General features: G+C 47.8%; 3 protein-coding genes and 1 long non-coding RNA gene across 10 annotated transcripts in view; 2 read left to right on the top strand and 2 right to left on the bottom strand.

Annotated features, from left to right (window-relative positions):
• BICD2 (BICD cargo adaptor 2) overlaps positions 1-12,320 on the bottom strand; it is a 53,995-nt gene extending 41,675 nt beyond the window's left edge. The window contains exon 1 of one of the 2 annotated variants that reach the window (XM_043927462.1): positions 11,908-12,320. In XM_043927462.1, the coding sequence (XP_043783397.1) occupies positions 11,908-12,147 (240 nt within the window). In that variant the 5' untranslated portion in view covers positions 12,148-12,320. The remainder of the gene's footprint in view (positions 1-11,907) is intronic. The other variant, XM_043927463.1, reaches the window with a different exon arrangement.
• Positions 12,321-43,237: 30,917 nt separating this feature from the next.
• Positions 43,238-105,140, top strand: FGD3 (FYVE, RhoGEF and PH domain containing 3). Of its 5 annotated transcripts, XM_043927426.1 has the most exons (19): positions 43,239-43,629; positions 59,745-59,933; positions 72,908-73,104; positions 73,927-74,440; positions 80,839-80,928; positions 81,610-81,746; positions 83,918-84,074; positions 85,284-85,422; positions 85,953-86,011; positions 88,708-88,854; positions 89,196-89,288; positions 90,470-90,549; positions 91,781-91,811; positions 92,738-92,845; positions 93,877-93,939; positions 101,505-101,627; positions 101,942-102,082; positions 103,809-103,955; positions 104,213-105,140. In XM_043927426.1, exons 4-19 carry the CDS (start codon positions 73,976-73,978, stop codon positions 104,456-104,458), a joined length of 2,226 nt encoding a protein of 741 aa, XP_043783361.1. In that variant the 5' UTR covers positions 43,239-43,629; positions 59,745-59,933; positions 72,908-73,104; positions 73,927-73,975; the 3' UTR covers positions 104,459-105,140. The 5 variants fall into 5 exon arrangements, with proteins under 5 accessions (XP_043783362.1, XP_043783361.1, XP_043783364.1 ...); XM_043927427.1 differs by lacking the exon at positions 59,745-59,933 and having other exon boundaries at positions 43,238-43,629; positions 91,781-91,806; positions 92,733-92,845; XM_043927429.1 differs by lacking the exon at positions 59,745-59,933 and having other exon boundaries at positions 104,216-105,140.
• LOC122709996 lies at positions 92,264-123,653 on the bottom strand. Of its 2 annotated transcripts, none has more exons than XR_006345795.1 (4): positions 123,299-123,653; positions 98,916-98,989; positions 98,343-98,488; positions 92,264-92,391 (listed from the first exon to the last, which is right to left on the bottom strand). It is a non-coding gene; the product is annotated as an uncharacterized LOC122709996 (long non-coding RNA). The 2 variants fall into 2 exon arrangements; XR_006345794.1 differs by lacking the exon at positions 92,264-92,391 and adding an exon at positions 97,404-97,532.
• Positions 122,481-142,179, top strand: SUSD3 (sushi domain containing 3). The gene is made up of 5 exons (XM_043927430.1): positions 122,481-122,951; positions 135,298-135,486; positions 137,029-137,176; positions 137,828-137,980; positions 141,525-142,179. Exons 1-5 carry the CDS (start codon positions 122,621-122,623, stop codon positions 141,715-141,717), a joined length of 1,014 nt encoding a protein of 337 aa, XP_043783365.1. The 5' UTR covers positions 122,481-122,620; the 3' UTR covers positions 141,718-142,179.
• Positions 142,180-142,592: the final 413 nt, after the last annotated feature.

The raw sequence follows: 142,592 nt of genomic DNA, 5'->3' as shown, positions 1-142,592 counted from the left end.
CAGTCCCGGGAATAGTAGGGAACAGGTAGGAAAATAAAGTGCTGGGGCTACCCTGGGACTTGCCACCTTCCCCACAGAAAACCACCCTAGGGCTGGTGCTCTGTCATTTCAGCTCACAGATGCAGAAAGCTGGGCTGGGGGAAGGCAGGGTTCAAACCCCTTGGATACATTAGTGCAGGCCAGGGTGGTGGGGGTGAGGTGGCTTCTCACACAGGGCAAGTGGGTGTGGCAAGTGGGAATGCAAGCAGGGGTGCACACAGGGCACCCCATGCCTGGCAACTGAGTCTCTGCCTCCTCAATGGGGTACAGGCCTAGAGTCGGCAAGCCCAAGCCCGGCAAATGACTGGTGCTCAGTAAATATACGTGGAATGACTGGAGAATAGGGAGGGTGTGGGGGCACTGCAGAGGGTGACAAGCCCACATCAGCAACGGGTGGACAGGGACAGCAGTCCAGTGAATGGACAAGGAGCGGGGATGCTGGGTGAGGACTGGTGCTTGCGGGAGCTGGGGAACGGGCCTTGCAGGCATCTCCTCTCTACCGCCCCTCCCCAGCCAGCAGGAGATACACCCCCAGTGACTTGGCAGCGGGAATCGCTGAGGCTCACCCCTCTCCCTGGGTCTGCCTGTGGCTTATGCACACTTTCCAGGGCCAGCCCAGGGCAGCTGCTGGCCCACCACCTAGCCATGGGAAGCAAAGAGGCAGGCTTTCCCGCCAGCACATGAACACAGCCAAGGGCTTTCCTGGGCCCTGACTGTGTACCAAGGTAGAGAGATGCAATTAAATTCTGCAACCACAAAAGTGCAGAATGACAGTCCACCCACGTGACCAGGGAAAGTTCAGATCCCTAACATAAGCTGCAGTGACACGATGGGTTTCTTAAACTCATCTTCCCACTGGGGTCCTTCCAGAAGTATGAAAACTTCTGATGCCATGTCCCACCCTGAAACTGTTTTGATCCTTCTGGGTGTGGCCAATGCTTTGGAATTTCTGAATGTTCCCAGGTGACCCTGGCATGCAGGAAATTCAATACACCACACTGGCTCCACATGGGCCTCCACTGGAACCAAGTCAGCTGAGACACCAGAAACAGACCCATTCCCCACACAGACCCTCACAGATCTGCAAACCTGCACAAAAGGACCCCATGTGCGCTCCATGAGAGACCTCAGCTCACCTCCCTCAGCGAGCTTTTCCTATCCGCTCTTACCTTCCACTCCAAGAAGGACCTATCCCAGACCCACTCCCTCTTCCCTAGCTCACAGGTTTCCAGAACAGACAGGTGGTGGCAGGCATGGCCCCAGGCCCCTAAGCATTTTGGGAGGCAGCCTGGGAAGGCCTGGCTACCACCCAAAAGAGACAGAGATGGGTGTGAATCTCATCTGATCTTCACAAAGCCATGCAAAGCATAAACTTAACACTCCCATCTCACAGGTGAGCAAACCATGGTTATGCTAAGTCAGATGATTCCCCCGAGTGGCACCACAGGGCTTCTCACTCCAAAAACCACTTTACTTCTTTGCAGCAAAGTAGTTCCCAGAACTGGGGTGTCCTGGGAAAAGCAAGATGTGCTGGAGAAGGGGTGGTGTGAGGGTGGAGCTGGGTTCCAAATTGGCCCAACAGCCTCATCTGGCAGGAAGGCAGGGAGGCACCTGGGAAGGCTGCACAAATCCCCCTGCAGGAGAGAGTGGGGGCCTCCTGGACATGGGGGCTCCACCTGGGAACTGCAGTGGAACAGACGCTGCAAGCACACCTGCATACACCCTGTCCGGCAGACAATTCTCATCCATCAGATCAGCACGCCATGGCCCACCCTTGTCCTAGATCCCCTCCAAAGGCCTCGGAGGGGCACATGTGTGACAGCTGTTCTCCACTGGCCTGCCCTTCCCACTGTGTGGCTTCCGGTCTCAGTTTCTCATCAGAGCATCTGCACACTGGCTGTAGGGATCAGAAGAACTGGACTCAAGGATCGGTGCCCACATAGGGAACACCCTCACTCCCCACGTCCGTCCCCCCGGCCCACATCCATCCCATCACCAACCACAAACCCCAGCTGCCCTGGGCAGTGTCCAAACACTAAGCTGCTTTTAGAAAACTGAGAATCCACTCCTGGGCAGGAGGGATTTAGCCAGAATTGGGTGTCATTTAGAGAAGATTACACCCTAATTGCCCCAATGTCAGCAGACAGGCTTCTCGCCAGCTGAGCCCTGTAGTTGGTGGCAGTCCCTATAGACCCTGGTTCATCTGCCAATCCTGGGTCCTGGACAAGCTCTTGTCTTCCACGGCAGCTGGCTGCCAGACACAAACCTCTATTGAATGGCCTGCAGTTGGGGGGAGCTGTCCAGCTGCCATCTGTCCCAAGCCTCAGAAGACACTGAGCGGGCAGCACAGCCAGGACTATACTGGGCTGGAAACACCAGGAGAGTTGACTGGGGTTTCTTACCTCATCTCTAATCTCAACATGTCTTCATATTATTAGCGCCATTTAGGAAGAGACATCCAACAAGGCTCACAGTCAGCAAACAGCCAGAGACCCTGTAACTCAAGTCGTGCTCCTGCCAAGAACCCAGAGGTCTGCAGCTCTGGGGATGAGAGTGGAGCCTATGGAATCGTGGGCATGGCTGTAACGACGATTCGATGCTCACATCTGCCCTGGAAGGTAGACGGGCCTGTTAGTAGCTGCGGCAAGGTAAGATGAGAGGTCTTGGCCAAGTGTCCCCCATGTCCAGCATTCCATCACAATCACCCTTGCAGGGTAAATCTCGGATACCCTAAGGACCAATGCCACTAAGGACTGACACAGCCTGAGGAACCAAGGATGCTGACTGCTGATGAAGAGGTGAGAACCTGAGGCTGAGTGGGCAGCTGAGACCCTATACTGAAGCCAGCTACCTTTTCCCTCAGCCTTGCCCCTCCACCCTCCACATATCGAGGTCACCCAAAGAGTGAGGCTGCAGAGATCCTTCCTGTGCTGTGACGCACACACACACGTGAACACACGCACATACATGCAGACATAGTTCACTTCATCATAGTTCAGGCACGAGAGCCCACTGCCTAACACAAGTGACTCATCCTGGACACCATCCAGTAGATTACCTGGGGCCACTGCTCAGCCCAGTCACAACAGCACCAACACTGTTTCAGGTTGCAGCAGCCACTGTGCAAACCGCGGCCAAAGAAAGGGCCATGTCAGACCCTGACCCTCCGCCTTGTGCCTCTGGCCCAGGCACACTCCCTTCTCCAAAGCCTCACAGCCTTCTGCGGGTCGTGAAAACAGAGACGTGATCCAGCCTTCAACCAACACAGGCACAAAGGGCCATCCCACTGTGGAGGTGAGACTGATGCTGAGAGAACAGGAGGGAAAAGAGGTATGCTTGGCAGTGAGAGTCTGCGGGAGATGTAGACTTGGCAGCCTGGCATGTGGAGCACCACCCACACCAACCATAAATCTATCATGGGTCCCGAAGACCTGTCCTAAAGATGGTGAAGAGGGGGAGCGGGCATGGGGAAAGACTGGCATCTTTAGGGTGGAGTTTGGCCCTAGCACCACAGGAAGGGCCAGACCTAGAGGCCTGACAGGCTAGAAAGGGGCTTACACAGGTGGTGAGCACCTGAGATAACAGAGAAGGCATCTGAAGCCCAGAAAGGAACACGTCTGTCACACTTTTGGAGGGACCTGGCAGCCAGCTTCTGCCTGTGGGGCAAGCAGCTAGTAAATGCCCAGGTCTGAGCAGTGACTGAGTCCACACCTCTCCCCTAACTCCTGAGTCAAATGCATAAGGCTAGTAGGTTAGGCAACTCTCCAGGTGGATTCTCAGGGGTAAAGACAGCCCTAACTGAGCTGCTCAAACAGAAGGGAACATGGACCATCTTAAAAAGACACAGAGAAGTCTCACTTCTCATCTTGTATCAAAAACCTAACCAACTGTACTAGTGATTTTTGGTTTTTTTTTTGTGTGTGTGATTTTTGTGTTTAACAATTTGCACTCTATTACTTTTCCTCAAGATTAAAAAAAAAAAAAAAGACTATCGATTGATGATGACCAGGACCAGCCCTGCCAACGCAGGACTGAAGACCCAGGCCAGCAGACGCCATTCAGTTGTGCTGAGTCACACAACAAAAAACACGGGCCTTAAGCGGAAGATTCACCACTAACACATACAAAGGACACAAACCTAACAAAATCAGCAACATACAATCAAGAGAGTAGAGTATTGGAGAAAGGATAATTGCACAGATCAAGAGAACAGAACAGAACTCCCAGGAGTAGACCCACACACATAATAGGCAACTGATCTTTGACAGAGGAGCAAAAAAACAACTTCATAAAGAAAGTACAGTCTCATTAACAAATGGTGTTGGAACTTGTATATCCATGTGCAAAAAAAAAGAATCCTGGACACAGACTATATACTCTTACAAAAACCAACCTGAAATGAACCAGAGATCTAAGATCTAAATATAAAAGGCAAAATTTATCAAACCTCTAGACAGAAACATAGGAAAAGATCTACATGACATTAGATTTGGTGATGACAATCTAGATATGAAAGCAAAATGGCACTAAAATTAAAAACTGCTCTGTGAAAGACACTGTTAAGGGAATGAAAAGTCAAATCACTAGGTTACAAATTTGAAAAGTAGGACTGGTATCCAAAATAGATAAAGAACTCTTAAAATCTATAATAAGAAAACAAATATTTCAATTTTAAAATCAGCAAAAGATCAGAACAGACACCTCAACAAAGAAGATATACAAACAGCAAGCAAGCACATGAAATCATGTTCCACATCATATGTCAGCAGAGAAATACAAATGAGAACTATGAGATGCCCCCATACACCTACTCTAGTAGATAAAAGCCAAAACACTGGCAATGCCGAATGCAGGTGAGGAGACAGAACAACAGAACTCTCATTCATTGCTGGCAGGAATACAGACTAGTGCAGCATCTGCAAGGCGATTTCTTACAAAACTAAACATACTCTTACCCTATGATCCAAAAAGTTGCATACTCTTTGGTGTTTGCCTAAGAGTTGATAATTTATGTCCACAAAAAACCTGCACATGGATACTTTATAACAGCTTTGTCAGAAACACCCCCAACTGGAAGTAACCAAGATGCCCAGTTTGAATGAATCAACAAACTAAGGTACATCTAAACAATTCTGTGATTTTTTTAAAATAAAACGAGCTATCAGGCCATGAAAACACATGGATCAATCTTAAACGCATGTCGCTAAGTGAAAGAACCCAATGTAAAAAGGCTACATACTGTATGATTTCAATTACATGACATTCTAGAAAAGGGAAAACTACAGAAAAAGTAAAGGATCAATGGTTGCCATGGGTTCTTTTTGGGGGTGGAGCAGTGTTGAATAGGTAAAGTACAGGGATTTTATAATGCAGTGTAACAATTCAGTAAAGCGACTATGAACCTAACAGGGAAATCCAAACGCTGACCAGATAAAAGACAACATTAAGGAATCACTGTTAATCCTGTGAGTGTAAAAATTAATCTATGATTATGTTTTATTTAAAAAAAAAAAGTTATCTTCTCAGCACAACACATCAATGTACTTACAGAAGTGAGGCACAGAATGGAGACTGCCAAAGTGGGTAGGAAAACATGCAGGCCAATGCCTCTGCTCTGGCTGTGCATAAAACATCCCCTCAAGATGGAAACCCTTTAGGAGGGGAACTGGTTTCAAAAAGCAAACCCATACAACTCAAACCACAACCATTATGTCACATGATACAATAGACTGGATGTGCATAGCAGCTTCCAAACCCATGGAAGTCTTCATTATCTTCATCCAGTTGAATGAAACCTACTTTTCTGTAACTCAGAGACTAACCCCAAATCCTGTGTCTCCTTAAAAACAAGTGTTACAGATGCTCAAAGCACTTTCTGGTTTTTATAATACCATATGTATCTCACATACACATATAGGAAGAAAAAGCTGGCAAGCAGAAATACCCAGTAGTCCTCCATACATATTCCATAATTTCTATAGAGACATGCTCATTTCTACTTTTTGATCTTGATGAAAGTGAAAGAGGATGTATCATGTGAAACTGATGTTTTTAAGTGAAAAAGCTGGCTTAAAACTCAACATTCAAATAACTAAGACCATGGGACCTAGTCTCATCACTTCATGGCAAATAGATGGGGAGAAAATGGAAACAATGACAGATTTTATTTTCTTGCGCTCCAAAATCACTGCAGACAGTGACTGCAGCCATGAAATTAGAAGACTCTTGCTCCTTAGAAGAAAAGTTATGACAAACCTAGACAGCATATCAAAAAGTAGAGACACCACTTTGCCAACAAAGGTCCATCTAGTCAAAGCTATGATTTTTCCAGTAGTCATGTACTGATGTGAGAGTTGGACCATAAAGAAGGCTGAGCACTGAAAAACTGATGCTTTCAAATTATGGTGCTGGAGAAGACTTTAGAGTCCCATGGACAACAAGGAGATCAAACCAGTCAATCCTAAAGGAAATCAACCCTGAATATTCACTAGAAGGAGGAAAGCTGAAGTTGAAGCTCCAATATTTTGGCCACCTAATGGGAAGAGCCAACTCACTGGAAAAGACCTTGATGTTGGGAAAAACTGATGGCAAGAGAAGGGGGCAACAGAGGCTGAGATGGTTGGATGGTATCACCAACTCAACAGACATGAGTTTGAGCAAACTCCAGGAGACAGCAAAGGATAGGGAAACCTGGCGTGCTACAGTCCATGGTGTCGCAGAGTCGGTCACAACTGAGGGATTGAACAACAGCAAGAGTAAAGGAATAACTTTTTAAAACATACTAAGCTCTAAAAAAAAAAAAAAAACAACATACTAAGCTCTAAAGAAAGCAGTCTTCTCCTCCTTAATGCCATCAACTACCTGATGCAGGACTGTCCGTTCAGCCACATGTCCCTGACACCCACCCTGCTCCTACAGCCCCATCTGTCAGCCCCCCTCCCTGGGCAGAGCAGAGCCAGAACCAAAAGGTTTGATGCCCAGGACAGCAGCTAGAAGGTCACACTGGGCACTCCTGGCTCTGGGGAGTAGCTCAAGGGGCCACACTCCAACAGTGGACAATATGGGGCCTGAGGCCCAGGAGGGTCTCATCTAGCCTCTGCCCACTAGCCACTTTCACTTCACTAAGAAATCAAATCTTTCTTTACCTTCAATGTGTGTACCGGCCCTTTATCCAGTGCACGAAAGTGGAGAAATGGGTCTGACTGAGGAGTGGCTGCCCCAGGCTGACAAGCGTAAATTGATCTCCCACTTCACAGGAAGGGGCTGGGCTCCCTGAGCCAGAAGGCCCAGCAGGAGTCTGTGTCTGCCTTGCCACAGCTCTCTCTGAGGCAGCTGCTCAAACACAAGGAGCCTCAGCCACTACCTGCCCGAGTGCCCCGGGGACACTGGCCTGAGGGCAGAGCCATTCCTCTGGGGCCACATAGCTCCTGAGGGCCCAGGCAGGGTGCAGTTGCCCCCTTGGAGCCAGAGTGCGGAAACCACAGCCCTCGACAGCACACGGAGCACCTCCTCGCCTGCCCAGGCAGCGCCACTCTCAGGCCTGGCCTCCCTCCTGCACCAGTCATGGAAAAGAAGCTCCTTCTAAGTGCGTCCATCCACCTGCCCAAAGCCACGCCCCACAACACTGAGGGACACAGCTGCTCACCCGCTATGGCCTGAAGGAAAACAGAATGCCAGGTGACATGGGAGTCTTGGGAGTTTTTAAAAGTGGAAGAGCCCTCAAGATTGCTTCACAATGCCACACCAGATACAAACTCTACAGGCAGGAAAGTGGGGCGTGCCCAGCAATGTAGACACAGTGGGCCACGTGGTCACTGCCTTTGGATGCTGGTAGCTGCCTCTCCCAACGGTCAGATCCCTGGGGGCAGGGCCACCTCAGCACCTCCAGGACTCCCTGGAACTTAACTTCTATCCCAAATCAGGCTTCTCCATGCTGACAGCCGACGACCACACAGCTGCCCTGAGAGGCCCACGGGACTCCCAGAGCCTCCCAATCCCCAGTGGCTCTCTGCTCCAAGTTCTAGGGTGGTATCAGGTAAGTGAGGTAAGTAACCTCACAGGGTTTGGCCCAAATCAGGACTTTTCCCGTCCCAAGACAAACACTTGAGGAGGTTGAGCCTTGCACAGAGGATTCCCATTACCTTCCCTCCTCCGCAGGTGTCCGCTCTCTTGGGGACAGGTTGCCTGGTCTCACAGTCTCGAGTCAAAGTCAACTTCTTGGTGCCTTGGTCTCCACAGGAGCACAACAGACATAATAGGGTAGTGACCCCAAAAGTCAGAGTGAGGACGTCAGGAGTTGGTGGGGCACAGGGAGGCAAGAGCCACTCATCGACAGGGGTGAAGCCTGGGCAGCAGGCCTCACATCACCCTCCTCTGGAGTCAGCTCATGGCTGGAACTTCTACAGACTTGAAGAGGAATCTGGTGCCCAAGGACCACTTCCAATTTGGTCTGAGCTACTGGACCTTCCTCAGACACTCACACCCGTCCCTACCTTGGTTTCCCCATCCTCTGAGAGCAGAAATTATGATACAAGAGAGATGGGAAGGAGGAAGCAAAAAGGACAGAGCAGCTGCTCTCACCAGCTCTGCCACAGTTCTTCATGCGGCTGCTGAGCCTACAGGATGAGAGGGATACCCAGGTGGGCTCACCTGGGAGCTGGGCTCAGACAAGTCCAGAGGAGGCTTTGAAAAGCATCCAGGCCTTGAAGGGCAGGCAGGACTTCCAAGATCCAAGACTGGGAAGAGGCAGGGATAGTGAGGGCCACGAAGGCAATCAGGATGCAGGGGAGCAGTGCAGGCTGAGCAGGCCAGAGGCTCAGGCTGCCCTCCAGGAGATGCAGTGGGGCCACTCCAGACCCTGCAAGGAGTAGGGACAAGGTGATGACAGGGACAGCAGGGAGGGTATCCAGGCTTGGGTGAGGCAGACGGAAGGAAGAAGCTGAAGATACCAGCCAGCACACAGTTACTGTGTGTGCTTACTGAGTAAGCACTTACTGTGTGCCAGGCACCAGTCCCAGCCTGTGACAGGTTGCAGCTCACCAAATTCCACCCCTGGGTTCCCTGGGACGTAAGTATACTGCACAGCCAAGATCGTGAGGTAGCACAGAAGCCAGCAAGGACGTCCAGACCTTGTCTTAATGTTCTCTCTGGAAGCCGAACGAGGATGGGATCCCCACCACTGGCCCTCACATTCCAAACCAAACCCTCACATTCCAAAGAGCTACCCACTCCCGGTACTTACCTGAGCCCTGCAGGCAGCAACTGTCAGCCCAGCACCCCTGCCCTCCTCAAACTGCAGCTAAGGACACAAAGCCAGATGTTCCCTGGCCACTAAGGACAGGAAACACCACATGGCTGACCAAAATTTATCCGATTCTCTTCCCCACCATGGTGGGGAAACGACACAGCAGAACTTGGGACAGACAGGACCCTTACTAAGCCAGGCTCAATCACCAGCAAAATGGGCCATTGGTACCCCTCCTCCCTAATACCATGGTGTCAGCAGGACATGGAGACACATACACTTACGAAGTGAGAAAGGCCAGCACCACTGCCCTGCACAGGACACTCTTCAGGTCTGGTCGCAAACCCAGTCACCTGGGATAGGCCAGTCAGCTTTCCTCCCTCAAGCCAATATTATCTACAAATGCTAAACAGGAATACAGGTACCTCTGTGGCACAATTTGTTAGTAACTGAACCCACTTTAGTTAAGAAATAAAGCTTTAAAAAGAATGAAGATGGCTCATCTCTCTACAGGAGGAAAAATAAAATTAAAAAAAGATCCAATCAATATTGTCTCCTTAAATTTTGATTTTTTTTTCAAATTATCTTTATTTATTTAGCTGCACTGGGTCTCTTTGAAGCAGCATTTGGGATCTAGTTCCCTGATCAGGGATCGAACCTACACCCCCTGCATTGAGAAAGAGGCGTCTTAGCCACTGCACCACCAGAGAAGTCCCTAAATCTTTATTTTTTAAAATAAGAGTTAATACTTTGAAGTATAACAATACAATGCCTTAGAGAGGCTGACAAGAGCCTAGGCTGACATGACTTTGAGTAAACTGATGTGAGCTTTCTGGCAATATCTATCCGAGGCTCTAACGCACCTTCCTCTAGCTTCGCCTGAGACTTCCATCTGAACAGACTCTGAGGGGAGGGGGTGGGGAAGGCCAGGCTCCCCTCTGAGCTGCAGAGAAGGTGAACGAACCTAAGATGCTCCCACTTTATTTTCTCAAGGCCCCTAAGCCTCCCTCCATCATTCCCCTACCCCATACACCAAGATGAGGTTTTGCCAGAAGGATCACATATCACCCCTCTAGTAGATTTAGTGCCAGATAAGGCTGGCTTGGAGGAGGTACCAATACCCGCTGACACATACAAGACCTCGAGTTGAAGGAGCTACACAATCATCCTCCTCGGGTACCCTATCTGTCTTCTACAGGTACTAACAGGGTACTTGTTCCACCAAGCAGATTTAAGTACGTTCATGCATTAACTCCCTTCACTATCAGAAGAGGACCTGACTGGTCTCCGGAGTGAGGCACGGAGACTCGAAACACTCCAGGGACCTGCCTGAGGCCACCAGGAGCGGGCTGCTGGGAGGTGGGCAGCTGGAGAAGCAGCAAATGTGGTGGATCCTGAGACCAAGGGCCAAGAGCCCACCTGGACAAGGGAAGAATCAAGTAGGGAAGCAGAAGACTATCTCAGACACTGACAGGCTAAATATCTGACACCTTCTCTAGCCTTTTTAAATATCTCTCAGATGAACCCTTTCTGAGTGAGATGGTGCAGTGGGAGAAGGTTCATGCTCATAGCCCCATCACCAGTAAGGGGCTAGACCTGGGTCCAAACCTGAGCATCCACCCAGAAAGCAACTTCTCCCTTCCCACCCCTACAACAAGGCTGGGGAGTCAAGAAGGACTCAGATAGGAAATGGTGTTTAAAATCATCTAAGAGAACCACTTCAGGGAAGGACTGCCCAGTTTTACCACTGTAAGATTTCTTGGTAGCTGAGTGATCCAACCTGTTCATCCCAGAGTAAAAATATCACAGGAGAGATAAGGCTACACCTGTGACAAAAATCTACAGATGTGTCCCTCAACTTTAGGAAAGGGCCTGGATGGACAACTAGGACAGGAAGAGGACAGAAGACTGTATCCCAGAGAAGTAACCAGCGGGGTGGTCAGAGAGCCGAGCATGGGGAAGGCCTGTGCGATACCCCGGCCAGCTGTGATGGCCACATGCAAGGCAAGACCCCAACTTGACCCTTTCCTGGTGTCCCGGCGCTCACACAAGACGCTGAAACCGCTGAAGGCAGCTGCGCCCAGAGACCGGAGATGATATACATAGAAATGTTGGAGACACAAGCCTGGTGTTTCCCAGCCGGCCACCTGCATCCATCCCACGTCCCCATCCCCCCTACCTGGAAAGTCAAACACCGCAGAGGACACCACCCCCACCGTGCCCGAGACCTGCGATCAAGAGCAGAAAGGCTGACCACCAGGCTCCACCGCAGCCCTTGACGCGGAGACCAGGGTTTCTAGAACCCAAATCGCCCACCGCACCTAAGGCCCTTCATCCACCGCTGGGCCGCCTCCGAGACGGCCAAGCACAGTGACCCTGGGTGCCCCGGTGCTGGTCTGGTCGGCCCGGAATCAGCAGTCGGCTGGTGGTCCACCTAACTCGGGGTAAGGGGTCAGTTTGGCCTGGGTCGGCGGCTGCCTCGGGGGGCGCCTTCTTGGCTCGGGTCAAGGGCCGATTCTGGGGTCGGCGAGGAGGTCAGCTAGGTAGGATGAGGGATCAGGATCCGGAGTCGGAAACGGCCGGGGGGCGCGGAGGGCGTGGCGCCAGCCGCCCTTGCTCCTTACCTCCTTGAGCTGCTCCATCTCGCCGCGGATGGCCTCGTAGTCCACCTCGAGCTCTTCGAACTGCAGTTTGAGTTGGTGCTTCTCCTCGAGGACTGCCAGCCCGTACTCGGCCGCCTGGATCTTCTCACGCGTGGTCTCGGCCAGTTCGTGCGAAAGCCGCTTCACCTCCGCGCGCAGCCACTCCGGCTGCGCCTCCATCACGAGCCGCGCGTACTCTTCTTCCTCGGACGGCGCGGACATGGTGGCTACGGCCCGAGTCGCACCACTCGCTCCGTCGGAGGCTCAGACAAGACTCCTGTCCGCCGCCGCCGCCGCCCCGCCCGACGGCAACCCGGCCGCAGCCGCCGCCACCGCCGCCGCCGCCGTCGCCGCCGCGCAGCCGCAGTGAGCTCGCGGTCGCGCGGGGCACTGTGGGGGCCATAGTCCCGCCTGCGGCAACTACATGGCCGGTCGTGCCCCGCGCCCGTCTTCCCCCGCCCGTGATTGGCCCGGGCCGGGCCGGGCGGCCCCTTCCAATTCCGTAGCCTCCGCCGCCGCCGCGCGGAGCATTGTGGGGGTCGTAGTCCAGTCGCCGCGCCGACTACAAGGCCCGTAGTTCCCCACGCCCTCCCGCCCCCGCCCGTGATTGGTCGGCGCGTCAGCCGTCGCGGAGCCGGAAACGTGTTTTCTGGTGCCAGCCCCAGGGCCTGGGAGGCGGGGGTCGGTGGCTTGGTGGGTCGGTGGCTAGGTGGGTCGCTGGGGAGGGTACGCACTGCGCTGGGCAGGGGATGGGTGGAGCGGGCCACCGGTATGAACCATCAGAGGTGGAGCGCCCGGAGCGTCGGGGAAACCGCGGGCCAGTTGGCGGTGAGGACTGTAACCTGCTGGTTCGGGCCTTAGCCAGTGGGAGAAATGGTCAAACCACTAGCAGAAGAGGCGCCTTCCATCCAGCTAAATACAAAATGCCGCGTGCGTGTTTCCTAAGAATTAGGCATCTACATTCGCTCTACAGTGATCCAGTTCAGGACCGTCGACACGGACGCGGCCTCGAATCCAGCATAGAGTCCCTGCGCTTGTAGCATGGTTCCAGCCCAGGACCTGGTCCTGGGTCACTCAAAGGGCAGTCAGCTGCCTTTGCTGTTTGTCTTCATGACCTTGACCTTTCTGAGGCGTGCAAGCCAGAGATACACACAGATGCTTTCCCCAGGGTTAGAGTAGGTTATGCCCTTTGGCTGGAATATCACGAGATGGTGTTAAATTTTCAAAGAATTCTATCAGGAAGCTCGTAAACCCATCGCCCAGATGCTGCTGGGCACTCCTTTGTAATCACTATCCTATGAGAAGCCAATTTACATTTTACAGATATTCCATCACTCCTCAAGCTTTTTTAATATTTTGTTGCAGTAGATTTGATTTATAATATGTTTCAGGTGTACAAAATAGTGATTCACAATTTTTAAAAATTATATTCCATTTATAGTTACACAATATTGACTATATTCCTTGTGCTCTACAATATATTGTAGCTTTATTTTATACATAGTGGTTTGTATCTCTTGATCCCTTACCCCTATCCAGCCCCTCCCCATTTCCTTCTCCCCACTAGTAACCACTAGTTTGTTCTCTTTATCTGTGAGTGCTTGCTTTGTTGTTATAGTCACTAGTTTGTTTCACATAAAAGTTATACAGTATTTGTCTTTGTGTCATTTCACTTAGCATGATATCTTATAGGTCTATCCATGTTATTGCAGGTGGCAAAATTTAATTTTTTTTAATGAGAGTACTATTTCATACCACATAGTCTTTATCCACTTATCTGTTGTTAGACATTTAGGCTGTTTGCATATCTTGGCTACTGTAAAGTATGCTGCTATGAAGTTTGGGTGGAGAAGGAAAAGGCAACCCACTCTAGTACTCTTGCCTAGAGAATTCAGTGGACAGAGGAGCCGGGTGGGCTGCTGCCTGTGGGGTCGCACAGAGTCAGACACAACTAAAGCAACTTGGCAGCAGCAGCAGCAGCATACTAGTTCTTTCTATTTTTTGGTTTTTTGAGAAACCTCCATACTGTTTTTCCACAGTGGCTGCACCAATTTACATTCCCACCAACAGTTTACAAGAGTTCCCTTTTCTCTATATACTCACCAACATTTGTTGTTTGTAGTCTTGATGATAGCGACTCTTTGCAACCCTGTGGACTATAGCCTGCCAGGCTTCTCTGTCCATGGGATTCTCCAGGCAAGAATACTGGAGTGGGTTGCCATGCCCTCCTCCAGGGGATCTTCCTGACCCAGGGATCTAAACCCACATTTCTTATGTCTCCTGTATTGGCAGGTGGGTTCTTTACCACTAGTGCCACCCAGCCCATTCTTACAGGTGTGAGATGATAGCTTATTATGGTTTTGATTTGCATTTCTCTGATAATTAACTGTTTAGCATCTTTTCATGTGCCTATTAGCCATCCACATGTCTTTCTTGGAAAAACGTCTGTTCAGGTTTCTAGCCCATTTTTTTAATTGTGTTGTTTGGTTTTTTGATATTGACTTATATGAGCTCCTCAAACTTTCAGCTCTCTAGTTTTCATTGATATTTCTTCCCTAAAGAAATAAGATTATTAACCAGACTATTCTCTTCTATTTCCCTCATTCCTGCTCCACTTAGTAACTTGGTACTTTAGAGAAGATATTTCATTCATTAGTGGTATGAATCTGTGGATTCTTATTTTACTTAATGAGTTATAATCCATTATTCTCCATATTCACTTAGACGCTCCAATGCGGCAGATCTGGCTAGTGGAAGCTGCACAGCTGAGTCTGTGTCCTTTCAACATGTCATGATTTTTGAGAATTTTCTTTGATTATAGCAAAGTTGTTTCAGGATCATCTTGTACTCTGTGTCCCAGACCTGGAATCAGCCATTTCTTTAAGGAGCCCTGATTCCTTTTAGTGGTTTAGTGGTTTATTTGTCTGAGGAGAATATGTCATAATTTTACTTGTGAAAATAAAAAATTACTTTAGGGCATTCAACCACAGTAGGAGTATGATTCCCAAACAGCCAGTCTGTCCTGGTCTTAGCACCAAGAGTCCCAAGTCCTGAAAAGCCGTAAGGCCTGTGCTCACCATTCAGTCTCAGTGGGAGAGATGATCCAGAAGAGAAGAGAGGAGGAACAAGCCTTATTTGAGTTTGATTAACATAAGATGAAAGACTGATACTTGAGAATTGATGGTCCTTTCTGACCCAAGGGAAAGGAGTACGTCAAGGCTGTATATTGTCACCCTGCTTATTTAACTTATATGCAGAGTACATCATGAGAAACCCTGGGCTGGAAGAAGCACAAGCTGGAATCAAGATTGCTGGGAGAAATATCAATAACCTCAGATATGCAGATGACACCACCCTTATGGCAGAAAGTGAAGAGGAACTAAAAAGACTCTTGATGAAAGTGAAAGAAGAAAGTGAAAAAGTTGGCTTAAAGCTTAACATTCAGAAAACTAAGATCGTGGCATCTGGTCCCATCACCTCATGGGAAATAGATGGGGAGACAGTGGAAACAGTGTCAGATTTTATTTTTTTTTGGCTCCAAAATCACTGCAGATGGTGACTGCAGCCATGAAATTAAAAGATGCTTACTCCTTGGAAGGAAAGTTATGACCAACCTAAACAGCATATTAAAAAGCAGAGACATTACTTTGCCAACAAAGGTCTGTCTGGTCAAGGTTATGGTTTTTCCATTGGTCATGTATGGATGTGAGAGTTGGACTGTGAAGAAAGCTGAGCGCCGAAAAATTGATGCTTTTGAACTATGGTGTTGGAGAAGACTCTTGAGAGTCCCTTGGACTGCAAGGAGATCCAAGCAGTCCATCCTAAAGGAGATCAGTCCTAGGTGTTCATTGGAAGGACTGATGCTGAGGATGAAACTCCAATACTTTGGCCACCTCATGTGAAGAGTTGACTCATTGGAAAAGACCCTGATGTTGGGAGGGATTGAGGGCAGGAGGAGAAGGGGACAACAGAGGATGAGATGGCTGGATGGCATCACTGATTCGATGGACATGAGTCTGAGCAAACTGGGAGTTTGTTATGGATGGACAGGGAGGCCTGGCATGCTGCGATTCGTGGGGTCGCAAAGACTCAGACACGACTGAGCGACTGAACTGAACGGAACTCTGACCCAAGCTGTCTGAACTCCAAACCCCTACTCAAATCCATACCTTCATATGAGGCTGGCCTGAGGGAGGGAGAGAATAAAAGGTGGGAATCTGGTGCAGGCATTGACAACAAAGTTTAGGGTGGCAGTAGAAGAGGACAGGCAAAGACTCTTACAGGTGTTGGGGCCAGAGTGCCTGTCCCTGGAAAAGTCATGTAACAATATCGGGGTCGGGGGGAGGGGGGAAGAATAGGCATCAGGAGAAGATTCCCTGCGGAGGTGACACCCAAGTGGAGACCCAGAAAGTGCACAGGAAGTGGCCGGTCAGACTGGTGGAATAGGGGATTGGCAAAGATAGAGGCGGGGCCACTGCTTGTTGGGCTCCAACTGGGTCTCCATGGTTGCCAGATACGTTACCTCCATTATCTCTGAATTCTCCCAACACCCCAGGGTGTGGGGATGATGTTCTTTGTTTTACAAATGAGAAAGGAAGCTCAGGGTAAAACCCTCAGTGTCTCCTCTGACTTTTTCGCCCTTCATCTGATTTGTGAATCTTTAAGGAAATGACAGACCCTGAACTTGCCTTGGCCTCCTGCCTTCCTGACTGCTCCCTCTCTGAGCACTAGCATGAATCTCTTGATGAGCTTCTCTGGTTTCTTTAATCTGGCCTCAGGTGGTCTCCTCTGGAATGCTAACATCTACTTGTAGGTTTTAGTTCTGCAAAGAACTCAAATATATTGTTATGTGTATCTACCTTAAGGTAGAACCAGGAACCTGCTCAAGGCTGCACTGTTGTTTCTTGGCTGCTCCTCCCTCATCTCTACATCCCCTCCTTTCCCTGGTTAGCAGTTGTTCAAATCTGAGGGATGGTCTATTCCCTACAAGAAGTGGAGGATTCAAAATGTTCTGTGCTCAGGAGCCCCATGGGGTCAGTAAATCGTGGAACTCAGATTGGGACTTGAACCCACAGGTTTTTTTGGTTTTTTTTTTTTGAACCCACAGTTTTTTAATTGAGATCACACACAGGACTTAATGAAGTTCAGGTTCCTGACATCTTATCACAGAAAGAATTCAGTGAGAGACAAAGTGATAGATAAGAAGTGGCTTTATTTAGAGAGAAATACACTCCAGAGACAGAGTGTGGGCCCTCTCAGAAGGCAAGAGTGGCACCAGGGTATGGGGGTTGTCAGGTTTTGTAGGGGTGGGTAAATTCATAAGCTAATAAATGGGAAGAGTATTCCAGCTATTTTGGGGAAAGGGTGGGTATTTCCAGGCTTTGAGCCTTGACACTTATTTTTAACTTTCTGGTCAGCCTTGGAACTGTCATGGTGCCTTTGTGTGTGTTCTTTATCTTGCTGATGTATTACAGTTGAGAGGTGGAGTCAGTTCAGTTGCTCAGTCCTGTCTGACTCTTTGCGACCCCATGAACTACAGCACTCCAGGCCTCCCTGTCCGTCACCAACTCCCGGAATTTACTCAGACTCATGTCCATTGAGTCGGTGATGCCATCCAACCATCTCATCCTCTTTTTTTTTGTTTTGTTTTTGTTTGTTTGTTTGTTTTTTCATCTCATCCTCTGTCGTCCCCTTCTCCTCCCACCTTCAATCTTTCCCAGCATTAGGATCTCTTCAAATGAGTCAACTCTTGGCATGAGGTGGTCAAAGTGTTGGAGTTTCAGCTTCAGCATCAGTCCTTCCAATGAACACCCAGGACTGATTTCCTTTAGGATGGACTGATTGGATCCCCTTGCAGTCCAAGGGACTCTCAAGAGTCTTCTCCAACACCACAGTTCAAAAGCATCAATTCTTCTGTGCTCAGCTTTCTTTATAGTCCAACTCTCACATGCATACATGACCACTGGGAAAACCATAGCCTTGACTAGACAGATCTTTGTTGGCAAAGTAATGTCTCTGCTTTTTAATATGCTGTTTAGGTTGGTCATAACTTTTCTTCCAAGGAGTATGTGTCTTAATTTCATGGCTGCAGTCACCATCTGCAGTAATTTTGGAGAGAATGAGTATTTCCTGCCATATCCGTAAAGAAAGATGTCCAGCCCTCCAAATGTGAACTTCTGAGCCCTGAGGGCACTCAGGAAGGAAAACAATACTTGTGATTTGGCAGCCATTAGACTGCAGCACTCCCTACTGTAAGCACTGAGAAACTTAGGCTGAAAAAACAGGATACTGGCCCCAGATAGCCTAGATGTGAATGAAAGGAATGATTTCAGTGAGCCCAGACCCTTGGATCTTCCCACACATAGAAAAGTGTGAAATTCCTTAACTTGAGATAATCTGGTTTTCTTTAATTCACAAAAATACTTTCCACGTTCAGACTAGCCTCCTTTGTTGCAAACTTCTAAGTAACCTGACTTCCCCCACCCCTCCCCCCAGCTCCTCAACCCCAGCCCACCCCTACTTCCTCAGAGCAGTTCTCTCAGAGTTACTTGAGATGCTGTCTCCCGGGCTTGAAGTCCTAAAAATTCCCACCAAATAAAACATGTCTCAGCTTAGGTTGTGATTATTTTTTAAGTGGACACAATGAGTATATAATGACCCTCAAGGTCTAGTGGAATTGAACCTTGTCTGCCATCTTGGACCTTTTGGTTCTAATCAGTTTATGTGGTACCTTCAAGCTATGGCATTCTTTTATCTTTTAAAAAATATTTATTTATTTGGCTACATTGGATCTTAGTTGTGGCATACAAGATTTTCATCGCAGCATGCAGGCTCTTTCTTGTGGTTTGTGAGCATCTCTAGTTGTGGCACGTAGGTTTCTCTAGTTGTGGCATGTGGACTTAGTTGCCCCATGACATGTGGGATCTTAGTTCCCTGACCACGGATCAAGCCCATGTCCCCTGCATTGGAAGGCAGATTCTTAACCACTGAACAAACAGGGAGGTCCCTGTATCATTCTTTTTTTTCTTTTTTTTTTTGGTCTGTGTCATTTTTTTTTTTTTTTTTTTTTGGTCTGTGTCATTCTTTTAAAGGTTGTAACCTGCTCTCTTCTATCTTGTTTCAGGTACTGCCTTGTTTCAAAAGTATTTGGTGATTTTCTTTTTAGATATCTTTCTAATATTTATCTCTAATGTAATTCTGTTGTAGTCAGAGAATATACTTTGTATTGTTTAAATTATTTTAAATTTAAATTATTTTAAATTGTTTTATAGCCCAGATATGACCTGTCTTGGTAATCATTCCATGTGCACTTGAAAAAAAATACATATTCTGCTCTTCTTGGGTGGAGTATTTTCTTAATAGCAATTAGGTCATTGATAATATTGTTCAAGTCTTCTCTGTCTTTCCTGATTTTTCTGCCTACTCATTCTTTCAGTTGTTCAGAGTAGTATTGGAATCTCTTGTAATTTGTCTATTTCTCCTTGCAGATTTTTTATTAATTTTTTATTCCTGAAGAACTTTAAAAAAATATGTCCTGCACTACAAATCTACTGAAGGTGAATTCTTCACTTGACTATGTCTGAGAAGGTCTTTGTTTGCCTTAGTTTTCTAAAAAGTTTCTAACTGGATTTCTGTATATGTAGGTTTACAGCCCCACACTTAGACCCCGGTCCTTTAAAAATGTTATTGCACTACTTTCTGGCTTACACTGCTCCTGAAGAGAAGTTCATTATCATTCTTATCATTGTTGTTGTGACATAACATGCCTTTTTGTTCTGGCTACTTTTAAGATTTCTCTTTATCATAGATTAAGGCATGCCTTGATGTGGTTTTTTCCTTCTCTCTTTCTTTCTCTCTTTGTGCTTGGAGCTGATTTGGCTTCTTGGACCTGCATGTTTAGAGCTGACTTTCTCAGTCTCAGGACTATGGGGTCTGGTGGAGGCTGGATATGCATATAGAATGGTCAGCAGTATTCCTGGCTTCTACCCACTAGATCCCAGTATAACTCTCCTCTTGTGACAAGCAATATGACTCCAGACATTGCCATATTTCCTCAAGGGCAGAATCATCCCCAGCTGAGCACTACTGGTTTATATTTTTTTTATCAGGATTTGGGGAATTGAGGGATGTTATTTTTTCAATAATGTTCCCCTTCTCTCTTTCTCCCACAGGGATTCCAATTACATGTGTTTTAGTCTGACTGAATTTGTCCCACAGCTCACTGGTGATTCATTAATTTTTTCAATCTTTTTTCTCTGTGTTTCATTTTGGATAGTTTCTGTTGCTGTTTCTTCAAGTTGACCCATCTTTTCTTCATTGTCTAATCTGCTATGAATCTCATCCAGTATTTTTAATCTCAGAAATTGTATTTGCATTACAGATAGCTTGATTTTGGTGTTTTTCATATTTTCCTTATCCATAATAACCTGTGCAATCTTTCTTGAACAGTGAACATGAAATACAGCTGTGATAATTATTCCAATTTCCTTATCTGATAATCCTAATGACTGTATCATTTCTGGGTTTATTTTTATTAGTTGATTTTTTTCTTCTCATTATGGGTCAGATTTTCCTAACATTTTGCCTGCCAGACACTCTGAGTTTTACCTTTTGGATGCTGGCTAATTTGGATTCCTGTGAACATTAGTGAGTCCCTTGGACTGCAAGGAGAGCCAACCAGTCCATCCTAAAGGAAATCAGTCCTGAATTTTCATTGAAAGGACTGATGTTAAAGCTGAAACTCCAATGCTTTGGCCACCTGATGCGAAAAACTAACTCATTTGAAAAGACCCTGATGCTGGGAAAGATTGAAGGCGAGAGGAAAAGGGAACGACAGAGGATGAGATGGTTGGATGGCGTCACCGACTCAATGGACACAAGTTTGAGTAAACTCCCTGAGTTAGTGATGGACAGGGAGGCACAGCATGCTACAAGTCCATGGGGTCGCAAAGAGTCAGGCACAACTGAGTGACTGAACTGAACTGAACTGAACATTAGTGAACATTGTTTTGGCATACAGCTAAATTACTTGGAAACAGATCTTTCAAGTCTTGCTTTTGAGAGGTGTTATGTAGGACCATGAAATGGAGCAAGACCATGTGGGACTCTCCCTGGTACAAATACCTTATGTGCCCCCATTTCTTATTTGATTAAAAAAGGCTTCAGCCTTCTTTCCTTCTTTTAATTCTAAAGAGCAGATTCAAATAGATTCAAAGCTAATCAGGCAAGGGAGATAATGCAGAAAGAAAGGCGGAGCAGTCAAGAATCAATAGTGTAGCCTTGGGGCAGGATTCTGGTTCCTCACAATGAATATACATAATAATATCTTTGAGTTCTTCAAAAGAACTAAGGCCCCCACCCAGGTGGAGCTTGGTAGTTCAGTTCAGTTGCTCAGTCTTGTTGAACTCTGGGACTGCAACATGCCAGGCTCCCCTGTCCATCAAAAACTCCCAGAGTTTGCTCAAACTCATGTCCATAGAGTTGGTGATGCCTTCCAACCGTTTCATCCTCTGTGATCCGCTTCTCCTCCTGTCTTCCATCTTTCCCAGAATCAGGGTCTTTTCCAGTGAGTCAATTCTTCCTATCAGGTTGTTATAGCCACGCTTTCCGGGAAACAAACTCACTTAGAAGGACAATGCAGATAGTGGAGTGCAGTTTATTACACCGGCGGGCCCAAGGTAGAGTCTCCTCTTAGCCAAGGACCCCGACCAGCATTTGTGAAAATCTTTTATACCCCATGTGTACGTGTCCAAACCCACTACCCCAATTCCCTTGAGACTTACATAAACAAAGGAAGGGTAAATACAACTACAATAACCCCATCATTCATGTGTTATGTGTTCAAACAGTCAATAATCAATAAGCCCGCAGTTACATTCCAAATAGTTAATAACCGATAAGCCTGTGCTTACTTTCTGATAGATAGTGTCCAGAGGCAGGGGTGATTAGTGTCTGTTTTCTCTTCTTCAAGAGTCCCCTGCCCAGAGGGGAGTCTTATCCTTCCATTGTCATTCCCACAGGCGCTAAGCACAGAGTTCAGAGTCCACTGGAGAGGTGGCCGTGCACGATCAGCACAGACAGGCCTGAGATGGAGTCCAGGCCCTATGAATTCCTTCTTCAAGGTGGCCAAAGTATTGCAGTTTCAGCTTCAGCATCAGTCCTTCCACTGAACATTTAGGACTGACTAGTTTGATCTCCTTGCAGTTCAGGGGACTCTCAAGAGTCTCCCCCATCACCACAGTTCAAAAGCATCAATTCTTCGGGGCTCAGCTTTCTTTATAGTCCAACTCTCACATCCATACATGACTACTGGAAAAATAGTAGCTTTGACTAGACGGACCTTTGTTGGCCAAGCAATGTCTCTGCTTTTTAATATGCTATCTAGGTTGGTCATAACTTTTCTTCCAAGGAGTATGCGTCTTTTAATTTCATGGCTGCAGTCACCATCTACAGTGATTTTGGAGCCCCCAAAAATAAAGTCGGCCACTGTTTCCACTATTTCCCCATTTATTTGCCATGAAGTGATGGGACCAGATGCCATAATGTTAGTGTTTTGAATGTTGAGTTTTAAGCCAGCTTTTTCACTCTCCTCTTTCACTTTTCATCAAGAGGTTCTTCAGTTCCTCTTCGCTTTCTGCTATAAAGGTGGTGTCATCTGCATATCTGAAGTTATTGATATTTCTCCTGCAATCTTGATTCCAGTTTGTGCTTCATCCAACCCAGTGTTTCTCATGATGTACTCTGCATATAAGTTAACTAAGCAGTGTGACAATATACAACCTTGATGTACTCCTTTCCCAATTTGGAACCAGTCTGTTGTTCCATGTCTGTTTCTAACTGTTGCTTCTTGACCTGCATACAGATTTCTCAGGAGGCAGGTAAGGTGGTCTGGTATTCCCATCTCTTGAAGAATTTTCCACAGTTTGTTGTGATCCGTACAGTCAAAGGCTTTGGTGTAATCAGTAAAGCAGAAGTAGATGTTTTTCTGGAACTCTCTTGCTTTTTCGATGATCCAGCAGATGTTGGCAATTTGACCACTGTTTCCTCTGCCTTTTCTAAATCCAGCTTGAACATCTGGAAGTTCACGGTTCACATAGTGGTGAAGCCTGGATTGGAGAATTTTGAGCATTACTTACTAGTGTGTGAGATGACTGCAATTGTGCAGTAGTTGGAACATTCTTTGGCATTGCCTTTCTTTGGGATTGGAATGAAAACTGAACATTGTAACTTAAGGCTAAACTCAAGATTCCTGGAACACTGCCCTGTTACCTCACCACCAACCAATCAGAAGAAAGTCCCACACCCTGCAACCGTCACCCCAGATTTTGCCTATAAAACTTCTTCCTGAAAGCCATCAGAGAGTTTAGGGATTTTGAGCATTAGCCACCCATTCTCCTTGCTTGGCCTTGCAATAAAGTTTTCCCTGCTCTAAACACCAATGTTGTGGCTTGTTTGGCCTCACTGTAAGGCACAAGAACTTGCATTTGGTAACAATCAGAGCAACCTTTGTTCTACTGCCGATTCCATTGTACCACTGAGGAAATACCCTCCTGAGCACTCTGATGGCCTGAGTATTGCAATGTTTTGTCTTGACTGGTAGAGCAGGAAATAGTCCCAGACTTGCAAAGACCTGGTGATTGTTCTCTTACTTCTCACTCGTGGTTCTTTCCCTAGCCTTTTTTTTTTTTTTTTTCCGTTTTTTTTTCCCCTAGCCTTGAGTGGCACCTCCAGATTCACACACTGCTTGATGCTCAGTACTCTAAGGGGACCTTCTGAAATGCTCTTTCTCCATGTAGTTCTCTCCTCTCCAGCACCCTGCTCTGTGAACTCCAGTGACTTGGTTCTCCTCAGAATCTCAGTTCCTTCTCCTCAACTCACATGGACCACTGTTCCCCCTGCAATCACCTCTTCCCACTGCACCCGGGATGATCTCCCCAGGTGGTGAGCTAGGGACAGTGATAGCTCTCTCCTAATTTGCTTCTCTCAGGGATCACTGTCCTTCACCTCTGAGAGCTAATATTAGAAAATAATTGTTTCATATACTTCATCTGTTTCTGGGTTACTCCATCTTAGAAGCGGAAATAATTCTTTGAACACATAATTTTAGCTTTAATTTCTATATTGTGTTTCAAAAGTTTTCAATTTCTACTTTTAAAAGTGTTTTCAGAGATGAGCTGCTAAGCTCACTTTAAAAATAATTTTCTATTTTAAAAATCTGACAGCTTTAGTATTTTTGTATAAATGCCTAAAAACAGTAGGAGGAGAGTATCTAATTAGGATTTGATATTCCTTAGTATAGGAGATAAATTGTGAGTATTCATAGGTTAATCTTTCTATGGATGAATATATCCCATTTTCAATGTCTCACTTGCGTAAAAGAGTTATAATTGAATTCTATGGTAATGTGCACCTTCTTTCTGAGATGCACACATTTAACTTACTTCTATTTCTCTAACATTCTGATAATTAAAATTGTTTTCCTATGACCTGACCTCACACAGAAGCTACCAAATCATATTTGGCTTTGAAGTGGATCACAAAGGGAGAAAATATGACTTGGTTCTGTTTTACTTTATAACTCCAAACCACATGTTTACTTTCAAGCTAAAATGTAGTGTCTTTGTGTGGGTTTTAATATGTGTGGCTGAAGTATGACTCACTTCTGAAGACCACAGAAATTATATAAGGAAACAAAAATAAAGGAAAAGGCCTGGTCAGATCATTCTAGGATGGTTGGTAGTGTTCTCTCTCTCTTCCTCCTCCCCACTTCCTTTTCCCCTTTCTCTGTCTTCCAGTTACTTAGTTCTTACATTTTACATGTTATCTTTTCTGCTTAGATTTTGAGTAGTAGAGAAAAGAGTAAAGTTTCTAATTGGGAAGGAACTCTCAAGATGTTCCATTTGCTGAATATTAATAAAAATAATAATGTACAACATGGGCCAAAAACAAACTTTAATTCAGATGCTAGATATTTTGTTTAATAAGAGCTGTTGACAGACCTTAACAGAAAAATAGTCTTTAAGCTGGTGGTATGAGTAGTCTTATCAGTGCCCTCTGAATGACCAGGTGTTGTAAGTAAAACCTGGAGGGCTGCCCCTCATGGGGGTGCTGTGTCCCAAAATTCAGATGTAAGAACTGTAGGAGTTTAGGCTTTTTCTGATGCATAATGAAGCAGGACTTTTTTAAATACACCCCTAAGAGTTAAAGTCATCAAGGAATTTAGATTTTATACTCTGCTTCTCACCACCCCCCCAACTTAGTTCCAATTGGTAGATTTGTTATTATGGAGTCAACAAAAACCTCCATTGAATGATTATAAAAGAAATCAGGTTATTAGAGTTCTTTCTCAGATTCACTAAGAAAATAGTTTCTGTTTTATAAATACAGTATTTTAGTCAGTAAATCGTTTGAAGGGAGAGCAAGATCTCATTTACTTTGTAAATTGTAGTTCACATTCAGTGAATGTGTGTTGAGAGCAAGTAAGCATTATGCAAATACTCTGCTTTCCACGTGAGTGATCCCTCTCTACCTTTCTATATAGTATCAGTGTTCTCTCTTTGTCTTTGACCTCTGTCCTATCCCTTATCACTTATTAATTTCTTTTCCAACTTTAACACTAAATTCTTTCACTTTGTTGTTGTTCAGTTGCTCCGTTGTGTCTCTTTGCAACCGCAGGGACTGCAGCACACCAGGCTTCCCTGTCCTTCATTGTCTCCTGGAGTTTGCTCAAACTCATGTCCATTGAGTCGATTATGCCATCCAGTCAGTTCATCCTCCATCACCCCTTTCTCCTTCTGTCTTCAATCTTTCCCAGAATTAGTCTTTTCCAATGAGTTGGCTCTTCTTATCAAGTAGCCAAAGTATTTGAGCTTCAGCTTCAGCATCCATTCTTCCAATGAATATTCAGGGTTGATTTCCTTTCGGATTGATTGGTTTGATCTTGCTGTCCAAGGGACTCTCAAGAGTCTTATCCAGCACCACAGTTCAAAAGCATCAGTTCTTCAGTGTTGAACTTTCTTTATGGTCCAACTCTCACATCCATACCTGACTACTGGAAAAACCATAGCTTTGACTATATGGACCTTTGTCAGCAAAGTGATGTCTGCTTTTTAATATGCTATCTAGGTTTGTCATAGCTTTTCTTTCAAGGAGCAAGCATCTTTTAATTTCATGGCTATAGTCACCGTCCACAGTGATTTTGGAGCCCGAGGAAATAAAATCTGTCACTGTTTCCATTTTTTCTCCATCTATTTGCCATGAAGTGATGGAACAGCATACCATGATTTAGTTTTTTGAACACTGAGTTTTAAGCCAGCTTTTTCACTCTCCTCTTTCACCTTTATCAAGAGGCTCTTTTGTTCCTTTTCACTTTCTGCCATTAGGGTGGTGTCATCTGCATATCTGAGGTTATTGATATTCTCCCGGCAATTTTGATTCCAGCTTGTGCTTCATCCAGCCCAGGATTTCGCATTATGTACTCTGCAAATAAGTAAATATAATTTAAGATTACCCTGTTTGATTTGAAAACTTTAGGGAAAAAAGTAATAAACTTTTTGTATGTTTTGTATAATATGTTTTTATTTGTTTTTTATATGTTTTATTTATTCATCTTAGGTCTAGTAAAATTGGATTCTTAATTATTCAGTGTTCAACTTTCATCTCTTTCTGTTATTTTCTTATGAAAGTCTAAAATACATTATAGGATGACTTTAATCTTTTTCTTAGTAACAAAGGCTCTAATCTCTTGTTTTGTTTTTCTTTAATGTTCTTTTCACACACATACATTCATGTTGGTGATTTCTCCCTTACTCTCCTCCATGTGCCATCGTTGGTCACTACTATCTACCTCCATATTTTATGGTCCACCTCCTCACACTTTTTGCAAGGTGTTGACAGGAATTCTTCCCTGTGGGATGCCTTCTGCCCTCTACAGAGAGTCCTTCTAGCCCTTTCTTGAGGGTCTTTGCCTCTGTGGTGTGGTAATGTCCAGATTCTCTGGTCTCTGCTTCTTCTCTTTCCTCCCATGGTTTTTCCCTCTAACCGCCCTACAGAAGCAAGGGTTTGTTCTGTGGCTTTCCTTGCTTCAAGTTCTTGCCCTGGAGACTGCATTTATTTCTGAATTGATAGCTGCCTAACATTTTATCTAGACTCTTTGTCCTGACTTATAGTTCATGTCTGCCTAAAGGACTTTTTAAATCATCTCACTGTAATTTCACATCTTCCCTGTAACCAAACCAGGTTTATTTCTCCTGTCTGGTACATTCTTTTTGCCCAGTTCAAATTTTTGAACCTGGAGTCATTTTGTCTCAATACTTTCTTTCCCTTTATCCAGTTAGTTACCAATTCTTACAGCTTCCACTTTTGGACACATCTTTCATCTGCCCCTTTAGGATCTGACAACTTGCTAGAATGACATACAGCCCTCCTGAAAGTTTTTGTGGCTTGGCTTCCACTTTAAGCCTGTAGTTCAGATTGCAAACGGTACCACAACATTGCCTTCTTTTGCCCATTCCTGACAAGACACAGCCAACTCACCCCATCTACTCTCATTCCCTCCTCCATAGGAGCCTTTCTTACAGAGTGGGCTCTTAGTGTGTGTGGACACTGACCTCATACCCATATCCTTGCCTTTGTGCATGTTGTCCTCTGCAACACTGTGTTCTTTCTTTATGTTCACCTGTTGTCGTTACTAAGTGAGAAGTAAAGATTCGCCTTCTCTCAGGGTTTTAGACCAGTATTGACAAACTTTCTATAAGGGGCCAGGTAGTAAATCATTAGAATTTGTGGACCACAAATTACTCTACTTGTCCTTTCAGCACCAAGTGGCATAGACAACATGGCCGTGAATAGGTGTGGCTTTGTTCGAATAAAACTTTTAATTTTTTCCAATCATTCTAAAATGTAAGAATCATTTTATATCACAGGTAGAACCAAAACAGGTGGCATGCTGGCTCTGGTCCTGGACTGTGCTTTGTCAACGCCTATTTTGGAGGAAGAAGCATCTGATAGAGTACTGAAAATTGGAATGTATAACTACCTGCCCAGCTTAGGAAGAAAGTCTACACAGAGAGAAATACTTGACAGCTGTGACCCACTGCAATTCACAAGTACTTGTGGCACCCACGGTGTGATAACCACAGGATTCCTTCTCCTTCTTTAGTCTCCACTGCCACCTCTTCAGCCTACTCACCATCAAGGTCTCCTGTTGTGGCCCTCCATGCTTTCTCCACCAGGAGCTACCATGATCCACCACAAATACAGCAGGTGGAAGGCCTGCAGCTTCACATCCCTCAGAGTCCTCACTGCTCTTAGAAGGAGCTCCAGGGTCTTACCCTCACATAGAGGTCCTGCCTGGCTCAGGCAGGGGCCCTCTCCTTCCGAATGCCCCACGTCACCAGTTACCACTCACTTAGACGATCAGGATGCTCATCCCAACCTTTCTGATGGCTTCTTCTCCCTGTCCTCTTGTCCCGGCTTCATGGGACCCTTTGTTGCTGCCTTGTTCTCCCCTCCCCCTGCATGGTTTAGAGAGACGTCGCACTGCACTTACTATGCTTTCTTGTTTATTGATTTTTCTTTCCTCTCTCTTCTCATTGACCAGCAGCTGGCCCCTCTGAGAACACAGGCCCCATGAGAGCAGGACCTTCATCATCTTGCTGACTGCTGCGTGCCTGTACCTAGCACAGGGCCTGGCTCATGAAGGGAAGGACAGGGCCAGACCCACAGAGGAACCCAGTTAGGGGACACATCTCTTGCCAAACAGAACGAGTCTGGAGAGAGCTTGGGTGCACAGCCAAAGGAGCCAAGTGGAAGATGTGATGTAAGCATGTGATGGCTACGGCGAGGTGAACTGGGCTTTGAGGACTGCCTGAGAGCCACTTCAAGCAGAACTTACTTTAAATACGAAACTTGCTTCAAACGCAGAAGACAGTTTCTTCAGGAAAACACCAGTGACTTAGGAGTCCTATAATTATTCCTTCTTATCTGTGCTACTTCCCCCACATTGGCCAACCACTTAGCTAAAAATGATGGCATGGAAGGAAAGGGGAAGACATGGCAACCCAAAGATGCTTTTTTTTAAAGTTTTCCCTCGCTCACTAGAAAGATGAAGGTGTTGACAGAAAGTGAGTATATATTAAAAAAAAAAAAAAAAAAGAAAGTGAGTATATTAAGAAGTGAAATAAAAACAGTTGACCCAGCTTTTTGCAGCATTTCCTCTGCCCAAGTAAGAATGGAATCTGTATGCATGTATGAGGAATGAATTGTGCAATTTCAGTGATTCTACATATAAGCTGAATGTTCTTATGTTTGCATTTAAAATTGGCATCATGGTCTTCCCAGATGGTGCTAGTGGTAAAGAATTTGCCTGCCAATGCAGGAGACACAAGAGATTCAGGTTCAATCCCTGGGTCAGGAAAATGGCTTGGAGGAGGGCATCGCAGCCCACTCCAGTATTTTTGCCTGGAGAATCCCATGGACAGAGGAGCCTGGCAGGCTACAGTCCATGGGATCACAAAGACTCAGATATGACTGAAGCAACTGAGCATGCAATATAAAGGTAAATGGTAAAATTCTTATGATAATTAAAAATTTTTTAAAAATTATTAATTGATTTGGCTGTGCCAGGTCTTAGTTGTGGCGCTTGAGGTCTTCAATCTTTGTTGAGGCATGTGATATCTTTAGTTGTGGCATGTGGGAACTAGTTCCCTGACCAGGGATTGAACCTGGCACTCTGCATTAGGAATGTGGAGTCCTAGCCACTGGACTCCCAGGAAAGTCCCTATAATTTTAAAAATTTTAATTTTTCTTTCCTCAGAATTACTTTAAGTGGCAAATAAAAGCAAGAGAGAGGAAGCAGAAGAAAGAAAAACACTTTCTGTAGTAGTACCTTTCACAGCACTTTTTTGCTGCTTGCTGAGTAAGGCGTCTTGCATTTTCTTTTGTCCTGGGCCACAGTTACGTTGCAGATCATGTGTGTGGGGGAGGAATAATATAATTAGGAAAGCTACATTGTGGAGGTAACATTTGACCTGGGTCTTGAAAATGAATAGGACTCTCCAGGCAGAAGTAAGCAGAAGAAACAGCAGAAACTCCTGCCAGGGGATAAAAACACGTGTCCTGGTCAGCTTCAACTGTGCACCATTGTGATTTATAAGAAAAGAAAAAAATCAATGGCCAACAATTGAATCAATCATGCCTATATAAGGAAGATTTCATATAAATGCAAAAGGAGGGGGTTTGGAGAATTGAGTTTGGGGAACCAGAATGATTGCATATGCTACCATGCCGGATCCCACACTCCATAGGGAGAGAAACTCCCTGATCCAAGATTTCACCTTATGTATCTCTTCATTTGGCTATTGATTTATATCCTTTAATATCCTTCATAATAGGCTGGTAATTCAGTGAGTAAGCAGGTTTCTTGAGTTCTGTGAACTACTCCAGCAAATTAATCAAACCTTATGAGGGAGTCATAGGAACCTCCAATCTGTACCCAGATGGTCAGAAGTATGGGTGACAATGTGGGCTTATAATTGACATCTTAACTAGAGGGCAGTCTTGTGGCTCTGAGCTCCTAAACTGTGGAATCTGATGCTTTCTCCAGGTACTATTTACCTAACACTATTTGTCAGAATTGGATTGATTGTAGGTCACCCAGTTGGTGTCCGAGATTTGCTTGTTGGTGGGGAAACCTCTCCTCCCTCCACAACATACTCATTGGAACTGTTTCAGAATTGTTAGGCTCTTATAACAAAATACCATATACCAGGTGGCTTAAACAGCAGAAATTTATTTCTTTACAGTTCTGAAGGCCAGAAGTCCAAAATCAAAGTACAGCATAGTTACTCTCTGGTGAGACCTCTGTTCCTGTTTTGTAGGTGGTTGCCTTTTCACTGTGTCCTCACATGGCAGAGAGAGAATGCTCTGGTGTTTTCTTTTTGTAAAGGCACTAATTCCATTATGAGGGTCCTACTTATGAGCTCATCTAAATTTACTTATTTCCCAGAGTCCCCATCTCCAAAACCATCATTTTGGAGGTTAGGGTGTCAATATATGAATATGGATATAGGGTGTCAATATATGAATATGAATAGGGTGTCAATATATGAATATAGCAACATGCATGAAATGTTTGGGGAATATCAAATGGGTTTTTGTTTGTTTGTTTGTTTTTATTTATTTATTTTTTTAAAATTTTATTTATTTATTTATTTTGTTTGTCATACATTGATATGAATCAGCCATAGATTTACACGTATTCCCCATCCCGATCCCCCCTCCCACCTCCCTCTCCACCCGATTCCTCTGGGTCTTCCCAGTGCACCAGGCCCGAGCACTTGTCTCATGCATCCCACCTGGGCTGGTGATCTGTTTCACCATAAATAGTACACATGCTGTTCTTTTGAAATATCCCACCCTCACATTCTCCCACAGAGTTCAAAAGTCTGTTCTGTATTTCTGTGTCTCTTTTTCCCTTTTGCATATAGGGTTATCGTTACCATCTTTCTAAATTCCATATATATGTGTTAGTATGCTGTAATGTTCTTTATCTTTCTGGCTTACTTCACTCTGTATCAAATAGGTTTTTACGATAAGAGTAGGTACTGGATATAGGTAGAAGCTGGGACAAAGCTAGTATCAGGTTTCAAAATTCTTCTGTATTGTGCTAAGAGTTAAACTTTACATAGGAAATAGGGAATTTGGAGCATAAATAGATGTGTGTTTTAGATGATGCTCTGACAATGCAGGTAGGCTACAGCTTTGTTGCTGTTCAGTCGCTCAGTCGTATCCAACTCTGCGACCCCATGGACTGCAGCACACCAGGCTTCCCTGTCCTTCACCAACTCCCAGAGCTTGCTCAAATTCATGTCCATTGAGTTGGTGATGCCATGCAACCATCTCACCATCTGTCGTCCCCCTCTCCTCCTTCCTTCAATCTTTCCCAGCATCAGGGTCTTTTCTAATGAGTCAGCTCTTCACATCAGGTAGCCAAAGTATTGGACCTTCAGCTTCAGCATCAGTCCTTCCAATGAATGTTCAGGATTGATTTCCTTTGGGATGGACTGGTTTGATCTCCTTGCAGTCCAAGGGACTCTCAAGAGTTTTCCCCAGCACCACATTTCAAAAGCATCAATTTGGAGAAGGAAATGGCAACCCACTCAAGTATTCTTGCCTGGAAAAGTCCATGGACAGAGGAGCCTGGAGGGCTGCAGTCCATAGGGTTACATGCATGAGGGTGGAGGGAGATAGGTTGGAGCAATAAAATGGTAGAACTTTAAAAAAAAATAAATTCTTCAGTGCTCAGCTTTCTTTATGGTCCAACTCTCATATCTGTACATGACTATTGGAAAAACCATAGCTTTGGCTAGACGAACCTTTGTTGGCAAAGTAATATCTCTGATTTTTAATACACTGTCTAGGTTGGTCATAGTTTTTCTTCCAAGGAGTAAGCGTCTTTTAATTTCGTGGCTGCAGTCACCATCCTCAGTGATTTTGGAGCCCAAGAAAATAAAGTCTCTCACTGTTTCCATTGTTTCCCCATCTACTTCCCATGAAGTGATGAGACCGGATGCCATGATCTTCATTTTTTGAATGTTGAGTTTTAAGCCAGCTTTTTCACCCTCCTCTTTCACCTTTGTTAAGAAACTCTTTAGTTCCTCTTCACTTTCTGCCATAAGAGTGGTGTCATCTGCATATTTGAAGTTATTGATATTTCTCCCAGAAATCTTGCTTCCAGCTTGTACTTCATCCAGTCCGGCATTGTGCATGATGTACTTTGCATATAAGTTAAATAAGCAGGGTAACAATATACAGCCTTGATGTACTCCTCCCCTAATTTTGAACCAATCTGTTGTTCCATGTCTGTTTCTAATTGTTGCTTTTTGACCCCTATACAAGTATTGCAAGAAGCAGGTAAAGTGGTCTGGTAGTCCCATTGTTGTAGCCACGAGCTCCGGGAAACAAACTCACTCAGAAGGACAATGCAGATAGTGGAGTGCAGTTTATTACACCGGTGGGCCCAAGGCAGAGTCTCTCCTCTTAGCCAAGGACCCCGACCAGCATTTGTGAAAATCTTTTATACCCCATGTGTACGTGTCCGAACCCAGCATCCCAAATTCCTTGAGACTTACATAAACAAAGGAAGGGTAAATACAATCCCAATAACCCCATCATTCATGTGCCATGTGCTCAGACAGTTAAACAATTAGCCAATAATCAATAAGCCCAAGGTTACACTCCGACAGGTACAGAAAATTTATGGCCTGTCTGGAGGAAGACGTGATTAGTGTATGTGTTCTCTTAGGTGAGGAGTAACCTGGACATGATCTTCAAGGTTCCCCTGTCCCGAGCGGGTCTTGTCCTTCTCTTGTCGTTTCCACAGGCACTAAATACAGAGTTCAGAGTCCACTGGAGAGGTGGCCGGGCATGATCAGCATGAACAGGCCTGAGATGGAGTCCAGGCCTTATGAATTCCTTCTTCACCATCTTTTAAGAATTTTCCAGTTTGTTGTGATCCACACAGTCAAAGGCTTTGGTGTAGTCAGTGAAGCAGAAGTAAATGTTTTTCTGGAATTCTCTTGCTTTTTCTAGGATACAGCATAATGTGTATTATTTAGATGTAAAGGCTCAGAGAAATAGAAGCAGAAAAAGCTATGATTTGGTTTCCTGGAAGGGGGTGAGCCAAAATATTGGAGGACACAAGGATTCAGATGGCATGGTCAAATCATCTGTGTATTTTAAATATTCTTCTGTAATTTAGATTTTATTATTTTCAAGATATTCAATCTAAAGACTTGTTTTTATCCATCAAACATTCAATATTACTGACACTGATTGAACTTGAAAGCAACAAAAGGGTTACTCACACAGGAGCTGAAGGTAGTGAACACCCATGAACTGTGTTGGTCTTGATGTTTCCTGTGCTTTTAAAGAATGAAAATGATATCTGACATTCTAGAAACTGATAAAATATCAATGATTAGAAAATAATCTTATGGTAAAAATCTTTAACACAAATATCAGGAACTATACATGCTTGATTGTTTACTTTAAACTATGGCAACAATCAGAAAACTGGACTATAAGCATTTGGAAGTGACAGAATTGTGTACCTGGAAAACCCATGAAAATCAGATTTAATAATCAGTAAGGGAATTCTGGAAGGTAGTGTGGTATGTTAATATATATGCACCAATAGCTTTCATAATATAGCTAGTAGAATTGGCAGATAAATACAACAACTAGTAGGAAGCTAAACAAAAGAATTCAAGACTGATATTAGAGGTTAACTCAGAAGTCTTGGGATGCTTAAATCTAGCTTGTTCCAAAGAAAGGAGTGGTCTTTGACTGAATCTTGGCATATAACTTCTAAGCACTTGGATTATCCTGTTTGATAAGAATGTCTTTGTTTACCTGGGGTCTTGGGCCATGCTAGATAGTTTATGCTAACAGTGTGGTTTATAGTGAATGCCTATTTTTGTTTGCCTGAGGCTCTGGGTTATGCTAGGTCAGTCAGATCTCTGGAGGGGCTGATGACTAAAGTTGTCTCATTGTGTGTAATGGAGTTGTTCCATTATGTGGATAATGCCATCAGCTTCCCCTTATGGGTCTTAGAGAAACTAACAAAGTTAGAATAATTCACAAGGGAATGGGAAAGACAAAGAGGATAGTCAAGGGCCTTTTCCAAGAAACATAGAAGTCTTTAAACTGTTAAGAAATAGGATGAATAAAATGGACATCGATGGAGTTGAAAAAAAAGTCTTAATGCAGCAGTGGGCTGGACCAATGGGAACCCCAGCTACTCCCTCAACTTTGAAGAGATTAAACAAATATGCTCTATTTATCCTAGTTTGGAGGAATTAAAACAGAAGGCAAAGATGACTGAGAAATTTAATCTTGACTCACTGATGATGATGGTCCAGCAAATTATTCTGAATCTGTATTGATGAAGGAGTCAGTGTCTTTTGGCCCAATCCCCAGTCAGGGACTTAAGGTCATATGGATGTATGGGGGCAAATTGGCCAGGCATTGGAGAAGAAACTTTTCTGGGACATCCTGACATTGAGACCCCAATGCACTGAGATTCCAAAACTTGGTGGTGAGGTCCTGATGAGGATTACAATTAGATTGGGAAGATAGAGAAAGAAACGTTTGATAGTTTGATAGATGAAAATTTGGAGGACAGTTGGAATGTTTGAATAGATTTTATGTGAAGTGGATGCATCTCTTTTACCTAAATGCATTAATCAATGGATATTATGTCTGACTGAAAGTCATTTCTCCTACCTAGTATTGTAAAGTAGAAGGCATAAAATAGTGTTAATGGGAAATACAGAGGGCTTAATTCTATCTGAACCCATACAGATTGTTAATTTGAAACAGTATTGGACATCTGGTAGTCAAAGAGATGACCATTTTAGTGACATATTAGGAGTTAGAGTTCTGGTACCTACAAATTCTCTGTACAATAGCTCTATGTGGCCCATGGAAAAGGAGGATGACTTGCATGCCCGTGAATGTTTGCACAGACTAGAGTTCATGGCAAAAGCCCATGAGTGCCACCCAGTGGTGACCACTGGGATTTTGGACTGGAAAATTTCTGGCCGTGGTAGTACCGTGTATCCTGTGTCAGACACAATTACTAGCTTTTGATTGAGTATTAATCGAAACTGCCCCTGTGAGTGAAGGTATAAAATGATTTTGAAACCTGAAATACCCATAATATGTTGGGTTAAATCAGAGACACATTCTGATATAAGGAAGTCAGTGCCAAGAAGAGTTCCATAGTAATACGGAAATAGTTTTTCCAGGAACATGCTATTGGGTAATGGAAGGAAGTACTCATCATATTCATGTGTAGGTGGCCTTCTTTCCTGTAAGGCAGCTTTGAGGATCTGCTGAATCCACAGCTCTCTATTGACTAGGAAAGTGTCATTTAGTTTACAAATGGCAGTGCCTAGGTAGACAGACAACATCTTGGCTGGAAGGTCAGTGTACTATGATTGACTGACGGAAAAACTCTAGTTGAAGAACAAGTCAGCTCAGTGGGCTGGGTTGCATACTGTTCTCTTGCTGTAACGAAATAATTAAAAAACAAATGATACGAGCCCTTCTATGTCGGTTTTTACTGACTCATGGATAGTTGCCATAACTTGCCATATGGTCAGGCAGAAGGGCCATGGAAAACTGGGCTGTTAAAGGGATGTTCATGTAGGGCATGCATGTGTATGTGCTCAGTCACTCAACCAGGTCCAACTCATTGAGACCCCATGGACTGTAACCCACCAGACTCCTCTGTCCATGGAATATTCCAGGCAAGAATACTGGAATGGGTTGACATTTCCTTCTCCAGGGGATCTTCCTGACCCAGGGATCAAACCCAGGGATCAAATCTGCAGGCAGATTCTTTAACATCTAATCCACCAGGGAGAGCTGAAAGGAATGAATAAACAGATCATGCAATGAGGGAAAGTCAACTTTACACTGGTGTCTTGAGATAATCTCAGTGCAAGAGAATTGTAGTATCTTTGAGCACAATTATACCAGACATCCAGAAGGGTAAACACATATGTTTGCTCCAGGAACATGAGAAGATCACATGGCAGTCTGCAAACATAGTTGACGTCACTATGGGAGACATTGTAGTCATATGAATAGGACTGATTCTTGACAGCCCAGTGAAATTCTAGTGATGAGCCAGTATCTTAACTCCTATTTTTCAGATTATGTCTACTACAGAGGATATCATTGGGGAAGGAATCTTTGGAGACTACTACCTACCAGGCCTTCAGACTGTGTGACTTACAGCTCCCAGTAGACTGATTACTGTATAACTACACACCTTAGTGGCTAAATCTTAGAAAGGCCCCTGGTTATCATGGACAAATACAGCAGTGGCATACTGCTGCCTGTAACCCAGCCCTGCCAAATAGCAGCCAGCAGCCTCTACTCTAGGCAAGGCCTAGCAACCAACTAGACCAAGAGCCAATCAAGCCTACCAAACTGCCCATAGTAGTCAGCCCACAACAAAAGGACCCCTGCAGTCCACATAAAGGGCACCTCTAGAGTATATGGCTCTGGTGATGAGAGGGGAGCATACTGCTGGGATGCATAGGATATCCCCTATAAGAGGCTACTTCTCCAAGGTTGGGAAACATAACCAACCTTCCAGATATATAGAATTAAAAATGAGCTGACAAGGGTATATGTTCCAAACAAAGCAGCAAGATAAAAATCTCAGAAGAAGAACTAAGTGAAGTGGATATAGGCAGTCTACCCAAGAAGGAGTTCAGAGTAATGATCACAAAGATGGTCAAAGAATTCGGGAGAATGGATACACAGAGCAAGAAGTTAGAAGTTTTAAACAACTTGTCAGAAAATATGAAGAACAACCAAACAGAGATAAAGAATACAATAACAGAAGTGAAAAATACAGTGGATAGAGTTAACAGTAGATTAAATGATACAGAGGAACAAAGCGGCGAGCTGGAAAACAGAGTAGTGAAAATCACTGATGCTGAACAGAAAAAAAAGAAATGAGGACAGCTTATTTGATCAAAAATCTACCCCAGAACAAAAGCCCAGAGCCAGATGGCTTCACAGGGGAATTTGGTCAAGAATTTAGAGAAGAGTTAATGCCTATCCTTCTGAAACTCTTCCCAAAGATTGCAGAAGAAGGAACACTTCCAAACTCATTCTGTGAGGGCACAATCATCCTGATACCAAAACTAAACAAAGATATCACAAAAAAAGAAAATTACAGACCAGTATTACTTATGAACATATATGCAAAAATCCTCAACAAACTTCTAGCAAACAGAATTCAACAACACACCATGACCAAGTAATATATATCTCACAGATGCAAGGATTCTTCAATATACACAAATCAATCAATGTGATGCACCAAATTAACAAATTGAAAGATAAAACCAAATGATAATCTCAACAGATGCAGAAAAAGCTTTTAACAAAATTTAGCACCCATTTATGATAAAAAAAAAATTCTTCAAAAAATGGGCATAAATCCCTACCAAGCTACCAACAGTATTTTTCAGAGAACTAGAACAAATAATTTCACAATTTGTATGGAAATACAAAAAACCTTGAATAGCCAAAGCAATCTTGAGAAAGAAGAATGGAACTGGAGGAATCAACCTGCCTGACTTCAGACTCTACTACAAAGCCACAGTCATCAAGACAGTATGGTACTGGCACAAAGACAGAAATATAGATCAATGGAATAAAATAGAAAGCCCAGAGATAGATCCACGCACCTAGGGATACCTTATCTTTGACAAAGGAGGCAAGAATATACAACGGAAAAAAGACAATCTCTTTAATAAGTGGTGCTGGGAAAACTGGTCAACCACTTGTAAAAGAATGAAACTCGAACATTTTCTAACACCATACACAAAAATAAACTCAAAATGTATTAAAGATCTAAACATAAGACCAGAAACTAAAAACTCCTAGAGGAAAACATAGGCATAACACTCTCTGACATAAATCACAGCAGGATCCTCTATGACCCACCTCCCAGAGTAATGGAAATAAAAGCAAAAATAAACAAATGGGACCTAATTAAACTTAAAAGCTTTTGCACAATGATGGAAACTATAAGCAAGGTGAAAAGACAGCCTTCAGAATGGGAGAAAATAATAGCAAATGAAGCAACTCACAAAGAATTAATCTCCAAAATATACAAGCAGCTCCTGTAGCTCAATTCCAGAAAAATAAATGACCCAATCAAAAAATGGGCCAAAGAACTAAACAGACATTTCTCCAAAGAAGACATAAAGATGGCTAACAAACACATGAAAACATGCTCAACATCACTCATTATCTGAGAAATGCAAATCAAAACCACAACAAGGTACCATCTCATGCCAGTCAGAATGGCTGCTATCAAAAAGTCTACAAACAATAAATGCTGGAGAGGGTGTGGAGTAAAGGGAACCCTGTTACACTGTTGGTGGGAATGCAAACTAGTACAGTCACTATGGAGAACAGTGTGGAGATTCCTTAAAAAACTGGAAATAGAACTGCCATATGACCCAGCAATCCCACTGCTGGGCATACACACCGAGGAAACCAGAATTGACAATCTGGTTTCAAACCAGAATTGAAAGAGACACGTGTACCCTAATGTTCATCACAGCACTGCTTACAATAGCCAGGACACAGAAGCAACCTAGACGTCCGTCAGCAGATGAATGGATAAAAAAGCTGTGATACATATACACAGTGGAATATTACTCAGCCATTAAAAATAATGCATTTGAATCAGTTCTAATAAGGTGGATGAAACTAAAGCCTATTATACAGAGTGAAGTAAGTCAGAAAGAAAAACACCAATACAGTATACTAACGCATATATATGGAGTTTAGAAAGATGGTAACAATGACCCTATATGTGAGACAGCAAAAGAGACACAGATGTGAAGAATAGTCTTTTGGACTCTGTTGGAAAAGGCAAGGGTGGGATGATTTGAGAGAATAGCATTGAAACGTATATTATCATATGTGAAACAGATCACCAGTCAAGGTTTGATGCATGAGACAGGGTGCTCAGGGCTGGTGCACTGGGATGACCCTGAGGGATGGGGTGGGGAGGGAGGTGGGATGGGGGTTCAGGATGGGGAACATGTGTACAGCCATGGACAATTCATGTCAATTTTGTCATGTATGACAAAAACCACTACAATATTGTAAAGTAATTAGCCTCCAATTAAAATAAATTAATTAATTTAAAAGGAAAAAAATGAACATAGAAGGAACCTACCTTAACATAATAAAGGCCATATACAACAAACCCACAGCAAACATTATTCTCAATGGTGAGAAACTGAAAGCATTCCCTCTAAGATCAGGAACAAGGCAAGGATGTCCTCTCTTGCCATTTGTATTCAACATAGTTCTGGAAGTCCTAACTATGGCAATCAGAGAAGAGAAAGAAATAAAAGGAATCCAGATTGGAAAGGAAGAAGTAAAACTCTCACTATTTGTAGATGACATGATACTGTACATAGAAAACCCTAAAGATACTATCAGGAAATCACTAGAACTAACCAGTGAATTTAGTAAAGTCACAGGATACAAAATCAGTACACAGAAATCACTTGCATTCCTATATACTGACAATGAGAAATCAGAAAGAGAAATAAAGGAATCAATCCCATTTACCATTGCAACTAAAAGAATAAAATACCTAGGAATAAACCTACCTAAGGAGACAAAAGAGCTATATGCAGAAAACTATAAGCCACTGATGAAAGAAATCAAAGATTACATAAACAGATGGAGGGATATTCCATGCTCCTGGGTTGGAAGAATCAATATTGTGAAAATGACTATACTACCAAAAGCAATATACAGATTCAGTGCAATCCCTATCAAATTATCAATGGCATCTTTCACAGAACTGAAACAAAAAATTCCACAATTCGTATGGAAACAAAAGCAATCCTGAGAAAGAAGGATGGAGCTAGAGGAGTCAACTCACCTGATTTCAATACTACAAAGCTACAGTCATCAAGACAGTATGGTACTGTCACAAAAATAGAAGTATACCCCAATAGATAGAGAGCCTGGAGATAAACACACTGTACACATATGTGCACCTTACCTTTGACAAAGGAGGCAAGAATATACAATAGGAAAAAAATAGTCTCTTCAATAAGTCATGCTAGAAGAACTGGATAACTAAGTGCAAAAGAATGAAATTAGGACACCTCCTAACACTATGAAGAAAGATAAAATCAAGACGGATTAAAGACCTAAATGTCATTTATTTTGTTGCTCAAATTATTCCAGCTGTGGCAAGTAGGAGCTCCTCCACGTCAAGTCCTGATTTCTATTGACAGTCTATTTTGTTTGTTTGAGCATTTCCTTTCTTTCTGGTGCCACAACTTCAGGCACATTTTGTATTTTCAGGACAAGGAAGGTGTGCTCAGGGGTCTGTGCTGGGTTGAGCTGCCCTGGGCTGCAGGGATGAAAGGCTGGCAGCTGGAAATCAGGTGGAATTGGCAGCCCTCAGGTTCAAGTCCCCAGGTCCTCTGCAGGTACAGATGAAATCTGGAGCTTGGGGACATCAGGGCAGGGTCTAAGTCGGATTCTTTGTCCATAGATGCTCTTCTTGGCTAAGTGAAGGAAGTGTCCAAAATTGAGATTTGGAATCTGTTTTTTCCAAGGAAGAGTTGCTCCAGGTTTTAAACATCATAGTCTCAGAGGATTGAATTTCAGTAGCTGAAGCTGCACTTGTCATCCTTCAAGTTCATAGTGAAAACATGTCACCAGATCTCTTCCAAATTTTGCCAAACTGCTCACTAATGCTTTTTCCCTTTTTGGGATCCCATAATTCTTTTGTTATTTCTCCTGAATCTTCCCCAGATTGTCATGATGTCTGGATCTTTCCTTGACTTTCTGTTTTTTTTCTTTTTTTTTTTTAAATTTTATTTTTTTCCTTGACTTTCTGATCTAGATTAAAGTATATCTCTCTGGATAAGGTAAAGCCGTACACTGAGTCCCTTGGGCTTCAAGGAGAACAAATCAGTTAATCATAATATATATTCATTGGAAGGACTGATGCTGAATCTGAAGCTCCAATACTTTGGCCACCTAATACAAAGAGCCAACTCATTAGAAAAGACCCTGATGCTGGGAAAGATTGAAGGCAGGAGGAGAAGGGGATGACAGAGGACAAAATTGTTGGATGGCATCACCAACTCAATGGACATGAGTTTGAGCAAGCTCCAGGAGATGGTGAAGGACTGGGAAACCTGGCATGCTGCAGTCCATGGGGTTGCGGGGGTCGCAAAGAGTTGGATATGACTGAGCGACTGAACAACAACATATCAAATTGCTATAGTAAGTGTACTCTATGAATTACCTTATTAAAGTGATGTAACATTTTAATTTTAAAATTCTAATATTTACAACATGCTACAAATTTATTCTTTGCTTCTCTTTGAACTTCCATTGAGGACTTATGTATCAACCTAAAATTTTTCATTACCAATAACTAAACCTTTTCTTTTTTTTTCTGAGTATCATTCTATTGGTGATGACAATTGAAAAATACACATAAAACATAATTGTTCTTGAGTTACTAACAATTATCAAAGATTATAATTGTACAATATTGAGAACTTTAGCACAAAATACAATTATTGGAGGACAATTGCTCTACAGTATTCTGTGGCCTCTGCCACACATCATCATGAATCTGCCACAGGTATACATACGTCCCCTCCTTCCTGAATGCCCTGAGGAACATATTAGCACATTCTCTTTACAAGTTGTTTTAATGCTACCACAAGTGTACATGTATAGATAAATTCATAGAGTGAGAAGTGAAGACTTTGAGGTTTCCAACCCTCTGTGTCCTCCCAGGCCCCTCCCCAAGGGGACTTCAGTGGGCATTTGTAGGCCTGCAGACATTGAATTATGAAGATGTTTAATGAGACCGTGAGCAGAGGAATGAAGGACACTCAGGTCCAGTGGGAAGCTGAGACGCCACTGCTCAAGGCGTTGGGGTCCTGGGCCAGGAAAGACGGCTGGCCTAGGCAGCTTTCTGCTTCACACCCATGCCCTAGGCCTGCTCAGTGCTGGCCAGTTGTGGTTTTGGCGCTTTCAAAAGTATGTGACGCAGGCATTCGGCTCAGGCTTATCACTTAGAGAGGAAATGACCTCAGCGGGGCCCATAGCTCCTTGGTGACCTTGGCAGAAAACTCCATGATAACCATATTCACCTTACTCACCTTAGAGGTGTACAGCAGGAAACAAGTAAGTCTGTGTCACATTCACAGACAGGGCTCAGGGGAGCTGACATACCCTGAGGATCCAGGTTTCAGTTAGCACTCTCCAAATGAGGGGTGCAGGCATGTATGAGCGTAAAATGTGGGTGTGGGGGTGAGCCTGAATGTGAGAGACACGCCCCCCCCACACTCATAGTCTCCAAACAAAGGACTCTTTAAGCAGATGAGTATTCCTTGTGGGCATGTGTTAAGTGTCCGCACACTACATCATTGTGGTGATGAAGCATTTTAAATGCCCTGTTGCCACAGAAGCTTCTAAAAAAGTCTGCAAGAGAGAAGGTGGGTGGCAGAGGTGTTCAGAACAAGAAACAAGGCCCTTCACAGCCTGCCGGGGCCTCCTCCTTGGCCCATGGTTGTAGACTCTCCCTGGCCCTACAGGTCCCACCAGCTCGTCACCCACCCTCCCCCACCCTTCCTGTTGCCATGGTGACAGTCGGCATCCCAGGCTGCGGGCTGCGGGCTGCACTCCCCTCACCCCTCCTGCTGGCTCTGGAGGAGCAGGCGGGCTTTGTCAGGGCTCAGCGTCTCCCTGCAGCTGTGAGATTAGACAGAGAAGAAAAGAGGCCGCCGTGGGTGCCACTGGGGCCCCTCGAGGCCTGGAACGGGGAGGCAGGGCCACTCCAGACCACCAGCCCTGAGCTCCTGGGGTTCCTGCCAGCCTCACCCTGGACTAACTGCCCACAGCACAGCGTGCCCAGAGGGAGGAGGCCTGCGGCGCCCCAGCGTGGGAGACTGGGGTGGCATCCTGCTCCTTGGTGACCCGCCTGGGGTCTCAGGCAGCAAGCTGTCCCAGGCAGGAGTGGCCAGTGGGGCTGCCCAGGCCTGTGGGTACCCCCTGGTTCTGCTTGTTTGCGAGTTTCATGGGTTTCCTCGCCAAGGGAAGGCGGTGAGTAGACCAATGTCTGAAAAGGGGAGAGATTTTCTCATTTCGGGTGGTGATGAAAACCTGGGTGTCACTTCCCTGGGTTCCTTGGGTGCTGTTTATTCTCCAGGGTTGTTGGGCTGGGGTTGGAGTGTGTCTGCCGTGTGGCTGGAGGAGGGGGTCTACCTCCATTTGAGCATACCAGGGTCTAGGCTGACAACCTGGGCTGGCTTTGCTGAGGGGTCCCTGGCTCTTGAACAAAATTGTCCAGAGTATTTTTTGAACAAATGCAGGATGTTGGGCTCTGTGATGGGGCCTTGTTTAATTCTGGATTTCCCTCACCCTCACCCCACTCTTTCTTTTTTTTTCCCCTTTTTAAATGGATGGGAAGAGAATAGACTGGGTGCTTTAGAAATACCCCTGCATGAGGTTGCCATGATAACAGGGATTTCACATGTCAGGATTGTCTTTTTTTTTTTTTAAGTAGACTTTATTATTGTTATTTTAGTTTTAGGTTCACAGCAAAACTGAGGGGAAGGTACAGAGATTTCTCATATAACTCCCCTGCCGCTTCTCCCTACCTCCCCCATTATCAGCATCCCTCACCAGGGTGCTGTGTCTGTTACAACTGATGAACCTACTTCGACACATCATAATCACCCAGAGTCCACGTTTTGCATTAGGGTTCACGCTAGGTGTGTACATGCTTTGAGCTTGGACAAATAGCAGGTATCCACCTTTATAGTATCATACAGTGTAGTTTCACTGCTCTAAAAATCCTTTGTACTCCACCTATTCATCCCTCCTCCCTTAAACCCTGGCAAGTCCTAACTCCAGTGATTTTTCCAGAGTGTCACACTATTGGACTCACACAGTATGTAACATTTTCAGATTGGCTTCTGTCACTTAGTAATCTGCATTTTAGGTTCCAGAGTTGTCTTATTATTTCTTTCTCTTTCTCACTTTTTTTTAACATTAGGAAAACCAGCCCTTCAGATAAATGTGGATAAGGGGATTTTTTGCTTTAAAGAGAGTGTAAAGTGCTTATTCCCAGGTTCTTGGTGACCCCAGGCTGTCCCTGGCTCTTTGGTGGTGTGTTCCTTGTCTACGTCTAGGAATCCGGACAGTGAGAAGGTTTAAGCTGTCGTTGTGGGTTTCTAGGGTGACTGGGGGATGCAGCATCACTGCTTGAATTAGCTTGAAGTAAAAAGAATGAGTCGGTGTGGGGGGTCTGTGTGCACATGTGCTCAGACTCAATTCAAATGAAAGCAGCACATCTCAACCCCAGATAGGCTGTTCATGAGAGGTGATACTGTGCAGGCTTATTTTGTGGCTTTTCCCTCCCTGTGTCTAGCCAGTTGGTCAGCTGAAGGCCAGCTGTCTTTGGATGCAGGGCCTGCTCTGTGCAGACAAGAGGGTGACAGGCAAGCCAGCTTGGGCTGGATCCCGCTGGCACAGAGACCCCCATCAGGCAGAGCTTGGACTGGGCCTCAGTTTCCTTATCTGCCCTTTGGGGGATCTTGACAGCTCATCCTCCGGCCCTTAGTGGCTCACTCAGTGACCTCAGTCAGGGCTGTGGGGGGCCTGGCCCTGCCCTAGGCACCAGGAGCAGACCAGCTCACATAGGTCTGGGGGGCTCAGAGCAGGACACATCTGCCTGCCATCGGGGCTGGGGGGAGCACACACCACCAGTGCTTCAGTTCTCCCCGCTATCCAGTGGTCCTTAGTGTGTGTGAAAGGAGCTGAGGGGTGTACTTTGCGGCAGATGCAGTCTGTCTGACTGAAGCATCTGCCAGGACTGAGGAGACACCCTACCCGAGCTCTTGGGCACCAGTTCTGCCTCAGTCCTATAGCTTCAGGTCAGTTTTGGGGGCATCCACCTTCTCTGGGACATCCGGACATCCGGGACAGCCACAGCTCAGCATTCCTAGCCCACCCAAGGCCACCAGGTGTCTACGTGGTCCAGCTGTGAGCAGTGAGAGGCGAGGCACCTGTGTTTGCAGCAGTCTGTCTGGGAAGAACCGAGCAGCCATCCCTTCTGGGCCAGAACCCGCCCCCTGTGTACACTGCGGCACCCATGCCCTCCATGTGCTACCAAGGAGTGTGGTCCTCCTGTCCTCATTCCATGCTCACTGAGAGGCTGCAGCCATCTGCTGCCCTGGGGCCACAGGCAAGATCCCTGTTAGAGTCCAACTATCTGACCAGATAGTCACTATGGGCATGTGTGCATGCCCAGTCGCTTCAGCCATGTCTGACTCTTTGTGACCCTGTGGACTGTAGCCCACCAGGCTCCTCTGTCCATGGGATGCTCTAGGCAAGAATACTGGAGTGGGTTGCCGTGCCCTCCTCCAAGGGATCTTCCTGACCCAGGGATCAAACCCACATCTCTTATGTCTCCTGCATTGGCAGGCAGGTTCTGTACCACCAAGACCACCTGGGAAGCCCCCAGTCAGCCACTACCCAACTACTAACCAACTAGTTGACTTCTCTCCTTCTCCTTTCTCTCCCGTTCCCTCCTTTTTCTTCTTCCTCCTTTCCCTCTCTCCTTCTCTCCCACCTTTCAGAAGAGCTGGTTGTATTCGCAGACAGAACTTGTGAGCGTATCAGAGGGTGGAGTGTGAAGCCACATGATCGAGTTCTGTGGGAGTTCTGGACTTGGGCCCACCCTTCCAAGAACCTGGGTGTTGAAAGAAGGCAGGGGAGAGCAGAGGGCTCTGCACCTGCGAGCTCAATTTGGCCAGTTTAGTCGGAGTCCTCTCCCCACTGCCAGGTCAGGTTCTTATGACTTATTAGAACCTGTGAGTATTCTTTCGTCTAAAGAGTGGAACCCAGAAACACACCCAAGGGGCCCGCCCAGAGGGGGTCCATCCTCCTGGCTGTCCCTTCCAGCTCTCTGTCCCCTGCAGGAACAAGGGAAAAGGGGAGAACACGAGAGCGGATGACTCCGCCTTGGCCTGGCTTGGGGGTGAGAGCTCCGTCTAGTGTGTTTTGAGAGAATTCCAACAGACTTTCTAGAGATCCATTTGGGGCTTTTAAAATGAAAAGTTACTAGTGATATATGCTTGAACAGATGAATAGGGAAGGCCTGTGTTCTCCTGGTACATAATTTTATATCTCAGAATATTCCAGGAGGACTGTGCTGGAAGAGGCTAGGATTTTTTGTTGAATGCATCTTATGCTGAATTTAGAGTATCCTAAAATAAACTGGCATCCCATGCAGATGTGGGATTATAGCTGTCTACTCCCATGTTCTTAACATCACGTCTAAAGGATCCCTCATAGCTGCTGCTCTGGCTGCAAATGGGATAAAACTGCGGGCCTCTAGATATAAGCTTGGAGCCTCCTGGTCAACAGACTGTGACTTTTCAACCGCCTGTGCTGCTTCTCCAAAAATGGGTGCAGGAGAGCATGGTTGTTATTGTTTTGTCCTAGATGATTGGTCAAGGAACCCTGGTGTGGGTGGGGGTCTGGCTGTGTCCTCCTGTGGGTGTGCATCATGTGCAGGGAGTATCCTCGGGAACCACCGAAATGGTAGCCTTTCTTTCTAAAGTCAGGAGCTGCTGCAGAGAAGGTCCTTCCTACCTTCCCCACTCCCTACATATATGAGGAGCCTAAGAGCTTCCATGGCAAAGTGGGCAACTGTTCTCTATTCTCCCCATCATCCTCTGCCTTAAACCAAGCTTCAAAAACTTGTCTGCAAAATAAACTATGCTACCTAAAAATAATTAATTGCAGGGATGGGCAGATGCTCCCAGCCCGACATTGCTTCCTGAGACTGTCCCTCAGCTTCGTGCTTTACTTAGTCGCTCGGTGGTGTCCAACCCCATGAACTGTAGCCCACCAGGCTCCTCTGTCCGTGGGAATTCTCCAGGCAAGAATACTGGAGTGGGTTGCCATGTCCTCCTCCAGGGGATCTTCCCAACCCAGGGTTTGAACCCAGGTCTCCTGCATTGCAGGCAGATTCTTCACCATCTGAGCCACCAGGGAAGGCCCGTCCCTCAGCTTCAGACCCCTGCTAATGGACACTTAGGTCTTCTCCCCTTTCCCTCCCCTCATTCTTCCCTCACTTCACTCCTTTTTTTTCACTATGACAGTGGTACTGTGAGTAGATTCCAGTTCTCTCTAGCTATCTTCTTCCAGAGCTGCCAGCACATCAGTGCCCTGAAAGGAAGCCATCTAAATAAGCCGAGCTGTTGAGTTATGAACTGCCTTTGGTTGATCAGGAGCAAAGGCGAAGAAACTGAATAAGAAAGGAAGATTCCAAGTGACTGTGCAAATGCCACCAGGCCACCTCTAATATGGGTGGAGCCTGAGCATGCAGGGGATACCCGAATCTCTCTGCGCTCAGCCATGTTCTGCTTGAGGCTGTGCAGTTGCCAGAACAATGCTGGAATCACTCTGTATCCAGACACCTGGACCTGAAGATGGGGGCCAGGCCACCCTTATTGCCTTGCTCCTTCATGTAGCTCTTTATCTACACAATGACATTTTTTTTTCTTACAGGGTTAAAAAAAAAAAAAGCGTCCCAGACACAGCACTTTCCTTTCAGTGTTGATCATCAGAGCTCTTTGTTAAAGATAAGAGGTTGCTTCCACTTCAGGCTTGAATGTCACTGCAGCCTATGCCAGGGCCTCTCTGTAATTATCCCGTCCTGTCTGGAAAGCTCTTAAATGCCACTTCATCTAAGGGCTTGAGGCCGAGATTGCTTCTCCAGTGCGATGCCAAAGGCTCCTCTTGGCTGAGATGATTAAACTGTCAAATATTTTTAGAGCAAGTCTTCTTTTAAAAAATAAATAAGAAAGTAAAGTGAGTGATGATTAATCAGCTGCTCACTGCCTCCACCTTGGCATCTGACATACAATTTTCCCAGGGAGTCCCCGTAGCCTCATGTTGGGGTGAAGGGGTTGTCCCACTGTCACCTGGCCAGGATGTGGCCTCTCAGGACCTGTGAACAGGTCCTGGCCTGTTCACCCTCCTAGCTGCCTGATTGATGGTGAAAATGGGTGAAGTTCAAGGCAGTACTCAAGTTTAGGAAACATTTTCTGCCTTTGAACAAAACATACTTTTAGTTTAGAGCAATCTAGAAAAGTTTTTGTAAAAACATGTTCTCGGAAAGCAGAATTACATTCAGAGTCCCTTCTTTGGGGATTTCTTGACCGCATTTTTCCTCAGAGAGATTTAGGACAGCTAAGTAGAAATTAAAATTTCCATATGTAAACAGACATGGAGACAGCTGGCTCTGACTCTGTAATGACTGGAAATTTTGAATCTTGAAAGAGCGTGGAGATTTTATTAGCTGATTTTTTAAATAGGTTGGCTTTTCTCCCAATTGCAAATATAATAAATGTTCTTCATAGAAATTTAGATTACCGAGAAGCATTGAGAGAAGGAAACTCCCAGAAAGCTCACCACCCCAAAGTGGCGAGATTTATGTGGGCCTGGAAAGATTTCCCTTTTCCTTTCCTGGGTCTTGTCTACTGATAAGTGGAATATTCCTCAGAATTTGTCACTGGGGCCTGAAAGCTGACAAAGTTGCCCCCCTATCCAAAGCCTCTTGGATTCTCATCCCAGCCTCCCATCCAGCTGTCTTGGCAAAGTTGCCCAACTTGTTGAAAGAAGTACAGTGTTGGACACGTTGTCCTGTCCTTGGGGCCTGACAGGTGCCCCAGGGCCTGCTGCACGTGGGTCCCATGTGGCCGATGAGTGGAAGAGGCACAGACAGCCACAGGGCCCACTTGTGCAGTGTTTCTCTCCTTCCAAATGATTTCACTTAGCACAATACCCTGAAAGTCCAAACATGTTACTGGAAATGGCAAGATTTCATCTTTTTTATGGCTGAGTAGCATTCCATTCATGGTGACTGCAGCCATGAAAATAAAAGATGCTTGCTCCTTGGAAGAATAGCTATGACAAACCTAGACAGCATATTAAAAAGCAGAGACATCACTTTGCCAACAAAGGTCCGTTTAATCAAAGCTGTGGTTTTGCCGGTACTCATGTATGGATGTGAGAGTTGGACCATAAAGAAGGCTGAGCACTGAAGAACTGATGCTTTTGAATTGTGCTGCTGGAGAAGACGTTTGAGAGTCCCTTGGACAGCAAGGAGTCCACACCAGTCAGTTCTAAAAGAAATCAACCCTTAATATTCATTGGAAAGACTGATGCTATAGTTGAAGCTCTGATGCTTTGGCCACCTGATATAAAGAGCCAACTAATTGAAAAAAAGACCCTGATGCCGATAAAGATTGAAGGCAAAAGGAGAAGAGGGTGGCAGAGGATGAGATGGTTAGATAACATCACCAACTCAATGGACATGAATTTGAACAGACTCTAGGAGATAGCAAAGGACAGGGAAGCCTGGTGAGATGCAGTCATGGAGCAGACATGACTTAGTGATTAAAGAAAAATTTTCATTTTGTGTGTTCAGTTCAGCTCAGTCGCTCAGTCATGTCCAACTCTTTGCAACCCCATGAACCACAACATGCCAGGCCTCCCTGTCCATCACCAACTCCTAGAGTCCACCCAAACCCATGTCCATTGAGTCGGTGATGCCATCCAACCATTTTATCCTCTGTCGTCCCCTTCTCCACCTGCCCTCAATCTTTCCCAGCATCAGGGTCTTTTCCAATGAGTCAGCTCTTTGCATCAGGTGGCCAAAGTATTGGAGCTTCAGCCTCAAAATCTATTCCATTGTGTATATATCTCTATCTGTCTATCTATATCATATCTTCTTTATCCATTCATCTATCAGGGAACATTTAGTTTGCTTCCATATCTTGGCTATTATAAATAATGCTGCAGTAAACATAGGAGTGTCCAAATTAGTGTTTTTGTTTTTCTTAGAAAAATGCCCAGGAGTAGAATTGCTGGATGATATGGTAGTTCTATATTTAATTTTTTGAGTTCTATATTTAATTTTTTTACTGTTTTTCATAGTGGCTGCACCAGTTTACCTTCTCACCAACAGATCATGAGGGTTGCCTTTTCTCCACATCCTCCCCAAAACACTTGTTTTCTGTTATCTTTTTGATAACAGTCATTCTGACAGATGTGAGGTAATATCTCTTTGTGGTTTTTACTTGCATTTCCCTGATGATTAGTAATGTTGACCACCTTTTCATGAGTCTGTTGACCATCTGTATGTCTTCTTTGGAGAAAAAAAGTCTATTCAAGTCTTCTTCCCATTTTTTTAATCAGGCAGGGTGATGTTCAGTTTTGAGTTTTTTTGTATGTTTTGGATACTAACCCCTTATCAGACATATGGTTTGCAAATATCTTCTCCCATTCAGTAGGCAAGATTTTCATTTTGTGGATAGCTTCCTTCACTGTGCAAAAGCTTTTTAATTTGATGCAACTTCCTTGGCTTATTTTTGCTTTTGTTTCTCTTGCTTGAGGAGACATATCCAGTAAGTACTTCTAAGACTGATGTCAAAGAGGATACTGTCTATGTTTTCTTCTAGGACTTGTATGATTTCAGGTCTTACATTTAAACCTTTAGACCATTTTGCATTTATTTTACTATATGGTGTAACATAGTTCACTTTGGTTCTTTTGCACTTAGCTGTCCAGTTTTCCTAACATCATTTATGGGGCTTTTACCCATTGTGTATTCTTGCCTCCTTTGTCTTAGATGGATTGATCATTTAAGTGTGGGCTCATTTCTGGGCTCTCTATTCTGTTCCATTCATCTATGTGTCTGCTTCTGTGCCTGTACCACACAGCTTTGATTACTGTAGCTTTGCAGTATAGTCTGAAGTCAGGGAACTTGATAATTTCAACTATGTTGTTTCTCAAGATTGTTTTTGCTATTCAGAGTCTTTTGGTTTCCATACAAACTTTAGAATTATTTGTTCTTTTTCTGTGAAAAATGCCATTGATATCTTGATAGAGATTGCAGTGAATGTGTAGATTGCCTTGAATAGAATGATTATTTTAACAATATTAATTCTTCTAGTCCATGAGTACAGTATATCTTTCCATTTGTGTTGCCTTCAATTTCTTTCATCAATGTCTAGAATTTTTTTGAGTATGAATCTTTTACCTCCTTATTTAGATTTACTCTTAGGTGTGTTCTTTTTAATGAAATTGTAAATGGGTTTGTTTCCTTAATTTCTCTTTCTGATAGTTCACTGTAAGTGTATAGGAATCCAACCAATTCCTATATATTAATTCCATATCCAGCAACTTTACTGAATTCATTTACTAGTTCCAATAGCTTTTTGGTGTCATCTTTAGGATTTTTTTATAAAGTAAGTTTCCTACATACAAACAAACTCCATTCTGAGAGTATGTTCATAAGTCCAGTTTATTCATAAGTCCAACAAAGTTGGCCTCAGTTCAGTTCAGTCATTCAGTTTTGTCCGACTCTTTGTGACCCCATGAACTGTAGCACGCTAGGCTTCCCTGTCCATCACCAATTCCCGGAGCTTGCTCAATCTCATGTCCATTGAGTCAGTAATGTCATCCAACCATCTCATCCTCTGTCGACCCCTTCTCCTCCTGCCTTCAATCTTTCCCAGCATCAGGGTCTTTTCCAATGAGTCAGTTCTTCCCATCATGTGGCCAAAGTATTGGAGTTTCAGCTTCAACAAAGGACTGATCTCCTTTAGGATGGACTGGTTGGATCTCCTTGCATTCCAAGGGACTCTCAAGAGTCTTCTCCAACATCACAGCTCAAAAGCATCAGTTCTTCAGCACTCCACTTTCTTTATAGTTCAACTTTCACATCCATACATGATTACTGGAAAAACCATAGCTTTGACTAGATGGACCTTTGTTGGCAAAGTAATGTCTCTGCTTTTTAATATGTTGTCTAAGTTGGTCATAACTTTTCTTCCAAGGAGTAAGCATCTTTTAATTTCATGGCTGCAGTCACCATCTGCAGTGATTTTGGACTCCCCCCCCCCCAAATAAAGTCTGTCACTGTTTCCATTGTTTCCCCATCTATTTGCCATAATGTGATGGGACCAGATGTAATTAGCTTAGTTTTCTACATCATACTCAATGGTGAAAAGCTGAAAGCATTTACTCTAAGATCAGGAACAAGACAAGGATGCCCATTCTCACTACTTTTGGGCAACACAGTATTGGAAGTCCTAGCCACAGCAATCAGAAAAGAAAAAGAAACAAAATAAATTCAAACTGGAGAGAAAGAAGTAAAGCTGTCACTGTTTACAGATGACATGATACTATATATAGTAAGTCCCCTACATACGAATAGTCAAGTTGGAAACTTTCAAAGATATGAATGTGTATTCCATTGACATCAGGGGTGAATTAAAGTGCAGCTTGCCCTCCATCTCCTATTGCTGGTGATCCTTCAGCCCTACCATCTCCCACCTCCTCTACCTCCTCCAGTCAGCAATTCTTCTTGTCTGTTCACTTGATGTCAGACCCAGTATGCTAGCTGTTGTATGTACTTTTCAGTTACTGTGAGATTAAAAATGTTTTCTTTTTTTCCATTTATTTTTATTAGTTGGAGGCTAATTACAATATTGTAGTGGTTTTTGCCATATATTGACATGAATCAGCCATGGATTTACATGTGTTCCCCATCCCGATCCCCCCTCCTGTCTCCCTCCCCATCCCATCCCTCTGGGTCTTCCCAGTGCACCAGCCCTGAGCACTTGTCTCATGCATCCAACCTAGGCTGGTGATCTGTTTCACCCTTGATAGTATACTTGTTTCAGTGCTATTCTCTCAGAACATCCCACCCTCACCTTCTCCCACAGAGTCCAAAAGTCTGTTCTGTACATCTGTGTCTCTTTTTCTGTTTTAAAAATGTTTTCTTTGTGTGTTTATTTTAGTTGGGTACCCAACTGACACAATGGGCTATATAGTACTGTACTGTAATAAGTTTATAATACTTTTCACATAAGTGATACATGAAAATAAACACACAAAGCAAAGAAAACATTTTTAAATCTTACAGTAACTGAAAAGTACAGTATAACAGCTAGCATACTTGGTCTAGCATCAAGTGAACAGACAAGAAGAATTATTGACTGGAGGAGGTAGAGGAGGAGGGGAGATGGTAGGGCTGAAGGATCACCAGCAATAAGAGGTGGAGGGCAAGTTGCACTTTAATTCACCCCTGGTGTCAATGGAATGCACAGTCATATCTTTGAAAGTTTCCAACTTGACTATTCATATGTAGGGGACTTACTATATATAGTATCATGTCATCTGTAAACAGTGACAGCTTTACTTCTTTCTATGCAGTTTGGCTTCATTTTGTTTCTTTTTCTTTTCTGATTGCTGTGGCTAGGACTTCCAATACTGTGTTGCCCAAAAGTAGTGAGAATGGGCATCCTTGTCTTGTTCCTGATCTTAGAGTAAATGCTTTCAGCTTTTCACCATTGAGTATGATGTAATTCTTGGAATTTTCTTTGTTGACAATCATGTCATCTGTAAATATGGGCATTCTTATTTCTCCCATTCTGTTATGTATGCATTTTAGCTCCTTGCATTTATTGTGCTGGCTAAGGAGTCTACCACTCTGATGAATAAGAATAGTAAAAGCAGATATCCTTGCCTCATTCTCATTCTTAAGGAGGATTATGGGCTGTATTGTGTCCCACAGAATTTACATGTTAAAAATCCTAATCTTCAGTACCTCAGAAAGTTACTATATTTGGAGATTGAGTCTTTATAGAGGTATAATTAAATTAAAATGAGGTCTTGCAAGTGGTAACCTTAATCCAATATGACTGGTGTCTTTATAAGAAGAAGAGATTAGGATATAGACACACACAAATAGATGAAACACCATGTAAGGATGCAGAGAGAAGGCTGTCATCTCCAAGCCATGGAAAAGGCCTCAGGAGAAACCAGCCCTGCTGACACATGAATCTCAGACTTTAACCTCCACAACTATGAGATAATAATTTTTGTTGTTGTTTCTATGGTATTTTGTCATGGCAGCTCAAGCAAACTAATACCCACCCTCTCAACCCACAGCCCCAGAGATTATCACTACTTCAACTTCATAGACTAGTTTCTGCCTATGAACTAGTTCAACTTCATCGAAAGCAGCCTTTTCTGCTTGGCTTATTTTGAGATACATCCATATCATTGGTTATGTCAGTAATTCATTCCTTTTTGTTTCATATTATGGCTATACCACACTTCATTTATTCATTCTCCTGTTGATAGCCACTTGGTTTTTTTTTTTTTCCAATTTTGAACTATTATGAACAGGCCTTCTATAGACTTTTGTGACCAGGTCTTTGTGAGGACAAATGTTTTCTCTTGGGTAGACCCCCTAGGAGTGCCATTGTTGGGTCATAGGGCAAATGTATGTTCAACTTCATAAGAAAATGCCAAGCAGTTTTCCAAAGCAGTTGTAAAATTTTATGCTTCCACCAACACTATATGAGATTTGTTTGCTCAGCATTCTTGTCAACAGTACTGTCAGTCTTTTACATTGTAGCCCTTCTGGTGGGGCATGGTGATATCTCACTGTGAAATTAATTTGCATTTCCCTGATGACAGGTGATGATGAGCACTTTCCCATGTGCTTTTTTCTATTTGAATAACAGTAGAGTACTTACTTTAGTCTTTCCTCAAAAAATTGTTTTTATTAGATCATTTGTCTTTTTTTCTTATTTGATTTGTAGGAATTCTTTTTTTCTTTTTAACTTACCTTTAACTGAAGGAAAAGTGCTTCACAATATTGTGTTGACCTCTGCCTACATCAGCACGAGTCAGTCATAGGTATGCATGTGTCCCCTCCCTCTTTAACCTCCTTCCCAGACCCCCTCCCCCCACTTCCCACTCCTCTAGGTTGTTACAGAGCTCCAGTTTGAGTTCCCTGAGTCATATAGTAAATTCCCATTGGTTATCTGTTTTACACGTGGTAGTATATATGCTTCCATGTTACTCTCTCCATTCGTCCCAACCTCTCCTTCCTCCCCCACTGCTGACCTGTGTTCATAAGTCTGTTCTCTATATCTGTGTCTCCACTATTGCCCTGTAAATAGGTTCATCTGTACCATCTTTCTAGATTCCATATATATGTGTTACTATACAATATTTGTTTTTCTCTTTCTGACTTACTTCACTCTGTATACTAGGCTCTAGGGTCATCCTCCTCACTAGAACTGACTCAAATGTATTCCTTTTTATGGCTGAGTAATATTCCATGGTATATATGTACCACAGCTTCTTTATCCATTCATCTGATGATGGACATCTAGGTTGCTTCCATGTCCTAGCTATTGTAAATAGTGCTGCAGTGAACATTGGGGTACGTGTGCCTTTTTCAATTTTGGTTTCCTCAGGATATACGCCAAGTAGCGGGGTTGCTGGGCCATATGGGAGTTCTACTCCCAATTTTTTGAGGAATCTCCATACTGTCTTTGTAAGAATTCTTTATATATTCTGGATACAAGTCATTTGTCAGACAGATGTATTACAAATATTTTCTTTCTTTTTATGATTTGCCTTTTCATTTTCTTAATGGAGCCTTTTGATGAGCACAGGTTGTTCAGGTTGATGAAATTCATTTGTCAAGTTTTTATTGTATGGCTAGTGTCTTTTATAGCCTAAGAAATTGTTGCTTATTTCTAATGCATGTATGTTTTCACCTATTTAGTTTTAGTTTTGGTGTTTGCAGTTAAGACTGTGATTCACTTCTAGTTATTTTGACATGTGTGGTGTGAGTGGTGAGTCAAGGTTCATTTTCCCATATAGATAACCAATCATTCCAGCTTGTTGAGTGGTTTTTCCTTTCTCATTGACAGCTGTTGGCACTTTCACTGAAAATCACCTGACCAAGTGAACATGAGTCCATTTCTGGATTCTATCCTGTTCCATTGATCTATTTCTCTATCTGCATGCCAATATTCTGGGAGATAGTGAAGGACAGAGAAGCCCAGCATGCTGTAATCCATGGGGTTGCAAAGAGTCAAACAACTCTTTTGTTGTTGACTGAACAACAACAATGCCAATATCATCACAGTGTCGTGATTCTGTATTTAATATTATTATAGTAATCATTTTGCTTAATAAATTAAATCATTTTATATTTTATAGTAATACCTGTGCTGTGGTAATCTATTGAACTAGTTCTCTGTTGGTGGACATACAGAACCCCTCCAATTCTCACCTATTACAATTATGACTGTATGCATGTCCTTTCTCATCTGTGTGAGCATGAAGGATTGACACCTGGAGTGGGCATGGCTGGGTGGGAGGAGGTGTAAGCTGTGTGTTGCCATCTTTGTATTGGTCGAGGCTCCAGACTTCTTTGCACAAGAAGGTGAGGAGCAGGGGAATGGTGCACCCCAGGCACTATACTGCCCCTTTCCAAGTCAACCTCCAGCGTTTGGTGCCTCTGGAGTTGCTAAATCTCATGTCTTGCTTCTGTGCTTTGTCATGGAGACAAATCATATGAAGTAGTAGAATTTTGTTTTTTAATTATCTTATTCTGAGAAAATGATTAAATGAAAAAATGACTAATATGATTATATGGCTAAAAAAATAAAATGATACAAGAGAAATCTCACTCCTACCCCTATCTTCATCCATCCCTTTCCTCTTGTTCTGTATAGATAACCCATTTTAAACTGCTTTTAAACATTTTCAAACTTACAGAAAAATTATAAGAATTGATTCAGCAAGTGTCAACATTTTCCCATATTTACTCCCTCTTTCTCTCTGTATATATAGGCAGACTTTTTTTGGTCAGAACCATCTTAAAAAAAAACAAAAACTTTCAGAGCTCACAGATGGAACATTTTGTGGCTAGGTACTTCCTATTGTGTCACTCAGGCTCTGATCATTCCATTTTAGTGACTAGCTACATCATCCTTTAAGGCAGTTTTGCCAGATCCCCCTCATTGTGCATATTTCCCTCTGCAGTTAGCAGGTGGCCATGTGGTTTATCAGCAAGTCCCTCCTAGGCGGGTCTTGATTGTTTCCAGCCTTGCTCTTACCAGCCCTGATGCAGGGAACCGCATGACGCACTGTTGTTGTATACTTGTGCAGGTGAGCCTGCAGAACTGTGCCTGCAGAATGCCTGCGTTCACCAGAGAGGTGACTGCCGGGTCAAAGGGCAAATGTGCCGTTTCACTCTCCCACCGGCCCCCCGTGGAAAGAGCCTCCTCCCATGCCTTACCTCCCTCCTCCCTCAGTCTGCTAGTCTGACTGGGAGAAAAGTTATCTCAGTGTAACTGTGATCTGTAGTTCCCTCATTACATATGAGGTGGAGCCACTTCCCTTTTTCTGTGATTATCTGTTCCTGACCTTTGCCCAGAGCTATTGGGTTCTGGATCATTTCACAGTTCCACTCAGCAGCATCCTCGTCTGGCCCAAATGATAGTGGCTCATCTGATGGCAGATCAGATCAGCCATCTGAATCTTAAAAAAATTAAAAAACTGAACCATTTTGCAATAAAGTCAAATTTAGTTTGAGTCAAATTAACTCATCTAACTCCACATATCTGGTAACAGTAAATAAATTGCTTTACATTTGGTAGCTGTTTTTATCATCCTTTTGTCTTTCATGCTGCTTCACTGACACATGAACTAGACAGTTATTTAGAATGTGAAATGTCATAAGAGGCAAGATTTTGAGAGAAAGCTAACTTGCTCATGGCCTTACAACAGGATTGTTCCATCTCATTAAAATATTCAGTACTGAATTTATAATCCCTAGATTATGGAGTAGTTTTAGATGTACAGACAAGCTGCAAAGATAATATAAATTCCTATAACCTTCACCCAGCTTGCCACAACATGGGCATCTACAAAACTAGGTTCCATTTGTCAAGAAATTGGCATTGGTGGCGTCACTCCAAATCTTTGTTGTGACGAGACAAAGAACCAAGGAGCATACACTCGCCTGATATTTAAATACCACAAACTACAGTTTGTAGCCAGATTTCACCAGCATCCAATCTGGGGTATCATATTTTATTTACTATATTGGATTTTCAAATTAAAAAAAATTTAGAGTGGTTTTACTTTCACAGCAATGTTAAGAGGGAAAAGGGATATTTCAATATATTCCCCACCCCTGAACATATATAGCTTTCTTATTAACAATGTCTCCCACCAGAGTGGTACATTTGTTTACAATAGAGCAGTTGTAACAGATTGAGCAATTGAAGAGAGAATTAGTTTCTCTTTGTATAAGTTTTTTTTTTTTTTTAACAAAGTAAGTTTTTGTATGAAGAAATAAAGTACCTTAATTCTTAATGTTTTTAATGTCTTGTCACAACAATGAATGAATGTTGGTTTTACTATTTTTCATCTTTCTATATTTATAGTAACAGTGTGAGATTTTCAATGTTCTGACAAAATTTCTAAAGGTGCTGGAACAATGGTACTTCCCCTGTTGGTCAGAACTACTTTGCAGGCCCTTTCTTGGTTTTGCACTGCTGTGCAGTAGGGGCTGCCCACCGCCTGGCTGGTTAGAAGGGATTTGCTGATGCCCGCTCTGGGTCACTGTGATGGCAGAGTACCCTATCAGGGACGCTAAAGTGGTATTGACTGTGTGGTTCTGATCCCAAAGGACACAGGGGGACTGTGGGGCGGAGGTGAGGGGGCACATACAGGGGCCAGTAGCAAGGCTGAGAGCAGGGTCTCTGATGGGAGAACAGTGGAGCTGACAGCTCTTGGACCATCCTGAAGAGTGGCTGCCCCGGGTGTATTCCAAGTTGCCCGGTACCAAAGCAGTGATTGCTCAATGCCCGTGGTCCAGAATGGACATCTGATAGCTCACAGGAGTGTCCCAGGAGAGGTTGCTTACACCTACAGTACTGCAGGACAGCAAGAGCTAGTTCAGCTCAGATCAGTACAGGCGAGAGGATGAAGCTACTCCCAAGCCCTGCCACTTCTGGTGACAAGGAAGCCGGAGCCTCTGTTCTCCACCCTGCTATGGCCAGAGGATTTGAGATCTTTGAGCGCCCACTCAGAATGTATGCAGGCGGGCTAGGCCTTCCCTTTTCTAGCAGGTGCTTTTCCATTGCTAGCAACTGTGAGTAAAATCTGAATTTGTTCCCATGAAAGTGTCTTAAACATCTTCAGCATCTCACATGGGCTTAGTTACGATCTCAAAGCTCAATGCCACATACAGTACAGGTGAGAGGTGATTTTTGCCCAGAGCTAGTGCTTTTGTTGTCCCCTGTCTGCAGGAAAACCTCAGTGAAGCTTGACCACATGTTTGATTCTGCCTGTTCTGGGGCCATCAGATGTCCACAGCCAGTGAAACTTCTGCATGCTCAAAGGACCCTGGCAGTTGATCTGACTCCGAGCAGCATTTGGGGTGGGCCAACGGGTACCAAGTTACCTGACAAATCCAGTCCAGGCGGAGTCTGGCTCAGGTATGTGCTTAGTAAATACCAGCTAGGAAAGAAGGGTCTGCTGGCAGGTGTGCCAGCAGACAAGAACCATGAAGGGGCACTGTTGATTGGGAGATGTAGCACTGGACAGAGAGCAAAGAGGAATGGGATGAACTGGAATCTTCTATGGCTCTTGTTTGGGTCTCTCTCATCTAATCACAGTGACCTTCAGAAAGGGAGGCGTTGCTTCACTTTCATCTCCCAGATACTGTACAAATTTCCCCTGTGACCATCCCTCACTCACATCCCCACAGAGAAGGAGTTACGGGAGACACAGTCCAGCTTAGCTCGTCAACAGTCTGGAGTCCAGTCCCCTTCATCTGATGGCTACTGGCCCGACTTCTATGCATTTGCCTGGCAGATGGGGAAGAGCCAACTGGAAGATTTTGAGAACATTTTTTGAGAGGCCAAGCCTGAAGGGAGCGTGTCATTCCCATTGCCCAGGGCTGGCAACATGGCCCACCATCTGCAGGGGAGGTTGGGAGTAATAAGACGTGGTCACTTCACTCTCAGTACAGTTCCACATTCCTCACGCTCAAATAAGTGTGGATAGACACAACTACTTGTGGCCATTTTATGTTTAATATTTTATACTATAAAAATACCCGTTTGGGGTGACCTCTGTGTCACTTGAGCTGGGACACAACAGGTGTTGTATACACTCCTGGAGTAAACAGTGAATCAGGGAGTTCAGGTCTGAGCAGGAAACTAATGTACATAGAGACAAACAAATATATACAGAGACTCCATAAACCCTGGATTTTACCACCCCAGGTCTCTTTCTTCACTCTTTCCACTGTTCTTTGTGCAGACCCGTTTGTTGAGGGCACAGCAGTAAGACCAGGTAACAATCACAGGATTGGAGGCACACAAAATGCAGCCAACACTCACCTCACAGTTTGTTGCACACCATCAGGTCACAACACAGCTTAGTCAAAGTAGGGAGAAAATAGGAAAGGGGGTAACAAACCACTCCAGGAGAAAGTCCCGGAAGGAGGTATCTCAGCATGACCATCAGTCTCTGGCACAGCAGTGGAGCCCTTGACCAAGCGTGAGTGGGAAGTGGCTTTGCTTCTGCAAAGCCTCTGGCAGGGCCATCTGGAACAGCACTCAGCAGTGTGGAGTTGGGTCCTCCAGCAAAGAGGCGTTCAGTCATTTGGCTCAGTGGTCTGAGCTTTTAAGAAGTCAGTAGATGTAACAGTTACTCCGGGGGTCTTGTCTCTATCAATCACCCCTTCTGTTCCCAGTCTTTCTTAGGATGCTGCCAAACAAGTGCCTTATCTTTGTTGACACTCTCAATGTATAACACTTCGACACTCAGAGTCCTATGTTGTACATTTCAAAACAACTGGTAAGGAAATTCACATTTGCCACTGTGACTGCATCTTGAATTATTTAATGTAGCTTAAATCCTATGAGTTTCACACAAGATGAGTAGGAATTATAACACAGAAGGAGTCAAATCATGAGATCTTCCTGGGTTCCTCTCTGACCAGTCCCCTATTCCAAGAGACTGTCATATCCTCCTCTGTGTGGGCTTGGCACTAAGCAGCAGCCCCACGTTAGGATATGGGCTGGGCGCCATTCACAGTGCCCCAGACCAGTTTCTCTTGGCTGGCTTGGGGCTCTCTCCCTTTGGATCACCTCTTGAGTGAAATGAATGGATATTCCCCTGGTAGAAAGGTCTCTGCTCACCTACTCTCTCCAGCCTTTGATTCCACAAGTTCCCTTTTAGTGACAGCTTTCAGGGTTCCTCTGCCTTCCTCAGATGGGCTGTCCCCCAGTCTTTGCCAGCTGTCCTGCTAGGTGGGGCTGGGAGTTTCTGGGGCAAAGCAGGGACCATGTGGGAGAGCACTCATGATCAGTGCTGCTTCCTGTGTGACGAGCAGCTTGGGGGAGGAGTGAGCGTCCCCTTTGGAGGATGGATGGGCAGAGGGATGCAGTTTGGGGAACCTGGCCTTCCGCTGAAGAGCCTCTGACTCATGAAGCTATTCACGGTCACAAAGAGTGGTGAAGGGCAGAGCCTTCACCATTGTTACCAGGGAACCCTTCAGGGATGAGGACACAGTTTGAATCACTGGGTCATCATTGGAATAATTGGATAGAGAAATAGGACTGTGTGCCGTTAATACCCTGTAGTCATCTCTTCACTTTGGGCTGATGCCCCCTGACCGTAAGTCACCCTTCATGCATTTCCTGATGACCATTTTATATCATTGCATAATGGATCTATCTATTGCATAATGAAATGTCCAAAACTGAGTGATGTAAGACAAGACTTACCAACTCAGTTTTGGTGAGTCAGGAATTTTGGTGCAGTTTGTTTCTGGCTTGGAGACCTTAGTGAGGTTGTAGTCTTACCCAAAGACTTGACTGGGGCCAAGGGTGCACGTCCATATGATTCACTACCTCATGGCAATTTGGTGCCAGCTGTTGGCTGAGGGTCCAGCTCCTCCCCATGCAGGGCTCTCCTCAGAGCACCTTGAGCACCATCATAACATGGTGGCTGGCTCCCCCAGAGTAAGTGCCCCAAGAGAGAAAGGCAGAAGCTGCAATGTGGTGACTGACCTGGCCTCAGAAGTTACCCTTGACATTTCTGCGGTGTCCTATTGACTGCATTACTGCAGCAACCCTATTCAAAGTGGGCACAGCTGCAGCAGAGTGGGGCCACCAAGATCCTTCTTGGGGCATGGCTGCCACAAACATGCTTCTTGTTGGAGGGTGTCACTCCCAGTGGAGAATCCCCTGCCCCCAGGACGAGAGGGCACTTTACCCCAGTTCTTCTTTTCAGCATACTCTGCCCCCACATGATCCCTGGATCATTATACCTGGTCTGCTGCTGTGCTGCCAGGGTTCATCTCTGCCTTCTTGGGCCATTTCTGTGCAGCAGAGATCTGGGCTTGGGTCTCCAGGTCCTGATGAGTCCCCTTGCCAGTCCTCTGGCTTAGGGATGTCAACAAGGGGGAGGGCTGTGCTGGGCGATGGTGACAGGCACCGTCATTGCCAGCCTGGGCTGGAAGCACTCGGATGGCTGATCTACCCCAGGCCAAGCTCTCTTTCCTCACAAAACTCCAACCATGCATCCTGTATTATCTCCATTTTATGAGAAGAATTAGGGCTCCAAGGGGCTCCGTGATGTGTGGAGGTGACACACCCCCTCAGCCAGAATGCGAAACCAGGTACCCCTGAGACATAGGCCACCCTCTCTTCCATCACTTGCTGACTGAGCTGCTCTCAGTCCACAGCGATGGCTGGGGGCCAGATGGAACTCATCTTAACGCTGGTCTTCAGATTCCTGGAGAAGATGCACTCATGTATTCTGGAGCTGGACCTGGGTCCAAGGTGGTCCTATCCATAGGGCCTGGCACGTGGTGGATTTCACTGCCATGAGCCATGGATGTGAGCAAGAGCTTATCGGTGTCTTGGTCACAGAATTCTTCAAGTCTTTGGTTGAAAGGAAGAACATTTGGAGGTGAAAGTGGGTAGCATCTCTCAGACTACCCCTCACAAACAACTGGTAAATATTTAGAAGAACAGAGGGTGGAAGCAAATCCCCTCTCCAGCTGGTATGGGCATCCCTTGGGAACCCACGGAGAAACACGGCTGTGTGGTGTGCCAAGGGAGGTCAGTATGGACTGGAGAAATTATCTCATTAACTGGCCCCTTCAATGATTTCATTCGTTATACTCACACGGTCCCTGTGTGTGAGGTATTGCCTCTGAGGGGACTCTATGGCAACCCCCATACAACAAGGAAACCAAGGTCCAGAGAAATCTCTTTGCTTTTTAAAAAACATATAAGTCTGGGTGAAGAATCCATCATTTAAACCAGAATTTGTGGTCTAAGCCTTGTAGCAATCTTGTATCTTCATATATTTACTTTTCACTCTAAAAGTCATGGAGCTCTCTCTGTGGGTGCTAAGAAGGGCTGGATCTGGCTGGAGCAGCCAAATCATCAAATATGGGACAGGTCTCCTCAGGAAATTGGGGTCGGGGGGGCAACTGGCTTCACTCCTGGGAGCACCTTGAAACAATCCATTTTCAATTTTCCAACAGTCTATGGACATTTTTCACTGTTGCCACCCAGAAAATTCAAGAAAGCCTCTGGTGGCCCATTGGGTCATTTCTTTGATCTAGGAGCCACAGCCTGTATGGTCTGGAGCCAGCCCCGCTGCTCAGGCACTGAACCCACTGGATGCCTCCTCTCTGAAGGTCTGAGAGATGGGCACCTGGAAGTCTGCTTAGAAAAACTGACAGAGGCAGAGGCAGGACGGCTGTAGCCTCCACACCGGAACCACTTGGGGCACCCAGAGCAGCCTGTTAAACTTTAAACCACCGCAGGCCACCTCGTGGCCAGCATCGCCTGGTCCTCAGACAGCATTCCAGCCGATTGGGGCTGTATTTTTGCATGTAAGGCAAGGGGAGAACCAGTGAGCTTGAGTGTGTGATAGTGCGGAAATGCAAATGCACAGTCGTTTAGTGACCCATATTGCGAAAACCAGCAAAAGGAAGTTGTGTTTTGCTGCTGCCTGAAGTCAGTCCTAGAGAGAAGTACGTGCGCCACAGAAGACAGGTGAGTGGTGCTGGCTCCAGGGTCTTCGCCAGCCCAGAGAGCCTCTACTGGTCCCGTAAGGGGCACTTTCAGGGTCAGGGAAAGTTCAGAGCAGTAGTCATTTGGGGTCGGATGTCTCGAAGGCAGGAAGCTGCCGTGGTGGCCCCGAGCGGCGTCTTGTGAGCGGTGTCTTCCTCTGGTGCCTATGGCATGATTTGTAACTAGTCGTTGAGCAGTGAGTGAGCATACTTACCAGCACACTGTTGAGTGGCCTGTGGCAGTTTAGACTCTAGCAAAGATGAACCTGAGGGCTGGGGTCCCTGAATAGCCTGGACCTATGGAGAAGGGATCAGTGGTCCCAAACACAGTCCCTAGAGACTGTGAGGCTTCAGAAGATTCCTCTGCAATCTGCATTTTAGGTCCTGACAGGGCCTGTCTATGATGGGCTGCTAGGAGGGAAGGCTGAGCCTGTCAGAGCCTCTTCAGAACCCCATACTGTGCCCAGAGAGTGCAGGATGGTGGCCAGGCCACCCTGGCCTCGGGGAGGGGGATGGGCAGCCATGGGGTGCCAGAGGCAGCTGTGTTTGTGCCAGTTGTACTGAGGGGGTGCGTTCTAGGGCAACTGTGCCCAGAGCACTTGGCTCCCAGGACCCTCTGGCGTTTGCAGTGTGGGAGTCCCTGTGATCGCAGACCATCAGCCCGTTTAGAGTTTCTTGGGGTCAGTGAGGAGCTGTGGATTCCCCCTGGGAGGTGGAAAGATGGGTCTGGGGTTTTCATTAGAGGAGGGAAGCTGAGTATGTGGCAGCAGGTGGCTGGTATCCTGGTGATGTTCATGGCCCACTGGGACATTTGGCTTGCAGTCCCTCCCCCGGCTCTGTGACTATGGGGTCACTGATTCTACCACCCAACTTTCCCATAGGTGAAGTGGGATCTGAGTGGTGCCAGGCTCCAGAGGTGAGCACAGCCCTGGGAGGCTGGGTGCGCTCAGGGAAGCTCTGCTGTTACCCACATTAGTCCTCAGACAAATCCCACGGTGACTCTGCTCCACCAATCTTTTAAGAGAGGAAACTGAGAAACTAAGGCCCCGACCACGGACTGTAAGCTGACAAGCTGGGCCCAAACTCAAACCTTTGGAGCCTGAAAACTTGATTGGCAAGTGGCCCTGGGGCTGGGTGGGGCTGGGTGCTGAGGGGAGGAAGTGGTTTGTCTTCGGCTGGGTAGTTGCAGGAGGCCAGAGGCCCTGGTTCCGCAACTCGCACTGATGTCTGTTTCCACACAAAACCAGCACCTCCGAATATGCAATGGCCCCCAAAGCTGGACAGGATTGTAAGCTCTGCACACACAGAAGCCTAGACTGCGGTAGGTCTGTTGAGGTTAGAGCTGAGATGAGGTGCTGAGCAAGGCCCCAAAGGAGGGGTGAGGCCTTGCTGCCCTGAGCCCCTTGAGCCTAGGGTAGGGGTTCACAGTGATCACAGTGATCATAGAGGAGTCTCCAGGAGCATGCCAGGATCACAGTCAAGTGCCAGGAACACTTGCCTTTCTGCTTGCTTGCCACCTGCTCCAGGTGGGCTCTGATGACCCCACTGACAGATGAGGAAACAGGTCCATGGAAAAGTGGATGAGCCTGGGAGTAAAAATATCACCTTGGAGCAGTACTGACCATAGCACAGATGTGAAACCCAAACCTGAATGGAGTGTCACTCACCTGCCTGACCCCCTGGCTGCCTACAGCTATGAGATCCTTCCTGGCCCCAACCCCCAAACCCTGTCCCCTCCCCCTCTGGGCTCACACACCTAGGCACTGCCAGCTCTTCAGATGGCATGACTCACTCTTGTTTGCTTTGGGCCCTTCCCTCTGTCTGAGGCTGTTCCCTCTGTCTGGGACACTGGTCTCTCTGCCTGCGATACTGTTCTCTCTGTCTGAGATATTGTTCCCTCTACCGGAGATGCTGTTTCCTCTGTTGGGACACTGTTCCCTCTGTCTGGGGTGCTGTCCGCTGTCTGAGCCCTTATGTGTGGTGGCGATGACTGGTTGCCTAGGTTCCCAGTGAAGTGGATGGTAACCAACCTTGTACATCACTTCTGGGGGGTTTGGTGGGGGCTACTTGGAGCCCCTTGGTGTCCAGGATACAGAGCTCTTGTTGGTGCAGCCATGCAGCTTTGAGGGTGTGAATTCACCGTCTAGGCCTCCATTTCACTGTAATTACCTGAGATGGTCACTGTGCAGTCAGATGAGGTGATGTGGGGCTGTCAAGTGATGGACAGTAGGAGATGGGGTTTGACCTTCTGTAATCTTGATTTGCATTTTGTGTTTTCAAAAATTTGGACTTGACCAGAGCATATTTTTGTAGGGCTATATAAAAGTACACATTAGAAGGAAATAAAACTGAGATGCTGATTCAAATTCATCTATTCACTTACTCACTGAACATGCTTACTGAGCCCTGCTGTTTGCCAGGTGTCAGACCACACGAAGGAGGTAAGATTTCCACCTGTGTGGTCTGTAGCCGGTGGGGAGAGGAGTGGGGAGGTGTGGGTGAGCCTGGCGGGTAGGAGCTATGGAGGAGGGAGTTCTCTTCTGAGGAAGGCCTATCACAGAGCAGGGAATGAGTGTGGGGAGCTGGGCTAGACTGTTCCTCCAGAGGGAGGGCCTTGCAAAGGCCCCTGAAGTGGCTCAGTGTGGAGGGAGAGGCAGAGTCATATCTGTGTTAGGGTTTTCAGTGTCAACTGGAAGCTGTTGGAAAGTTCTTATCTGTTTTGATTCATTGATTTTTTTAAATAAAAATTTTAAACACAATCAAAAGTAGAGAGGACTATTTAGTGAGCCCAGAGTGCCCCATTGGAGAGGTCAGAATGGAACAAGGAGCCCCTGTTTCCTCACCCTGAGTGTGGGCCTAGGGGTCTTGGGTGCTGTGGGGATAAACTCTTTTCCCAAAAAACTTTAATGCAAAACATTTAAAAAATACAGCAAAGCTTCAATAATTTTGCAGTGCTCACTCCTGAGATTCTATTCACTTTAACATAGCTGCCTATGCAAGAAAGGATTTTACTTTTTATTTCCAAGGTTGTGATTTTATTTCTGTAGTTGCTTTTGATGTATGGCAATGCATAGTGTCTGTAATATTTATACTTATTCTCCTTCTAGATGAAAGTAAAATAAAAACAGAAACAAAATATGAATCAGAAATAAGCATAAAAAATTTAAAAATAGAAAAAATAGGAAATAAAGAAGAATAGTAAATATATACATAAGCAAAAAGATTAAGTTGAAGCACTACAGGGACTTCCCTGGCAGTTCAGTAGTTAAGACTCCACGCTTCCACTGCAGGGGTCATGGTTTGGAGCCAGGGTCGGTGAACTAAAATCCCACATGCCATGCAGCACGGCCAAAGAGAGAAAGAAAGAAACATCACAGTGATCTGTTTCCCAGACACACCTGCCTACATACAGTGTAGCTCTGCATGTGGCTCTTCTAGTCACAGCTCCTTACACTGTACCCAGTGCATTCTTGGACTTGTTTTCCCTGAACTTCTGTCAACCCCCCTCTGGGCACATGTCATCACCACTGGGCTCATTGTGTGATTTCACCAACTCCTTCTGTAGCTAAGCAGGTCCTGTGATGGGGAACTAGGAGCTTCAGGTGATGCTAATGGCTGAAGGTCATCAGCCTGGTGAGGTGTCCTGCCCATGTTTGTCTGTTAGGACTACGAAAAAGGGATGATATAGCCAGTTGGAGGTAGAGTGTTGTGTGCTGCCTTGGGCTTTAAGAATCTTTGTGGGACTGTTGTTGGGTCCAGTGCTGTTGACCAGTCTCCTTTCCTCCTCGCTCTCCTAGCCCCATTCTGCCTTGAAGTCCTGTTGACCCCCGCTGAATTTTGAAGCCTATGGCACCCCAGTGTCTGTGTCCATCTCTGGGTTCTCAGCACGCAGGATGGAGACCACAGACGGTACCAGCCAGAGCACTTCCTAGGCTGAGGCCCCAAGACCAAGTATTGTGCTTCTGGATCCTAACACTGGAGTGCAGGCACCTCTGGGTCGTGGAGCAGCTTTGCAGACATGCCATCGATTGTTGCATCTGGCAGGGCCAGCACAACCAGACCTTTGTCACCGCTGATAGAGCCTCGTAGGTTTCTGCAGCCTTACCCCCCAGCCTGCAAGCTGTATGTAGGTGTGTGCCGCATAGCAGTTTCTGGTATTGCCCCAGGGTGCTTTCAGTACTGTTTGAATTCCCTCCTTCACGTAACCAACCACCCCACTGAGTACTATCATCTCTCATGATTCTGGGGCTGGAGGGGTGCATTCCAGTGGCTCTCATTCAGGGTTTCTCTGGGACTGTAACCAGTCAGGGCTAGAACTGTTTCAAAGGCTTCCTCTCAGGCTCATACCTCTGATGGCTGCTGATAGCTGTCAGCTGGGGCCGCATGTTCCGGGGCCACGAAGCCATGTCAGTGACAAAGCGGTGGAGATCCCTGCCCACTTGGGGCCTCCAAGACACCAGGTGACAGGCAGCAAGTGAGATGGGCATAGTGATGATTTTACTGGGAGCTCCTGCATTGCATCCGCAGTGGGGACGTCCAGCGTCTGGTGGAGCAGAATTGTGGCCCACCTGCAGGACTCTCCCTGCCTGTCTCAGGCAGCTGCCAAGCAGTTTGGGGACGCCAGGGCAGGGACCACACCCCTCCTGCTACCCTATCCACTGGCTGCACAGTGCACTCGGTAGTGGGGCGCATTTAATTTCTCTGTACTTCTTCAGTCCCCACACCTCCCCTGGTCCCAGGTTTGGGGCCTTTGACACTGGCTGGTGGCAACCTTGGGTGTCAGGGGCCCTGGGCCCTGGCTGAGTCCAGTAGCAGGCTCAACTCAGCTAGGGTGGGCTCTCTCAGCTCAGAGAGCTCAGGGCTTCAAAGAGAGAGGTAAGTGACTGGGAAGATAGAAATGACAAATGCGCCTTGGTTCCTGCATGGTTTTACATCTTTGGCCTTGGGCGTGTCAGAATGAGCCTGGAACCCAGTCCAGGGGGTTCAGAGCAGCATGTCTGGTAGACTCGGCTCCTGGGTGCTGATTCCCCTAGGCCACATGGCCAGGATCAGCTTTGGCATCCTTGTCTGAGACATGGAATGTCACCTACCTTGGTGACTACAACTGAGCAAGCATACAAAAGTGCTCAGTACATCCCCAGGCACATGGGATATGTGTGTGTGTGTGTATGTGTGTGTAATTGGATGTGTGTTTATGTGTATCTCTGTGTGTGCATGTGCATATGTGTGTACATGTGTGAAGGCATGTGTGTGTTTACATGTGTGTGTATGGCGGGCACCCTTGCACATGTGTGTCCTCTGCCCTAACCTTCCCTCAGTCCTCCGCTCCTCTGAGCTGTGAGGAGGGGAGGCTGTAACTGGGCTGGCCTGCCCTGCACTCACCTTGGCCTTGGAAAGGCAGCAGGGAAACCAATCGAGGCTCTGGGCTGTATCCTGCAGCTTCCTAAGTCAGATTAGAGGGTGGTCTCAGTTGTTCTGCAACCAGAAACACCCTCCACCAGGTACTCTGCTCCCTGAAGGATATCTTTATGCCGAGACCCGGGTTTCCCAGTCTGGCCAAGCCTTGATCAGCTGCCCTTGCACAAAAACCCTTGGAAGATAGATGGTCATGCCTGAAGGACCTCCAGAGGAAGGATACAATTCCTCTCCTTGACCGGGATTCGGGCAAGCCAGGCTGCTGCAGCCTCTCCAGGCTCTGGGCCTGCCACACCCCTTACCACTGTCCTCTGCATAGTTTATTGTCCCTTCTGTAACAAGGAAAATGACACTTTGGTGAATGTTAGCAACTCACCAAGTCTTTGTAACTCAGAGGTATCACCTTCCTTGAAGTATAGTCAACATACAATTAACTGCATATGTTTAAGACGTACAACTGGATGTTTCAACTTACACACACATACACACATGTGATGAGCACCCCTGTCAACTCTGGAAGGCTTCCTTGTGTTCCACTGTAACCCCCACATCACGCCTACCCCTCTTTCCAGGCAACATCCTGGTCTGCTTTCTGGCGTCACATGTTCGGGTACATTTCCTAGAATTCTATGTAAATGGAAAAACAAGTGGGCACCTTTTCCTTTGTCTTTTTTTCACTTGAAATAATTTTTTCTAGATTCATCCTTATTATTGAGAAGTATTCCTTTTCCCCCTCAGTGATCAAAATGTTTGTGTAGAATTGACATCAACTTTGGTCATTTTTTTCTCAAGTATTTTTCACGCTCACTCCTTTTTAAACACTCCACATATGTATTCTGGTTACACACGTATTGAGCTGTTCATAGTTTTTCTGCATCTCACAATTCACTCTCTCTCTCATTTTAGATAGCTTCTGTAGTCTCTCCAAACTCACTAATTTTTCTTCTTTAGTGTCTAATCTGCCATCAATCCCTTCCAGTGGGTTTTGATCTCACACCTTGTGGTTTCCATCTTTAGAAATTGGATATGCATCTTTTTTTATTTTCTATGTCTCTGCTGACCTTTTGAATATAAAGCAGGTACTCCTGCTGCCTTAAAGACCTTGTCTGCTAATTCTAGCATCTGTATCAGATACGGGTCAATTTCAATTCACTGACTTTTCCTCCTCACTGTGGGTTATGTATTCCTGTCCTCTATGTCTGGTAATTTTGGGTTGGATGCCAGACACGGTAAATTTCACCTTACTGGATTCTGAATATGTCTGTGCTTCTATAATTGTCCTGGAGCATTGTTTAGCGATGCTATTAAGTTGCTTGTAAACAGAGGGACTTTCCTGTTAAAATTCATCAGTATTTGTTAGGTGGGACCTGAGTAGAGCTCACTGTGGGGCTAATTATGCCCTTACACTGAGGCAAGATCCTTCCAAGTTATCTAAGTCCCTGCGGATATTGCGGTTTTCCATCTGGCTGGTGGAAACAGGCTTATTCCCTGCCTTGTGTGAGCCTGAGTTGATGTTCCCTTTGATCCCCTCAGGTAGCTCTTTCTCAAGTCTTGTAATTTCCTTGCACACACACTGAGCTATCCCGAGGGCCCTCGTCAGTTCTCTGCGCTCCCTCTGCGCAGTTCTCTCTCTCTAGCCCTCTACCCTCTGACGGCCGGCTGCTTTGGTGTTCCTAGACGCCCAGCTCTGTCTCCTCACTCAGGGGTCGACCTGGGATCCCCTTCTCCAGGCAGGAAGTTGGGGTGACAGGGGGCTCACTGCACATGCTTCTACCTTCAGAAGCACTGTGCTTTGCTGCCTGGGGTAAGGTGTCTCTCAAACTGCTGTTTCGTATGCTTTACCCATGATTCAGTTGCTTCAGGTGAGAGAGTAGCTCCAATGTATTCAGTCTTGACCAGAAGCAGGAGGCCCTGAGGTGTGATTGAGCCTCAGGCTCAACCTGGCACCGGATGGCTGCACTAACATGCCAAAGCTGACTGTGTGGCCTGAATTCCATCTGGCATATTTTTATTGCTATGTCATGTCTGATTTCTAGAAACTGGAGATTATCTTCTGTGCTATGAGAAGAATGCGGCAAAGCATGCATTTTCTGTTTAGAAATATTGATATTCCTCCCTATTAAGTTCTTGAAGAATGTGGCAGTAGCAATACTAAATGTGCACCCTGCACTGGTTTTGGTGTCACTTGACTCAGAAGAAATCTGATTGCACTGGGAAACAAAAGTGCAGAAACTCACAGGGGCTGGATCTTTGCTCGGCTCCTGGGGCCTCACCAGCCCTCAAGGCCATGTGCGTGCAGAGGTGGGTCACACTTCTCTTCTGAGCACCCTTTGCCAGGAGGCCCTTCTGCTGCATGGGTGGCCAAGGGTCAGGCTTCAGGACACCTTTTTGATTGTGTGTCTTGAGGGGAGGGAGACCTGTGCCTCCACTGATGGTTCTTTATTTTGTTTAGTGAGGGAGGAAGGGAATGTGTGAAGAAGCCACTAACAGCAGAGCTGATTGTGACTGTGAGCACAGGGAGTGCATGTGTCTGGGAGGGCATGTGTCTGGGAGGGCATGTGTCTGGGAGGGCATGTGTCTGGGAGGGCATGTGGAGAGGCCTGCTGGGTCCCCTCAGTCATGATGGGCACTGCACACAAACGGACCCTTTCTCCCTGAATCATGGCATGACTGGGGACAAGCTCAGTTCTGGCCCCAGTTTTAAGCCGGCCCTAGAAGCTGCTACGTGCCACGGCCATTGCCATACGTGCTCCCCTGGGCTGGGGCCCAGGAAATCAACCATGCTTCATCTACCCACACACCTCTACCACCTGCTCAGCGGTCCCCTGCCCTGAGTGGTGGCCTGAAGCTGCCCTTCCGTCTTCTCCCTGGAGAACTAGGTCTGTCACCCAGGTTGCTCTAAGTGCTAGTGAAGGAGGTGGTTGACATTCTCTTTTCACCTTTTTTTTTTAGAACCTCCTGAACTACTCCACTTCAAAACCACTGGGCAAGGAAAAGATTTTCAGCAAATCAACACCGCCCCCCCCCCCTCCCCTGCCAGTCTCGTGCAAGGCCGGGGCTGGCCAACCCAAAGGACCCAGAAAGCAGCCAGCAGGGAGCCTGGCACCCGCCCTTCACCTCGGTGCCCTTGTGGAGTCCTCCAGCCTCAGGTAACCCACCTGTGGCCCAGGAATAAGAGACTGCTGTTCCTGGTCGCTGTCCTCCTCTGCAGCTCCACTGCGGGTTCAAGTAGAAGATGTGGGGGAATGTCAGTCTCCTGCAGGCTAGTCTCACCTTTGACCCTCTCTGTGCGGGTCTGACACTTGACTGGCTGACACCTGAAGGGCATTTCTCCCACAGGGTTTTCCAGAAGAGGCACCACGAGAGAGCATGAAGCAGCCCCAGTGTGTACATGTAGCAGCGGGAGGAATTTGGGACCAAGACCCAGGCTCCTCAGGCCCTGGGTCTCTGGAAAGTGTCAGGTCACCTGTCAGACAGGATATCTACAATGATATGGAGGGAGGGTCTTGATGGGTATCCTGTCTCACCTCAGAGCTACCTTGTAGGATAGAGGGTCGTGGATGCCAAAGCAGGGTGCAGACCAGATCCACTGTGCTCCAGATGGTGATTGCTATTATTTTATGCATTTATTTCTAATTCATTGAGGAGCAGGAAGCTTCATGCTACAGGAGTCATTCCTCCCTGTCCTGTCTTTTTCTTTCACCCTCTCTTTTTTCTTTCCTTTCTTCCTTCTTTTGTCTCTTTTTCTCTCTCTTTCTTTCTCCCTCTCTCCCTCCCTCCATCCCTCTCTCTCTTCCTTCTTTCTCTATAAAGAAATTAACTTTTAAAATAAAATGCTTTGTATTTGCCATTGCCCGAAAGCCAGCTAAGGCTGACAAGGGTGTTTCAAGCACAGCCCCATGTTGTCTTTCTCCAGAGGGGGCTGGTCCACAGCCCAGCTGGTACTGACAGTGCTCATTTCTCCCCAACAGGAAGCCTCCAGCCAGCCCCTCACAGAGATCGGAGAACTCAGCTTTGAGGATGGAGCCAGGAGGGGGGTCCTCAACACCCCCGGCCCCCAGTGCCACCATGGAGGAGCCAGACGCTGGGCCTAATAACTCCTCCCTGGAGCAACCAGGCACAGACCCAGGGAAGCTCCCAGCGCTCCCTGTCGGGCCTGGAACTCACTATAGGGAGCCCACCTCTGGGAGCCCTGGCAGCCAGGCCTCTGTTGGGGACGTGAGCTCAGTGGGTGAGGCCAGCAGCTCTAAGATCCCTAACCGGGACAGCGGGATAGACAGCCCGTCCTGCAGCGTGGTCGGCGAGCAGTTCTGTGAGGACAGCGGCGAGGCAGGCCCAGGTACCATCATCAAAGGGCCACAGCCGGGGACAGCCCTGGGCGGCAAGTCTCCACAGGAGGAGGCTGATAGCGATGCAGGAGAGGGCAGCAGTGAGGAGCCAGACCCCGAGAACAGCCTTTCTAAGGTTGACACGGATCCAGCCAAGGTAGGTCACCTTCTTGTACCAGGTGTCAGGGGCTGCAGGGCCCTCCTCTGAGGGTATTTGAGGTTTCCAGGGCCATCATTTGGCCTGGTGGCAGTAGCAGAGTGCACACTCAAACACCACTCCCAAAGAAGCCCCCGCAACGGGTTGGTGGGCAGGCCCGAGGGCAGGACCATGCAAGCAGGGGTCTCCCTGACCCGTCAGGCAATGATCTCACTCCTAAGCCTCATTCCATGGCCACACAGTGGCCCAGTCTTAATGGAAACAGCACTGCCACCAGCTCTGTTCACCGATGCTTGCTGCCTGCCTAGCAGAACCCCCGTGAAGAAGGCAGCTTGATTATCACGTTGTTTTATGAATGGGAAAACACTAGGGTTGCCCATAGGGTCTACAGAGGCAGGAAGGGAGCCCAGGCATGGGAGTAGAGCCCCATGCAGATGGCCCAGGGAAGCAGGTATGCTCATGCTTTGCAGCTCAGTGTTAGAGAAAGCTCATCTGCGTCCCTTTAGCATTCTGGGCTCTGGGCTCTGCGCTGGGACTCATGGGGACATGGGAGTAAAGCTGACAGCCCTGGCTTAGAGGGACCGCATGTGCATGGGAGGGGAACAGCATAAGTAAGCTGCAAGTGACTAGGTCTCAAGAGAAGCACAGGTGGCCTTTGGTTGGAGATGGTATTGACAAACACGGCTTCATCCAGAGGCAGATTGGTGGGCAAATGACAGCCACAGGCCTATGCTGTTGTAAGCCAAAGTCTCAGCAAGTGGGCTGGGGGCATATTTTAATCTAGGTTTTATTATTATTCAGGAATGGCAAAGCCAACCAATCAGGAGATGACTTCCGTGTAAAGACATTTTATTACTCATAGCTCAGGAGAAGAGGGGGCACATCATGCCAAGGAGAACCAGAGAGAAATGCACCAGGGTGGGTCAGAAGACAGAGGGGGTGGAAATTGTGAGCAAGAATCTTTTTTTAATCACTTAATGATTTTTTTTTTAATTGAAGTATAGTTGATGTACAACTATAGTTACAGTAGAGTCTTTATTGTGATTTCTGAAGAGATGGATGGGTGAGACGGAGTAAGTAGGCTTAAGCTTGGCCAGTCTGAATAATTTCAGTGGGCTCTACGTACAGGGGCTGTCCCTGGATACCTCACACCTGGCCCTGTGTGATTCAGGAAAGCAGGTGGTTGGCTGTGGGCTCTGGATGGGTTGGTTTGCACTTGAAACACACTATTTGTCTTGCTGGGGAATCCTTTATATCTCTAGGAATCAGTGTACACTGGGAGGGACAATATCTCCAGAGTCAGCAAGGCCCCAGAGCTTTGATATTAAGATAATATTGGTCTTGTAGAATGAGTTAGGCAGTGTTCCTCATTCTTTGAATTTTTTGGAAAAATTTGAGAACAATTGGTGCTAATTTCCCAGTGAAACCATCTGGTCCTGGGCTTTTCTTTGTTGGGAAGTTTCTTTATTGTTTATTTAACCTCCTTATTTGTTATTGGTCTGTGCATATTTTCTATTTCTTCATGATTCAGTCTTGGTAGGTTGTGTTTCTAGGAATTTATCTATGTCTTCTAGCTTATTCAACTGTTGGCATTTAATTGTCTGTCTCTATGATTCCTTGTATTCTGTGGTATCGGTTGTAATGTTTCCTCTTTCATTTTATTTATTTGATTTCTCTCTCATTTTTTTAATTTGATTTCTCTCTCATTTTTTTGGTTTGTCAATTTTGTTGATCTTTTCAAAAAACAACTCTTAGTTCTGTTGGTTTTTTTTTTTTTTTTACTGTATTTCTACTGTCTGCGTTGTTTATCTCTGCTCTAATCTGTTAGTTCCTTCCTCCTGACTCCTTTGTGTTTAGTGTGTTATTTTTCTAATCTTGAGGTACAAAGTTAGGTTGTTGATTTGAGATCTTTCATCCTTATACATGTACGCATTTACAGCTATAAATTACCCTCTTAGCACTGCTTTTACCACATTCCATAAGTTTTGATATGTTGTGTTTTCATTTTCATTTGTCTCAAGCTATTTTCTAATTTCCTTTGTGACTTCTTTGACTGTTGTTAAAGAGTGTACTCTCTAATTTCCAGAAATCTGTGGATTTTCCAGGTTTTCCTGTGCTATTGATTTCTAGTTTCATTCTGGTGTGATTGGAAAAGATATTTCATATAATTTCAATCTTCATCAATTTGTTAATGTTTGTTTTGTGGCCTAACACATGGTCTGATCTTGAGGGTTTCCATGTGCACTTGAGAAGAATGTATGTTCTGCCATTATTAGATAGAGAGCTCTATACGTGTCTGTTAGGTTCAGACACTGTTGTTCAAATCACTTGCTTCTTTATTGATATTTTGCATGTCCTATCCAGCATTGAAAGTAGAATACTGAAGTCTCCTACTGTTATTTTGTTGTAATCAACTTCTTTCTTCCAATCTGTCAAAGTCTGCTTCATATATTTAGGTGCTATGAGGTAAAAAACCTGCCTACAATGCAGGAGACCCAGGTTCAAGTCCTGGTTTGGGAAGATCCCCTGGAGGAGGACATGGCAACCCACTCCAGTATTCTTGCCTGGAGAATCCCATGGACAGAGGAGCTTGGTGGGCTACAGTCCATGGGGTTGCAAGAGTCGGACACGACTTAGCAAGTAAACCACCACCACCATGAGGTTTGATGCGTATTTATACTTTTTGTATCTTCTTGGTGAATTGGTCCTTTTATCATTATACAATGTCTTTGTATTGTGTAAGGTTTTTTATTTAAAGTCCATTTTGTCTGATGTAAGTAGGCCACTCCTGGTCTATTTGTTGACCATTTCCATGAAATATCTTTTTACATTTTTCACTTACAGCCGATGTATATCATTAAGTCTAAAGTGAGTTTCTTCTGTGTGCTCAGTCACTGTTAGGTTTGACTCTTTGTGACTCCATGGGCTGTAGCCTGCCAGGTTCCTCTGTCCATGGAATTTTCCAGGCGAGAATACTGGAGTGGGTTGCTATTTCCTCCTCCAGGAGATCTTTCCAACCCAGGGATCAAACTCTCATCTCCTACATCTGCTGCTTTGGCCGGTTGATTCTTTACCACTGAGCCACCTTGGAAGACCGAGTTTCTTGTGGGTAGCATATAACTGAACGCTATTTTTAAAAAAAAATCTGTTCAACCAATTCATATCTTTTGATTGGGGAGTTTAAATCATTTACATTTAAAGAAATTACTGATATGGAAGAACTCACTATTGCTTTTTTCATTGTTTTCTATATGTTTTGTAACTTTTTTGTCCCTCTCTTACTGCTTTCCTCTTTTAAGTTTATCTGATTTTTGGGTAATAATATGCCTTGATTTCCTTCTCATTGCCCCTTGTGTATATTCTATATGTTTTTTTCTATTGCAACTACATAAAATATTTAAAGTTATAGCATTGTATTTTAAGCTGGTAAAAACTTACTTCAATGGTAAACAAAAACTGCTTTACAGCTGTCCCTACCAGATGATCTATGTGATATCACAAATTACATATTTATATGTACAGTATGCCCTTTCACATAGATTTATAGTTTTTAAATGTTTTTGTCCTTTTTGTGTTATTTTGTACCAAAAATTATGATAGTATAGGTTACTATATTTGTTCATGCATTTATTTTTATTGAAGAACTTTATATTCTTATATAACTTCATGTTGCTATCTACCATCTTTTCACAACTTAAAGGACTTCCTTCAGCATTTCTTGTATAGTAAGTCTAGTGATAATGAACTCTTTATCTGCTTATTTGGGAAAGTCTTTATTCTTCATTTTTGAAGAACCACTTTGTTGAATAAGGTTTTCTTGGTTGACAGTTGTTGTTTTTTTTTTTTTCTTCAGCACTTTAAATATAGTATCCCACTGCCCCCTTCCCCACCTTTTTTAATAATAGGTCCCAGTGTGGTTCTTTGTGGATTTGTCCTAGTTGGAGTTCCATAAGATTCTTGAATTTGTATGTCCATTTCATTTGGGAGACATTTTCAGCCAATAATTCATCAAGTAAACTCTCTGCTCCTTTCACTCTCTTCTTCTGGGAGTCTCATAATGCATATATGGTCAATTTGATAGTATTCCATAAACTCCTGAGGCTCTCTTTGCTTTTCTTCATTGTTTTCCTTTTTGTTTCTCTGACTTAATAATTTCAAATGACCTAGCTTGAATTTTTTAGTCTAGTTATTGAAATTTTCAGCTCTAGAATTTGTTTGGCTCTTTTTTTATAGTTTCTATCTCTTTAATGATATTTTCATTTAGTTCATGCGTCACTATCCTGATTTCACTTGTCTCTTTGTGTTCCTTTTTTTTTTTTTTAGCTCGTTAAGCATCTATATGACAGGTATTTAATATTTTTTTATAGGCAGCTCATAGATCTATGCTTCTTTAGGGTTGGTTTCTGGAATTTTATTTTGTTCCTTTAATCACACCATGTTTCCCTATTTCTTTGTAATATTTTGCTGGAATTTGGGCATCTGAAAAACAACCACCTCTCCAGTCTTCACATGCTGGCTTTGTGCAGGGAAAAATCTTACAGGCTAGAAGTTCTAAAACTTGGTAAACTTTGTCTGATCTCTTGCTCCTCTGGCATCTGCCTGCAGATCATCAGCTCTAACATACTTCTTGCCTCTGTTTTCTGTGTCTTTCAAACTCTGGCACTGGTCATGATAGCATTCCAAGTCTGGCAAGACAGAAACCATCCCTCAGGCAACTTCCAGATGAGACAGAACACTGGATGTACAGTTCACTCCTTTGTTTTCATCCTGAGGGAGGAGTATCATGGGGAGGGGGAGTTCCTCCCAGTTGTGCCATGCTATTTTGCTTGGGGGAGGAACGTAAAAGGGTGTTCCAAACACACCAGTTTTCATTCTCTGCTTAATAGAATCTCTTAGTTTTAAAATGGCTTGGAAGCCATAGTTTCTCAGCTGTCTTGAGATTTCACAGAGGTGTTCTTATTTGTATATTGTTAACTCCATGTCTATGTAGGAGAAGGAGGGCCTGGAGCTTTCTTTTTTGTAAATTTATTTTCTTGAAGCATAGTTGATTTCCAATGTTATGTTAATTTTTACTGTAAAGTGATTCAGTTATGCATTTATATATATGTATATATATATATATATTCTTTTTAATGTTTTCCATTATGGTTTATCACAGGATATTGGATATAGTTCCCTATGCTATACACTAGAACCTTGTTGTTTATCCATTCTATATGTAGTAGTTTGCATTTGCTAATCCCAAACTTCAGTTCATCCCTCCTACACCTCACCTTTCTCCTTGGCAATCACAAGTCTGTTCACTATATCTGTGAGTCTGTTTTTGTTTCATAGACAAGTTCATTTGTGTCATATTTTATATTCCACATATAAGCAATATCTTTGGAGGAGGGCATGGCAACCCACTCCAGTATTCTTGCCTGGAGAATCCTCAAGGACAGAGGAGCCTCATGGGCTACAGTCCATAAGGCTGCAAAGAGTCAGACACAACTAACTAAGCATATAAGTGATATCGCATGGTCTTTCTCTGTCCGACTTACTTCACTTAGTATGATAATATCTAGTCCATGTTGCTGCAAATGGCATTATTTCATTCTTTTTAATGGCTGAGTAATATTCCCTTGTATATATGTACCACATCTTCTTTATACATTTATCTGCTGGCGAACATTTAGGTTGTCTGTGTGTCTTGGCTAGTATAAACAGTGCTGCAATAAACACTGGGGTACATGTACCTTTTATAATTATAGTTTTCTCTAGACATATGCCCAGAAGTGAGATTATAAGGTCATGTGGCAACGCTATTTTTAGTTTTTTGAGGAACCTCCATATTGGCTACATCAACTTATATCCCCACCAATAGTGTAGGAGAGTACCCTTTTCTCTACACCCTCTCTAATATTCTTATTTGTAGCCTCTTTTTTTCATTTATTTTTATGAATTGGAGTTTGTAGACTTTTTAATGACTGATGACCACTCTGACCAGTGTGAGGTGATACCCTCATTATAGTTTTGATTTGCTTCTCTGTAACAATTAACGATGTTGAGCATCTTTACATGTGTCTATTGGGAGGGCTTGTAGCTTTCTAATTTGCCATCTTGATGATGTCATTCCACAGTATATTTTGATGTGGCTATTGTAGCTGCTCTGCAGTCAAAGCCCTGGGAGGATAGAGTTTTCTCTTGGCTGCAGAAGATTTGAGGGGATTGGTAAAAACTATTCTGTCTCCCCCAGAAACCTCCCTGGAAATTCCATCTGTGAGAACTGAGCCTCACATCCCAGTTCCAGCAGCTTCCTCTGATCTTTGGGGGCCTGAGGTCATCCCTGGTATGCAGTGTCAGTGCTGCCTCCCCCAAACTCACCTTCCCTAGGTGAGTTATAGCTCTTCTCTTCACAGTGCTCTGAGCCTCAGAAGTTGCTCCACATTGCCCAGGAGCTCCTGCACACGGAGGAGACCTATGTGAAGCGGCTGCACCTGCTAGACCAGGTAACCCTCCTGGCTTGGAGCCTGGCTTTATCTACTTCCAGAGTTTCAGTGGGCAGTTTCAGAGGCAAACTTTATATCTTAGCATTGGCTAGGCCTTGCAGTTGGAATATGCCTGACATGAATACTAAACCTTGGACATACTTAAGTCTCCTCCAGAAATTTTAATTTTTGCTTTCACAACTTGTGGCTCTGGGGCAAAGGTCTTGTCTAGTCACCTTGGGGGTTTTTCTTCCTGGCAGTTAAATTACCTGAGCATGTAAATGCCCTATGACAGTGGGTGGCACTCTCCCTCTCCACCTGGCAACATGGGGTTTATGAGCACAGGAAGTAAAACTCCAATAGAAACCAGGCTTTGGCAGGTGCTGCTTCTGTTTGTAGCTCACAAAACAGAGAAGGGAAATCCGGACCATCCATTTCCCATGAAAGGCAGATGGAAGAAAGATGGTCTGTCTCAGTCTAGAGGGGACTGTCCCTGCCTCACTCCCAATCCTTGGCCATCAGTAAGCTTGCTTTAAGACCATAAGGTTCTTTAAGGCAGTTTGATGAAGCAGAAGTTTCATTAAGAAAACATAAGGCAATGGCAGCCTCTCCTAAGCTCCCATGTCTGTAGCAGAAGCATGCTTGTAACCATTTGCAGTGACCCACATTTAGTGACCACTGCAAGGGCTTCTCCATGCCTAGGTTTTCTGCACCCGGCTGACAGAAGCAGGGATCCCTTCAGAAGTCACCACAGGCATCTTCTCTAACATCTCCTCCATCTATCGCTTCCATGGGCATTTCCTCCTGCCTGAGCTGCAGGCGCGGATCACGAATGAGTGGTAAGTGCAACTCAGGGTGCCTGGGAGAGTGGAGGGGCTGACATTTCCCCAGGAGTTTGGTTCCTGTGCCTTTGGAGGTTGAAGGTCATGGTGATCCTGTTGCAGTGTTTTGTTGTATATTCCCTTTAAATCTGGGGTTTGCATGCCCCCAAACCAGGAGCTACCTGGGAAACCTGTCTCCTAGGGTCCTAGGCTCTCTTTTGCAGGGTCCTGAGCCAACCCTGACCCCAGGGCCTCTCAGTGTCTTAGCTTCTTCATCTGCAAATTGGTGGTGGTGGTTTAGTCGCTGAGTCATGTCCGACTCTTGGACTGTAGCCCACCAGGCTCCTCTATCCATGGGATTTTCCAGGCAAGAATACTGGAGTGGATTGCCATTTCCTTCTCCAGGGGATACTCCCAACCCAGGAACTGAACCCGGGTCTTCTGCATTGCAGGCAGATTTTTACTGACTGAGCTATGTAAGAGAATTTAATACCTGCTCAGGGCTTTGTTGGTTGCCCAGTTGTGTCCAGCTGTTTGCAAACCCATGGTCTGTAAGCCCACCAGGCTTCTCTGTCCATGGAATTCCCCAGGCAAGAATCCTGGAGTGGCTTGCCATTCCCTTCAGGACTTCCCTGATGGCTCAGCTGTAAAGAATTTGCCTGCAATGCAGGAGGCTCGGGGTCAATCCCTGGGTCGGGAAGGTCCCCTGGAGAAGGGATTGGCTACCCACTCCAGTATTCTTGCCTTGAGAATTCCATGGAGAGAGGAGCCTGGCAGGCTATAGTCCACAGGGTCACAAAAGAGTCAGATGTGACTGAGCACATTGAGCAGGTGCTACTGTAAATAGAATTGTCTGGGCTTCCCTGGTGGCTCAGACAGTGAAAAATCTGCCTAAAATTCAGGAGACTGCAGTGCATGAGATGTGGATTTGATTAATAGGTCAGAAAGATCCCCTGGAGAAGGAATTGGCAAAACACTCCAGTATTCTTGTCTGGGAAATCCCATGGACAGAGAAGCCTGGTGGGCTACAGTCCATGGGGTCACAAGAGTCAGACATGACTTAACAACTAAAACCACCAAACCAGGGCTTTGTGGAATTTAAGTGAGATTTGATGTCTGCAAACACCAGTGAATAGACCATGCTTATGGGTTTATTTTCCCTCCTAGTGTATACTGCACCTCTGCTTTAAAAAATAAGATGTTTTTCTCTCTCATGAGTGTCCCCAGAGGGCTGTCCCTCTGTCCCTCTTGCTGCTTCCATTTATTTGTAGCAGATGGACAGCTCAGCTGCAAGGCCTGTGGTGTTCCCAAGAGTCCATTCTCTAAACTAGAGCCAGGTCAGAGAGAACATAGAGGCCAGAGGCCAGGGGCTTGATTGGGGGGTGTCCCTGCACCTGCAAGGCTCAGCAAGCATCCAGGTAAATTTGTAAATATTTAGAAGGACATGCTCCACTTGCAGAGCAGGTTATACTGTGTACAAGGCCATGAGGTTAAAGCTCAGGGCTGGATATGCAGTGCACACCTGCTAGAAATGACTTTACCCCTCAAGGCCCTGAAGAGACTGTCAGAACACAGACACTCCTTGTGTAATAATGGTGCAAGAGTCCAGGGGCTTCCCCTCTGCCTTTAAAGCCCATTCCTAGTAATGCTGCAGAGGATGACTTTTTGCCTGTGCCTTTTTTTTGTTGTTTTGGATTATTTCTTTAGGATAAATCCCCCACAGTTCTAAAGTCTAATATATTAATATATTTTTGGTTCCTTTAAATTTATTTCTAAATCCTTGTCCAAACCATTCATTATTACAGTGCTGCTTTCCCATGATATTGCCAGAATTAGATCATCCTATTGTTTCTAATCGTTGCTCATATAGAAGTATAATGGGGTTTTCTTGGTTCTCTTCTATAACTGGCTCATCAAGTGGTTCCACTATTACTAACAGCTCCTGGTTTTGAGCAACGGTTCTGTGACTGCACTGTTGAAGTACTTCACCTGATCCTGTAGGCAACACACTATTTTCCATCCCATGTGATATAGGAGAGGAAAGTAAGGCTTAGAGAGGGTGACCAGTTTGCCCACCATCACACAGACTTGGGAGTCAGGCCATTGTCCCATGGCTCCCTGTGAAGTCCCTGTCCCACCCTGGCCCTTCACGGGAGCTGTGTGTGTGATGATCTCATTCCCGGGTGCAGGGATGTGAACCCCCGGCTTGGAGATATCCTGCAGAAACTGGCCCCGTTCCTCAAGATGTACGGTGAATACGTCAAGAACTTCGACCGGGCCGTGGAGCTGGTGAGCACCTGGACCCAGCGCTCCCTGGTGTTTAAAGACATTGTCCAAAGCATCCAGGTAGGTGGCCCCGCCTCGGCTTCATGGGCACAGTGATGGATTTGTGTTTCAACATGGAGGAAATCAGTAAAACTGTGGGATGTGTCCAGATGCTCTATTAATGCTTTGATCTTTAAAATAACTCCAAGAGACAAACCATCATTTTCATTTCATGGAAGAGGAAACGGTGGCTCAAAAAGTTTGTGTGACCGTGTCATCACAAACTATTATTCAATAGGACCAGGATCCAAATGCCAGTCTCCCTCCAGAGCATCCCTCAGTGGCTGGTGCAAACACTTAGGAAAATGTTGCATCAATCTTTTCTTTCTCTTTTTCTGCAAACAGACTGTTCACAGCTCTGGTTGCTGTTGTCTACTGCCCTGTTGGTCTTTTTCTTACTAATTCATGTAGATTTTACATGTTAAGAATGTCAGCTGTTAACTGTCAAATGTGTTGCAAATTATTTTTCCCCATTGATGTTTTATTTTTTAACTTTATGATTTTGTTTTCCATACAAAATTTGAGGGTTTTAATTGGCCACATTCACCAATTTTAAATAAAGTGATTCTTTTAAAAATATTTCACGTATGAGCCACCTGCACCCACGTGCATATATGCACATATGTAACATACGTGCACATGTGTACATACACATGTATATGTGCACCTACACTCCTCACTGTACCCTGGAGAGTCAATGGGCACTGAGCCCTCTGTGCTAAGGCTTTGAAGGACACGTTCAGATCTGGGGTGGCCCCTTGATAATCTTCTGGGTTTTCCCCAGATCCCACTGTAATCAAATCACTCATGATTTCTTAGTATAGAGTCCTGGATCTGCCTGCATCTCTCAGCATCCCCCTCTCTCCCCAGAGAGGATAGCTCTGACTCCGAGTGCTCCTTTCTCCCCTTTTACCTGCAACCCCTACACCCTCACCCGCTCACTTACAGCTGGGCCCTCCCAGCTGTCCGCACAGAACAGTCTCCAAGGAGGATGTATATAAAAGTGCCAGCACTGGGTCTAGAGCAGGCCTGCCTGGGGTGCAGCTCCTCGCTCCATTGTTCAACCTCTCCAAGCCTCAGTTTTCTCTGTGTAAGATGCGGCCTGCGGTCAGTCGATTGTGGGTACTCCAGGCAGCCTTCTGGGGGCTGCAAAAGCTGGAAGTGTGGGGTGTGCCTGGGAGCCACATGCCTGCCCATGGGTGCCCCACACCTCCTCTATCTACCCCACAGAAGCAGGAGATGTGCGGAAACCTGACACTGCAGCATCACATGCTGGAGCCCGTGCAGAGGGTCCCCCGCTACGAGCTGCTGCTCAAGGACTATCTGAAGAGGCTCCCAGAGGACGCCCCAGACTGGAAGGATGCAGAGAGTGAGCTGGCCTGGGCGGTGGGAGTTGGGGCTCCTGCTGAAAACCCACAACGAGAGAGACAGACAGACAGAAAGATAGAGACAGAGAGACAGAGACAGAGAGAAGGAAAGAGTTCCAGCTGACCCCTAAACAGGAAGTGACTGAGTGAGTGGAAGGGAAAAACCTCCCCTGCCCCCATTGCAGTGTGAGGAGAGGATGATATTCTTGTGGAAGGAACTGCTAAGTGCTGGCAGAGCTTAGGGCTCATGGAGGACCTTGTGGAGCTGGCAAGGCTGCGCCTGGTGCATGGGCAGAAGCTGGTGGGCAGCATGGGGCAGGATCTACACAGGGGAATGGGACACCAGCCTTGGCAGACCCCCAGCAAATGGGACATGTCTGCAAGCTTGCAGTGCCCCACCCTGGGCCAGTTCTCATGAGCACCCATGGGAAAGGACAGGAGCAGGGCAGAGTCTGGCACTCAGCCTCATGGGGTAAGGACCTGTGCGGAGCCACCAGGTGCCCTGTAGCTAGATTCTGTCATCTTTCCGCAGGGTCCTTGGAGCTCATCTCCACAGCTGCCAACCACTCCAACGCTGCCATTCGGAAAATGGTGAGTGTGGGCATTCCCAGAAGATGCCTGAGGAACCAGCAGTTTAGGGCAGGGCAAGCACAGGGTGGGCGAAGCATCATCAGTATGCACACTCACCCACCTGCCCCCAGGAAGACAGAGGCTCTGCTGAGAGCTATACAGGCCTGCCCCTTACTAGCTTGATGATTGCTAGTAAGTTATACAGTACCCTGTGCCTCAGTTTCCCCACCTGTAAAATGAAGTCACTGACAAAACTTGTCTCATTGGGGATCGTGGGGATCAAATCACTCTACATAAAGTGCTCAGAACAAGACCTGGTACAGTCCAATGTTAGCTCTCAGTGTTAGCATCACTCATTTGATTGTTCATTCATTCATTCAAGCTCTGTCAGCTGGGGCTGCTATAACAAAGTATTGTAGACTAGACAGCTTAAACAGTGTACATTTACTCTAACCATTCTGGAGGCTGGAAGTCCAAGATCAAGGTGCCGATGGATTTGATTCCTGGCTTGTAGACAGCCACCTTCTCCCTGTCCTCACATGGCAAAAAGAAAGACCAAGTTCTCTGGTGTCTCTCTTATTAGGGCTCTAATCTCATCATGATCCCCTCCCCACCCCATGACCATGACCTCATCTAAACTTAATCACCTACCAAAGGCCCCATCTCCAAGTATAGCCCAAAGGTGTCCTCTTGTTGATCTAACACCTCTGAGCAATGGGGTCTGCAGATGGGGAGGCCTCCTAGCTCACACCAACACCTTTTGACCCAGCTGGCATTGTTTCATCACAGCCCTTGTTTGGCCTGCACACTGCCTGGACATGGTGTAAGAATTTCTAAGTCCTTACCCAGAATTTTAGATCAGGGCACTTCACAGGAGAATCCAAATTCTTGGCTTTACTGGAAAACTCTGAAAGCCCCAGGGCCACACTTCAACCTGGGATGAGGTGAGATATCCTCTCAGTAAGCAGGCTCTCCAGCCTGCCACAGTCTCTAGCCAGCCCTGGTTCCCTCAGTCCTGGGACCTATTTACTTTCACATGGGCACTGCTGTTTTTTGAGATGAGAAAGAAAGGAAAATATTTCTTTGACCACACATCTCTCAACAGCGAGAAATGAGAGATGGGCAGCCTGTTTTGGGGCAGATCTTGTTACGTGTGATCCATGTCCTATGTCCTCCTACCTGACTTTCCCCAGGATTGGGTCTGCTTTGGGGGTACCCACAGCAACCAAACCAGGCAACATTTCACTCTAGATCCTTTTAAATCTAATTTCTTGTCTTTCTCTCCCCAATACTAAATCTAACGGAGGAGAAAGAGCTGCTTCATGGAACTCCAAGGTCATGAGGTCACATAGAGCCCATGGACCTTTGCAGGAGCCGCTGTGGGCCTACCTCTGAGGGGCATGGGATGGACTCCTGTCACACTATAACACATTCACCATGTGTCAGTTCTCACTCCAAGTCTGATGAGGCCTCTGTGACAATCTGGGGGCCCTTCTCAGGTGCAGGGGATGGTTTATCAGTGTGTGCTCATAGGAGTCTCTTCATGTGTCCACCTATCTATCCATAATCTCATCTTGGATCACCACTGCACCCTCCCCACCTCCCATCTCCCTGGACTCTGATCCACCTTTCTCTGCCCAGAGCCTTCTCTGGGTTGCTTATTTTGTCACTCCCTGTTCAGAACCTTCCTGACCTGCCATTTCCTCCCAGGTACACACACAAGCTCTCCAACATGCCATCTGCATGCCTGCCTTGTCTGCTCCTCCTTATTCTCTATGCTGGGGTCCCCTTTCTGCTTCCGTGCCCATATCTACCACCTGTTTCCACACCGGAGACAGAAGGGCCAACTAAACCAGCCAGCTTCCGGGGCATGCGGGCTAAGACTGGTCAGATCCAAGGGCAGTGGCTGCTGTAGCATGGTGGATCCACTCTCCTTGTTGCTGGGTTAAGGGTCCTTAGGCTCAGCTCTGCCTTTTGCTGTGTTCATTCCTTCATTCCTGGCTTAGGCGCCTCTCACCCCAGAGCTGGAACAATGAACTGCCTATCCTCTCCCCTCATACCCCAGGGGAGCTGGTTGATCATATGACCACACAACCCAGTCTTGAGGCCAGAGGGAGATGACCTGAGGATAGGCAGAGGTCTGGTCTTATCATGGCCCTGGGCCATCTGAGGGTGGAGCAGGAAACCCAGTAAGGCTAAAACACAAGAGGGGCCCAGCATATCTCCTCTGACCCAAAGGCCTTCACTGCCTCCCCATAGAAGGCACTGGCATGCAGTGTGGAGGCCAAGAGAGCCAGTCCCGGTTCTCTAGCTGAAGCACCTCCAGCAACTTAATTTCTCTGTGTCTCAGTTTCTCTGTCTACAGGTTGAGGATAATAATGGGATCTGCCTCATAGAACCCGTGCGAGAATTAGGTTAAATACACCATGTGTATTAAATACACTATGTGTAGAACAGGGCAGGGCACATAGCAATGGTGCTAGCTGCTGTTATAATTGAATAGTTATTATTAACATGCGAGGTGAACTTCTATTCAGTGCCCAACTTGAGTGTCACTCGTGTTTTCCCTCACATCCGGTTGTACACATGCTCATGGTTTCAGCTTGGTTCTGGTTCACACTTGCAGGGCAGGGTTCCATTCATCTCTGGGTCCCCAGCCCTGGCAGGCCTCCAGTCCCTGTGGTTGTGCAGCTGCCTGAGCCCCGTGTCTCTCTTAGGAGAAAATGCACAAGCTTTTGGAGGTGTACGAGAGACTGGGTGGGGAGGAAGACATCGTCAACCCTGCGAACGAGCTGATCAAGGAGGGCCACATCCAGAAGCTGTCCGCCAAGAATGGCACCACCCAGGACCGCCACCTCTTCCTGGTGAGCCCCCATCCAATCACACCAGCCCTGCCTACTCCTGCCCAACCCAGTTGCAGAGCCACAACCCTGCCGCGCCTCACCCAGCCCAGATGCAGTCCTGGCCCACCGGGTCACTCAGCCACACCCTCACTCAGCCCAGACCCAACCAGCGGCAAAGCCACGCCCAGCCGCTAAGCCACACCCCCAGCCCGCCTCCTAGCATGCCCTCGCCACGCCCACACCCATCCCAGCCCCACCCAGCCCTGTCCACCACCGCCAGGGCCACGCCCCACCTCCTCCCTAGGGTGCTCCTCTCTGGGGTCAGACGCCCTTCATCGCCTGCCTGCCCGTCCCTATCGCAGTTTAACAGCATGATCCTTTACTGTGTGCCCAAACTGCGGCTTATGGGCCAGAAGTTCAGTGTCCGGGAGAAGATGGACATTTCCGGCCTCCAGGTAGGTGAGCCCCTCCCACGCAATCTGTTCTCCTGGGAGAGCACCGAGCAGGTGTAGGGACACAGGGCTCTAGCCACTCACCGCTGTGCAACTGGTCATCTGCCTGCTTCTCTGAGCCTTGCTTCTGTCCTGATTCAGGCATGCCGGAACATCTCTGAGGGCTCCTTGTCCTGGCATCCTGGACTGAGTGGGCAGGATCCTGGCCTCTCCGCTTGGCCTACCTGCCCGCACGTGTAGGCTTCGTATTGGGCTGAAGGGCCATGGCAGGACCAGGCTGTCGCCTGTCCCCAGCACTCAGGGCCCCCTTTACAGACTCTAAGTGAAGCTTGAGGTGAATACAGATGGGATGCCCATCCTGTCTGTTCTTTGGTCCTTGGTCCTATGCTCCCTCCACTCCTGCACCAATCTGGAACCTGAATGAGGTTCTGCTGACATCTAGACCCCAAATCCAGACAGCCTGTTGTCCTTGCTGGCCCTCTTCCTTGAGTCCATCTGTGTCTTATGCTATGGGGCTACTGGAGCTGGAATCAGTGCCCCTTCTCCTGTGCGGGAGCACTTTGAATTAACAGGCACTCCAAAAATGCTGGCTAAAGCAAAGTACTTAGTTATTCTGAAAAGTAAAGATTTGCTAATGATACAAAAAAAAAAAAAATCCTTTCTGATAGTGGCCTGCCTGTGGGCCACATCTAGCCAAGGGCTGAGGGAATGAGGGGTCTAGGGGATGAAGGATGGCTCCTTGTTGCAGATGCCCCTGGATCCAAGGTACCTGCCCATGGGGCCTCAGAAACCCCTGCAGAGAAGTGGGGATCCTCCTGGCTCTTCTAAGATTTCCATCCTGTGTGTCAGGAGTGTCTGGGGTTACCTTTGTGGTTCTTGGGGTCCTGGGAAACCCCGAGAACAGACACATTTGGCCGGCACAGTTCCAAGAACAGTGGATGAGTGGTCGTAGCCCTGCCTCAGCAGGTCAGTGGTCCACCCTCCCCTGTGGACTGACTCATACAGTCACCCACAGCAACCATGACCCTAAGCTGGACACCTTCCGTGCAGACCCACTGGGTCACCTCTGCCCCCTTCTCAGGGAAAACCCTCCAAGTCTGAGTGACAGTGTGAGTCCACAGTCCAGGACCTGCTAAGTGACACATGTTTTTGTTTTTGCTTTGTCCTTGGTTGTGTTCCTTTAGGTGCAGGATATTGTCAAGTCAGGTGCAGCCCACACATTCATCATAAGTGGAAAGAAAAGGTCCCTGGAGCTACAAACTCGGTAGGATTAGCTGCCTCGGAGTCTGCTGCTGTGGGAATGTGTTTGACCTGAAATTTTAGCAGATGGCTTCCTTTTCTAAACTGGATAATCTTTTGATGTGTTTTTATTTATTCATTTAACTGGCTTATTTGTGGTTTAAAATGTTAACAGTACTAAGGGGAAGTCAGTGAAAATTAGGCCTCTGCCCACCTCCTGTTCCCCACCCCCAGCAGACATTTTTAACCATCTCTGACGCATCCTTCTGGAATTTTTGTCCCCATACATACATACATGTATCTATTTTTTTAACCACAGATGACTATTTTCTGTCTAGTCTGTTCTGCATCTTGCTTTTTTCACTTAATTTATCAGAAATCATTCCATATGTGATCACCATTTTCTAAAGTAGGATAATTTTCCAATATGGTCACTGGCTGGTTCTCACTGATGGGCATCTAGGCTCCTCTGGGGTCTTGTTGTTGCAAATGATGCTGCAAGCAATGTCCATGAACCAAGCTTTGTACAGATGTCTAGTTATGTACATCTGACAGATTCTTAAAGTGGAATTGCTGGCCAAAGGGTAGCACATCCACTTTAAATTTTGGTGGCTGTTGTCACACTCCCTTGTAAGATGGTGGCAGGCTCTCTCTGACTTGCAGCAGTACATGGGAGAGCCCATCTATGACCCACTGTGGCCCAGGGAGGTGTTGATTTACATCCACTGCAGAGGGCTCTGCATACCAAGCTTAACCACGTATATAGTCACACCTGACTTCGTGTGGGCACACCTGAACCGTCCTGAACCCACATGGCCATACCTAGCTCCGCTTGGCCACACTCAACCTGACTGCATCTGGTGATACTGGCTTCATTGTCCCAGAGCCTGTGGGGCCACTCTTCCAAACCTTGACTTGTACTTCCAGGCAGTGAGCAGCTCAGGCATTTGCTACAGAGCTGAGAGGAGTCGGATGGTTTATACTCAGTATCTAAGACAAAATTAGGACTTCCCTGGTGGCTCAGATGGTAAAGTGTCTGCCTACAATGTGGGAGACCGGGGTTCAATCCCTGAGTCAGGAAGCTCCCCTGGAGAAGGAAATGGCAACCCACTCCAGTATTCTTGCCTGGAAAATCCCATGGATGGAGGAGCCTGGTAGGCTACAGCCCATGGGGTCGCAAAGAGTTGGACATGACTGAGTGACTTCACTTTCACTTTCAAGACAAAATTAATAAAATACTGTTTTGGCTTTTATAGGACAGAAGAGGAGAAGAAAGAATGGATTCAGGTAAAGCTCCTAAAGTTTTAAAGTCACCAAATGACCAAATTCTTGAGCAACATAGTCATTTCATTCTGGAACAAGGGATGGGATGGCCCTGTGGCCCTTCAGGTGTTGCCCACCCATCTGTCCACCTTGAAGTGGTGGATTGACCAAGCTTCTAAGTACCTTCCAACTCCACAAAACTTTGATTCCATTCTCTTATTTGGGGCTCCTCCTCAGTAAACAAACGTAAAGGCCTGGAAGTGGGAATGCAGGGAGGTGCCTTCACCCTGGGGAAAATCTCTACTGGCTGGCAGTTTGAAGGCGGGTCTGTGTCACCTTTCTCTCCATGGCTGGCAGGAGCGATGCATTGTGTGGAATGAGCAGTTTGACTTCTAGGACAGAGTCTGTGCTTCCAGTGACAGGCCAGGCAGCATCATGGGGCAGCCAGAGCAGGCTCAGCTCAGAGCTGGCCATGGTGGGGACATAGGTCAGGAGGGCCAAGGCAGTGTGAAGACCAAGGCAGTGAGTGGGGTTGGCAGACCACCACCAGGCCAAACGCTAACCACTAGTGAAGTGTGGCTCACAAAATTCATAGAAGAGAAATCTGAGTGAGGAGAGAAAAAGGAAATTCAAACAGATACTAGATGGTAATAATGCTATTGCAGGAAATGGAAACACGGCTTCAAATCCATATAAAATGTTCCCAGAGAGTGTCTGCTTTTGGCTTGGAGCCACTGCATGTGGGGTGGCACTGGGATCCATGGGAACTGGAGTGGGGACCTGGTCAGTCACTGGTCACATCCCTGGGCCTTGTTTTCTCATCTTATAGTGGGGACTTTTGCCGAAATGTGAGGCTGTTGGTCAGAGGAAAAGGCAATGACCGGAGGACCCTGTCCTGACCTTCCTGGAATGCTCTCTGAGGGCCCTTGTTCTTTGTGGTTTTGTTTCAGGTCATTCAAGCCACCATTGAGAAACACAAGCAGAACAGCCAGACTTTCAAGGCCTTCAGTGTCTCCTTCAGCCAGGATGAGAATTCCCCCCTCACTCCAGAACCCCCTGTGAGAGCCAGCACCTGTTGGGTGACCTAGGCCCTTTCCACAAGGACTGGTATCGGGGAGGGAAGCTGGTCCCCACACTCTCCTCGTGCCCACCTTTACTGAGCATCCATGTGGGGACCCCTGCTCCCCGCAGGTGTGGTCAGCACTCAGAATGGAGGGAGGGAAGGACAGGGCTGGATGAAGCTGCTACGTGATCCGCTGTCCTCTCACGTGCTCTAGGGGCTGTGATCATATCAGCAAGCGTGGCTTCCTCCCAATGGGGAGTGGTCCCCAGGCCTGGGGGGAGCAGGGAAGCAGGATCCCTGCCCACGGCCAGATAGGTGACCTTAGGCCTTGGCCATCCCCTCTGTGTGGGCACAACCAAACATGACTTCATGGTGAGGGTCCTCAGAGACATCCCTGATGCCCAGCCCAGACTGGCTCAACAGCTCTGAGTCCCAGACACCAGGCCTGGTTGGTCCTCCCTGTGGCCCACAGGCCACCTCGTTATCCACTTAATATTTGCATCAAATCTCCATTTTGTCTGCTTTCTGGACTATTTTGGAAGAAAACTTTGTTTCATCCCCAGGCAGGAAAAGCACTGTCTCCTAGCTTGAACAGAGGTGACCTGAAAACAGGATGCCCCTGCCCCACCCTGTACCTGCTATTAAAGTCGATGTGGAGGCAGAGCCTGACCATAGAAGGCAGGGCACTGAGCTCTCCATGGATGCCTGAGGAAGGAGCTAGAACCCAGGGCCACCTCACGTGGTGTGATGTAGCCAGCCAGGCCCAATGGGCCTTGAGAAGCTTCATACCTGCCCACCTTCCCCCACCCCCAGCTGGGAAATGATAACTCTTCTGGGACGCCTTCAGTCCTCAGCCAGGCCAGGGAGGGGCTGATTGTCAAAAATCACAGCAAACACTAGGCCCCGACAGTCTTTCTCCTGACCCTGTGATCAGACGGAAGAAATGGTGGTATTCCAACATTACACTGGATGTCAGCATGTGGCCGCGGAACCTCTGCCCATGCCAGCTGTCTCTGTCCCTTCCAGACGATAAGCCCCAGCTCCGAGGTGCCCACAGTGCCAGCCAACAGTGGAGGGGGAGCTTCAGGGGTGAGTGACCCCCTCAGCTATTGGCATGGGTGGGAGGTGGAAGTTGGGGTCAGACCAGGGTGACCTGAGGGTGAGTCCTTAGGGGTAAGCCTTCCCTCCACTCCATGGGACCTGGGTCCTTACAGTGATGGCCTCTGGGGCCTGTCGGGAGAGGGCTGGGGTAAGCCTGCTGGGACCCAAATGTCCATTTTTTGGGGTGGGTGGAGGTTACAGCTAAGATCTTCTGAAGACTTGTGCTCTCTACCATGAATAGAATAGCCCTGGATGAATGTGCATCAAGGTGGTGCCTGGCCTTCAGGATGCTCAATCAGTGTGGGCAAGGATGGTGTGTCCAGGGACAGCCTGTGTCCTTGTCCCCACTCTGACAGGGCCAGGCCATGGGACTATGCCTGAGTCCCGCCCACTCTGTTGGTTGGGAGATTAAGCAGGAGGGCAAACGGGAGTGCCTTGCATGCAGTGAGTATGCAGTACAGGGGAGCGTCATTATTAACCACGGGGCCTAATCATCATGAAGTCTGATGACAGTTATAACCCTAGACTACCAGGGAGGTGCTGTACCCTGCATCCTGGGAGGGCATTCTCCTGGGCACCCTCGCTTTGCCCTTGTGTGTGCATGCTCAGTCGTGTCCAGCTCTTTGTGACCCTTTGGACTGTAGCCTGCCAGGCTCCTCTGTCCATAGGATTTTCCAGGCAAGAATACTGGAGTGGGTGGCCATTTCCTTCTCCAGGGGACCTTCCCAACCCAGGGATCGAACTAGCATCTCCAGGCAGATTCTTTACCACTAGCCCCACCTGGCCCTATTCCTCAGTTTTCCAGGCTCAAAAGAATGAGTGGGGGCCTGAGGCCCAGCCTGACACCTAACAGGGTATTTGCGCCTAGAAAGGAACATCTCCCGTGGGTGGGTCAGTACTGCCCCCATATTCTCTCCACCATGCCTGCCTCTCCTTCTCTCCCCCACTTCTCTTTCTCATACCCTTATCAGGACCATTCCCTTGGGGGCACGTGCAACCCAGTCGGACAGCAAAGTCTGCCTGAATTTAGCACCAACTTCTACAGCTCCTTCTTTTCTGACTACAAGGGCCACCCTGCTGGTCATTACTGCCATCCTGGGTTGGTGGTTGTGAAGGACAACTCATTTTAGGAAGCAGAAATGGGCTTGACAGGTGAGGAGACCTAGCCTTTGACTCCAAACTTTGTGGTGTGACTGGACTTTTCCTGGGATAGCAGCAGAGGGAGGGACAGCTGCCTAGCTTGTCATGGGAAGTAAGTGTTCCTATCCTGACTTAGATTTTTAGTAAGAAAACTAGTCTCATCCTCCCACAACATCCATGCATTGATAGCATTGAGCCTCTGATGAGGCCCCAGAACAGATGCACCAGTGTCTGCCCAGCTCTGTTATAAGAGCAGAGGCTTTTCCAGGTCACACATGACCCTTGACCTGACATATCTTGGATTGCAGGCACTGGGAAAACCCTGAGAAGTTCTTGGGCTCTGAGGGAAAGATATAGCTTTTCTAGAGCATGATGGGGTTCAGGGACCAATTGAGAGGAAGGAACCCCCTTATTTGAGTGATACTGCTGCCACAAAGTATGCAGTGGGGGGTCAAAAGCAGCCTGTGCTAATTTGCTTGAACTCAAAGTCAGGAAATCTAAAAGTCACATGGTCCTTTGGGGAGAGATGGTCTTATCACAGCCCTTCAAACTCCCTGAGAGGCTTCCTGCATCATGACCCTGTCTCGCCTTGCCTTCTTTCCAGCCCACCCTCCCCGACCAGGCCCTGGTCCCCCTCACTTAGCCATGTCCCAGGGCCTGTGTACCTGCTGCCCCCTCTGTGCAGAATGCCTCAATTATGTCCGCTCTACCCCAAGATCTCATCTGTGAGGCCTTCACGGCTGACCCCAGGATCACTGACAAGTGTTTCCCTCATGAAGCAGCCCATTATCAGCTTTATGAATCACAAAACTATACATGTAAGGCTTGCACTGTGCTACTGGGCTCCTTTCAGGAACGTCTAGGCACGTCATGAAAAGCAATCCGCACATTCAGGCTTCCTCTGTGCAGCTGACCAGAGAGAAATGACAGATAGGGCCTCTGCAATTTTCCAGTTAGCCCCTGGGTCCCTTGGCCAGGGGTCTCTGACAACCTCCGTGCTGGCCCTTTGCATAAAGCACTGCCTCTCTCTGCCTTCACAGGGGAGCTGAGCTGGATCCCATGCAGGGCCCTCTGCTATCTGACCCTTAGCCTGGGGTGGGCTACAAGGCCTCAAGAGCCATGAGCAACCCCCATTCTTTGCTGGGCGAGTCCATAGCAGGCCTCAGCCCTGGGATGCAAGCAGAGGTGGAATGGCTGCAGGCTGCATGGTCAGGGAGGCGGGGCTGAGGAGGATCCAGTGCCAAGGCAGGCAGAGAGAAGCAGGAGGTGTGGCTGGCACACAGGGCAGACAGTGCCCACTGGAGAATGTTCTAGCTGGAAGGACCTGAAGGTCACATGTTTAATGTTTTAACCTGGGAGTGGGTCCTGACTTGAGGCCTTGGGCAATTCCTCACCCTCCACCCTTACCTTCTCCTGGATAGGAAAAAGAGGGAGAAACTATGTTAGGTGCCTGTTGGCTACTTGGGTGCCCCTCTGATTGGTCATCCAACTCCTTTTCTAGGTGAGAAGGAAACTGAGAGCCCCTGAGGGTCAGGGCCTCAGCCCAGTCCAGGGTTGTGTCCAGGCCAGGCTGCAGACCTGCTGGGCAGTGACAGCGATAGTCAGTAGATGAGCAGGCCGCCCCTATTTCTCCCACCTGGGGGCTCAGCCTTCTCAGGGCTCTGCAGCATCGCTGACTCGCAGATGTGTGAGATCACAGTTCAGGTTCAGACTCATAGCTCTGGCTCTGGCTCATGTGGCCTGGCCATGGTTTTTCTCATTTGTGTCTCCGGTGAGCAAAGATTGTAGTGGACCCAGGGCAACTCAGTGAAGCTCCTGCCATATAAGGTGAGTCCAAGACGTACTCAGTGGATATTTGTGGAAAGCACCCCAAAGTGGGTTTTAATTCTGACACTAGAAAGAGTGATCTTTGCTACAACATGCCAGATATAAGCTTTTGGAGAGGAAATGTGACCTCACTCTTGGTGTGCTGGTTTGCTTTCCTGGTGTTGTCCTCAGACACACAATTTGTACAAGTTGTCTTTCCTAAGAGAAGCTAAACCAGGAAGTTTTGCAAGGGGGTCTTGCAGAATCCAGAGACTTCCCTGTTCTGTAAAAATTACAGTTCTCTTCACAGAAGCACAGAAATGTCAGAGTCCAAAAGGCCTCCCAGGGCCCCCGACCCACCATGACCACACAGGGACGCCTCCCTACCACCCTCTCCTCAGCATGCACAAATTTAGTACAACCCACCCTCCAGGACCGTTAAACAGAGCTGCCCCCAGGAGGAAGAGGGGCTGGGCATCACCAGGCAGGGCCTAAGACGTAGGCCTATGTCCACACCCTTCAGGACAGATGATAACTGTGTGGCTCTATCTTCCGGGGCTGGTTGTCAGGACCACTGTTTGGGACCCACTTCTTAACCTGAATTTTCCTCCTGCTTCCCTGCTTTGTAAGTGAATCTGCTGAAGAGAAAACGCTTAGTGAAACAGGCCCTGGCACATACCTCCTCCCAGGCCCACGCTTGCGTGTTTGGAGTGCTGCGGGTGGAGTCACTTGGCTGTTACTGGAGAAAGCCACGGTTCCACACCTCCCCGGTTAGACTTGGCCCAGCTTTTCCAATGTCTCCACACCCAGAGAGAAAATCTAAGCCTCTCCCTTTTGTTGGCCTATTCTGTATCCTCATCCAAACAGGAAGTATGGTTGGCCAAGAAGACCTGTCCCCAACAACGGAGGTGGGCTCACCCCAGCCACCTGGTCACCAACTTTCAGTGTCAGGAACTGCGTGGTGTAGTGCATCAATGGTGGGCCACGGTGGCTTATAGTCCTCAGCACAGAGGGAGCTGGTACCTAGCTAGAACCCTGTCTGAGCACTGAGCTGCTGCCTGACAAAGGAAGCCAGGAGGGTTGCCCCAGCCCCAAGATGCCCTGCTCTGGGAACTGCCCTCTGTCCCTCTGGCCAGGACAGGGTCCCGGCTGTCCTGGTGACCTTCACAGGCCAAGCTCTTGGCCACACACCCCTGGTCCACTACAGCCTCTCCTCCATCTTGTGGGCCAGCCCTGGCCCTCCAGCCCCCTGCCTACCCCCTGGCCCTCAGGGATACCCTAGAAGCCCCTTTGGTCCCCTGATATTCTCTGCAATTGTGCAGCACTGTTCTCAGGGTCTGGAGAGCTGAGGTTCTGTGGCCCACGTCAGAGCTTGAAGGCAAGCCAGTGGATCCAGCCCCCCTACCTCTGACCACTCCCATCCCAAGTGCCCTTGGTGTTCTCACCTGGAAAATGGGAATGACAGGGTCACCATGAAGGCTGGTGGAGGGCTGGGGCTGCTGGGGCTGCTGCAGACCCGTGGATGGCCCCTCGCTTCTCTCCTCTTGTCTGAGCCCCAGCAGTTCTGGAGATGGTCTCCAAGGAAGGAACCCTGAGCGGGGCAGACAGGTGTGTCTCAGGGTTACAGTGTGGCTGGCAGCCTGTGTCGGATGGCAGGGTGGCCCTGGGTGAGACGTGTGGCTGTGGGGAGCGTCAGTGTTGCTTGTTGGGTCTGTGCTGCCTGTTCTCCACCCACAGAACTCTGAGGTCCTGAGTTGCATGGAATAAACTGAGAGGGGGACATCTTAAACCCAGTGTCCATGCGGCCAGGGGTCATGAGATGGAGGAGAAGGGGGAGGTCTTGGGCAGAATAAGTGTTCCTATCACCCTCAGAGGCACCAGCTGTCTCAGGGCTCCTAGTACCAGGTGGCCGGAGCTGGCCTCACAGTGGTGGGGCCCACAGTGGGGATTATGAGCAGCAGAGCTGGGGAATATAGGCCTGTGTTCTGGCTGCTTAACAAAGTACCACAGACACTTACTCTCTCACAGTTCTGAAGGCCGCAAATCCAGGATCAAGGTGTTGGCAGGGCTGGTTTCTCCTGAGGCCTGTCGACTTAAAGAAAAATGTACAACTTAAGAGTTGAATTTAAGTTTTATTCAGGGTCTTACTGAGGACTGTAGCCCAGCAGACAGCCCTGAGAAACTGATTCTAAGGGTGGGGGGCGGCGGTGGGAGGAGCCAGGATATGAATGGATTTTTCTTGGCTAGGACATACATGTAGTCAGACGGCCATCTTAGTAAAAGATGACTGCTAATCATAAAGCACATATCTCAAGTTAACACTTTTGGTGTTTTTCTGTGCATGGGAGGATACAAGAATCTGGGGTCTTTGAAATTCTTTCTGAGATGTGTGTCTATCTTGGGGCCTGTTTCTCCAGCACACAGAATGTCTCCTCTTGTATTTTCATTCTGGCCACACTATCATGACTGCAGTGGTTGTGTCTAGACCTTATGTAACTGGATGATGAGTGACACTCTTCGTTCTTTTCTTGTCTACAGGCATCTCTCTTTGGCATATAGATAGCCATCTTCACATAGTCTTCCCCCTGAGCATGTCCATGTCCTAATCGCCTCTTCTTATAAGGACACCAGTTATGTTGGATTAAGTCCCACCCAAGTGACCTCATTTTACGTTAATCACCTCTTTAAAGGCCCTCTCTCCAATTACAGTCACATTCCAAGGTGCTGGGGGTTAGAACTGCAAACTGTGACTTTTGGGGGACACAATTCAGCACAAGCCCCTCCTTTCTGTCTCCTCACCCCCAACCAGTGCCTCTCTTTCTCCTTAAACTTGCAGAGTTTATATTAAACGTATCTCTAGCTTATTTTGTTCAGATTTTTATTATAGAAGTTTTGGACACACCGAAGTAGAAATAACGGCCAGCAAGCCCCGCCTCACCAGTCTGGAGGAACTTCAGCTTTGTGCTGTGTTCCTTACTCCACTTTACAGATGAGGAACCAGGCTTGGAGAGGAAAAGTGACTCATGCAGGGCCTCACGGCTGATGAGGGGCAGGGCAGGGGCCTGGGAGTTATCCCCTAACTTGCACTACTGCTAATGAGATGGGGAAACCTAATCAGATGACACTTCTGAGCCCCCATCCCAGCCTCACTGCCTGGCCAGTGCCCACTCCCACCCTCACTCCTGCCTGCCTCCCACTCACCTCCCAAGCCATTGCATCAGATGGGGCTGGGGTCCTAGACACAATTGATGTCACTATGGCCAGGGGGTAGGTGGCCAGAGCAGACCACACCAGCTCTCAAACTTCTGTTCATAGTGCAGAGGGGACATAGTCCTCGATGGGAGTGTGAGGTGGGGGGTGGGGGTGTTGGGGGTGCTGGTCAGTGAGTGACTGATTTGCTTTCTGTATGTTTTTTGGTTTTCTTCTTCTTTCACAAGCTGTTCTGGTGAACAATTGAGACAATCCAGATAAGAGAGGCAGATAAGAGTAACACTACCCCAAACAGCCAATAGGATCATGAGGGTGTGCTTCCTTCCAGTCTTTTTTTCATGCATGCATCCTTTTTGGTATAAACATCATATGCTACTGTATGTTATTTTGCTATTTGCTTGTTTCCCTTAGCTATAGAACTCAACACCTTTAATCTTCCAATATGTCACCTTGACATCTATCTCCCATGCATGATTTATGTACCTGTTCCTTAGTTTTAAATTGCATCAGATTTTTTTTTAAATTGCAAATATATGCTTACCATAAAAGGAATAAATACTTTTAAGAAAAAAGCAAAGTGATAGAAGAAAATGAAAACCTCTCTCCCACTGCTGCCTGCCACTCCCAATTCCTCTTGGCTCCAAGGACTTTGATGTGGTTCTCATAAATCTTTTTGAGAAACCTTACACAAAACAGCTTGTTTATACGTACAAGAAAACAAAACAAAAGTAGAAGTATTTTATAGTGTGTTCTTGTGACTTGTCTTAAAGATCTTTTGACCTCTCTGAACACACACCACATTATGTTTCATGACTTCCTGTTGTTTCTCTTCTCTTGCTGAAAAGACTCATCAGTGCCCTCCTTTGGGGGAAATTCAGGCAGCATCAGAGGAGACAGAGAGGGGAGTCCAGCCCCCTGACCCTGCTCCTCCACCCCAGGAGAGCGCTGTCACACGTGTTGGGTGGGCAACTGCAGGCACCATGCCCTGGGGCCCAAGGAAGGATAAGAGTGTGGAAGCAAGGGCCACCTGGCCGGATGCTGGGTGCAGACACTCGGGTCCTCGGCGTCTGGACTTTGGTGCAGAGCAGCCACCATTTCCTCCGGTGTGGGTTCCGGTTGTTATCTCTGCAGACACAGCAGGTTACGTCACTGACCTTTGTGGAGGGCCAAGTCATTCCAAGCACAGAGTTCCTCATCCCCTTGGAATTTCACTCTGTGTGATAGCAGGGCAGCTCCTGGGGGGCGAGGCTGAACGGGAGGCCGTGGCCAGCGTGGCTCCTGCTTGACTCCTTTCCGCACGTCCAGCTTTCTTGCCCCGCATGTGCGTTGCCTGTGTGTCACACAGCTGCCGCTCCACACGTGCTGGGAAGCTGACTGCAGCGGTTTGCCTCCAACAGTCTGAGCCCAGGAGAGGGTCCTCTAAGACCAGACGTGACAAGGAGAAGCAGGGCTGCAGCGGCTGTGGTGAGACCTTCAACTCCATCACCAAAAGGAGACACCACTGCAAGCTGTGTGGGGCGGTGAGTCCAGGTGGGAGGAGGCCAACTGTTGGGACCTCCATGTGCTTCATTCCTCCTCCCAATCTTCTTTCCATGCGCATAGACCCCCTGGATTCTGGACCCTCCGAGCAAGAAGGCAGGGCCTGGAGGCCCAAAGGGGTCCAGCCTTGGAGTCTCTGCCTGCTGGACAAGGCTCCTGATCCCCCTGGCTCATGGGCAAGCCCTTCCCCTCCACATGATGTCACATCTCTCTTGGTCATTGTGGCCCTTCCAGCCTCCTTCTGGACAGTCTTCTGTCCCTGGGTGGTAGGGTCACAGGTGCCCTTGTCTTGCAGGTCATCTGTGGGAAGTGCTCTGAGTTCAAGGCTGAGAATGGCAGGCAGAGCCGTGTCTGCAGAGAGTGTTTCCTGACCCAGCCAGTGGCCCACTTGAGCCCCAGCCTTGAGGAGCTCCTGGAGCCCAAGCAGAGCACAGAGGTGGGTGGGCTGGGTCTGGTGAGCCTTCCAGACACAAGGCCCCAGAAGCCTTGACAGATGGTGCTCCCAGAGCTGTTGGCTTCCCTGGGACCAGGACTGATGAGGCTCAGTTGGATCCATAGGCCACTGCAGGTGGCTAGCAACTGAATGCCGAATATCTCCTGTGTGCATGTTGGGCTTCATAGGATCTAGTCATGGTTGAGAGCTTGGGAATCATTTGCACCCTGCAGTTAGATGGTGCATTAGTCAGCTCAGGCTGTGTAACAAATACCACAGGCTGGGCAGCTTAAACAACAGAAACTTATTTCATCATAGTCCTTAAGGCTGGAATTCTGAAATCAAGGGATCAGCAAGCTGGTTTCAATTGAGGTCTCTCTCCTTGGTTTGTCAATGGACTTATTCTCTCTGCGTCTTCACATGGTCTTCTCTCTATGGGTATCCTAATCTCTACTTATGAGGACACTGGTCATATTGGATTGGAGCCCATACATATAACCTCATTTTAACTTAATTACCTCCTTAGAGGCCTCATCTCCAAACACAGTCTCACTGTGTGTATGTTGGGGGTGGGGGCAGCGGTGGTACTTAGGGCTTCAACATATGGGTTTAAGGGCAAACAGTTCAGCCCACAGCAGATGGGAACAAATTTCATCTTCACTCATGGTCATCCTCATTGAAGGCCTGGAGGCCCTGCTGAAGTGAGATGTTGCTCCCACCTTGACCCATCAGGGTGGCAAGGGCAGTGAGGACACCTGTTCCCTTCTCACCTCCTATTCTCTGGAGCTGGCTGCTGCCCTCCAGGCTCTCCTTGAAGGGCACTGTCCCTATTTGATGAGATAACAGGAGAGCTGGAAAAAAAGAGAATATGGCTTTCCAAAAAAGTGCATTTTCCATTCTCTCCACATAACATAGTCCGTGATTCTCAAGGCCAGCTGCACATTGGGATCTTCTGGGAAGCTATTTATAATGTTCATTTCCCTTCCCAAAGGTTCTAGGGAAGGTTACCCAGGTGGGCCAGGACTCTGGTTGGAGCCCCAGTTAGGGTCTCTCTGTATGTCTGAGAAGTTAAGTGCATCAGTGTATTAGAACTGAGCGTAGTATTATCTCGACAGAGGAGAGAGGGGTCCCTTGCACAGCTCCCTTGGCTTTCTCATCCATGCATTTTAAATACTGTGTCTGGGAGACTCGTGTCCCAGGTCCAAGCAGGAACCAGTTTTATCAGGTGTGTCTGAGGGATTTTCTGATGACCTAGGGGTTGTGTCCATGACTACTCTAAACACGTCAGAAGAGAGAGAAGGGTGTGTGTGATGTATGATGTATATGTGAATGAATGTGTATGTGTGTGTGTGGTGTGTGAGGCATGTGTGGGTATTGGGGGGTGGTATGGGTGTATGTGTGTGGTATATGTGTGGTGTTATGTGTGAGGGGTATACTTATGTGTGTGTGTGTACAGATAAATCACCAAAAGCCACCACATTCTGGTTTCCTGCAGTTCCAGTGTTTCCTACTCTGTCTTTATTTCTGTCTTTGACCTTTCTGTGGTCTCACTCCCTAGAGGGTCCAGCCCAACCCCAAGTGGCCTTGCAGTGACCCTGGGCAAAGTCAGGTGGGCCTAGGCCTGTCTTCCCCTCCTGCCTCTCTCCCCGCAGAGCCTTGGCCCTGATGCTGCCGCAGGAGGGTAGCTCTTACAAGTGCGACTCACTTGACTTGTCCTCTGCGTTCCCAGAAGCCAGTCGCTGCGGAGCCCCCACCCGGCCTGCTCTGCGGCCCCCTGCAGGTGTCAGATGGCGGCACAGCATGGAGCAAGGTGTGGGCCGCCATCTCTGAGTCGGACTCCCTGGAGTTGGTGCTGCGCCTCCACAGAGGCAGCCAGGTGTGTGCTCTGGCCACGGGGCCGCGCTGGGGGTGGGCGTTCACCCTGCCCCGGCAACCAGAACCTCAGGCCCGTGCCCATATGGGCCTGGGCCATGCTGCCTGGGACCAACTTCACTTGGAGGGTGGCTCACGTGACCCTAGGGCCTGTTTCCCCGACTGTCCAGAATCACCCTTCTGCTGCCCACTTGTGGGAGGTGGTATTTAGTGACGCCAGGACTCCAGAGGCTAGGGTGCTGACGCTCCTCTACTTTTCAGCAGGATGGCCAGCTGCTCCATGCCATCCCCCTCTCCGGCTGCAGGGTGAGTGTGCTGGACCCTGCAGAGAGACTGGATGCCAGGCACGTGTGGCAGCTGCAGCAGGCCCAGCAGTCTTTGTACCTAAGCGCCCCGTCTGCTGAGCTGCAGCAGCAGTGGCTGGAGGCTCTCAGCTCAGCAGCCCACGGGCGTTCATCCCAGGCCAGCCTGGGGGCCCAGCAGCCCCAGGCCCCAGCTGCCCCATGAGCTGAGTCTCTGCCATGTCTCCTAACTGTACAGCCGCCACGGCAGGGCCTATGCTCTTCTGAGAGGTGGTGTCAAGGCCACACCTGGGCATGAAGAGAACAGGCCACACAGCACTTGGCTCTGGAGCGTTCCTCCATGTCAGAGAGGAGAAAAATGAGGCCCAGACAAGGGCAGCCAACTGCCTAGGTCATCCAGCATGTCTCTCAAAGACCTGGGCTTCTGCCTGCAGGCCCAGTCGTGTGGCCCAGAGTAGGGCGTGGGGTGACTGTCAAGTAAACTCTGAGCGGGCCATGAGCAGTCACCTGTGCTGGAAGACAGAAGGAGCTCATGGGTGGTGCCCAGGGACACCTGGTGGATGTCTGCAGTCATGCCACCCCTCCCAATGATTGCCTACCATCTACACCACCTACATCCATGCGAGCTGAACCATAACTGGCCCCTGGACTCCACCTCTCTTCTCTTCCCTCTCCCAGCGACTGGGCACAGCATCGTGCTGCCTTGTAGTTTGCCACTCCATTTGGAGATGCCCAAGGGGGCGAGTGGTAGGTTCCTAAATAACCATGCTGCAAAACTACAGGGGGACCACACAGGCATTGTGTGGGGCCCCGAGATTTGTGCCTGCCTCCCCTGGTGGGTGGTGGACAGTGCTTATCTGCATAAATAAATAAATGCTGGCAGCCAACAGGTGGACATAGCCTTGGGGCAGGGTCTCCGCACAGTGGGCCTGCTGGTGGTTGGATGGAGAATGAGGGTAACAGGGGCACAGCCAGTCATCGGGGCCTGGATTTCCATACAGGCCTGCAGGGTGCAAGTCACACCCCTGTGGGTGCCCCAGGATGCGGCGGCATCAGATGGCGAGGCCTCAGACGAGGTGCCATGCCTGGACAACTGCTGCGTCCCTGCTCATGCTAGTGGGGTAGATAGGACCGTTTGCCCCTGGAGCAAGTGGAGCCAGGCTTAGCTACGGGATCGTGGGGTGCTGGGCACTCACAAAGTCAACAGGAAGGTCTATTTGGACCAGAGTTTGAGGGCCTTGGGAGAGAGCTGAGGGACTTAGGGAGTGATGACTGAGGGGTATCCAGTCCCTTGGGACCCCCCTCTCTCTAACATCCACAAGGTACCCTGCAGGGATGCCTGTCATTGCCCAGTTGTGGGCAGACTTGCAGGGCACCCACCTGGAGGCTGAGAGGGCCATCGTGAGAGCCAGAAATGGGATGACTGGTCGTGGGTGAGGTGGGGGTCGGGCTCCAGTGAGGAATGACAGGGCCGAGGTGAGGTGAGCAGAGTCCAAGTGAGGTGGTGGGGCACAGGTAAGGTACGCAGGGTCGGTGAGGTACAGGTGAGGTAGGAGGGAGCACAGGTGGAGACACAGGTGAGGCGGGCAGGGCACAGGTGAGCTTATGCATGAGTCAGCGCCATCCCCTGCACGCCCACCCTGTGATGCCTGGATGCTGCAGCAGCTGTATACCTCGGCCTCAATCCTGCATCTGTGACAGCCCACCCACCCTGCAGTGGGTGTTCTGACGCTGCTTGATAACCTGCCCACTGGGAAGGGGAGGCCAGGCCCTTCCAACTGTGCTCTTATTCAAGGAAACACAGCAAAGTCCTACCCAGGGAGCCAAGGCGGGTGTCAGAGGCAGTGAAGGGACCAGCCAGCCCCTCCCCACTGGTCCTGCCCCTTCTCCCTTGGAGCTCTGCTCTCTCTGCCTCATGCATTGACTGAGGGGGCCTAGTGGGGCCCCTTCTCAGGGTCAACTCTGTAATGCTCTCGTCTTACGTGAACTCCAGATGTTCCCACTTCACAGCTGAGAAAACTGAATCACAGAAAGGATGCTTCCAAGAGTCTCACAGCTCTAGATCAAGTGGACAGCCAGAATTGACCGACTGGACATGGTGCCACTCTGCCAGTCCGAGGGGTCAAGATTGGGCCCCCTAGTCAGGGTCCAGGGCTGCCACTGTGGGTTCTGCCACTGTGGCCAGTTCCCCAGTGAGCTCTTGGGCACCAGGGCAGGCCTGAGCCCTATCCCCTCCCACCCAACAGCTTGGGGAGCCTGGCATACAGGTATCCATGGTAATTTCAGGAGGGTCCTGTCCTCATTCAGCACGTTGAAAGGCTGGTGAGGTGGCCATTCTGTCCCTAGCAACTCGGGGTCCACCAGGACATCACAGTCCATCAGAGAGTGTCCTGGGGCCAACTGCAAGGGTGAAAGCAGGAGGTGTTCCATCAGCTGTGGCTGTAGCAGGACTGGGAAAAATGTCCTCGCTGTCCAGTTTGGACAGTGCTGGGCCCTGAGGATGCAGAGGAAAGGAAATTCCTGTTTGGAGTGGCTATTCCCATGGAGACACTGAGAAGAAAATGTGCAGCCAGGGAAGAGAGAAGCAGGGGGGTGGGTGGGGGTGGCAGGAGGTACCTGGAAGCCTCACTCCTGACCAGGACGTGCTGGGGGAGGGGTTACAGAGAGGGTGCCTAAGTTGAGGGCAGGGCCACCAAGGTCTGGAAGAGCCAGTGATACACAGTGAGGAGAAGGAGACTGGGGGAGACAAGGCCTGGTCATGGGGTCTCCATAGGGTCTTTTTTGGTGATGCTCCAGGAGGCGAGAGTGATGGGGCAGGCTTGGGGGTCTTCATAGATCCAGTTGGCTGCAATAGGGATGACCAGGGCAGAGATGGAGACAGGGCCAGGTATCTCAACACAGACCCCCGTGATGGGCACACCAGCAGTCATGGTGATATAGGGGCGCTTCTGCCAACTGTGCCCATGCAGGTATGGACCTATGTGGCCAGAGCTTCCAGCTCTTCAGGAGATGAAAGACACTTGAATGTTCTTATGAAACATCCCGATAAATGTTAATAACTATTATAGAGTTTGAAATCATGGGGTGGCTGGCCAGTGGGTGGCTCCAGAAGGCAAGGTTCCAGGGACCCCTCCGGCTAGGGGCATCTGGCCTGCCTTGAGCCCTCTGGATGCCCCAGTAAGGACTGTGAAAAGCAGGCTGCCTGCCTGAAGTCTCCACACCATATGTCTTGGTGACTTTGAGCCTGGGCTTCTTCCCACGCACACATTGCCAACATCTGTCCACCCTCATCTTGTCCCCATAGCCCAGGGCCTGCCCACACCACACTGCCCACCCACAGAGCAGGGAGGTGGATGCACACTGGCTTTTAGCTTCTCCTCTGTCCTTCCTTTCCAATCATCTCCTCCTCCCCAACTCCAACTCCCAACCCTGAAGGACAGGGGGCCATCCACCATCCTAAAGAATGCCAGTCAGGGCAGGAAAGGGGCTGAGGTCCCCAACAGTCACAGGAGTTAAAGGCCTGAGCTAAGAGTCTTCTGTGCCTCCAGGGGCTGCTGCCTGCTCAGTGTGGGGAGCATGCATCCCCACTACGGCCATGGGGGATGTTGGCTGTGTCCCTCACAGTTGTGGGAAGAGGAAGGCGCCCCCATACACAAGGGCCTGCTGCAGCCAGGCACCCAGCCCAGCCATTTGCTGAAAAGAATTATAACTCAGGAGTGTCTTAGTAGTAATGAAACAAAGACCCAGAGAGGAAAATACACTTGCCCAAGGTCACACAGTGAATCAGGGACCCAGCTGGGTCACTCATTCACTCTCTGTCCATTTCTTCATGCAGCAGGCACTGATGGCATACCTGTGTGCTGGGCACTAGGGTGCCAGCTACTCAGATTTCTGGGACTCAGGGATTGAATAATGCCCTGTAGCCTCTGACCCTCCCACATTTCCAGCCTCATTTTCTCCTGCCCTCCCTTGCTCCCCTGATGCTTCATCCTGACCCCAGATTACCAGGCTCCAGTCACTGAGTCTTCAGAACATACTAGTCTTCCTCCCATCTCAGGAAATTTGCACATGCTGTTCATCTGCCTGGGGGTTCTTCTTTCATGACTTTGCAAGAGTCTGCTCCATGAACCTCAGCAGAGCCCTTGCCCTAATCTCTCTACTTTTTGTTTGGGTCTTTGCCTTCTTGTTTAATCTCTGTCTCATCATCTAGAACAGAAGCTCCAAGGGCAGAATGAAGCACCTACGATAGCACCTGGCACAGAGTAAGTGCTCAGTTAATATCTGCCAACAGCATTAGTGAAAGTTCAGGGACTCTGCTCTTGTCATGCAGCCCCAGAGCACTTTGGGCCTGGAATCCTCTTTTAACAGATCTTCCCTAGTAGCTCAGATGGTAAAGCGTCTGCCTACAATGCGGGAGACCCGGGTTTGATCCCTGGATCAGGAAGATCCCCTGGAGAAGGAAATGGCAACCCACTGCAGTATTCTTGCCTGGAAAATCCCAAGGACGGAGGAGCCTGGTAGGCTGAAGTCCATGGGGTCATAAAGAGTCGGACATGACTGAGTGACTTCACTTCATTCACTTTAACAGATCAGGAAACAGAGACAGTGGCTGCCTGGGGTCATAAAGGCCCAGTGGCTCTCCTGCTCGCTCTGAGGTCCCCAGGTATCCGGGACATAGCCAGTTTCTCCTCAGACATCTGGTCCCATTGCAGAGAATAGCACATGAGACCCAGAGAGCTGCCACGCCCCCAGAAAATCAGCAGAGGGGCACTGGGACCCAAATGGGCCTGACTTACACCTGTGCCCGTCCCTCACTACCCTCCCAGGGGACAGTGGACCCCTGCACACATAGAGGTGGTAGGATCAGCCCCTGAAGCCCCGGCTGACACTCCCAGGCCTTGGGGGCTCTAATCCTCATCCCCTGGATGCTCACAGGGCCTTCCCACCTCCTGGGGTCTGACAGGGCCCTGGAATCCAAGCCCTTCTGAGCAGCTGGTCCAGGCGCTGGGCATCCAGGAAGGAGGGTGGGCTCACCTCCTCAAGAGCCACTGCAATGTGTCTGTAGACGAGATCTCTCTGAACGATCCTTCTGGAAGCCCAGCTGGCAACTGAGAGGGGCTGTTCTGTGGACCCCCATCGCCCATTCCTGTTAGTCACCTCCCCTTCCTCGTGGGATTCCCAGGGGGCTGTGGATGGTCCCAGAGAACTTCAGGTGGTCACAGGGGCTTCAGGTGGTCCTGAGGGGCTCCAGGTGTTTCTGAGGGCCCACGGTGGGTCTCTAGTTTGTCTTGGGGGGGGGGGCCCAGGTGGTCCTGAGGGGCTCCAGGTGTTTCTGAGGGCCCACGGTGGGTCTCTAGTTTGTCTTGGGGGGGCCCCAGGTGGTCCTGAGGGGCTCCAGGTGTTTCTGAGGGCCCACGGTGGGTCTCTAGTTTGTCTTGGGGGGGGGCCCCAGGTGGTCCTGAGGGGCTCCAGGTGTTTCTGAGGGCCCACGGTGGGTCTCTAGTTTGTCTCGGGGGGCCCCAGGGGGTCCCCAGGGACTCCAGATGGTCCCTGTGAGGCTCCAGTCTCCCCAGGGAGCTCAGGTATTCCTAAGTACTCCAAGTGATCTGAGGAGCTCCAGCTGGTCCCAAGGCAACCAGCTGTGACAAGAGGCCTGGCTGCTCCCTGGTCACATACCCTCCCACATCCACCCCTGCCCCCCAATTATAAGAGAGAAAACTGAGGGCCAGAGAGGTGGGCAGGACTAGGGCAAGTCATGGGGAGCAGCCAGGAACCCACCCCAGCAGGATGGCAAGTACCAGGTGGTGCCAAGGAGCAGAGCTGGTGGCTCAGGTGGGCCATCTGGCCCCAAGACCCTAGAAAGGGAAGGTGTGCAGGAGAAGGCCTCCATCTGGGCCCCCTATACCACAGGCTCACTGACCAGCTCTCCTGCTCCCTCTGCTGGGGTTGGTCCAAGTTGGCCATGTGACCCAAGACAGTCAGTCCCCCTTTGAGGGTGGAGGGGGGCCATCCTAGAAGGAGATGGGAGGGCCTCCCAGGGAGCCCAGACTAGGATAGGAGGAAAGAGGGGAAGAAACCCATCTCAGACTTCACCTGAAGCAGCAGCAAGAGAATAAAGTTCATCTTGAGTCCTATTTCTTCTATGGCCCTGCCCCACCTCACAGCACCCACAGACAGGGACCAGCCTGCATCCTTCAAAATGTCCTGCCTTGACCCTATATTCTCAACAGAATCCAGGCTGGCAGTATCCCTGAGAGGGACAAAACCCTCCCCTTTCCTGCCTGGGCCAGGCCTGCCCCTGGGGGCCCTGGTCATCAGCACTCCAGTTCTGCCTGCTGACAATGTGCATGCCACATCTCATGAATCTATCTTCATCTTGGAGTGCCCTTCCCTGTGCTCTGTCCAAACTCAGAGAGCAAATGACAGCCCCCCAGGACATCTGCCCCCAAGGGGCACTGGAAAACTGACACCAGAGCAGCCCCTCTCCAAGGAAAAATACTGGAGTAATTCCCAAAGCATCTCCACTTCCCAGAGGCAGGGCATGGCCATTCTCTGTGTGTGGTCCTAAGCCCAGAGCCCTCTAGCATTCCCTTCTTCCTCCCAAAACCTCAGAGGAAGGGGCCATTATCTTCACTCCATTCACAGAGGGGGACACTGTAGCTCAGCTGAGAGTCTTGTCCTAAGTGGGTTCCCAGTAGCTCACAGAGGAGGGGGGCATGTCTTAGGTGGGTCCCCACTGGCTCCCAGCAGGGGGCCTGTGTCTTATGTAACTTTCTCTCAGTAGCAGATCCTGCTACACAGATCGAATGCAAGGAGTTTATTTGGGAGGCAACCCAGAAAGAATAGTAGGGGAATGGAGAATGAGGCAGAAAAGGGAAGAAAGTGAACATAAGTTGGCTTCCTGAGTTGAATGGTGTCCCTCATCCCAAATCCATGTTCACCTGAAACCTCACAATGTGATTTTACCTGCAAGTATATTTTTCACAGATGAAGTTAGTTAAAATGAGGATCGAGTGGACCCTAAACCCAATGACTGGTGTCCTTATAAGGAGAGGACAGGACACACATGGAAGGCCTTGCGATGACGGAGGCAGACACTGGCATGTCGCAACTATACGCCAAGGACCAGCAAAGTTCACCCGGAGTGACCAGAAGCTCACTCTGGTGTGTGTGGCATCGAAGGATCCTTTCCTAGAGCTTCCAGAGTGTACACAGCCCTGACGATATCTTGATTTCAGACTACTGGCCTCCAGAACTTTGAAAGGATAAATTTCTGTTGTTTTAAGCCACTAAATTTGTACAACAGCTCTAGCAAACTAATACAGATTTTGTACCAGGAAGGGGAATGCTGCTATAATAGATATCTAAAAATGCAGCTACGGAATTGGGTAATGTGTAGATGCTGGAAGAGTTTTGAGGCACATGATAGAAAATGCCTAGATTTCCTTGAAGAGATTGTTGGTAGAGATATGGACAACAACGGTGATTCTGGTGAGACCGAGGTCAGAAGGAAGTGAGGACCCTTGGGCACATACCTGAAGAAAACCATAATTCTAAAAGATACACACTCAATGTTTATTGCAGCACTGTTTACAACAGCAAAGACATGGAAGCAATCTAAATGTCCACTGACAGATAAATGGACAAAGTAGATATGATAGCAGCTACATGGATAGACCTAGAGATATCACACTAAGTGAAATAAGCCAGACTGAAAAAACAAACATCATGATGTTGCTTATATGTGGAATCAAAAAACAAACAAAAAAGATACAAATGAACCCATACACAAAACAGAAATAAATGCACAAACATAGAAAACAAATTTATGGTTACCAAAGAGGAAAGTGGGACAGAAGAATATATTAGGAGTTTGGGATTAACATATACACACTATATATAAAAGAGATAACTGACGAGGACCTATTGTATAGAACAGAGAGCTATACTCAATATTTTGCAATAACCTATAAGGGGAAATGATCTGAAAAATATATATATGTATGTATAACTGAACAACTTTTCTGTACTGGTGTACAACATTGTAAATTTTTATTTCAATTAAAAAAAAAAGAAAAATGTCCAAAAAGGAAAAGAAAAGAAAGAAGTGAGGAAAATGTAGAGAAAGTTTCTATTGCCTCAGAGAATACATATATGGTCATGAACATAATTTTGATATAAGTATGAACATGAGAGGTGCTTCCAGTGAGATCTCAGATGGAAATGAAGAACTGGTTATTGGAAAAGCCATAAAGTAGCAGAAACTTGGCTGAATTATGTTCTAATGTTGAGTAGAAAGTAGAAATTATAAGGAATGAACTTGACTATTTAGCTGAGGAAATTTCCAAGTAAAATGTGGATGATATGGCCTGATTTCTCCTTGCTGTTTATAGTAAAATCTGAGAGGAAAGAAAGAAATGGGGGAAGGAACTGATAAGCAAAAAGGAATCAGCACTTGATGATTTGAGAAGTCCTCAGACAGTAAAGAATCTGCCTGATATATGAGAGCCCTAGTTTGATCCCTAGGTCGAGAAGATCCCCTGGGGGAGGAAATGGCTACCCACTCCAGTATCCTTGCCTGGAGAATCCCATGGATAGAGGAGCCTCTTGGGCTATAGTCCATGGGCTTGCAGAAAGTCAGACACAACTGAACGACTTTCAATTCACTTCACTTCAGTTTGTTAAATTTAGGAAATTTACTGTTCAGAAAGTGTGGTCTAAAGAGAGCACCAAAGGTGTTGTGGGAGAACCTACTGCTGAAGAGATTAGGTACGTGACTTGTAGGTCTACTCCACCATCTCAGGGGAATGAAGGAACAGAGATGGGTTATTCAGGAAAAATCTGTGGAGCCTCTTATCTGATGGTGTGGCTGCCTGTGAATTATACAGAAGACCAACAAGGTTTTTGAGACTGTTACATCAATTACATCTACCAGTCTAGATTGAGAGGCCCAGGGATGGAATGAAGTGAAGAAAGAATGGCTTGGAGGGCAGAGCTATGAAGGCAGAGGCAGAGAAAAGAGAAGGTGGGGCTACAGCTGCTACCAAAGTCACAGAAAGTAGGGCCACCATCATGTACCCAGAGCATCAAGCCACAAAGGGTTATTTACAGGCCTTGAAATCTACTGGAACTTGCACGGCTGGGCTTCTGACTCACACTGGACCAGTGGCTCCTTTGTTCCTTCCTTTTTCTCCCTCTAGGATTGATTTAAGACTTTGGGAGATGTTGGGATGGGGTACATGTATTTTTTTTTTTGGAGGTACATGTATTTTGTACATGGGGGATCAAAGTGACTTTTGAGGGGGTCAGAAGGCAGATGATGGGTTAAATAGTGTCCTCCACTAAAATTCATGTCCACTTGGAATGTCAGAATGTGACATTATTTGGAAGTAAGGTCTTTGCAGATGTAACTAGTTAAGATGAGGTCCATCCAGTCACTGGTGCCCTTATAAAAAGAGGGAAAGAACACATAGAGACGTGATAGTGGGGGCAGACTGCAGTGGTACACCTACAAGCCAAGGCACACGAAGGATTCATCTGTTGTTTTAAGCTTCCGGATTTGTGGTACTTCCTTGTAGTGGCCCCAGGACACTGATACACAGAGTCTATTAGCAAGCAACTGAGGTCTGGAGCAACTGAAGCTTGGCTGCAGGGGAAGCCTGTGTGCCAGTCACCCCATTCCTCCCAGCAGAGACCCCAGGACAACTTTGGGGTTTTTAAATCTCCCGCAGTGAGATGAGATGAAGTGCTTGCAATGGGAACGTGTGAGCCATCTCAGTACAATGGTGTTAAGAGGACCTGAGTAGGGTTTGGGCTCATGTGAGGCAATTTTGATGAGGGTTCAAGAAAGCAGAGCTGGATTGGACGCTGTTAGGAAGTGGGACTTGTTCTATGCCTGAGTATCAATAAATTTTACTGGGAAGTGTGAGGAATGAAAGGAAGCAAAAGCTGTGGCTGGTAACAAAGCAGCGGTCACTTATATCACCAGGATGGGGACAGTTAGTTATGTTTCTATCCTGGTGATATATGCTGTTGTCTGTCTCACAGAGTGACCTTGTCTGATGCTGATGTTCTGTGACAGTTTCTGTTCATCAGGACAGCCCCAGCATTCTCATAGTGCAGAACCATCACCTCTGAGCTAACCCGCCTGTGGGGCTGGGGGCTGGGAGCTGGGAGCACACAGCACCACGCAGGGCCACAGAAGGAAGCACCCCTGTTTCTCAGGAAGCAGAGGGAGAGGGGGACTGTGGCGAGAACCTTTACCATGGTTTCCACAGGAAGGAAAGAGTGAGCAGGCTTTACTCCCGGGCCCTGGGAACCCAAGAGATCACAGAGGCTGGCAGCATGGGGCACAGAGTCAGGTAGGAGCTGGTATTTAATGACTGAATTGAATAAAATAGGGAGTCAAGGAAGAGCTGAGCAGGGACCTTTTAACTAATCACACTGTGAGTCCGGTTTGAGAGGTGGTGGCCATCAGCAAGGCAAGGCAGGGCCTGTGCACCGACCCAGTCCTCTGAAGGCTGAAGGAGCATGTTCCCCACCGAGGATCACCGTGTTCTGTCCACACGTTGTCTCTGCCCAGGGGCCCCAGTGAGCACAGAGATAGAAAAACATTTAGCCCATGCAATACCCTCGGGGATCTTGGCCTTCACCAAACAGGCTGGCCTCAGCCTCCCCTGGCCTTCCTTGAGCCTCTCAGAGGAGCTGAAAACAAGGTGGTTTCCAGGAGGGCTGGGACCATGGCGGGTACAGGGGACAGGGGAGGAAAGTGTATAGTAATATGCATGATTCACATGAGCTTGGACCCACCTGGGCTGAGCTGGGCCTCAACGGGAAGGAAAACTAGAGGGCACCATCCCTGGGACTCCACAAGTGGGTATATGAGAGATGACCTTGTCTCTGGGTATGGTCTCTGCCCGCCTGCCCTCAGATAGCATCTTTACAGCCCAAGGCCAGATGAATAAAGTGTACATTCCCCTTGAAGAGTTCAGAAAATGTGGACAAACATAAAAAACATAGACATTACTCATATTTCCTATCAGCACTTAACACCATGTCCTCCAGCCCTCCTGTGTTTGCATCTGCTTGTGCATGTTTTATCAGAACTCAGATTACACCCACACTTAGGGTCTGAATTTGATCCTAGTTCTCTAATATGGAGTGGCCACTAGTGTGCAGGTGCCCATCAGATACTCAAGAGAAGCCTGGCCTAGTGCTTGTGCTCCCATGGTGGCCCTCAGATTTGCTGAAGGTGAGGTCTGTCTCCTCTCCTTGAACCTGAGTTCCTAGGCTGCTTGATAAACAGAATACAGTGGAAGTGACATTCCAGGTTAAGGCCTGGATAAACAGGCAGTTTCCACTCCCTGTCTTCAGGAATGCTTGCTCCTAGAAGACAGCACCATGTCATGAGGAAGCTCAAGCAGCCCTGTGGAGAGGTGATGATGCCCTGGGATGAGCCCTCTCCAGTGGAGTCTCACTGTGGAGCAGAGCCAAGGTGCTGAGCCCTGCGTGGACTGCAGATTTATGATCAGAAATGACTGTTGCTGTTATAAACAGTATCTGTGGTTATGCAGTCACAGGTTCCCAAAACCCTGGTCCATCGAGTGACTCTGCCTGACACAGCTCTCTGTCCAGGGATGAATGCATGGTCCAGCCCACCTCTGGGATGAGGTGCTGGGATGCTGAAAGAGTTGCTCCCCTGCTCTGGGATCCTTAGCCTCAAGGGCATCCCTCAAAACTTTAAAAACTGCCAACAGCTATCTCTTCTGGGTTGATATTGGGTTTCTATTCCTTGAAGATGACTAATGCAGCTACTTAGCAAACATGTGACTCACAGGCCTGAGCCTCAGTTTCTCACTTGTAAAATGGGGACAGCAAAGAGCTCATGATGATTACTGGAAAAGTGCAGATGTCAGCACAGAGTGGGGAGGTGAGTAGGTACGCAGGCCGCAGGGCTCAGAACAGCCCCTTCCTGCTCTCTGCTGATCCAACCTTTCTACTGGCCCTGACTATGGGGCTCGCATGTCGAGCACACTTGGACTTGCAATGTTCCTTTGGCCCTGGTATGAGCAGCGTTAACATGCCCATCTCGGGGAAACTGAGAGGCAGAGAGAGCCAGGATGTCAGGCCCCAGAGGCTGGGCCTTGAGGATGAGCTGTGTTGCTATGGACAGATCCTTCCCCCAGGCCTCAGATTTCCCATCTGTGAAGTGGGAGTGCTCCAAGCACCTGTTCCATGCAAGTCTCTCCAATCTATTCATTTGGATGGTCTTGGCCAGCCTTCCAGGCCTCGTGAAAGACCACTCCCTAGGAGGCCCAGGAAGTACCTTCCCCCAAGGTGTGTGCCAGGCCACCAGCCTGGGCCTCAGTGCCCCTGAGCCACAGCCTCAGTAGATGTGGCTTGGGAGAGGTGGGGAGGAGACAGGAGCCCAGAGACAGGGCAGAGCTTACCCAAAGTCGACCAGCAGGGTGCAGAAGTAGGACTTAACACCTGCAAGGGGCTGATGAGGGCCAAGAGGTCACAGGGTCTGTGTTAGGCAGGGGGAAGCCCGCAAGGAGCATGGGGAGGCAGGCTCTCATACCTCTCCTGGGACTGGGGACTCGGGCTCCCGCTGGCTGTGCAGGTATATGGCCTCAAAGAAGCTTAACTAGCTCAAAACCACCAACCCTCTGGATTACCCTGGACTCACCAATGCACATTTTACCCCAGGCTTACCTAGGAAAAACTTCCGTCTGTGAAAACACACCGCTTCCCCCTCACAGAGCCTATGAGTGAGCCCTCAGACCACAGTAATGAGGCATCATTCGAACGGGCAAATGGCCACAGATGGGATAATTCCACCTCCCTGAGTCTCAGCTTCCCCATCTGTAAATGAGGGGCCAGTCCATATCTTTTCTGACAGGTAGAATTTAGAACTGTCCAGTGAATGCGTGTAATCAGTTACATGTATTCCACCTTTAAAATATTTATTAGTTTCCTGTTTTCTGAAGAGAGAATAGATTCATGCCTATTGCAAAAAATTCAGACAACACAGAAAAGCGCCAAGAGGCAGGAGAAAATGAGCCACAGTCTGGCCACCCAGAGGTGAAGGAGGAACCCCGGAAGTAGCCCATCAGGCTTTGTCCCTCCTGGGCACCCTGTGTCCTGGCTCCCAAGTGGGCCTGGCATTCGGGGGGGGCTGGTCCCCTCAGTTCTGTGGCTCCATCATCTGCTTTTGACCCCCTGGGAAAGCACACAGCCCATAGGCCTGCTTCCTCCCAGCTGCCTTGCTTCACATCTCCAAGCCATCACCTGTGAACCTGTGGGTGATGGCTCAGATGTCGCCAGGGGTGACTCACCTTTCTCCCTCCTGAAAGTCAAGGAATGCCTCACTTGTGCAGACTCAGGGCCAGGGAAGACAACCCAGCAGTCAGAGCCCTGATGGGGAGTGGGCTCTGGGCAGGCGTTCCCTACAGAAGAGGACCAGCTCTGGCCTGCCTTTGGAGCAGTCGGAGGTCTAGTACATGTGGAGGATGCCAAACAGCCTGGCAGAAAATATTTTGGGGAGAATTCTTCTCTCCCCAGATACCCAGCTCATTGGAGCTACAAGTTTAGATTACTTTTTAAAATAATTGCTCTTAATTTAAAAATGTAATTTTTAAAAAAAGAGGCAAAGCCCATGAGTGCTTAGTTACTTTGCTCATTCGGGTCCAACTCTCTGTGGCCCCATGGACTGTACCCCGCTAGGCTCCTCTGTGCATGGGATTTTCTAGGCAAGAATACTGGAGTGGGTTGTCAATTCCTACTTCAGGGGATCTTCCTGACCCAGGGATAGAACCTGCAGTTCTCACGTCTCCTGCATTGGCAGGCGGGTTCTTTACCATGAGTGCCACCTGGGAAGCCCTTAAGCCCATGAGACCACTCTGCTTCCCTGACTCTTATTTTGGGATGGAATTTTCTAGCCTCAGTCCATTATGAGAAGTTTTTAAGATAAAAATGTTATTTTTATACTGAGTGAGAGAAAAAATGGAGAATATTTAAAGAAAAACAAAAAGCATTTTACATTTCCAAAGTTATTATACAATTTGTGGAAAACAAACACACACAAAATGACCACCCCCTGGGGTACCATGGCCTATGGATGCTGTCAGGAGAATCAGGTTGAGGGAGGCTCTCTGGGACAGGCAACACTCCAGCTAAGTCTTGAGGGAAGAGGAGATGCCCAGACGAGATCTTCAGCATCCCCTCAAAATCTCTGGTAGCATGTGTGTAAGCCCATTTTACAGAACAGAATATTGAGACCCAGAGCTTCCAGAACCTTCCCCTTTCACCAGTCTCCCTGGTTCCTTCCTGCCAGTTCATTTATTCAACAAATGTTTGTCTGGGCATACTCTGTGCTCCCTGATGCCAATGAAGATGGGGAAGAGGTTAATGCGGTGGGGGCTGGACCCCAAAATGCAGAGAGGCCAAGGCTTGGGTCAGCTGCTTAAGAGCCTCTGGTGGCTTTTTCTTGCCTCTTTGCCAGCTGCCCACATGCTGCCTTCAGCAGAGGAGTCATATGTCTTATCTGCTTCATAGAACTTGGGGTCATGCAGCACAGAACAGCTTTGCCTGGGAAGGGCATCAAGGAGGGCTCCCTTAAGGAGGTGGCCAAGGCCTGAGGGCCTGGGGACACCAGCCTGGCATAGCACAGGCACTGCTCCCCACTCTGGGCCAGGTCTTGGAGAGGTGGGGGGAAGGTAGAGTTGGCCCAGCTTTCAGATGATGGTCCATCCCTGATCATGTCACAGTCTCCCTGCCCTTGGGAGGGTGGCAGGATCTTTTCTATCCCTTAGATGAGACTTTTAAGGCTCAAGCATCAGGTGTCTGTCAGAACCATATCCCTGACATGAATGGAGCAGGGGGCGAGGTGGCAGCTCAAGCAGTCTGAGTCTGTGGTGAGCTACTGCCTCAGTTTCCCTCCCTACCCATGGTAGGTGTTGCTGGTGTCCCAAGAGCATGCCATTCCAAGAAGCCCCAGAAAAGGTGGATGGGGTCTAGATTGAGTTCATACTGGTCGAGAATCCACTGCCTCTCACTGCTCCTGAAGATGTCTTTGACACAAGTGGGTGTTCTGAGGCATAACAAAATGTATGGTTTCTTGTACAGAAGTCTCAGGCCACTCCCAGTTCCCTAACAGTACAAATGGAGGCCAGCACCACATGCTTGAATACCCAGAACATGTAACTGTGCCACAGATGGCCAAGAAAACATGTTGTCTCCCTCCTGACATGTTATAGGCTGTTATGGGCTGAACTATGTCCTTGTCAAAATTTGAGTGATTGAGATTTAACCCTGAGTACCTCAGAACATGACCTTATTTTGAAACACGGTTTTTATAGAAGCAATCAAGTTAAAACAAGGTCGTTAGGGTGGCCCTATTCCAATAGAACTGGCATCCCTCTAAAAAGGGGAAATTTGTACACAGAGACAGACATGCGCAAAGGGACAGAACAACTGTGTAAAAACTGGAATGATGCTGCCACAGCCAAGGAATTATCTGAGGAGAAGTGTGGGAGAGGTGTGGAAAAGACCACTTCTAGTGCCTTCACGGGGAGCACAGCCCTGCCAGCACCTTCACCTCAGACTTCTGGCCTCCAGAACCCTGAGATTACACACTTCCGGGGTCCTAAGGTACCCAGTCAGTGGTACCTTGTTACAGCAGCCCCGGGAAGCATATACATTCTAAATAACCAGGCCCTGGGCCAGCGTGTGGCAGTGCAGGGCAGCCCGCAGGCAGCTCCTACCAGCTCTATCCTGTGATTCCAAAGGCCACAGCAGACCTCCCCTCCCAACCCTGCTAATGCATCTTCAGACAGCTGTCCTGGGTACAGTGTGCACAAAAGATCAGAGCCAACGAGAAGGCCACAAGACCCCAGAGGGGGGCATGGGGCCATCTGTAGGGAATTCTGGGGCCCCATGTCCCTGAGGGCTTCCCTTTGGGGCTCAAGGGAAGACACAACATGTGATTCAGCTGGTAAAGAATCTGCCTGCAATGCGGGAGACCTGGGGTCGGTCCCTGGGTTGGGAAGGTCCCCTGGAGAAGGGAAAGGTTATGCACTCCAGTATTCTGGCCTGGAAAATACCATGGACTGTATAGTCCATGGGCTTGCAAAGAGTCAGACATACCCACCTCTGGGGTCTTGTGGCCTTCTCGTTGGCTCTGATCTTTTGTGCACAACACTGTACCCAGGACAGCTGTCTGAAGATGCATTAGCAGGGCTGGGAGGGGAGGTCTGGTGTGGCCCTTGAAATCACTGTCACATGTGCCTGAGTGTGGTCTGGAGGGGGCAGATCACAGTAGGCCCTGCAGACACCCCTGGATTCTCAATGTGGCAGATGGGACATACATGCTTGGTTCATATAAAGGGAAATGAAGAAAGTCATTATGTGTGACCCACAAATCTGAAGTGGGAATTAGATATTATGGGGAGAAACACCCCTGGCTCGGGAAAGAGGAGGGCCCTTATGTATTACACTGAACATGAGTGTCTACCAGACTAAGAAAGCAAATGCAGGGAGGGGCTGGCCTGCTGGGACCCTGCCCCATTGTCCCACAAGACACCAACCTCTTTGCTGCTACCTGCCAGGCACTCCAGAGCCAGTTCTATCCACCTGGGCCATCTCAGAGACTTCCAGGGGTGGCCACACTGAACTTCTGGTTGTACCTTGAGCTTCCAAAGAATTAAGATCATAAGGCCTTTTCATCAGCTGTTCTGTCACTGACTGTCTTATGGTGGCTCTCTGGATTCATCTTGGTATTTACTCCTAGTCTAATGGTGGATCCCTGGGTCTGTCTTGGTTTGCACTCCTGATCTAACGGTGGATCCTGTGTCTGTTTTGCTCTCCATTGCTTAGTTCAGTGTTGGGTCCCGGATCTATCTGGGTCTAATGCAGGTTCCTGTGTCTACCTGGGTCTCCATTCCTAGTCAAATGGGGCATTCCTGGATATGTCTTAGCCTGCACTCCTAATCTAATGGTGGATTCCTGCATTTGTCTGTATTTGTGGATCCCTGTATTTGTCTGATGGAGAAGGAAATGGCAGCCCACTCCAGTACTCTTGCCTGGAGAATCCTGTGGGTGGAGGAGCCTGGTGGGCTGCTGTCCATAGGGTCACACAGAGTCGGACACGACTGAGGCGACTTAGCATGCATGCATGCATTGGAGAAGAAAATGGCAACCCACTCCAGTATTCTTGCCTGGAGAATTCCAGGGACAGAGGAGCCTGGTGGGCTGCCGTCTATGGGGCTGCATGGAGTCGGACACGACTGAAGCGACTTAGCAGCAGCAGCAGCAGTATTTGTCTGGTGTCTGTATTTGTCTCCACTACTTAGTAACGGAGGATTCCGAGGTCTAAAGGTGGACCCCTGGATCTACCATGGTCTCCACTACCTAGTCTAAAGGAAGATCCCTGTGTCTATCATGGTCTGTAATGCTACCCTAATGTTGGATCCAGGTGTCTATCTTGTTCTCCTCTATGTATTTAAGGGTGTGCTCAGACACTCCAGTCGTGTCCAACTCTTTGTGATTCCGTGGACTGCAGGCACCAGGCTCCTCTCTCCATGGGGATTCTCCATGGAAGAATACTGTAGTGGGTTGCCATGCCCTCCTACGGAGGATCTTCCCAACCCAGGGATCGAACCTAGGTCTTCCACATTGCAGGCAGATTCTATACCAACTGAGCCACCTGGGAAGCCCAAGAATACTGCAGTAGGTAGCTTATCCCTTCTCCAGGGGATCTTTCTGGCCCAGGAATCGAACCAGGGTCTCCTGCACTGCAGGTGGATTTTTTACTAGCTGAGCCACCAGGGAAGCCCTACTTTAAGGGCGGATCCCTGGATTTACCTTGGTCTGCACTCCTAGTCTAAAGGATGGATCTGTATGTCTATCTTGGTCACCACTACGTAGTCTAATGTTGGATAAACTTAGTGATCCACCATTAAACTAGCAGTGCAGACCAAGACAGACCCAGAATCTTCCACACACCTTCCCCCAGCTCTGCAGGACTGGTCACCAGCGGCTGCCTTGGGAAGACCCCGCCGTGGACTCGGTAATCTTAGAGCTTCCTCAGCATTTCCTGGGCCTGGGCGGGGTGCAGCGCCTGGGCTGGGCGGGGTCCTAGAGAGAGGAAGGGGCGGGCCGCAGCTCTGAGCCTAGCCAGGGGCCCCCTCTAAGGGGGCTGGGTAGGAGGAGTCACGAGAGGGCAGATCCCCCCAGTGGGGTGTGTGAGCCTAGGGCCAGACCCTGGAGGAATGAATCCTGCCCCCACGACCCGGGGGTCCTCACTGAAGAAGTACAACGTCGACACTCACCACAGAGGGCCTGACCCAGTGACACAGACGAGGTTCACATGTGCTACTCACCCAGAACACCTGGTCTGGGGAGGACCCTGGTGGTCGGAGGGGCAGGGACGAGAGCAACGCCTGCGCAGGGCCCTGGAGCGAGACTTTCCGCTCAGCGACTTTCGCCCCCTCGGGGCCGAGTGCTCCCGCGGGGTCGGCCCCGCCCTCTACCCTGCGAGGGCGCGTCCTGGCCGCCCCGCCCACGCTGGCCCCTGCGCGGAGTCCGGCCAAGCGCCGCGGAGGGCGCGGGGATGCGCGGGGCGGCGGCGACCCTCCGCCGCAGGGCGAGGCCCGGGGGGCGCAAGGAGAGCGCCATGCCCACCCCCGGGAACGGCACAGGTAAGGGCAGAGGCTGCGGGCCTCGGGCGGGGGTCTGCGCCCATTACACAGACGGGAAAGGTGAGGGGCTGCGTGCACAGCCTCGGGCGGGAGCGGGTGGGGGCTGGCGGTGGGCTGCACTCTGCCGCGGGGAGGTGCACACCCGGCGGTTAACGCCCCCCGGCTCTCTCCGCCGCCCAGCGGGCGCCCCAGCGGAGCTGAAGCCCGGCAGCGAGTGCCCAGAAGCCAGGCGGCTGCGTTTAGCCGCGCGCCAGCCCAGGTGCGCGCCCTTTCCCAGTGGGGGCCGCCTCGGGGTGATGCGGAGGATGACTGCGCGACGGACTGGGGGAAACCGAAACCGGCCTTACCTCGGGGAGATGCTCCGGTTCGCCGGCTAGCTCCTCAGCCCCACTTTACAGGTGGGGAAACTGAGCTCGAGGGAGGAGAACGACAGTGGGGCCTGGGGTGTGGCTCCGGGGTCTCCGGACGGCTGACTGTTACCGTAAATGTTTCATTTCTGGATTGTTCTGGAGGAGGTTCGTCTTTCTGCCCGCCTTCGGTGTGGGGAAAGCGTCCGAAGCCCGGGGTTCGAATGTGCGCTTTGCGCCTTGAATGCGTCTGAAATGTAATCCTTTTAGAAACACAGATAAACCCAGACGTCGAACCCCCAGATGTTCCTGGAGGCTCACTGGAGGGCACACTGCCCGCTCCCCCTTAAGCCTGAGCGTCTCTGCTCACCTGTGCCCCAGGCCAGGCGCTGAATTGCGCGGGTGGAGGCCGGGCCTGGAGGAGCGGCCTGGCACAGGACACACCCCATTGGGCATGCAGCCAGTCAAGCTTAAAACAGTGACACCTGCCACCTTGGGAGCAATGACGGCTCTGTCTCCGCTGGGAAAACAGGCCCAGGGAAGTCAGTCTCAGAGCAGAGGCATGTGGATTGACGTTGTGAAAGCTAAGACCTGAGACCTGCCCCTGGCCTGGTGGGGTGGGTTTTTCTTTAACTCCCTCTGGCAGCCTGATGCCCCGTCCCGAATTTAGTGTTTCAGTGTGTGTAAAGAGAGGATAATGCGTGTGCGAGTTGGGCAGCGCTGCCTGGGGAGGTGAGTGTCCACTGTGAGGCTGAGGGACTTGCCCACAATCAGCCAAGGAGAGCCGGGGAGGCGGGGAGACTCTGGCTGCATACAGAAGACTGTTTTCAGAGAACTGTCCTGGGAGAAAGGGAGTCTCAGAGTCCAGTCCCTGCCCTCTATCTAGCTTGCCTGGCCTGGCCCCAGCCCTGCTACCCTGGGGATCCCAGCCTGTGAATCTTTCCCAGGAATTTGCGGTTGGAGCACCCCCCACCTTGGGGTATGTCTGGCCTCACTGTGTGCCTCAGTTTCTCCAAGTGCTAAGTGGTGGGCCTTGTATACCTGCCCAGGCTTGTGGAAGCCAGGGAAGGCCCAGTGCACCCACCCTCACCATGGGTTGTGCCCCAGGGTATCACTGTTGTCTGGACTGCTCTGCTCCGTAGCCTCAATATCTTAGGCTGTGAAATGGGCACCCACCTCTCCTTGTGGGGCAGTAAAAGATGGGTATGGGGGGGTCTTTAGAGACAGTTTGGCACTGTCTAAAACACAGGAATGGGATGCGTGTTTTTCCTGCAGTCTGTCAAATGGGTACATTATTCTGCTCTTCCTGGAGGAGGTATGCAAATCCAACCAGTCAGACACAGAGTCCTAGGATTCTGTCCTCATCTCCCATGCACAGCCAGGGAGGAGCAGACAGGGGGAGGCTGAATCGGAGCAAGGCCTTAAATCTTTGTTGAATGGCTCACTGGGAGGCTCCCCTCCCACTGCCCTTAGGCCCCTGGCCCTATTCCCAGGGCAGCTCCAGCACTCCCCAATGGAGGAGATTGTCCAGGAACACGGCCCTGCAAGAGGAATACCTCGGGGTTTCAGTGACCAGAGATGACCTCCCATACCCCTGAGAGGGGGCAGCAGAAGAACTGCAGGGGAGGATGAGGACGTGCTCTGTGGACGTCCTCTTGGCTTCACCCCTGCAGGCCAGCCCCACAGCCAGCCTGGGCCGGTTTGACGAAAAGACCGAAACCTGGAGGGAGTGGGTGGGCGTTGGTCTCCCACCAGGGTACAGACAGAGCTGCTGGTTGAAAGAGGCTCTCTGGGAGCCTCAGTGTTCTCTCCTGAGAGATTCAGAGTGGAGGGGATGGGGGCACGGGGCTTGCGCTCTTACTGGGTTGGAATTAACCTGGTCATGTTCTGGAGGATGTACCATTCTCATGTGAGCTGACCTGCTGTCAGCGGACTGCCTGGGAGACCCAGGTCTGGACTGTAGCCAGGGACCAGAACCGCAGTCGTTCTGAACCCTGTGCCTGCCTCAGGACACAGCCAGGGCGTGGGCCTCCTGCACGTGGCTCTCCCCACTGCTGGGGTCTTGTGGGTGGGAATGGGGAGTGACTGACTCTCCAGAGAGTACCTGTGCACCCACACCCCTCACCCATTTTGATTTCTGTCTGAGAAATCCCTCCTGTGGGTTCCTCTTTCCACTTGAGGATGCTGAAACTCAGAACAAGGAAGTGACTTTCCAATCCCGCAGTGACCCAGGCCCACAGTGGGCGAGTCCAGGAGCCTGCCTCCCCCATCTCCCCATTGTCCCTGTTGTCCGCAGCCATGGCCAACATGAAAGGTTAACTTATTTACCTCCCAGCGGATGCGGTCAGGGTTTGAGGGCTGTTTTGGCTCCAGGAAGGAGGATGGGAGGGATGGTCCTGTGGTCCAAGGTTCCAGATAAAAGATTAACAAGCAAGGATTGTTCTTACCCCCACTGGCCAGGCAGGCTGGGGGAGGCATGGGCTGGAAGGACAGGGTATGCAGGCCAGGCCATACACCCGCTGTGTGTTAGAGGGTGGGAGAGAGCATTGCCTGGCACTGGGGAGTGAGTTGGGGGAGTTGGATGCACACTTGATGGGCTGATCTGCCTCTCCACTGTCCAGTGACTTTATAAGGTTTGCTTTTGTTTTGCATCTTGCCTACATCAAATCCATTCCTTTTTTTTTTTCCTGTTGTTTTTCCTCTCTTTTGAGATTTATTTGTACATAGTGAAAAAAAAGATGAATTTATAAAGGGTGCAGAGGAAAAAAATGCACCAAAGATTGAGGGGTGCAGGGGTCCAGCCAGAGGAGGGCTGGGGGAATGCAGCATCCAGTGTGTGAGTCGGGCCGCAAGTGGGCAGGGCCAGGCACCAGGGCTGAGTGGGGCTGGAAGGAAAGGACAGCTGGGAGTTGGGGGTGGGGTGGAGACCAGGCCTAGGAAGGATATACAGGGGCAGCTGGGTGTCGGTGAGGATTTTCAGCAGGGGATGGAGGAAGTGGGATTTGCCTCTTAAACATCATGTGTAGGGAGGGACTGTTGGGGGCCCAGCTAGAGCGTCTGGAGGCCTCCAGGCTGTGGAGGGTGTAGTGAGGAATGAGAGAAGAGGCTGGGTTTGCAGTGGTTAGGGGATGTCTCTGGAATGTCTCTGGAGCCAGCTGGTGGTTTCTTGGAATATCCTTAGGAGATGGGTAGACTGAAGCCCTCATCGTCCCCTGACCCTGTGCCACCTTCCTGCCCCGTCTGGCCTGTGTGTCACAAGTTGGGTAGAAAGGTCTGGTGGGGGGCACTGCCAGTGTATACCTAGGGCCTTCAACAGGTCTGTGGACCTCAGTTTCCTCATCTGGAAAATGAGCCCAGCCCAAAGTGTCTGCCAGCCTTCCAGGCCCAGAGAAGGGATGCAGGACATCCTGTTGGAGTAAGGGGATGGCAGATAAAGGTGTCTTGGCAGAGTGTCATGGTCTCGGGGAAGACTTGGGTCTGAGTCTGGGGGTAGCAGGTGCAGACCCAGACTTGTGTCTGGATACTGTGGACTTAGGATGGGGGATAGAAGTGAGGTATTAAACCTCCTCCCAGGGGCATTCCTGAGCTCCCAGGCACAGGTTTAAGGCCTCTACCTAGTGGTCCCACTCTTCCTATCACCCTGAAGAGCAGGTCATCCTATTTTGCAGGTTGGCAAACTGAATCTGACCAAGTCTAGGACCTAAGCCTAGAGGTGGTGGAGCAGGGCCAGACCTGGTGGAGAGGGGCTGGGGCTGAGAGGGTGATCCTAGCAGACCAGGCCCACTTGGCTTCTCTGCCTTCGCCTCCCTGCTTGATTGGGCTCTCAGATTACTGGAGTTGAGCTCCTTGCCTCCCAGGTAGGGGAAGGTTCCATGATGTACTCACTGCAGGGAGGGGCCTTGGGCAAGGCTCATCTTCCCCCTGCTCTTTCTTTTCAGAGTTATTTCCTCAGACCTTTCATTTTCATTTTGAAAAGAGGACCTGTTCGAACATACACTTGGGCTTGAAGCAGGGGCTCCCTGCCTCTGATGGGCGTGAGACACCTGTATTGGCTGGCCAGAAATGCAGAGTGTGAGGCCACAGGTCTGGGTAGAGAGGCCATGACGCCTTTTAAAGCCCCCATTCTGAGTCTCTCGGCGGCCCTCCTGCCCCCAGCCGCGCAACATGCATGGTCATGGGCAGTGGCGTTTTCACTGGGCCTGGGCTGTGAATTCTCTTGGACCTTTCCCTTGAGTCTTCAGTTTGACGCATACCCTGGAAGCATCCACACCTCAGGCCTGTTCCCTTTCTCTGGCATCGCCCCTCTCCCTCCCACCTTGGTGAGATTCCAGGAGCCAGGACAGGCTCTGGGCCTCTTGTGGGGAGGGCTTATTTCTGTCATTGAAGCTATGTGAGCCCCTTGGGTGATGAAACAGCGGCCGTGCCTGCCTCGGGATTGCATGTCACCATAGCGGAACCCAGCAGATGTACAGGATGTGGCTGTTGACAGCCGGGCCCTTTCCCCACGACAGGGGTGGTTTCCTTGCTGGGTTGGGGCTGCATGTCATCTCAGTCAGCCCCCGCCCAGTCTTGCCCGCTGCCGCATTTACGGGTGAGTTGAGGACCGAATTGGTAACCTGGTCACCCCACAGGTTCAGTGTGGTTTATACCCAGATGTGTGTGTCTGTAGAACCAGCCTGCTGCCTCCATTTCTGAAACTTCTTCTTCTGTCTGTGACTCCCCATGCCAGGGCCAGCTAAGCTGGTAGTGCAGGATGTGGACTGGGCTCTGGGTAGGGAGATGGGCAGCCACCCCCTGGGGCATATGAGGCAGTCAGATAAATTCAACAGTGATGCCTAAGGCTTTCTCCCCACATTAAAATTTTTTTTTAAACATACCACAGAGGGAAGAATTTATATCCACACATCCCCCAGCTCTATCCTACCCTTAACTTTTCACCAGACCTGCTTCATCTCATCTCTTGCCATCTTTTTGTCCCTCCCTCACAGCATCTTATTTTTTTGATAAAGTTCTAGTTGCATCTTTAAAGGATAAACACAGGTTTATCCCTTCCTCCTTTTATTTGCCAGGTGCTGGGAATACAAGTGCCCACGAAGCTCCCACCCCTGCTGATCCCTTCCAAAGGGCCCTCCCTTCTCCGAGGGCCTCATGGGGCTGGGGAGAAAGAAGGTGCTTAGCCACAGAAGAATGGAGAAGTGGCATTTCTAAATGGGGGACTGGGAAGTGTTGCTTTCCGGTGACCCTGGGGAAGGGGCCATGTGGCTGGCCTGTGGCTGCCCTGCTGTGTCTGCCCAGTTCCAAAACTCCAGTCCACTTCCCTGGCTGGAAGGACAACACAGGTCCAAGTACACAGATCCTGAAAAAGAAAAGAGATTTCTCCTGGAGAAGTGCTGATCACAGCTTTCAGCTATTAGGTTGTCTGTTCACTCATTTATACATGCATTCGTTCATTCATTTCTACTTTGGCACCTGTGGAAACACAGTATGATGATTAATTAAGGGCCTATACTCTGGAATCAAGAGTACTACCGTACTACTGTGTACAGTACTGAGTACTCAGTACTCTGTACTGAGTATTGAGTACTGGGTGACCCAAGGCCAGTGAGGGTAATCCGGAAATGTCTGACCGGGGGCTCAAAGTTGGTGCTGTGTCCTCCTTGCCCTGCCTCCCTGGGACTCCCAGCTCAGGCTCCTTACCCCTTCCTGCCTGTCCCCTGCTGCAGGGGAGAACTGCTGCTTAGGTCTTCCTAAGGTGCCCTCTGCCCCTCCCCTTTTCCCACAACCTCACTAACCTGGTGGGCTGGTTTTTTTGAACTAGACCAAGCCAAAAGTAATAACTTAGGTTTCAAATTCACACCTCTTTAATTGAGATAAATATTTCCCCTGAATTTTTCTAACAGGCTTTATTGAGGTATTATTCATGTGCCATACAACTCACAGATTTAAATTTTACATTTAAAGTGTACAACTCGATAGCTTTTAGTCCATTCAGATACGTACAACTATCACCACAGTCAATTTTAGGACATTTTCATCATCCCAAAAGGAAGCCCTACGTAACTTAGAGTTCACCTCCCAATTCCCCCTCTCCCTTACCCCAGACAACCACTGATCTGCTTTCTGTCTCTATAGATTTGCCTGTTGTAGACATTTCATATGAATGGAATTATACAAAATGTGTTTTTTTTGTGACTGGCTAGTTTTGAAGGTTCATCCACATTGTAGCACATCAGTTCTTCAGATAATATTCCATTGTAAGGGTGAGCCATATTTTAGCTCACCATTTAGCAGTTGATGAACATTTAGGTGGGTTTTACTTTTTGGCTATTATGAATAATGCTGCTAATGAACATTGGTGTTCAAGTTTTTCTATAGATGTGTTTTCCTTTCCCTTGGGTATATTGTTGGGAGGGGCATGACCGCATCATTTGGAAGTGCTCTGAAAACTGTTAGAGAAGCTGCGAAGTGGCTGCCCCATTGACATTCCCGGCTGCAGTGTGTGAGGGCTCCAGTTTGTTTACATTCTTGGTACACCTGTTATCATTTTTTTCATGTGTCTTTTTCATGGTAGACATGAAAAAGTACCTCCCTGTGGGTTTGGTTTGCATTTCCTTGAAGCTAGTGATGTTGAGTATCTTTTCATGTGCTTGTTGGTGGCCCCTGGTATATCTTTATAGAGAAATGTCTGTTCATATCTTTTGCCCATTTATAAATTAGGTTGTCTTTTTATAATTCAGTATAATAATTTATACACTCTAAATGCAATCCCTTTTCAGACAGATGCTTTTGTAAATATTTTCTCCCACTCTGAGGGTTGTTTTTTCACTTTCTTGATAGTATCCTATAAAGCACAAATTTTTTCGTTTTAGTGAAGTCCAATTTATCCATTTGTTTTGTTGTTTGTCTTTTGGTAATCATTGAGAAACCATTGCCATTGGAAGGTCAGGAAGATTTACCCTTATGTTTTCTTCTAAGAGTTTTTATGGTTTTTATCTGTTATATTGAGATCTTTGACTCATTTTAAGCTAATTTTTTTATATGATATAAGGAGAGGTCCAACTTTCTCCTTTTGCGTGTAAGTCTTGTTTTCATGGCACCAAATCATTGAAAAACTATTCTCCTCCTGTTTAACTGTCTTGGCATCCATGTTGAAAATCAGCTGACTGTAAATAGTTTATGCCTTGAGTTTAAATTCTTGCATTGGCCTGCATGTCTGTCTGTATAGCGGTGTCCTCTGTTTTCATCACCATAGCTTTGTGATAAAATTTGAACTAAGGAAGTTTGAATCCTCCAACTTTGTTCTCCTTTTTCAAGATTGTTCTGTGTGTGCTATTCTAGGTCTTTTTGCCTTTCCTTATGATTTGTAGGATCAGTCTGTCAGTTTCTGTGAAAGCAGCAGCCAGGACTCTGATGAGGGTTATGCTGAATCTGGGTTATGCTGAATAAGGGTTAACTGTTAAGTGAGCAGAGGAGCATTGCCATCTTAAACCATACTAAGTCTTCTGACCCCCTAGTATGTCATGTATTTCTATTTTTTTAGATCTTCTTAAATTTCTCTAAACATGCTTTGTAATTTTTAGTTTCAGTTTTACCCTTCTTTTGTTAAATTTTGTTCCTAAGTAGTTTATTCTTTTTGATGCTCTTGTAAATGGAATTGTTTTCTTAATTGCATTTTTAGTTTGCCCTCATTGCCACTGTACTGAAATACAATGGATTTTTGTGTGTTGATCTTGTATACCATAATCTTGATGGACTCATTTATTAGTTCCTGTAGAATTTTTTTAGCAGTTTCCCAGGGATTTTCTAGATATAGGATCATGCCATCTAATAGAGAAGCTTTGCTTCTTCCTTCCTAATGTGGATGCTGTTTAATTTTCTTAATTAATTGCTCTGCTCACTAGCTTGGGACCATTTCCATTTTTTTTTCCTAACATAACCATTTTTTCTGTTGTGACTTTTGTGTAAGTGCTGTTTATATAAGAAAGATGCTCTGTTACATCTAAGTTGCAACCCACACTCCTTTGTTCTGCTATTGATTAGGAATCTTAAGCTGTGTGTCAATCCTGTCTGTGGGTTCCCTCTCTATCTGTGGGTGTTGGGCAGGTCAGCCACCTCTCCAAGCTTGGTGGCTCATGTTAAAATGATATAATGTCCTCTGCAGACAGTTGAGTGCCACATGAGGGCAAGAATTGGGGTCCTTCTTGACCAGATGTTTCTATCAGACCTGCATTGCTATTGTTAATGTGACACCAACAGTGGATATCTCAGGCAGGGAAGCCCAAATCCTCCCAGACGTGTGGTTTACATGACAACCATGGCCTAGCACACTTACACCCCATCACCCTCAGCATGTCACCCAGCCTTGCTGTGCTTCAGTTTCCCCATCTGTGAGGTGAAGATGGGTGGTCTTCTCATATGGCCGAAATGTAGTGAACCGTCCATTAGGTGCCCAGTGTTGCTTATGCTCTTCCAATGGTCAGTCCCCACTCCCTGCTAGGTACACAAGCCACAAGGACGCCCAGGCACAGACTCCTCCCTCCAGCCTTTTAGCCTGATGAGGCACCCGCTGGGTTCTTGGTAGGGTGGGGCAAAGGGGTGGACTACATGCAGCTTGGCCAACCTCACCCAAATGATGTCTCTGACTGTCGCTGCCCCACACCAAGGGTCTTGGGCAGCCTTGGTCTCCTTGAGGGCAGAATGCAAGACTGAGGCTGAAGCCTAGCTCTCTCACTGCCCTGTTAACACCCTCACCCTAAGTGGGGCAGGGCCAGCAGGTTCATGCAGGGGGCGGCCTGACCTTCTTGAGCCTCGATTTCCCCTCTGGACAGGGCTGGTTGTGCGCAGACATGGAGGTCTGTCACGAGGTACGTGAGTGCATGTGTGTGACCCTCCTTAGTGACTGCCATGGCCCTTTGGGCAGTCGCAGGCATGGTCTGTCCCCACAACCTATATGACCCCGTGTCCCATGCGTTCCTCGGTGGACCCCCTGTGGGGCTGCTTCCAGGTGGGTGTGGATTTTGGAGGACTCTCCAGCCTACTACATATGTCCTGGGTGTGTGTTTTGAAAACAGAGCTCACAGAGTTTGCTGGTGAATTGGTTGTGGACTGAGAAAAGGAAGTCCAGGGAGGTTCTAAATGTGAGGGCTAGAGCAGGTAAAGAAGAGAGGAGCTGGTGGCTAACATCAGAGTTAGACTAGGGGAACCAAGTGATGAGCAGGCTGGCCAGGGCAGGAGCTTGGCTGGGTGTGGCGGGCTGAGTGGGCCTTAGGACATCTATGCCTGCTGCCCAGGGCACGGTCCTGGCTGGAGGCATCCCATGGAGGTCAGGCGCAGCGTTGTTTTAGGTTGATGTGGAATAACAGGGTCCTCATTCTGGGCAGCGCTAGCCCCTGTCCCAGTCCCCACCCTTGCTCCCACCTAGCAAGGGAGTTGAACACAGATGCTGCCTCTGGTCATTGTGGCCACAGACACGGGCCGGACAGCCTGCTCAACCAGTCTCCCTTTTGTCCCTTTTGAGGCTAAGCACTTTATACACCAGTAGTACCATCAGAAAGTTCCAGAAAAGCAGAAGGAAGAGCCTCTTGCACTCGGGCACGAGGAGGCATGCTCCAGAACATCGGTAGCCACTTCATTCCATATTCTTGAAGGCCAGAAACAACGCACACATCCATCTGTCAGCAGGAACAGGGAAGCATACGGGGCATCTGTACAGTGGGGCTCTGCTCCACCATAAATATGGACAGCTGCCAACACACACAGCACGACCCCTCTTTCATGCTAAACAAGGGAAGCCAGACACGAAGAACACATGATGTATCTATCACACGTGTATATCAAGAGGGTAGGCCCAGAGCCTCCTTCTGTGGTTCAGAATCTCTGCCCTGCAGCATAGGAGCTGTGTTACTTCAGGAAACGGTTAAACCACTCTGTGCCTCAGTTTGCTCCCCTGCCAAATGGGGAGGTATTTTGTGGATTGATGAGTTAATACATGTAAAGCATTTAGAACAGCATCCAGCACACAGTAAATTCTGTATATGTCCTTATATAAGGACATCGTTGTAACACTTTGTAATGCCATCATTGCTGGCATTCATGTCAGATGTACTCTGATTAACGGCACTGATGCCCACAGCTGGAGATGTGGGTGTAGACAAATACCTTGTTATAGAAATCCTGGCAGCGGATCGTAAGTACTTACGTTGGCTAAATTCTCAGATTTATATACCGGCATAAAGCTCTGAATACACTTTACCAAACTCTGTCCAGAAAGGTTTGGGTCTGCACCCCCATCGGCAAGTCAAAGAGGAGTTGTTCCCAGGCCCTTGCTAAATTCACATGTGGGTTTTTTTTTTGTTTGTTTGTTTGTTTTTACGTTTTGCAAGTGGAGGAGTGAAAGATTAGCTCTCATTTGAATTAGTGTTTCTTCTGTTACTATGAGGCTTCCCAGGTGGTGCTAGTGGTAAAGAACCCGCCAGTACAGGAGATACAAGGGACTTGGGTCCTATCCCTGGGTCAGGAAGCTCCCCTGGAGAAGGGCATGGCAACCCACTCCAGTACTTTTGCCTGGAGGATCCCATGGATAAAGAAGCCTAGCAGACTACAGTCCATAGGGTCACAAAGAGTCGGACACAACTGAAGTGACTTAGCACTAACAGTTACTACGAAGGCAAGCGTTTTCTCGTATCTGTTGGCTACTTGTTTCTTATGAGTAGCTTGTTCACACATCGGTTCATTCTGTTTTACTTGGATGTTCAGCTTTTGCTGATGCGTTAAGATCTCTTTATAAATTACGGGTGTTGAACTTTTGTCCTGTGTTTTCTAAATATCTTTTCCTAATTTTTTCGTCTGAATTTGCTTTTCAGTTGTTGTTGTTCAGCTGCTAAGTCATGTCCAATGATTTGTGACCCCATGGACTGCAGCACATTAGGTTCCCCTGTCCTTTTCCCAGAGTTTGCTCAAATTCATGTTGATTGAATCAGTGATGGTATCTAACCATCTGATCCTCTGCCACCTCCTTTTCCTTTTGCCTTCAATATTTCCCAGCATCAGAGTCTTTGCCAATGAGTTGACTCTTTGCATCAGGTGGCCAAAGTATTGGAGCTTCAGCATCAGTCCTTCCGATGAATATTCAGGGTTGATTTCCTTTAAGACTGACTGGTTTGATCTCCTTACAGTCCAAGGGACTCTCAAGAGTCTTCTCCAGCACCACAGTTCAGAAAAATCAATTCTTCAGTGCTCAGCTGTGCAATATTGTTCTTTCCAGCTTTGGACTTTACTTTCACTACCAGACACATCCACAGCTGAGCATCATTTCTGCTTTGGTCCAGCCTCTTCATTCTTTCTGGAGTTTTCAGTAATTGCCCTATGCTCTTCCCCAGTAGCATATTGGACGCCTTCTAACCTTGGGGGCTCATCTTCCGGTGTCATACCTTTTTGCCTTTTCATACTGTTCTTGGGGTTCTTGTGGCAAAAATACTGGAGTGGTTTGCCATTTCCTCCTCCAGTGAACCACTTTTGTCAGAACTCTTCACTAAGACCTGTCTGTCTTAGATAGCCCTGCACGGCCTGGCTCATAGCTTCATTGAGTTATGCAGGCCCCTTCTCCATGACAAGGTTGTGATCCATGAAGGAGTTTTCAGTTATTAGGGAATAACAAAAGTTTGTGTTGTTTACTCTTCATGAAATCACATCTGTCAATCTCTTTCCTTCCTTTTTCCCCCCTTGATTCTGCGTTTTAAGCTGCACTTGGATAATAGTTGTCCTTTTGCTTTTATTGTCTTTAGATGTGTGTTTCTTTTATCAACACAATGGTCTTCAGCACCTCTAGATTTCACTTAATGTAGGGATTACACTTTGACCACATGGATGCCACTGTTGCTTGTCTGGGTGACTGACCTTCTCCAGAGCACATATGGTCGTTGGGTCAGGTGAGGTCTCCTGCCAAGCCCCTGCCCCCAAGGGTGGGGTCCTCACGTTGTCTCCCCTCTCTTCTCTCCTAGGCATGTGTGTGCAAGTGCAGCAGCCCCTGCAGGGCACCTTCCAAGTACTTCGTGGGGACGGCACTTCTGTGGGGACTGTCATCGTGTTCCACTGCCCCTCGGGCCACCAGATGGTGGGGTCTGGCCTCCTCACCTGTGCCTGGAAGGGAAACATCGCTGAGTGGTCTTCAGGGACCCCCATGTGCAAGAGTGAGGCCCATTCTGCCTGAGCTGCCCCCAGCTCAGCAGTGCCCCCTGGGGGGAGTGCTGATTTTGTCACATGGATGGCATGGGTGTCCACAGAGAAGGTTCCATGGGTGTCTGTATAAGGTCCTGTTCCCAGGGCTGGTGATCCCTTGGGGCTCCATCTCTGCAGTATAGACTCAAGTTCTAGTAGTTGCTTCAGATTCTAGCACTGCCACTGACTTGGCCTGTCATCTCCAAGAGGTGACTCATGTGTCTGAGGTAGCACTTTACCTGTTAAGCAGAAAACTGCATTTCATTCATGTGTTATTTCATGCACAGATGCAGCAAAGCTTAATAGGATATTCCATGTGCCAAGAATTCTAGGACTGGGGAATGGGATTGCCTGGCTGTGGGGCTCAGTCTGGAGGAGGAGATGGTTTTCTATATTTCCTCTACAGGGTGTTGAAGAATAATACTTAGCACAGTATTTTCCAAAGTGAGGCTACGTATGTTGTGTTAATGTGTATTGTGCATTGAAAAGGGCTCTGTAGTCAATATAATTCGGAAAAGACTGGGTTAACAGGCTGCAGGACTTCTCAGAGCCTTTAAAATACTCATGTGGTGGTTGAATTTCTGAGAAGGAGAGTGTCTCTTAGGATTAGACTCCAACAAGAGATAGAAAACCCAAGATAATGAGGGTTACCAAAGTAATGGGGGATTATGAGAGGTTTTTCTTGCCTCTGGCCCTCAGGATGGGCAGTCCTAGGCCTGTATAGTGCCCCCTGCTGGGGACCCAGGCTCTTTCCATATTGTGGCTCTGTTGGGCATGACCTCAACTGCATGATCCATGGAGTTGTTACAGGATTAGTTGCAGGGCAAGAAAGGCTCTTAGAAGTTGTCCCACACCCCTGCCCCACTGTTCACCACTGGCCAGGATGTGGTCATGTGAAGGGAAACTGTAGTATTCAGTCAGGATGGCCAGTGTCCAGTTAGGGCAGAGGGACTAGGAAATGGAAAGTGTGATCCATATCTACTACATAGGAAAATATGCAGTGTTGTTCAAATTAGGATTCTGGGCCTCAATTTCAAGAACATCCTTTAGAACCTGATAGAACTAGTACTTGGCACATAGCTGATAATGTGCCAAAGGCCCTTTGACCCCAAACACTGGTGTTTTCCTTTTTTCCACACCTTCCTAGAAAGTGACCTAAGAAGGCACATAGGCCCCCAAAGGGTTTTGCCAGCTTGCGGCATTGTGAAAATAGACCATGTGTTGTCTACTGTTCTCTGGTCTCAGGAGTCCAGTCTACAGGGGATGGAGCCAAAGAGACCATCACTGAACTCCCTGTTAGAGCTTCCCCCAGTATGCCACCCAAAACTCCTGCACACTCACCAGAACCCTGCTTAAATACCCGCTTCTTGGGGGCAGTCTTACCTGGTAGCCCTACCCCTACAACAGTTTTCACAGACCTTCACCTCATCTGTCAGTAGCTCCCTGGCTTCCCCATGGAACGGGGCTCCCCGAGGGCAGGCTGGGCCCAAGAGCTGGTCTTGTCTCCCTCACAGCTGTGCCCCCCTACGAAACCTTTGGCTTCAAGGTGGCCGTGATCTCCTCAGTCATCAGCTGCGCCATCATCATGCTCATGTCCATGGCCTTCCTCACCTGCTGCTTCGTCAAGTGTGTGAAGAGGGGTGAGCAGCGGCGATCCGACAGGTACAGTGACCTGACTGCTGCGGGACACCTGCTGGACACTTCGGGACCCCTGGGGTGTCAGGGAACGGGGCTGCTGCGATCGTGGCCTCTTGCTGTTCACAGAGCATCTAGGCCGTGGCTTACTTGTTTGGTCTTTTGTAAGACAGGTGACAGGGACACAGGGGCCTTTCTCATTCTGCTGACTGTGCACACCCCCAGTGTATGCTCTGCTGTGTGTGGACGTGCACGGCTGACCGCACGATGGGCCTGCAGGTGGAGTCTGACTCACCTCTACTTTTCTTCACAGAAATTTACCCTGTTTTTGTGTGTGTGTGTGTGTGTGTGTGGAGGTGGGTTTTGTGGGGTATTTTTTTTTTAACTGTGGTAAAATATTTACAACATAATAAGAGTTACCATGAGCAGCATCTTTCAGTGCACAGTTCAGGGGTGTTGGTTATATTCACAGTGCTGTGTCATCATTGGCTTGATTCATTGCAAGATCTTTCCACCACCTGTCTTTGTAAGTGGTTTTTCTGGCACTTACTCATCACCCATGACTGCCTTCTCCCTACAGCAGCAGAAGTGTCCAGACCTAAAATTCTCACTCTTGGCCTTGCAGAGGCTTGCAGGACACGCTTGCACCTGAATGTCTCTCCCCCCATCTCTCCCCAGGGCAAACCAACTGTGGCTCCAGCTGAGAGGCGAGGATTTGGAGACGGTGCAGGCTCCCTACCTCGGCCTTAAGGGCATCAGCAGCGACAGCAGCATCAGTGGAGGGTCCAGGATCCAGCCTGTCCAAGTGCATGACAATCGCAGCTTCACCACGTGGGCATGGGCAGGGCAAGGAGGGCGGCAGGGCAGTGATAAGGGCGGGGTGGGAGGTGCCTGGCTTGGCCAGAGAACCTGGACGCCAAGGGCACTCACAGTCCGCACATGCTGTGAGTCCAGGCCCACCAAGGCCTCGACTCCCATCTGTCAGACGAGCTGATGGTCCTTAGCTGCAACCTGTGCCTGACCGTGTACCCTAGTACCTGGAGCTGCCCTCCACTCCATGTCTTTATCTTGTCACCCCGTGTCCAGAGAAGGAAGCTTCCAGAAATGAGTATTACCCTTCACCAGGACCCACAGGGCCCTGTCAGTTTGCTCCGTCTTCCCGTCTCTCTCCCTGCCCCTCTGTCTCTCCGTTTCTGTCTCTCCTTGTTTCGCTTTCAAAACACACGCACACTTTTTATGAACCAGTTCAAGGACATTTTTTACATACTTTTTTTTGACTCAAGGAGTCTAATCTTGGCGGAATGTGGACTGCAGATAGAACATCTCCCAGTGTTTTTACCAGCTTTGAGTGAGCACCCTCTGTCCCAGGGCTTCCCGGTGTCTGGGCTCCTTAAATCGGACAGGATGTTTGTCTTTGGTGGTGATTCCCTTGGCACACTCAAGGCCAGTGGTCTCCTACAGACTCTGTATTCTGGACTGGCTTGGCGTTCCTGCATGACTCACTTGAGCAGCATTTCTGGTGCAGGTGCCCCGTGAGTGGTGTTGGTGTGTATCATGGATGTAGGCTGGGCTATTGCCCTGCAGGCATGAGGTCTGGGCCCTCTTGGCTGAGATGAGCCCGTTGTCAAGTGACAAAGACAGGATTCTGCTAAGGGTCACTCTGCTGCCCCCATGACCCCTGGCCTGTAGCCTTAGCATCCAGGGATGATCCAGCCAGAATCAGTTTTGGCCCTGGCGGTTACGGAATAATGATTTTAATTCCATTGTGATTCTGTTACTCCCTCTCTGAGGAATGAAGATGGATTTTGTCTTACCCTTCCTTTCCTTTTCATTTTGTTTTGTTGTTTTTGTATCACTCTGAACTCATAGGTATTCTTTTCTCAAACTTTAAAAAAAATTTTTTATTTATGGCTGTGCTGGGTCTTCGTTGCTGCTCGGGAGCTTTCTCTAGTTGTAGCAAGTGGGGGCTACTCTTTGTTGCAGTATGCAGGCTTCTCTTTGTGATGGCTTCCCTTATTGCGGAGCGGGGGCCCTAGGCTTGCTGGCTTCAGTAGCTACAGCACCTCCTCTCGCACAGGATGTTCTGGCCCATTGAGTGCTTTCTCTGCCCCTCCCTGGCATTGCAAGGTCAGTTTCTGCTCATTTCCTCAGTCCATCCCCCCAGGAACCTCCCAGGGAGCCCGTTGCTTGAGCCTGACACCTCTCTGTGTGACAACCACTCATGCCTTGTTTTCCAGCCTTGTACAGTGAGGATTATGGTGGGCCTCACTTCTTGGCCCTGTTGAGGTGATACAGGTCAATGGGCTTGACTGGGCCCGGAGTACAGTTTCAGTGAGTGCCAGCCGTTGTTGTTAATTCTTCTCTCGTCCCTGGTACGCACATGAGGAAACTGAGGTGCTAGAGGTGGTGGCCTGTGCAGGAGTAGCAGGGGCCTGTCTGATCCCACGTCCACGCTCAAAGTGCTGGGGCTGGCTGACTGCTAGGAATTGACTTCCTACCTCCTTCCCTTAAACTTCGGACACACGTTAGACATACATGGTGGTGGCCATGGCAGGAATGCCACCTTGCACCCTTTCCACCTGACCTGACACGTTGTGTTGCCATGGTGGTCCGAGGCCCCTGGAGCTTCACTCCAAACACTTCAAGTGCTGTGCTCAGGTTTAGGCAAATGCCTGTACTTAGAGCCGTTTTTCTTTTTTGAGATGGCATTTTGGGACGATCCTAGGAACAGATTGTTTAGGTCAAATAAGTCTGAATATTTTTGTTACCATATTCTTTCTCCAGGAACCCAGTACCAGTTGAGCCATTTTTACAGCTAGCCATTGCCAAACATTTATGATTTGTTTTCCATCACTTCCCTAGCAAGTGTGAGTTACATCGCTGGTTTTAATCAGCATTTATTTGATTAATATTGAGAAAGAGCATTTTCTCCTTCCTTTTGCTTACCAGTCGCATTGCTGGCTTTAGACATTTTTGGTCTGCTCTGCTGAATTGCCTGATGTTTTTTCTCATCAATACTGGAAGCTCCATGTACATTGTAGAAGAGATCCTTACCCATCAGCCAGCTGCCAGCACTTTCCTTTTTGTTTCAGTTATTTTCAGATTATGTTCAGGATATATTGGTAGTGCATATCCTTTTCATATAGTCACATTTCCTTGGCAGGTTTCAGAGCCTCTCCATTGCCGCCTGCCCTGTGACACCCTCTCCCCATTATAGACCTGTGACATACTGTCTGGTGTCTCAGTTGGGAAGAGCCCCAGTGGAATAGGGGAAGGAATTGTTGCATTTCAGGATGTATCATCCTAGGCAAGGCCTAGATGCCCCGGTTCTCCCACTGATTGGTGGTGAAATCATCTTTAGTAAGGTGAGGTTTGCCCCTTGACCTTACTTTTCTTTCATAAATGCTTCCCCGCACTCACATTGTGCCAGGCACTGTTCTAAGCTTTTCCAAACATTACTTGTTCTAACTGTAGGAGTAGGAACTATTTTTTTATCCCATTTTGAGAAACTTGTCCAGAATAACACAACTGCTAAGCATGAAGCTAGGTTTGAAGTCAGCTCCAAAGTCTAGCTCTAAAGTCAGTGGACTTGCTTACTAAGCTGATTTTCCTTTCCGCTAGTTAGTTTATTCACTCACCTATTCATTGAACCAACAGATAACATAATTCCTATTACTTAGAGCTTTCCTGAGGACTAGATGTGGGTGGGAATAGAAATCTGGGAAAGCTTCCTGGAAGAAGTGGTGCCTGAGGTGAACAGATTGGGAGAGCCTGTATTGGAGAGGAGAGAGAGAGCATCTTAAGGGGAAGAAGTAGCCAGGCAGCCTCAGGAAGCAGAAACCAGTGTAAGTGGGTGGGAGCAGGGCCAGGTGGACAAAGGTGGGGGCCAGGGTTTGCTCAGCTTGGAAATTGGGTGGGTTTGTGGCTTGGGGGCTAGAGGAGGCCACAAGGGAACTGAAGATATAGAAAGTAGGAGATCTGGCCCCAGAGTGCCAGAGGAGAGCCTGGCAAGAGTGAGGGTGTCCTCCAGAATGTTCCTGGGACCCCAGTGTCCCTTCTCTGCCTAAGGCATGCTGTTTCCACATAGTTTACACTCTGAATAAGCTTCCTTCCTCTAGAAAGCCCCAGGAAGGTGGGTGTGCTGCTCCTTGAGTCATCCCTCTTGTATGAAGGAGGGACTTGAGGCTCAGTGAGAGGCACCTATGGAGGGGCCTCCTTGGGTGCAAGGCAAGAGAAAACAGGGGCCCTCACCTTGGGGCAGCAATCTACCCCAGACCCATTGCAGACCAGGGCCTGGGTACCCAGCATGGGGGCAAAGTTGGAGTTAAATGGAGTCCTCACTCTTCCCCCACGCTCACACTTCCTCTTCCTGCAGAGACCTTGGCGAGGGTACCAGAGAGCTGGCCAGCGTGGCCCGAGGCGTGGACAAGGACTTCTGGACCGCTAGTGGCCCCACCAGCTCACCCCGCGCCCAGGTGATGGTGCATACAGCAAACCCAGGGCAGATCCTGCCTCCCTCCAGGCCAACTGTGATGCTCAGACAGCCTGCAGCCTACGTCCCAGGGTGACCAAAGCAGAGGCCAGAGCCTGCCCTCCACAGTGGGAAGGCCAGGACGACCCTACCAGCTGACACCTGCATCTCAACATGTGTCCAGCTCAAGATTGGTCAGTGAAATCAGCTTCCAGGCTTAGAGATCCCTCAGAGCATTGAGTTGGGGACCCTCTCAGGGGGTGACCTGTCCCAGGGGAGCCCAGCCATAGCTGTTTTTATAGACAGGGCTCCTTGAAACCACCACTGAGGTTCACAAAACCAGCTGCAGCCTCCCTCTAGTGAGGCTCCTTTGAAGAGACTGGAGGACATTTAGGCACATCTAGTTTTGCATAGCAGAGTGGAGGAGATGACAGCAGACTCCTCCACAGTTACAGCTGGCTGCCTGGTACCTACAAGCAGAGACCCAGCTGGGATGCTGCATCCATTATCTGTAAAGTTGTGGTAAGGGGTATGAAATAAACAATTCTTTGAAAAACAATAAAGGTAAGAATTACTGCCTCAGTTTTCAATCCCTGTGTAACAGAGCCTCAAATGTAGCAGCATAAAACTGTAGTTTCTTGTTATTTCAGCTTGGGATTCCAGGACTGCTGGGCTCTGCTGGCCAGTGCTCACAGCAGCTCCTCCCATGTGCTTGTGGTCAGCTGGATTGCTGCCAGGTGTCCCCAGAGACCCACGAAGTGGTGACCACCTCGAGTGGCCAGGCCTCCTCACATCACAGCAGCTGGTTTCCACAGTGAAAGTCCCAAGTGCAAACCTTACCTTTCAGGGCCTCCGAAATCACCCTCGGTCACTACTTTTGTGTTTCATTCAATGAGGGGAGGTACTTGGACTCCACTTCTCTCCTGAACCAGTTGAAATCCGACTTCCAGCCTTCTGAGATTTGGGGTGTGA

This window comes from Cervus elaphus, chromosome 16 (genome assembly GCF_910594005.1).
Source record: "Cervus elaphus chromosome 16, mCerEla1.1, whole genome shotgun sequence".
Lineage (NCBI taxonomy): Eukaryota > Metazoa > Chordata > Mammalia > Artiodactyla > Cervidae > Cervus > Cervus elaphus.
Note: the sequence above shows the minus strand (reverse complement) of the source record. Positions and strands in the feature narration are given on the sequence as shown.

Bases quoted from the DNA above. Each gene is read 5' to 3' on its own strand.
- FGD3 (XM_043927427.1), top strand. From the start codon at position 73,976: ATGGAGCCAGGAGGGGGGTCCTCAACACCCCCGGCCCCCAGTGCCACC. The intron at 86,012-88,707 runs GTGAGTGTGGGC...TGTCTCTCTTAG, and splicing joins ACGCTGCCATTCGGAAAATG to GAGAAAATGCACAAGCTTTT. The intron at 89,289-90,469 runs GTAGGTGAGCCC...GTGTTCCTTTAG, and splicing joins TGGACATTTCCGGCCTCCAG to GTGCAGGATATTGTCAAGTC.
- SUSD3 (XM_043927430.1), top strand. From the start codon at position 122,621: ATGTGCTACTCACCCAGAACACCTGGTCTGGGGAGGACCCTGGTGGTC. The intron at 135,487-137,028 runs GTGAGGCCCATT...TCTCCCTCACAG, and splicing joins AGGGACCCCCATGTGCAAGA to CTGTGCCCCCCTACGAAACC. The intron at 137,177-137,827 runs GTACAGTGACCT...ATCTCTCCCCAG, and splicing joins GAGCAGCGGCGATCCGACAG to GGCAAACCAACTGTGGCTCC.